The 144,179-nt window shown below is 43.7% G+C and overlaps 1 protein-coding gene across 1 annotated transcript; it reads right to left on the bottom strand.

Moving 5' to 3' along the window:
- Positions 1-30,672: 30,672 nt before the first annotated feature.
- On the bottom strand, positions 30,673-143,859 carry PRODH (proline dehydrogenase 1). The gene is made up of 14 exons (XM_066603669.1): positions 143,482-143,859; positions 140,539-140,747; positions 109,719-109,753; positions 96,057-96,206; positions 93,474-93,538; positions 84,274-84,390; positions 75,039-75,118; positions 64,890-64,971; positions 61,170-61,262; positions 45,682-45,828; positions 44,480-44,655; positions 36,082-36,180; positions 33,272-33,360; positions 30,673-31,333 (listed from the first exon to the last, which is right to left on the bottom strand). Exons 1-14 carry the CDS (start codon positions 143,806-143,808, stop codon positions 31,143-31,145), a joined length of 1,860 nt encoding a protein of 619 aa, XP_066459766.1. The 5' UTR covers positions 143,809-143,859; the 3' UTR covers positions 30,673-31,142.
- Positions 143,860-144,179: the final 320 nt, after the last annotated feature.

Raw genomic sequence — 144,179 nt, 5'->3', positions numbered from 1 at the left:
ATTTAAGGACTCTATAGCTTCTCTATTCCACTGGATTGGCACATAGCAAAAAGGGTCAAAAAGCAAACCTGGAAACTATAGGCTGGTCAGTTTTACTTATATTGTGGGTATATTGTTTGAGTGGTTTCTAAGAGATGCTTTCCTGGTGTACTCAATTAGCTGTATGATTCTATATCAGCATGGGTTTATGAGGGGTCCCTCCTGTCAAACTAATCTGATCAACTTCTATGAGAAGGTAAATTCTTGACTGGACTGGGTGAGAGTCATTGGATCAGGTAAATCTTGATTTTTCCAAAACATTTAATACTGTGCTGTATAAAAGGTTGATATATAAAATAAGGCAGAGGGTGGTTAGTAAGGTCACATACTTTGATTGGGCCACTGTTACTAGTGGGATATCACAGGGGTCAGTATTGGGCCCCATTCTTTTTAATATATAAATTAATGACCTTGTAGAAGGATTGTGCAGTAAAATAGGAATATTTGCAGATGATACAAAGACTGTAATTACCACAAGAGAGGCCAGAATGTGATTGCAAATGGATCTGGAAAAGTTGGAAATTTGGGCAGAAAAGTGGCAAATGAGGTTTAACACTGATAAATGTTAAGATATGGTCAGAGGAAATACATGTCCCTATTACACGCGAAATGGGAAACCACTGGACAAAACTGACATGGAAAAGGACTTGAGGATTTTAGTTAACTGTAAACTTTATAGGAGCAACCAGTGTCAGGCAGCTGCTGCCAAGGCAAATAGGATCACGGGGTGCATCAAAAGAGGTCTAGGAGCACAGGATGAGAGCATTGTTCTTCCTCTTTACAAATCACCACACATGGAATATTGTGTACAGTTTTGGGCACTGGTACTCAAGGACAAATCAGAGCTTGACCGGGTACAAATTCGGGCAACTAAACTAATTAATGGAATTGGTGGACTACAATACCTATAGAGGTTATCAAAATTGGGATTATTTCGTTTAGAAAAAAAGATGGCTGTGCGGTGACCTAATAACTATAATCTATCAAATCTATCTATCTATCAATCTATCAATCTATCCAGGGTCAATCCAGAGATCTCTCCCATGATCTGTTTATACCCAGAACGGTGACTGTAACAAGGAAGCATCCTCTAAGTCTAGATGAAAGAAAGTTTCTACACCAACATAGAAGGGGGTTCTTTACTGTAAGAGCAGTGAGACTATGGTATTGGCGAACTTGATTAAAGAGTTTGAGAGGAGCCTGGACGCCTTTCTTGAGCATTACAATATTACATATTATAGTCATTAGATTACTTCAGATGGTTTGTTGATCCGGGAATTATTCTGATTGCCAGATTGGAGTCGGGATGGACTTTTTTCCCTTAAAATGGGGAAAATTGGCTTCTACCTCATTGTTTTTTTTTGTCTGGATAAGCATTGAGATGGGGTGAGGGAAATAGGCTGAAGTGGATGGATATATGTCTTTTCGGCCTAACATACCATGTTAGGACACCCAGCTTCTAAGATTATTAAGAGATCTTTTATGTATAGTGTAAAATAAATATACATTTTCATTGTGCATCCTGAATTATACAAAACGGAGACCAAAGCAATCTCCCTCTCACATATTCTCTCCCATGGCTCTGTACTACTTTCCATTCCTATATAGTTTGCTGCACTGAAAAGGAATAGTAGAGATGGAAACAGCACTGGATCCAAGAGCGGACTGTGAACAAAGCCTAAGCTCTTATGCAGATAACGGAGCCCAGACACAGAGCCTTAGTAGAAAGTATACAGATTAGCTTTCCCTGGTTGTCTCTCAAGAGCCACTGTACAGGTAGCTACCCTCTTAACTAATATCTGGCTCATTAAAATGCATTGAAACATAAATAAATCAATCAATCTTGTTATTTGTATAGAGCAAACTTATTTCGCAGAGCTTTCAGGTAATTCATTTATTATCATCCACCAAGCTGGGTATTCATTTTACGCCCTCGGAAGGATGGAAGGCTGAGTCAACCTTGAGCTGGCTATCTGAACCATGCGGGGATTAAACTTGCAACCTTCAGGTGGCGAGTGAGAGCTTAGGACTGCATTTCTGCTGCTTCTGCACTCTGCGCCACTAGGAAATTTAGCCAAACGAAACTCATCTAAAAAGTAAAGACAACCATCTGTAGACAGCTGTCTCAAAGTTTCTTTTGGAGGATACTTTGGTTTGGGAAAATCCCCATTTAAAAAAAAAAAATTATAAAACTTATAAACTTCTTAAAATCTCCACAAGCTCAAAGTTGTAAAGAGTTGTAATAACACAATCATAGAAATGGAGTGATAGTGTGGTTTCATACAAAGATTTTGCCATCAGATTTTGAATAGTAGTTACCTTAAACGAAAAGTGCCATGTTCCATCAGACATTGTACAGACTGTCCCCTACAAGTATTGCTCTATAATACAGCACATGGAGAGCACATCGCTCCATAGTACAGAATCAAAGGGACTTTGTGTACGGTTGTAGAAGTTTTGTGCATGAGCCATTCAGTAGACCATTGCCACAGCTGCCGGCTGTAATAAAGTACTGTTTAATGGGGACATAACCGGTAAATCAAATTATATTCACAGGTAGCACATAGGCTAGCCACCAATTATACCTAAATCATTCATCAATAAGATACAATTATTTTGCAATTGAGCTTAGCTTTAATAAGAAGTAATCAGTAATGAAGAGTCATGCAGACAGAGAAGTATTTATCCCAAACGTCATAGTTATATATTAGCCTCTATGTGCGTTACAGATTAACAGGCAATATCCAGATTATTAATTCATGCACACACTGTGAAACATTTCCTTTGCATTTCATTACTTCTACAACGGAACGCCATAAGCAGAACACTTTTGTCCATTTATTTCCAGCTAATTTGCTGCATTGTTGACGACAGCAACGCACCCTATTATTAATCTGCCGGCTCAGAAGACCACGCAATAATTCATTACGTGCTCCCTAATGATTGTGTACATGGCTTGTAATTAGAGCAATCTGTTCCATCGCACTCAGTGGTTGAAGACGTATCACCTGGCTATCGATTGCAGTCCAAGACTTTATGAGGACGATCAATATAAATATTCAGTGTGGCCTATCGGTTGCGGCGCGTTTAAAATTTGTCCCGTGTTCTTGTCAGAGCATGACAGATGTGTCTGTAGATGCTAAATGTGGCTGTAAGGGATTTGGGAGATTGGGATAAAAGGTCAGCCTTGTGAATTGAACCAAACTGTGAAAACATTGCATGAATGACACAGCTGATGTATTTGTGTTGTCATAAGCTGAACTTTTCTATCTTTGTTCAGTTAAAAGCTGTAAAAAGAAGCTCTACATTTAATATCAAAGATATCCATATGCTCTTTCATGGGCTGTCAGTTTTGATTTAACGATCTGCCCAAGATACTTGTGTGCTGTCATGAATACCGTTAAGAAATGAAAGCAAATGGTTTATGGCACATCAGAGGACATTGGCATTCAGGGGTAAGATATATTATTCAGTTGTACTAGCTACATTTAGTTTACTTAATGCTATGAAATAACAGTGAATGAGGCCGGATCTAGACCTTAATATACTGTACTTTTAACGTCCGCAACAGGAACTGAAAATGTATCCCTTGCTCATCTTTTCTTATAAAGGGTGTTCTCAGCTCCGCACAAACACTACTTGTTAGTAAGTTCCCCTATCAAACATATCACAAAGAGGACCTCAATAGTCAGCGAGGAAACCTGACAATTGTTGCATTTCCCTGCTGTACCAGTATGAGAAGGGAAAGAACTCCGGGAATTTTATTTTTATTGGTCCCCGTTTGTAAATTGCAATAAGTAATATATAGGACCACGAATTCTCTTACCAGATTCTTTATTGTAGAAGTATCAGCTCTGGTCCCATCTGCTGGTAGATCATGTAACTATATACATCAGCAACCCAAGTCCCAGAGTCTGCTGCATGAACTGGAATTCAGACTCTAAATGCAAGTTTATCAGAGCCTTGATGTAAAGTCTATGAGACTCACATTATCCTTGAGAAAGAACGAGACAACTTGCACTTTGGTGGAGTCAAATAATGGACACTGCGTGAGCTGCTTTTATAGTATGTATGCACTTTATACACACTGCAGTTATAGTCTCACAGATTTTAGGAAAGCAAACTTGTAAGGACTCGTTCAAATCAGCATTTTTGTTTACGGTTATGTAATGCTGGAACACCCCTCTAACCGACCCCTTAAATTTGTCGAAAAGGATCTTCCAGTACTTGCTCTGGAGCTGAGCAGCTTCAAAATGGAAATAAATTGTTCCATTTTAAACCCCATTGATTTCAATAGGATTTTTTGAGCTTCTTATGCTGAGTTCCATTTGATTTTTAAAACAGAAATAGTGCAGAATGCTGCGCTACTGTTTATAAAAAAAATGGAAGTCTCCTTTCCATTTGCTTTCCTTTATTTTTTTTTTTTTATAGTTGATGAAAAACTAAAGAATACAAAACAGTAACTAACAGAAGAAAATGGAAACAAACTGATAGCTATCAAAACACAGAATTTCTATCTACTGTAACGCCGAAGTGAACAAAAACTTGGCAAATGCTGCAATTTTCTGATTTGTAGCTTTAACAGCAGTAAATTGATGGCGTTTAAGATTGTATCCTATAGGTAGAGCGTACAGCCATACCATTCATAGAGACATAGCAGTAATTGTCAATTGTACACAAATCTATAGTATCCAAGTAATCGTTGGTTGAAGTTTCTTCATAACTGTACTTTAGCATCTTTCTCAATCATTTGGAAAAAGCAATGGTCTTCAATTCATGTACACCGTACAGTGCAGGTATTAGGTCTATGTTAAAAACAAGCAAAAAACACATTGATATTTGCTAGAACTTATTGTTCAAAAATGCTTTGAATTTAGAGCTCAAGTCAAACTTCTGAAAAGGTATAAATCAGGGGTGTAACTATAGGGGATGCAGGGGATGCGGTTGCACCCGGGGCAAGGAGCCTTAGGGGGCCCATAAGGCCTCTCTTCTCAATATAGATAACCTATTACTATAAGTAAAGCATTATAGTTCGGGACCCTGTTACAAGTTTTGCATCGGGTCCCGGGAGCTTCAAGTTACGCCTCTGGTATAAATTATTATTGCTTCTGATTAACCAATGCAACAACCAGTGGATGCCAGAGCTAGGGGAAATGATCTGTATATACACCGAATACAGAAAAGGCTAATTTTGATGTAGAGTACAGAGGAATGGAGGCAAGATGCCTTATATAACCATAGCAATGTAGTTCCCTTAGGGCTGTAATAAATGGCAATGCAGTGTGAACAGAGTATATAGAGTTTGTATTCTGGAACTACATGCACTGCACATGCTGCCTCAGTGATTCTTCTAGGGCAGGTTGCCTCCATAGTAGAGCATGCAATGAAAACATCAGGATTTTGTGTCCTCATTATAAAATTGGAAATACTGGTCTGTAATGAAGCCATGTTCACAAGCTCTGGCTAGAATATAGCAGTAGTTTCATTTCGAAATGTCATATACCAAGTGGGATTCATAGCAGTAATTGGTCTTCCCCCGAAGATGGTGCGATACACTGCTTGCAATGATTTCATTTTAAAACCTCAAATGTAGAGTTGGGCCTTTTATTGTAGCATGCTGTAATACACATTCATATATGAAACTCCCTTTACAATGCACAGTTTGTTTTATGCTTATGCAAGGGTCATTCCAGGGAAAACCTACTCCAAATAAATACTTAAAACATCTGGTCGATCTGCAAAAATTGTTTACTCATCAGTTAAATTAACAGAGTATATAAAAGGCATTATATACTTTATAACACACTGCATCTTTCAATGTCACGTTCATTTCTGGCTCAGGCCAAACCCCCCCCAAAAAACTGTCTCAGTGGCCAATAGAAGAGAGCAAGAATTTCTAATATGTATATCTGATGTGTTCCTTGTCCATGATATACGGTGGCTAACATGAGTTCTCTGGTCTCAGTTTCAAAACTATCATTTAAAAAAAAAAATTTTTTTTTGGTTAAACGTTAATATTCAACTTGATCAATAATGCACTAAAAAGGTAATGAAATAACTTTTTCATGTACCACAACTTCAATGGTTATATGTAACTTTGAATAAATAAATAATGTCATTTAGCCATCGAAATTGTGATCTGCGAAAAAAGGTATTTTATCACCTTTTAGTGCATTACTGATCAAGTTGAATACATTTACATTTTTTTTTGTTAGGCCTAGTGCCCACGGCCGTGACGGGCTCCGCAAGCTGAATTCCGCAGCAGAGCCTGTGACGCCCCCCCCCCCCAGAGACCCGATACTTACCTCCGTATCCGCTGCCCTACGTTTCGTAAGACACTTCGACACGCATGCGCAATAGAGCGCATGATGTGCCGGCAGCATCATGTGACACTCCAGCCACGTCATATGATACGCCCACAGCGTCATATGACGCGGCTGGAGGTAGACGGGGAAGCATTTTCACGCCATCTTCCGCTGTGCTACAACGGAAGACAGCGTGACTGACGGCTTCCATTGACTGCAATGGAAGCCATCCGTGCGTACACCCACGGTGAATAGAACGTGCCGTGGGTGAAGACGTGCGATTTCACGTTGCGGAATTCCAACGCGGAATTCCGCACCTTGAGCATTGCGCTATTAGGTTCAATAGAACCTGATAGCTGCAGGGCAATGCGGCAGATTTCCGCCGCGTAATACACGGTCGAAATCCGCCCGTGGGAATTAGCTCTCATATTTTATTCCTTCGGTGTGCTGAAGAAATCATTTAAATAGAATTCTTTTCGCCAAAGGGGGAGAAAAATCAGTTGCAAGTTTTCACCTGAAAAGTTAAAATAGTTTAACCCCTAACTGCACAGGACATAGTTACAACCTGGGTGCGCAGTGTTTATATGGCGTTGGATCATGAGCCGAACCTGCTCCATACAAGGCAGATGCTGATGTCTATGATAGAAGACACCCTCACGCAACAGCCGTAAGCAGCTCTGACGCTGATCGCAGCCGTTAACCATCTGAATGCCCCAATCATTGTTCAAGGGTCTTCGCAAAGAGATCACAGTGCTGCTGGTTCCATGGCAGCCTATAGAGCGGCCATGAATAAATACCTGTCAAGGCATGCCACAGACACCAACGTAGATTGTGTTGAAATGTGATCATTTAGCAGTGGTGGTCTTCTCAAAGACGACGTTCAGTATGTGTAATCTAAGGTGGAACTGAAAATCTGTTATAGGATATTTGATCTGGATAAGGCGGTGGTCTTCTCAGAGAGGTGGCCTTTTTGAGAGGTTTCACCATATAACAACAGAGATGGTGAAAAAACAATGCACAGCATTATAGGTTGTTTGAAATTAGAGGAAGTATACAGACTGCAGTCGATAGTCAATGCAAATCTCGGTAGTTCAGAGGTAACATGCATCGCTGTAACAGTATCACTTTGCTCCGCTCCCCAATAAACACAACGAAAAAACAATTTAGCTGCAGGAGTCATTTCTAGTTTATTTCCTACAATAATAAATATGTTTCTATAAAAGGCCGAGGAAGCATGACCTTGGTGAAATATTGTCCGCAGTTAATGCTACTGCAACCCCTGGTAGGAGTAATCCTGAGCCTCGCTACTATTAAGGCAATAAAGACTGAGTCTTACTGAAGATAAAGGAGAATTGTTTCTTCACCGTTACTGGTTTAATATCTGTTTACATGACACTAGAAATCTATTTGTACTTGACCTCTACCTTCATCTTATATCATGGCATTGTTTGTATTTATTTCTCCATGTTGTACAGTTGTTTCGGTCTTTGCTATAAGTTTTAATCATCCGCTGGCTATACACCACACATCTACTCTAGAACCTTAGGCTGTTCATTGTGACGCTAAATAACTATAGTAATATCTGAAGGACTGTATAAAAGTAAAAAAGTCAATTATAACAAAAAACCCTTATAGAGATAAAAGTGAAAGGTCCTTACTCTAGTCCATTCTCCATTAGCTAATATGGAGAGCGATGTCAAACATAGTTGTAGACACTGAGAACAGATGGAGTAGAGACTTCAGTGAACTCTTCCAGCTATAACTTAGCAATGAGAATCCATAAACACACAGATTAAAAAAAAACAAAAAAAAAAACTGAAGGTCACCGGGTTTATGCTGCCCAAACTATGGGCAGTATGAGCCCAGTATAGGCATGCCATTTGCCCCATGCATTATTCTAAAACACTGAAGCATTTCAGAATAAAACACACTTTGAAGTTTGACATGGAACGGAGCTCCCAGTCATGGGGATGGGCCGCGCCGCCTCAACATCTCCCCGCCTGCATCATGCAGCGTGACAGCTCTCTCCTCCTTGTATATAGAGAGCTGTCAGTCACACTCTGTGTGGAGAGAAGCTGATGTGGCCTAACTCTGACTCCGAGCGCTGTTCCTTGTCAAAACTTCAAAAGCATGTTTTTTTCTGAAATGCCACATGGGGAAATGGGCATACTTGTCCTGGGTTCATGTTGCCCATTGTTTCGGCAGCATTAACTCAGTGACAGGTTCCCTTTAAGGAATTTAAAGCTTCACTGCATTTTGCCATCATTGACTAGGGATACTCAAAACACATAATATATGTGCATGATCAGCCATGACGTTTGGCAACTTGATTTATTGCATAGGTGCACCTCCATGAAAACCTCTATGACCCGAGGCATTGACTCCACAAGTCACCTGAAGGTGTCCTGTGGTATCTAGAATCTATACATTAGCAGCAGATCTTTTAAGTCCTTTAACCCCTTAAGGTCATGGCCTATTTTGGCGTTGAGGACCAAACGATTTTTGGTATTTTCTCATCTCCATTTTTCAACAGCCATAACTTTATTTTTTCGTTGACACGGCCGTATAAGGGCTTGTTTTTTGCGTGGCGAACTGTAGTTTTTATTGGTACCATTTTTGGGTACATAGACTACATTGTAAAACTTATTTTTCTTATGATCGTAGGGAGAGAAAACGTATCAATTCTGCCATAGATTTTTTTTTTTAAAGCGTTCATTATGCAGCATAAATACACTACATTTTTTAATGCGGGTCGGTATGGTTACAACAATACTAAAATTCTTATATTTTTAGGTTTTTCCACTTTTCCACAATAAAAGCCCTTTTTTGGAAATTATTTTTTTCTAAACTCACTGCATTCTAAGTCGTATAACTTTTATTTTTCCATGGACAGAGCTCTATGAGGGCTATTTTTGGCTGTAGTTTTTATTTGTATTATCTTGGGGTATATACACAGGTATTTTTTTAACTTTTCTTGCATTATTTGGGAGGCAAAATGCTAAAAATTAGCATTTTGCCTGTTTTTTAGCGCTTTTTTAAAACACTTTTTGCCGTGCAGGATAAGATGCGCGTTCAATTTATTGTATGCGTCATTACGGACGTATCGATACCAAATATGTGGATTTTCTTTTACATTTTTTTATGCTATGAGAAAAAGCATTAAAAAAAGGGTTTCACCTTTTTTTTTTTTTTTTTTTTTTTTTTTTTTTTTACACATTTTTATTTTTTGTACTTTATTTTGCTCTTATTTTTACACCATCTGTGTCCCTCTGAGGGACTTACACAGCAGCACTAATGATCGCTATGATAAGGCATGGCAGGACTTCTCTCCTGCCATGCCTTATCGCTTACTATAGCGATCTTATGCAATGGCTATACAGGACGCCAGTATCTGGCGTCCTGTTGCCATAGCAACCAGCCGAGCACTTATCGCGAGAGCCGGCTGAAGTCACAGAAGGAGCTCGCTCCCTCTGTGAACCCTTTTCCTGCCGTGATCTACTTAGATCGTGGCAGGGAAGGGGTTAACGGCGGGTGGGCACATCTCCAATGCCCCCCGCTGTCGCAGCGCAAGGTCGGCTACTGGTGACATCCGGCTCCCGCTATGACGTAAGGGTATGTCATTTTGCGGGAAGTACCCCGCTCCCATGACGTACCCTTAACATCATGGGGAGAGAAGGGGTTAATATAGCTATGAAAGGGTCTACTTATAACAGACCACATTCTTCTATTGCTCCATCATCCAGTTTGTTGCTCGGGTGCTCATTGTAGGCACTTTCAATGGTGCACACAGTCAGAATGGCCACTTGAACCAGTATGCAGCTGTACAGCTAGCTGGAATACAGAGAGATTGATAAAGGTCTTATCCAGCATTAGCCTTTTCAGCTTGCGCTACAGTAACTGTGTGATCAGGCCAGATGGACTAACCTTCACTCCTCAACCGCATTGATAAGCTTTGGGTGTCCATGACCCAACCACCAGTTGGCTTTCCTTGCACCACACTAAAGCCTGGTGGGATATGCCTGGTATGTAGTGTAGTACTTACTGACATTTTGAAGATGTTCTGACCCAATCATTTAGGCATCAGAATTTGTCTCTTGTCAAAGTCGCTCAGATCCTTACACTTGCCCATTTTTTCTGTTTCCAATGCTAACCCCTTAGTGACAGCTCCATTGCTTTTTTACATCCTAGCTAAGTGTGCGTTAATCCTAAGGGATGCAAAAACATGCTTCCTCCAAGGATTAAAGCCACATGAGCTGAGGACGTGACAGCTCCATGCTGTTGGCTCCTGGAGGTAGCAGACAACCTGGAGCTGTCATGAGGGAAGCAGGAAGCCCCCTCCAGTCATGTGATCAGCGCTATCCAATGTATAACGCCGATCGCATGAAAGTAAATAAGTGAAAAAAAGTTAGTTTCAGCTCTCCTCACGTATCGCATCTATGAGGGGCACTGAAACTACTCAACCCCGTCATCCACGATGTCTCGCGACGATCTGGTCCAAGGAGGACCTTTGGCTGTCTTCTCCGCATGCACGCTAAAGGAAATTTGGCAATGCATGCGCACAAGACCGGATATTCGCAGGACATTTGAAATCCCCTGGCTTCTGGCTACTGAAGGTAGCCGGAAAGCAGATGTCATCAGGGACAGCAATCATGTGACGTTAAAAAAAAAGTGTAAAACAAAAAAAAAAATGATTAAAAAGGTTTAAGTTTCATCTCGCCTCATGGATCATATCCGTGAGGGAGGATGAAATTACATACCCAAGGCCCCTAAATTTATTTGCGGACCTTACCTCAGCATCTGTGCACGTGCTAGAGACCAAAATTGCCTGGGTAATTTAAAATGTCCCTGCTCCTAGCTACCAAACATAGAGAGCCTGGAGTTTTCACGGGGGCCCACAGTACATAGTCCATAGTCACATGATCGCCGCTATCCAATGCATCACATAAAAGTAAAACAAAGTTAAAATTTCACATCCTGTCAAGGATCTGATTCATGAGGGGAGGTGAAATTACTTACCTATGTCCACTGACAGGACCTTTCTCCAGCTTCGGCGCATGCTCCCATCGGCAAAATGGTGGACGCAAGCACAGAAGCTGGGGAGGGGCAGGGAAATCTAAAATCATCTTACTCCTGGCTACTAAAAGGTAGCTGAGAGCCTGGAACAGTGACCGAGGGCCACAGTGAGTGGTTCCCGGTCATGTGATTGCCGTTATCCAATGGATAATGGCGATCACGTAAAAGTAAAAAATAGTTGAAGTGCAATGCTCCTTTCAGTTTTAGCCCTGTTGTGCATATGGACAGAAGATTAGGACCACAATGAGTATGTTTCTAAACACGGGACAATCAGGGGTATCCATTTTGGGGTGAAATTCTTCATTTATATGTGTGCTGTACAGAAAACCCTGTTTTTAAAATGACATAATTGCCAAAAAAAGGATCATATCTTTTTCCTTCTGCGTTGCTTAAATAAAAAATAAAAAAAATCGGTAGGGGTCAAGATACGCAGTACACCCCTAGATGAATTTGTTAAGGGGTCTAGTTTTCAAAATGGGGTCATTTGTGGGGTTTCTCCATCGTTTGACATTCAGGGGCGCTACCAGTGTGGAATAGGGCCTAGAACACCTTCAGGCAAAATATCTGTTCTGAAAGCCACTGGCTGCTCCAGTCAGTTTGGGCCATTGTGCATAGAGACATAATATAATAGCCACAATGGGTAGGTTTCTGAACACAGGACAAACGGGGGTATTCATTTTGGGGTGTAAATCCTCATTTTCATGTGCACCATAGAAAAACGTTATGTCTTTAAAAGGACACTTGCAAAAATCTGAAATTTTATTTTTTCTCCTCTAAATTGCATTAACGCCTGAAAAACTCTGGGGGTCAAAATACTGATGACACGCCTCAGAGAATATATTAAGGGGTGTAGTTTTTTAAATGGGGTTATTTGTGGCTGTATCATTCTGACACCTATGAAAATAAAGTGTTCCTCCAAATGTTGATAAGTAATGGTAAATGTTTACGTCTCCTAAATGGTTAAAAAAATATATAGTTTTCCAAATGTGCACTCAGAATAAAGTAAACAGATGGAAATATACTGTACAGATTTTTGATAGGATATATGTGTGCATATTTGATATATTACAATTGAAAATGTGAAAAAAGCAATTTTTAAAAATTTTCCCAATTTTGGCACTTAATATACACAAATTCTATTGGCCTATTTTACCACCTAAATGAAGTACAATATGTGGTGAAAAAACAATGTCAGAATCACTTGGATATGCAAAAAGTTTATGGAGTTATTCTATGTTAAAGTCACACGTCAGATTTAAAAAAATTTGGCTCCACCAGAAAGGCGCAAACAGGCTTTGTCACTAAGGAGTTAAAAACTGACCTTACTTGCAAGCTAACTAGATTAAAATAGAAACCTGTTGGAAGTACAGTACATGTCCCAAATAGGGTAAAATACTATAATTTCTAGATTTTAGGTGCAGACTTTATAACAGAAGCTTGTACCTTTCCACTTCACCTGTTACACAACTGTCTTCTCATACCTTCAAGTATCTGCATACCAAAAATTGCAGAACATTTTAAGCTCTGCCCTTAAAAAAAAGCCTTCAAAAGACAGACAGTGCTTTATTATATGTAGTAAATGAATCTTCATACATTGGAAAAAGAACTCACCTGCTGTGATGGTCCTACCCCAAGTGTAGAGCGGAACACCACACCAGCAAGCCAAGTGTGCCTCTATCACAATCACCATTGAGTGTAGAGAATCCCCATCCATCCATAACAAATGAAGTCCCATTACGTTCTTCAGAGACACTCTGATTTACTCATTTCTCTGCCACTGGGGCAGAGTTTCCCAAACTGCAGTCCTCATGGACCCCTATAGGTCATGTTTTCAGGATATTCTATAGTAAGAACCCCTGTGGCAATGTCTGAGGCGTTCACCAGAATTGCATCACCTGTACAATACTGAAGAGATCCAGAAAATGACCCGTGGGGGTCCATGAGTACTGGAGTTTGGGAAACACAAAAAACACAGATAGTTGCGGAATGCACCATTGATCTATTGGAGGTATCTATCTCTGAGCTCTAAGAAACCAATGAAGTTACTTCTACGGAGCGGGGTAGAACATGGGTCCCGGCACACACCCTTCATCCTGGTCAAGCTTCAATGAAATTAAGCCAGGAAAGACCTATCTTTTCACGAGAGGTTTTATTCTGAACAGCCACAGAATACAAAAAAAAAAAAAGTACTGCAGCGTGTTGGAGCCCAAAGTAATAGAGAAAGGAGAAATTTCTGTCTACCGATTTGATCTCCGAAACACATTGCAGTATCCTTACTGTTCAGAATAAGACATCCACTGAAGGGAAGTACATTTGCTGGTTAATCTTATTGATTGCTCACCTGGACAAAGGGAGTGAGTGGGGAACCATGTTCTACCTCGCTTCCTAGAAATAGTGTCCCGGTCTTTTAGTTGCTGTATGCATCAGTGGGAGGTATCCATCCCTGAACGCTGGTTTTGTTTCCTCGTCCTCATTCCTAATTACCAAAAGCATATTTAAATGGAGTACAAGTTCTGACCCTTTATATAGTTCAATTTGCTAGACAGTCCTGCACAAAACAAGGACTTTGTTGGAATACATCCAATCCCTGCCCATAAATTGTTATTACACTGGTATACAAATGGCTACATGTGAAATAAGAGGCTGTAGATTCAAATTCAGATCAGTGATGGATACTGTATGATTACATATAAAATCAATAAAAAAATATCCAAATTACCTTTAAAAAAAAAGGAACACACTGACACAATAGGCATTAAATAAATATCACCTGATGGGGAGGTGCACGATACAGGGATTTCAAGAACCCCATGGGCAATCCTCCTGTTGTGCACTGCCCTGTTAGACCATGATCCACATAACAGTATCCATTTTTTCCCCAGAGTTTCCATAGTGAAAACATTCTCCTTTAATGCTCTTGTGTATGCCCGTTCCTAGCATATTAAATGGGATACATCGTATAAAGTAATGAGCATTGAATAAAGAAAAGACAGGAATTAGGTTTACCTGTTAATTCCTTTTCTTGAAGTCATCCTGACAGCATATACATGGAGGTTGTCCGCTGGCCCCCTGTTGGGACAGGAAGCGGAAAAACATGCAAAAAGCGACTCCCACCACCGGCTCACTAGTGTGTACAAAATAACTACAGTGACCCGGCTTTGCTTAACCACTCATTTTTAATACCGAAATCATAGTACAATACGTTACTTCACGTAAAGAAGAATAACTGAAGGGGAGGGAAAGCCCCTATGCTGTCAGGATGACTTCAAGAAAAGGAATTAACAGGTAAACCTAATTCCTGTCTTCCCCTCGTCATCCTGACAGCATACACATGGAGGAATACCAACAACCAAGGACTTTAGGGAGGGACCACTGCCTGCAGAACCTTCCGCCCAAAGGCCGTGTCCCGGCTGGCCCCCACGTCCAGACGATAGTGTTTTACAAATGTATGGGTGCTTGACCATGTGGCGGCTCTGCAGATCTGGTCGGTTGTCGCCTGGGCTCTCTCCGCCCAGGAACAGGCGACCGCTCTAGTAGAATGGGCTCTAACTTCGCTCGGGAGTGGGATCCCTTGGGATCTGTATGCCTCTTCTATGGCCCTCCTGACTCACCGCGCTAGGGAGTCCTTAGTAGCGGCCCCTCCTCTGCGTGGACCCTGAAATTGAATAAAGAGGTTATTAGATTTTCTGAAGGTATGTGAGACCTCTAAGTATTTCAGGACTGCTCGTCTCACATCTAGGTTATGGAACCTCTGTTCCGTAGTGTTATGGGGTTCCTGGCAGGAGGGAAGTACTATTCTTTGCTCTCTATGAAAGTCTGTGAGGACTTTCGGTTGAAAGAAGTGGTCGGGTCTAAACTCTATTTTGTCCGGGAAGATGGTCATATATGGGGCTTTTATAGAGAGGGCTTGGATTTCCCCGATCCGCCTGGCGGATGTAATGGCCACTAGGAAGGCAACCTTATATGAGAGGGTCTTAACTGAGAGTTCTTCCAGGGGCTAGAAGGGGTGTGCGCAAAGGGCCTGCAAAACAAGGTTCAGGTCCCATGGGGGCATGGTTTTTCTTATAAAGGGGTGTAGTCTGACTGCCCCTTTAAGGTATTTTTTGACTAGCCTATGGTCGCCTAAGGGGAAGTCGAAAAAGGCTCCCAGGGCGGCCACCTGGACCTTAAGGGTACCAGGTTTTAGCCCAATGTCTAGTCCATCCTGGAGGAACTCCAGAATCTTATTAATGTCTGGTTGTTGGAGGTCGTGAATACTGTGCCCCAACCACCTAGAGAAGGCGTCCCACACCCTGGTGTATATGTTCCTGGTGGACTCTTTGAGGCTCTCACATAAGGTGGTGGTCACCCTCCCTGATAGGCCCTGGTTTAGGTATTTTACCCGCACAGCCTCCAGGCCGCTAGTCTGAACTGTCGGGCTTTTGGGCAAATCAGGGGACCCTGTTGCAGGAGGTCGTCTCTCCGCGGCAGAAGTAGAGGCTCCTGTGTCGATAGAGCGGCCAGGAGCGGGAACCAAGGTCTCTTGGGCCAGAACGGGGCCACCAGGATAACGGAGCCCGGGGACCCCTGGATCTTCTTTAGAACCCGAGGGATCAGGGGGATAGGTGGGAAGGCGTATGCCAGGTCCCATTCCCAGGGAGCTCCCGTCTGCCCCCCTGGAAAAAAACCCGGGACACTTGTTGTTCTCCCGAGAGGCAAACAAGTCCACCTTTGGTGTCCCCCATCTTTCCGTAATTAACTGGAATGCCTCTGGATGTAGCGCCCACTCCCCAGGGTCTATCCTCCTGCGGCTGAGGTAGTCTGCCGTGGAATTCTCTGGGCCCCTTACGTGGAACGCTGAAATGGAAGGCATCCGCTGCTCTATCCACTCGAGCACTTTCGCCGCCAGGTCTTGTAGTCGGGGGTTCCGCGTGGATCCCTGGTGGCGAATGAGGGACACAGTTGTTATGTTATCCGAAAAAATCTTAATGGGTCTACCCCCGATCTCTGTCTCGAGGCCCCGGCTGGCCCTCCAGACAGCACAAGGCTCCTTGTAATTGGAGGATTGAGTGGCTTCTTTCTGGTTCCAGCCCCCCTGGACATAATGACGGCCTAAGTGGGCCCCCAGCCAGTTGCGCTCGCGTCAGTGAAGATGGATACTGGGGATGCCGGGTCCCAAATCGTGGACCTGGCGAGGTTGGAGATAGACGTCCACCACCCCAAGGAGGACCTTACTTTGTGGGTGAGGATGACTTTCTGATCCAAGGAAGCTGGTGATTTGTCCCAGTTGCTCAGGATAAAGTCCTGGAGAGTTCTACCATGTAACTGGGCCCACGGGACTACTCCAATACAAGCTGTCATGAGGCCGAGAACCCTCATGCCTCTCCTAAGGGAGACTTGGGAGGCTAACGAAAGTGCCCGGGTCTCGTCTTGGATCGTTTTTTGCTTTTCTAGCGGAAGGGAAGAGCACTGGTGGTGTGAGTCCAGGATCACCCCCAGGAACATTTTCCTTTGTTCGGGCTGAAGACTGGATTTGTCGAAGTTAATGATCCAACCTAACGACTCAAACAGGTGGAGTGTGAGGTTGACCCGGTGCTGGAGTTCCGAAGATGATCCTGCTATAAGCAGGAAATCGTCGAGGTATGGGACAATTAGCACTTTGTCCGTCCTTAGTGCCGCCACCATCTCTAATACTAGTTTGGAGAATACCCAAGGTGCAGAGGAAATCCCGAACGGCAGGCATGCAAATTGGTAATGCGCGACTGACCCCTCTATCACCAGGGCGAATCGAAGGAACTGTTGGGAGTCTGAGTGTATGGGAATATGATAGTAGGCATCTTTTAAGTCCACCGTGGCCATGACGCTATCTGGTGCGATTAGGGGGATCGCTGATCTCACCGATTCCATTTTAAATCTTTGGTATGCTATAGATTTGTTCAGGTATTTCAGGTTAATTATAATTCTATAGGACCCGTTAGGCTTTTTGATGAGAAACAAGGGGGAGTAGCACCCCTTGAACAGTTCTTCTGCGGGAACTGGGATAATGGCCCCTAGGGACAGCAGGTCCCGTACCCCCGACTGGAGGGCCCGGGCCGACGCGGGTGCCTGGCAAGGGGTAACCACGAACCTCCGGGGAGGAGGGGTGGAAAATTCAATTTTATATCCTTCTGAGACCAGGCGTAAGGCCCAGGGATTGGAGGTTATTTCGCCCCATTTATTGGCGAACCCCCTAAGTCTACCCCCCACTTGCCGGATCCCGAAGGGCGGATTCTCACCCTTTCCGCCTTTGGGGTAAGACCAGCGTCCGGTTTTCCCCTTCCCCCTGTATGTTCTAGGGGGAACAAAGGGAGGGGGGTAGGAGGAGGAAGGCCGCTTGACGGGTTTCTCTGATGGTAGTCCCTGACTCTTGTCTGATGCCTTCTCTAGGAGTGTATCCAGGGACCGCCCGAAGATGCGGCGTCCTTGGAAGGGCAAGGAGCAAAGCCTGTTCTTTGAGGCGTTGTCCCCTGTCCAGGCTTTTACCCAGACCCAGGCCCTCCTGGCTGTGTTCGAGATTGCTGCCGAACGGGCCCCGAACCTTACTGACTCCATAGAGGCGTCCGCCAGGAAGCCGGTTGCCTGTTGGAGGAGAGGAAGGCAGTTGGAGATATCTTCCCTCGAACCCCTTTGCGAGACCAGTGTCTGGAGTTGGTCTAACCAGACCGTCATAGATCTCGCTACTGACGTGGCCGTGATGTTGGTTTTCATGGTGAGGGCAGCCGACTCCCAGGCCTTCTTCATTGCCGAATCCACTCGTGTATCCAGTGGATCCCGCAATTGGGAGATGTCCTCAAAGGGTAGGGCAGCCTTCTTTGAGACCCTGGCGACCGCCAAATCCACTTTCGGGACGGTGTCCAGGAACTCGATGTCTTCCGGGGTGAAGACCATGCGCTCTTTAAATTCCTTAGACAGGAAAAACTTATGTTCTGCCTGTTTCCACTCGGTCAAGATAAGCTGTTTCAAGATATCATTGACCGGGAATGATGGTTTGGGCTGCGGTAGGAGTCCCCGGAACAGGCTATCCTGGAAGGATGGCTGCTGCGGCGTCTGTTCCTCCACCTGCATGGTGTGTCGGACCGCTGTTAATAGTTGCCCCAGATCCGCCGATGAGAAAAAGTACTTCCTCATGTCTTCCATAGGCGGCATGGATTCTGAGGGGGAATCCTCTAAGAGCCCTTCCTCAGAGTCCGACTCTTCTATCCGTGACTGCCTTACCCTTTTCGTGGGGGGCGGAACGAAAAGAGACGAGAGAGAGGCCTCGATCTCCTCGCGGATCATAGCTCGGATGTCCGATATGCCCGAGGAGCCTTCCTCACGGACCACTTTCTCCGTGCAGTCTGCGCATAAGGGTTTGGTGTGTCCCTCGTCCAGTCGCCGCAGGCAGACTGGGCACTTGCGCATGCGCTTCTTGGCCTCTCTGCCCTTTTGTGCTTCTCTGTCCTAAGAGACGGAGACAGCAAAAAGGGGGGTTTTCCAGCACCTGATATTCCTTCCTTACCCTTGGTGTGAGACCCCCGGAGGTCTGCTCACCAGCAGGCTGCTCTCCATGTTTTCTCTGGCCGACATCTTTTCCTAAGGTGCAGACCGAAGACATGTGGGGAAAATCCTGTTTTTCTCCTCTTCTTTTTCTCTTTTTTTTTTTCTCTTTTTTCAAATTTTGGCGCCTTTTTTCCAAGGCCTCGCCCCCCCGGTGACGCGGCCGCGCTGACGTCATGCCGCCGCTCCGGACCCGGGGGATACACTCTACGTCGGGACGCTCAGGGGAGGACGCCTGCTGTCAGGAGATGCCGGATCGAGCGCTGGTCGACCCGCGCCGCGCGCTCTCATCCCCCCCTGGCTGGCATACCTGTTCAGCCGCTCTGCCCGACGGAGGATCCCTGGAAGTGCTGGTGTCCGGAGGGCGGCTTCCAAGCCCCGCAGGTACGGGGCTGCATCTTCCCAGTGCGACAACCCCACTGGGCAGCGCACTGGGGAAGGATTTCCCTTGCAGGGAACGAGGTGCTGGGTTTGGATCCTGTGGGTGAGGGTCCCCACGTAGGGTCTCACCCACGCAAGCTCTGCCAGCCCGACCAGAGAGTCGTCCCCCCATGGGCGGGCAGGCTGCATGGAGTTTTCCTTTTTTCTTGCCTCCAGCATACACCTGGAGGCTTCCGCTTGGACTGTCCTGTAGGGACAGGAAGACACTGGTGAGCCGGTGGTGGGAGTCGCTTTTTGTATGTTTTTCCGCTTCCTGTCCCAACAGGGGTCCAGCGGACAACCTCCATGTGTATGCTGTCAGGATGACGAGGGGAAAGAAGGATCCTTATCTGCAGTCAAAGTTCTACTTTTACCAGGTTTGTTTTGGGAACTAAACACCAACCAATTTTAAAAGCTGCAATATTTTCATGACAGTGTCCTCGCTTTAAAACTAATGAATTCCACAAACCCCACAATTAGGATGATTTATGAGAATGGTTTTTACCAATTAATAATAGACTGTCACATGTTTATTGAATATATTCCCTTGAGTGCATTGTATTAACTATTGTAAAGCAGCTGTTAAAAAGCAGTGAAAGAATGAATATCAGCCTTGAATTTAAAAAAAGGTCAAGAAAAAACAAAAACACAATATGCCAAGTAATATACAAGGTATTTCCAGGATCCATAATTGTAATACTTTAATATGACTATCTCATAGCAGAGTACTGCGCTACAACATGTAGGCTTGAGTCTATAGGACGCCCAGGGGGAAGGGCAGTTGATCAAATATATCTCTATTAGAGATGAGCGAGTATACTCGCTAAGGCACTACCCGCTCGAGTAATGTACCTTAGCCGAGTATCTCCCCGCTCGTCCCTAAAGATTCGGGGGCCGCCCCGGCTGACCGGTGAGTTGTGGCAGGGAGCAGGGGAGAGCGGGGGGGAGAGAGAGATCTCCCCTCCGTTCCTCCCCGCCCCCTGCCGGCCCCCGAATCTTTCGGGACGAGCGGGGAGATACTCGGCTAAGGCACATTACTCGAGCGAGTAGTTCCTTAGCAAGTATACTCGCTCATTAGAGATGAGCGAACGTACTCTGTAAGGCCGATTTTGCAATCGAGCACTGCGATTTTCGAGTACTTCACTACTCGGGTGAAAAGTACTCGGGGGTGCTGTGGGGCGGGGGGAGGCGTGGTGGAGCGGGGGGTAGCAGCGTGGAACAGGTGGGAGCCCTCTCTCTCTCCCCCCCCACTCCCCTCTGCAACCCCCCGCTCACCCACAGCGCCCCCGAGTACTTTTCACCCAAGTAGTGAAGTACTCGAAAATCGCGGTGCTTGGTTGCGAAATCGGCCTTACCGAGTACGTTCGCTCATCTCTAATCTCTATATATTAACATATTGAGCAATTGGTCTCATTTTGAAAGATCTGGGCGAGTAGCACTCACAGCATTGTGGGGTGAGAGTGGAGGGTTCTTGATATTGGTGGGTGCACAATGTTTAGTCTTTATTTTGTAAGAGCAGAGCGACATTTTAGGCTACATTCACATCTGCATTCAACGGTTCAATCGCAGACTCGGCATCAAAAGGACTTTTGACCAGTTAAATGCTGGATGGCCCGATGAAAAACTAACTCCATTATAGTCAATAGGGTCCTTTTCAGTACCATTTAGTCCCGTTTGACCTGGGGATTCTCCTTTCCTGTTAATACAATCCCAAAACAGAGCAGGAAAACAACATCTCCAAACATAGATGTGAACATAACTTTAAAATCATATTGGACTTAAGTTACAGCCTACTTAAATATGTGGTGTGTAAAGCTCTACTCTGTAGCTACAAGGTCCAGAGATGTAAATTTCATACTTTATGACAACAAAGCTTTTAAATTATTTTTTATTAAAGATAAAGCATTACATTTCCATATAAAATAAAATCTTTACCATCACATCATGACAGTAGTTATTTCATCTATGGCATAAGACAGCAGAATTCATAGTTCTAGTCAATGAGCGCTGACTACATAATACCATAGCATACTTTAGACCGGGGTGTACCCTTTCTGGCCTGGGTGTCACAGTCATATTGAGCCACTCCCTAAGGGAAGTCCTAAATATGGGACCTGCACCTATCAGACACACCAGAGATAAGGAGTCCATACAAGCAGGTCACGCTCTTCATTATAGTAACATGTTGTAGTACATAGCACACTTTCCATAGACTACAATTGAGAGCGTAATATGCATAGATGAAAACCTCTAATTCATATATTCCTTTCTGGAGTGTCAAACAGGAGTCGAGGGACCCCAATTTCCTGACTCATGTTGGACCCAGAGATAGTATACATTATACGATTAGTACTTGCTCACCCCCGGTCTTCAGCTGTGCACGCCTCATCTCGGACATGTAAGTTACACACATAATGTCTTATACACATTTGGGGGCTGCACAGAAATGTGGGTCACAGATACATAAAGACACTGTACATCTTCCACGAGCAACTTGATGTTAAAGCATTAATATTGACTTTACAAACCCTATTACCCATTAAGAGGACTGGGATCAACCTCCACATTAGGTAAAGCATATAGTATTCTATAACAAATCACTTTTTTTTTCTGCTCAGTTTCAAAGGATTCTCCACTATTGTGGCTTTGGAATGCAATGGTAGAGAGAAAAAAAAAAGTATATATATTGTCTGTGTCTATTTACTGAATGCAGCAGGACTTCCAAGTCACTGCTCTATTACCTGTGCTTGCTTGAATTTACCTGCCCAGGCCTTTCTTAGGGAAACACAATTTTCTTAAACTGAAGTGGTTGCAGTTTTGATTTACAGTATTTTACAATGCTAAAACTTTGGTTTCAGCATAAAACAGTGAATCTTCCAGACTGTAGAGATCTGCCGGGCAGCTCACTATCCTCCCTAAACCTCACCTAGATGCTTTCAAGCAGAACCAGAGGTGTAACTTGAAGCTCCTGGGCCCCAATGCAAAACCTGTAAGAGGGCCCTCAACTATAATGCTTTATTCATAGTACTGAGCTCCCTATATGGAGAAAAGGCTCCCGGGCCCGAGTGCAACCGCATTCCCTGCATCCTCTATAGTTACACCCCTGAGCAGAACCTTCATCAGGTTATGCTCACACGCTGCGTTTAGTGTACATCCGTACCAAAAAACTCTGCAGCATATTCTGTGCTGTGGTTTTTGTTGCACATCCTCACCAAAATTCACAGCTTTTGCCTTGGATCTGCAACAGATTTTACCCTTTCAGTTAAAGGGATAAATTCTGCGCAGGATCTGTGGCAAAAACGCATCAAAATCTGCACCAAGACATGTGGGTTTTGACACAGTTTTTGTTGCAGAATTGATGTGGAATTTCTACAGGGTAACGTACATTTATCTGGTCTTCGCTTTCAGTCTATGCTTGTTGGGCAACTGGATGGGAAAACTTGCTCATTGGTAAAGTATTTAAAAATAGCAGCACCCATTGCATAGTTTTATTTAAAGGGGTTATCCAGCCTTTAAAAATTGATAGCTTATCCTAGGATATCTGATTGGTGGTGGTCCGCAGCTAGGTATCCCTGTTGATCAGTAAATTAAAGGGACCACGTTGTTTGTGTGAGCACGGTGCCTTCTTCCATGTCTACATTAGAGTACAATCCTATCAGTGCTCAGAACTCCGTATTACTTAGTGGCTATTCTGATTACTGCAGGCTTGTCCCATTTAGTTCAAATAGAACGCCATAATTTATAGCAGCTATTTTGAGTACTACAGGTTGTTCCGAGTATGAATGGGTTCATGTGCTGACTGAGCAGATATTCATGGCCTATCCCGAGGGCAGGGCATCAATTTTAATAGGCTGGATAACCACTAATATTTTTGGGCATATTTAATATTACATCACTACAATCAACTGATTAAGATTAAAAACAGTATAAACAACTGGTTCTTCTAGTTTCTGAAAGCCACAGTAGTGAAGAACCTCCAAATTAGAGTTGTGAAATCACAGTTGCTTGATTTCTGTAATCCTGCCAAATCTATTCCACTTAAAGAAAACCTGTCACCAGGTTCACGCTATCCGATCTACTGGCAGTAAGAATTAGCGACCGGCATCTACATTTCGTGACTCTGAGCAGCATTTCAGAATGAAACTAGCGCCTTCAATGTGGATGCCGGTCCCGTGTTTATGCTACCCAAAGTTTGGACCGGTTTCCTTTAGTGATCTAGACCTCCAATATCTCAAAAGAAGTTATGTATCATGCTTTGTTCTCTGAAGCATTTGAAAAGTTGAATAGGGCATTTGCAAGTTCTACACAACTATATGCTTCTCAGATCATCGGGAAAACCCCCTACAACCGAGTATCCATGCTAAACTAGTGTTTCCAATATACAGGACTTAAACGTTTAGGCAGGTGTGGAAAGAAAAAAATAAGGTGGTGTCCATTTCTTCAGCAGGACAATCACCCCAAATACAAAGCCAATAGCATTAAGTGTCATCTTCAGCATAAAGAACAAGGAGTCCTGGAAGTGAGAATGTGGTCCCCACAAAGCCCTGATCAACATGAAGTCTGTCTGGGATTACATGGAGACAGAAGGATTAGATTAAGATTGCATCCACAGAAGATCGGTTGTTAGATCTCCAAGATGATTGAAAAAAAAAAAAACAACTTACCGAATGCCTTCAAAAACTGTGTGCAAGTGAACCTAGAAGAATTGATGATGTTGTGAGGCCATACCAAATATTGATTTGATTTAGATTCATCGTTTGTTCATTACTTTTTGCATTTTGATAGACAAAAGATATTTCTGAAGACATTCTCACTTTGCGGCATACTTTCCATGCCCGCCTAAATCTTTTGCACAGTACTAGATTTCCAACATACTCTGCTATACTGTACAGACAGTCATCACCGACATAAGCGCCTGACACCTAAAGAGCTAACAATCTAATTTCTCTATCACCAAGATTCTTAAAGGGGTATTCTCCCCCCCCCCTTTAAGTCTATGGACAGAGGAGCACGTCAGACTGGTAGCATATAGCTAGGTATGTGTGAAAGTGGCAAGTCTAAATGTCTGACCCAGACTGGAGGCTATGCCCTATCTGTGCTTGAAGAATGAAGCCCAATTCTTGTGCTATCATCATATAGGGCATTTCTTTCTGTAATATACGGGGAGTGCATGCACTGTACACAACAAATGATATAGATTTCAACAGTATTAAGGTCAACACACTAATGCTTACTTGTAACAGTATATGCTTAAAAACCAGTAGTAACACACATTGTCTAAGATACTGTATATTCTAAAAATATATTGCAAATTCATACGTTACATATAGTATTCAAAACCAGCACTACATTAAAGGGGCACTCCAGTGATTCTTTTTCCATTAATTATGCAATTAGTCCACCAGTATATATAAGTTGGCTATTACTACCTTGGTTAGTTATTCTTTTCTATTTGAAATTTGCTGGAGCCTTCTCTTAAGGCCTCATGTCCACGGGGAAAATCAGATCCGCTGCAGATTCTACATGTAGAATCCGTAGCGGGTCCCTCCTGCCCCGCGGACAGGAGCGCTGAAAATAGCAATTTAAAAGCATTTACCTTTCCGTAGCGGACGGCGAAGATCAGCTGTTCCTCACGGCCGGATCTTCATTTTCGGCCGGCGGATGAATTCCTGACGCCGGCGGCACATCGCCGGCACGTGGTCGACGTGCCGCGCGCATGCGCCGGGCACATCCGCCGAGCCGAAGCAAGGGAGATGCAGCCGTGAGGAAGAGCAGAGCTTCGCGGCCCGCTGCGGGTGAGTAAATGCTTTAAATTCCTATTTTAGGTCTCCCGCGGATCCGGACGGCTTCCATAGGCTTCAATAGAAGCCCGCGGGAGCCGTCCCCGCGGGAGACCCGCATGAAAATGGAGCATGGTCCAGATTTTTTCATGCTCCATTTTTTTTAAAATCACTTTTATTGACGATCCGCGGGTATTTATGTACCCGCGGGTGGTCAATGCATCCCTATGGGGTGCGGATCCGCGCGCGGGAGATCCGCTGCGGATTTTAAATGTCATTTTGCCCGTGGACATGAGCCCTTAGTTGGGTCAGGTGATCTTCTTGTGACCGAGTTATTTGCCTGTTCTCTCAAGAAGTCACTTATTCTGATATGAGAAATGCTGCTTTATATTACATAGACTGTACCATACAGGCTCTTCACAGGAAGGAGGGGCAGAAACTTGCATCACAGTTATTGATTATAATAAGAGGCCCCTGTCATACAGGTACATCCTCCCCAACTGTATACTAATGGTCTTTAGCTTTCTTTGGTGAATATAAAAAAAAGGTAACGATAATCACTGTTCTCCCGGCAGGCAGAGATGGTACTGGCTCTAGTTGGTCATGTGCTACTGTACTAATGCATCATGGAATTGCTAGTACAGCACAGAGAAAGAAAACAGGGAGAAATCTAAAAATCAAGATGATGTATGATTATCAGACGTGTATAGAAGTGGTTATACTGAGGAGACCTCGAGAGCGTGGCAATCAGGTGATGGAAAAATGTGTTTTCACTGGAGTGGCTCTTTAAGCGAAACTTCCTTACACAGTAGTTTATGGTTATTACTTATGCTGACACACAGATAAAAGTGGTTTCCTGGGAGTGAAGAAAATTCAACGGACAGGGAATGTTGGAAATAGAAAAATAAAGCATACAAACTTATGTGGACCCCAGGCCAGTGATGGAGCCCCGGTCCCTGCCCCTCTGATCCCCGAAGAAGCTTCAGAAAACACATGCCTGCTCAGACAAATCACAGGCTTCAGCCATGGTACTGCCAAGAATGGCACATGACCGCTGTGGACCAATCAGCCGAAATGTCATGTGCACAAAATAGGCACGTGACTGCTGAAAGGTCTTCCAGGATTGAAGAGGTGCGAACCAGGGCTCCTGTGTTGGACTGGGGGGGCTGTATAAGAGGTATGTCTTTCTAACCATTACCTGCCCAAATAATTTTTTGCACTCTAAAAACTCCTTTTAAAAAAGGGAATACACAGATGTAGTTCGATAATCAAACACAAAGATCAATTAGGAGTGTTGCATCTAATAGTAGCATTACAGCGCAGAAGACATTTTTATAACATCTAATATCATCCAATGAGATTATTGCGTGCAGCAAGGCTATCAACAAGGACAAAAGGTAACTGTCCTAAACTAGAAACCACTGCAATCTTTATGATCAAGTATGTGTTACATATAAATAAGACAAGGATATTGAATCCCATAACCTACTGTTTGACACAAAATAAATACAGTAAATCACACCATTTTAGATTTACATTTGACCTAGAACAGAATACACTTGCCATGTTGGCTACCAGTTTTTATATCATGAACAGTTGTATACATGTAAATTAGTGGGATAACCAGTTTAACATCAAAGTTTCCTAAACCCTTTCATGGCATGGGGTACTCTTTACGCAGGACGATTGTTGGGCGCTAAAGTGCCTGACATTTGTCTCAGCGATAAATCCAGTCTTCTCCTTTCAGACCGATGCAATGATCGCTCCAAGAACGGAGGCGCAGTGGGCTCGATATTACTTCTGCCGCCATTCACAGTAAACAGGCAGTTGCTCATAGATGAATGACTGCCTGTTTACACAGGCCAATCGGCGTTTGATTTTTATGCATGCTGAAACAGAACGATAGGCAAATAAATTGTTCGCCATTCAGTTGTGGGCAGCATTTACACTGAACGATTATCATTCAAATTCCCATAATCTGATTAATAAGTTCCATGTAAAAGGGCCTGTAGTGACCAAATTAGTCAGACGAGTAATTCAGAGAACAGGTGTCTGGGCTTAACGGACAGGTGGCTTCACAGAATTCACTGGAAGTGAATCACTTGGTCATAAAAGTATTTAGTGATTAAACCCCTTGAAAAAAGACCAGTCAACTATCTTGATGTGTTCGTTTTACTAAATACAGTACTTGTATTCCTAATGAATTGACAATTCTGTCAGCATCTTTTAACTCTGTAGTGCTGCTCTTCTGTTATTCCTCATGAATGTTTATTAAAAAAACGTATATACTCGAGTATTAGCCGACCCGAGTATAAGCCGAGTCAGTAAGTTTTACCACAAAAACTGGGAAAACTTATTGACTCGAGTATAAGCCGAGCTATACTCTATTATATACTGGGTTAAAGAGAACAAAAAAACCCTCCATAATCACAACCCCAGCTGGCGTCTGTGTGGCAAGCTGCTTGAATGCTCCCTGCCGTCTTCTCTGCTCAGCTCTGTCATCTCTGTCAGCGCTGTGTTAGTAAGCGCTGTGTTTGGATTGAGCACCAGCCAATCACAGCTGGTACTCAATCCAATCAAAGCACTGACTGGGGGATTTGAAAGCCGAACAGGGAGATGACAGTCGGGAGAATTCTAAAGCAGCTTGCGTGCGGCAAACTGCTTTAGAATTCTCCTGCCGTTATCTCCCTGGCTCGGCTTTCAAATCCCCCAACGTCAGCACTACGTAAGTGCTGTGATTGGATCGAGCACCAGCAAATCACAGCCGACGCTCGATCATTTACAGCCAATCAGTGAATGTCATTCACTGATTGGCTGTGAATGATCAAGCGCTGGCTGTGATTGTTCGGCTTTGTCATCCCCCACCGTCAACGCTGTGATTGGATCAACCATCAGCCAGAGAGACAGCGGGGAGAATTCAAGCAGTTTGCTGCATCAGCGCCAGAAACACAGGAATTCAAGGAGCTTGCCACACCACCGCCGGGGACACAGGCGCCGGCTGGGAGGTGAGTATGGAGGTTTTTTTTTTAAAACCCTTTCTGACTCGAGTATAAGCCGAGGGGGGCTTTTTCAGCACAAAAAAAAAATGTGCTGAAAAACCAGGCTTATACTCGAGTATATATGGTAAATTGACTACTGGGTGTTTGCATTCTACTTGTCAAAGGGGTAGGTCCCTGCACACAAAGTGTCAGCACTTGTTGGACTGTGTAGGGACACACCCCAATGGTAACATCCAGTTGTCAATTTATTAATGAATATTCATAAAGAACAAAGGAATGGCCACATGTATAGTTATGAGAAAAGATACTCCAGAATTCTTATTACATGGGTGATATAAGTATTACCCAAACTGGTGATAGGAATGTTCATCTTCAAGAGGGCCCGTCACCTATCCTGACATGTGTATTTGAGTTAAATTGCTTAAAACTTGACTAAAAGTTATACATATACAGAGCTGACTTCTTGGATCCTGGCCCTAGCATCAATGGAGATCTCCAAATTATATATACGGAGGATTGTTTTTATTACTAGAAAGGTCTTAGCCAACTGATTATAGAAATTTGATGTCTTTTTCAGTTTGTGCCATTTGTTAACAGAATTTCATGACCTTAACAGCCGAATACTTAATTGCATTAAATCGCCTTCTAGACTTTGAACAGCACTCACCATAACCATAATATAATTTTCCTGTAATTATCTAATTCCTGCTAAATTTAAATAATCTTTAGAATTTACTTCCAAGGGGATTTCAAGGCCCCCTGTCAATGACTATTTTGACCTACAATGTTTCTGCTGCAAACTAACTAGAACAAGCTGAATTTCATGCATAAAGCGGTTTCTAACTGTATGTTGGTATTATGTGACCCATAAGGTTTCAGAGTAAAAAAATTAAGTTTTATATGGCTGTCCAAAATCCTCTCCATACTAGAAAACAGTCATATACTCACCTTTCCTAGCTCCCTGCTGTATTCAGCATTGCCGCTCTGGGTCTTCCCCATTTATATCATGTTTACATACTGCAGCAGCCCATTTGCAGGATGTCACGAGCTACTGCAGCCAAATGACAGAGCTCAGTGCTCAATTGCTGAACTCTAATTGGTTGCAGTAGGCTGTGATGTCCCATACAAAGGCCAATTGCAGCCTGTAAACACACACTAGGCATGAAGGACCGAGCAGTGACACAGGAAGCCAGGAGAGAGGGGTATATGACCATTTATTTTCCAGCATTGAGAGCATGGTTTTAACAAAAAAATAACAAAGCATTTCTTCCTTAGAGAGGTGGTCAGATTTTAAGACCTAATCGAAAAGTGGGGTGAAAAAAAAAAAAGTTAAAAACCCGTGAAATCCCATCAAGAATCTTCGAAATATTGTATAAATATTCTTAAAAAGTTTCATATTTCACATACCTATATTTGCTATGGCACCCCTGCTGCTGGTTGCGAGATAAGACAGTCTTCCTACGTACGATAGACTATAAATCCCGTTGTCCTCCTTTTTCCCATGCAACTTTTAAACACCCTTCTAACCCCTCTGTAACTAAACTACTGAGACGTACTATGCTAAGCCCCGACTGAGCAAGAGGAGCTGGTCAGCCCCTAGCTAAATCCAGCGAGGGGAAGGCATCCCTTGGCCACTTAGCGCTGTCTCAAAGAGCAGAACAGGGGGATCTGCTCATCTTTGGTAGTAGTAATTTGGTAAATGGAGACCTTTTCAAGTTATTAAAACCATTGACAGCTGAATATCCCATTTAAAACACCCCTTCCATAATGTCCCACAGAGAAGATGAATTAAAAACATGGTTATATATACCCAATATGTTGTAACCCTAAACAACTGATTAGTTTTCATCTGTTTACCGAAAGGCCAGTCATTCTTTATATTGCAGCTAGAACGTGGTTACGCGACACTATCTATTGTTTCCCATAAACATAAAAGCTTGCTTTCCATCATTAAGACTGTAAGCATGACATCCCACGATTGTCAGCTCTTAAAGGAGATGTCCCGAGGCAGCAAGTGGGTCTATACACTTCTGTATGGCCATAATAATGCACTTTGTAATGTACATTGTGCATTAATTATGAGCCATACAGAAGTTATCAAAAGTTTTATACTTACCTGCTCCGTTGCTGGCGTCCTCGTCTCCATGGTGCCGACTAATTTTCGCCCTCCGATGGCCAAATTAGCCGCGCTTGCGCAGTCCGGGTCTTCTCCTCTTCTCTATGGGGCTCCGTGTAGCTCCGCCCCGTCACGTGCCGATTCCAGCCAATCAGGAGGCTGGAATCGGCAATGGACCGCACAGAAGCCCTGCGGTCCATGAAGACAGAGGATCCCGGCGGCCATCTTCAGCAGGTGAGTATGAAGACGCCGGACCGCCGGGATTCAGGTAAGCGCTGTGCGGGTGGTTTTTTTAACCCCTGCATCGGGGTTGTCTCGCGCCGAACGGGGGGGGGGGGGGTTTAAAAAAAAAAAACCCGTTTCGGCGCGGGACATCTCCTTTAAGACACAGTGATTATACTATAGATCCAACTATATAAAATAAAGCTGAAGATCAAAAGCTGATAGTTTGGTTACCCTACACCACTTACGTATAATACACTATTGTGCAGCATATAATATGGTCCCCATTTTTAAAATATATCTTCAAAATAAATCTCGTTTTATTATATGTTCAGTAGAGGTTCCCTTTTGGTAAATCGTGGCTTGTACATTAGAGAATAAATAGAAAAGCCCATATAAAATCCCTGTATGTGCCATAATCACTGCATTCATGTTCTGAGCAGAACTGGATAGATCATATTTCCTGCTTTAAGTGCAATTGTCTAATACACAAAGCAAAAGGTTCCCAACCCATTATGTCCTTCTATTAAAAGTAAATGGATAACAGGTTTTCTTGGACATTGCTATGGTTATAGATAATGCATGACACATATATAGCAGTTTTTCCAGTTCCACTTCAGGATAAACGGCCCCTCTAGAACCTGGGGGTGTAGAAAAGGTTGCCAGTTAGCAGACGTCTTTTGAACTCCGTCCAGAGAAGTTCTCGCTCTCTAGCAGCTCCTTTCATTACGCTTCGGTTTTCCTGTGCTCTTCTAGATAAGTAGGGTAGAACTTCGTTGACAGGGCCGTATGGAACATATTTATATACAGGATATCCTGCTTGTCCTGTCATAGGAATAACAGAAGTAGTTACCAATATATACAACAAATACAAAAAGGACACATTGATATCGGCTTATAGAATCAGGCAATAAAAAAAATTAGGCAATGTTTTAACAGGGTTTTCCAGAAGTAAATTATTGAGAACCTATCCTAAAGGATAGGTCATCAATAGTTCAGTGCGGGTCCGTCGCTCAGGATTCCCAATCAGCTGATTAAAGTGGCATCAACACTCTGGTGAGAACTGTGGTCAATTCAGTCCATTGCAGGCACAGTACCGTACATTGTATAGTGGATGTGCTTGGTACTGCAGCTCAGTCCCTTCACTTGAATGGGGCAGAGCTGATCTCAGGCCACGTGATGAATGAACGTGATGTCCCTGGCCTTTTCAATCAGCTGATCGGTGGAAATACGAGTGGTGGAGCTCCACTGATCAACTATTGATGACCTATCCTCAGGATAGGTCATCAACAGTTCACTCCTGGAAAGCCCTTTAAATTAGGACCATAGGTTCTTTAACCCTTTCCAATCCACTGTCTGACGTCTGAAGACATTCTGATTGAAGGCTGTACAGCCCCGATGTTGGAAGATGTCCAGCAGGGTATTCTTATTGTATATTACTGGCTGCTCTGTTGTCGGGGGCCTCTCCAGCATGTCACATACCGCAGTACTGGCTCTAGCCAGCAGATTGCACCATTGTATAAAGGCAGAAAGAGAAAGCCCCCTAGGAAACCCTGAATTCAAAATTGGATTGCAAAGGGTTAATAAAGATGAGCGAGCATACTCGGTAAGGCGATATACTCGAGAGAGCATTGCCTTTTTCGAGTACCTGCTGGCTCGTCGAGGGAGAGATCTCTCCTCCCCACTCCCCCGCGCAGCCCCCCCGAATCTTCAGAGACGAGCCAGCAGGTACTCGAAAAAGGGGATGCTCTCTCTTGAGTATATCGTCTTACCGAGTATGCTCGCTCATCTCTACTCTTTATCTACACTCTATTTAATGGTTTTATAAGCCGAACTGGAAATATGGAGAAGGTCTGAGCGAAGCTGTAGGTTTTTTGGTAGCATCAGTCAATTGAGCTGTGTTAGAGGTCTATAGCTCGAAATACCATACAAACTTGAGGAAGTGGATTGCACGGTACATAGTAGAAAACACAAATGTATGATCGTTTATAAGTGGCAATTCCCTGTAAGTTGAGATTCTTTGAACATGACAAACTTTTTTTTTCTTTTAGGCCTTAGTCAGACGGGCGTTTTTTCGCGCGATTTGCGCATATATAGAACCAATGGTTCGCTATGGTATCAGTCACATGTCCGCTTTTTATGCGGATATGCGATAAATTATAGGATACGACGATTTGCAGATCGCGCCTATCTGCGTTCGGCGTTTTATGTGCGCACCAAAATCATTTACTGCAGCTAGCTGCGTTTTTTTCGCCGGCCAGTCTAAGTTTCATGCGCATTTTGATGCGCACGGCGATTTTTCTCCGGTCAGACGGGCGTTTTGCTGCGACGATTAACGCGGCTAGGTGTAGATTTTTCCCACGATTTTTCGCCCCCGGTCACGCGATTTGCGCATGCGCATCCGTTATGCGATCCGCAAATCGTGCGAAAAAACGCCCGTCTGACTAAGGCCTTAAAAGGAAAACAAACCAATATACTTCTACACGCAAGGATACGGAAGGCAGTTTATGAGTGAGCGCAAGCAGCTATTTCACAGTAAAGAAATTACATTGCAGAACTATACTGTCAATGTAATTTTTGTCCAGAAAACGGGCTGTTTCTTCTTTTCTAGGACTGCTAATTTTTTTACAATTCTGAACACCTCCAGAATATTTTACTCTACATGTGTAGATGATGAAAAAATGCATTTTTACAGGTTTTTCTTAAATTTCTATTTTTCTGTTTGATTTTCTTCATTAAAAAGGAACCAATGTCATTACTCACCAAGAGGAAAACTTATCTGATCGCACATGCCCAGCAACTGACCAAAATATACTTTTTTATCTTCAGGATAAATCTCTAATTCATTCATTCTGAAGAACGGAAACACAAGAACTGGTTTAATCATTGGGAAATGCATGCATAGTACAGCGCTTCACATTTTACATGCTGCTGTGGAAATCCATACCAAAAAACAGATATATAGTGGAATTTGACCATTTGTAAATTTGTTCTAAAATCCGCATGTCAGACATACAAATTTCAGTTAGGATTCTTTCACATGGCAGAATATTCCCTTATACACCCTGCAGTCCCGTATTTAAAAAAAAAATAAAATAAAATGCCTTAAGCAATTTTCCAACTACAAAAGCCTTGGTGTATTTGAATGTCCAAAACTCACCTGCCGACAGGTGGGAAGGAAAAGCTTATACTTCTTGTAGCGGCGATAATTCAGTGAACATCACACATATATTATCCTCACAGTGTAATAACTACCACCATTCTCCTTTCCCTTTAACCAGTAAGTACAGTTGTGATCAACCATAATCAAAGTAATACCAGGACTTTCCAGCTGAAGTGGCACTATTGTGCCTTTTATCTCTAACAGCTCTGCACAAGGACTTCTTGAGAAATTATTCGAGATCAGTTTCGGATTTTCAATGCCTACAAGAACACTCTGCCTTTAATAAAAGACAGGACTAAGATCTGCAAGAAGAAATCCATATAAACAAAGACCTGCATAAATAGTCTTTATTACTACACTCTGTGTGCTTGCCTTATTTAAATCAAAACACATCAGCCATTCACTAAAGAATAATTAAATACACCGTGCAGAAGATTTGGTGCTGGAGTAAGCCAAGAGTAATAATTCTAGAGCCCCTGTGTTGTACCTGATGGATCAGAAGTGACACATTAAGAAGAATTGTGGTTCCTGCATTTGTCCTACATGATATAAGTAATGGGATTGTAAGTAGTTTCTATCAGAGCATGAAGATAATATTAGCATAAACCAGATGCATCGTCTTTTACATACATTTCCCAGTTTATGGGAATTTAAGGGTATAAAGGTCATGTTAGCTGGAGAAAAAAAAAAGATGGGAAAACAAAAAAACTCAAAAAACAACCACCCTCCCCCAAACAAATTCTTTTTGCATCTTTTTTACAATGCACTACTGGATCCGTCCCTGGGTTCATCACTCCATGCGGAAAACTGCATATGGATGGAAACCAGGATGCGATCTTGACGGGGCAGTCATGTTCAGTATGTGAGACAGAGATCTTTTGTGTCCATCTCACATGGACGGCAATGGAAACTACCAGAGACAGAGACCAAAGATCTTAGTTTCAGATATTAAACCCCATCGTACAGTCTAGGTTCCATCTCTATGCAATTTTCAACATAGAGGAAAGAACCTAGGATAGATTTAAAGTTGCATCGCAAAAATGTTGTGTCAAATGTGATATCTTCTCATATTAAAATATCCATTTTTCTGTTCAACGTAGACTGTATTTATTTTTCTTTGTGTTGGCAACCTGTTACATAGCTACCATTATTTCACTTGGTCCATCTTTACAAACTGATCATGGTATCAGTGGATCTTGGAATGCAAAAATGTAAAAAAAAAACAAAAACATTTTAAAAAATGTTTAAGGCACATAAATAATAGGCTATATCCTTCAGGCTGTTCACAAAATTAAAAGGTATGAATGCAACTTAAAATACACTAACCGTAAAGCCTCTTCCTGTGCTACCCTAATGGAAGTCCATAGCAAAGTCATCACCAGATGGTATAGATCCCCGGTGAGAATATCAGACTTCTTTCCAGATTCCTCTGATAGATGCTGGAGAGGTTGCGTGGGACGGGGCTCATTGCTCCATATCTTTTGGGCTTGCCCACTGATTCAAAAGGTTTGGTGGGAGTTCTTTTCTCTACTCAAGAGAATTAGCGAAATAGGGGTTCCCTTCTTACCTGAATTGGCCATTCTTCTTATCGGAATTGATGGAATTCCCCCTAAGTTTAGGAAATTGGTTACACATGGCCTTCTAACTATTAAACTTCTTATAACAAGGAATTGGAAATCAAATGTCCCCTCACTAACAGATATAACTCAGACGCTCTCAGACCACTGTATGAAAAATTATTTGCATATAGAAATGACAAAGTCAAACAATTCATGGAAACTTGGGAACCATGGCAGAGGCACTTCCGGTTGGATCTCTCCTGACGTCTCTGGTGACCATCTTCCCTTACAGGATATTTAGTCATTTGGTGCGCAAACATAGATCCTTATAGTTTATACTGTTTTTTTTTTCTCTAAGCTCCCTCCCCTTTCCCCCTTCCCCTCCCTTTTCCACCCCTTCCCTAATTCTCCCCCCCTTCCCTTATTATTTGTCACACTATTTGTTACAAGTATTTGATTTTAAAAATGTCTGAGAAAAAAAAAATGTTCACAAATGTATGAATGTCCGTATATCGATAACACCATGATATGAAAAAATATATCTAATGTCAAATCCAATTGGACATTCAAGGCATGCATTGTTATTACTCTATGATGTTAATGCAAACAAACTCAAAAATTATTGAACAATAAAATACACTAACAAGGCATTCTAAATACAGTATATAACAATTTTGGAATCCTGTACCTCCGATTTGGGGAGGGGAGGCATATTCATGAAATTCTGTTGGTTTTTTTTGAGATTACGACCTACTGTGGAATCAAGTCCTTTGTGACCTAAACCCAACGGCGATACACGGTACCCAAAGGGTATTCAATAAAAGCAATCTGTTAAATAAAGCACTACCTACCTTTTCAGGGTGAATTTTATTGTGTCTTCATTGTGAGAGGCTACCATCACATTTGCTTTGCGATTGTGCCGGATCTCCTCCAAGACATAATCAAGGCATCTATTGCACAAAAGAGTATAATCAAAACTCACAGCAGCTTCCATGATTTCCTAGGGAAACCTATACCTACCAAAATGACAATTTCAAATCACATACTAACTGATTCCCCCCCCTGCAGTTTGATATATTAACATAAGAAAAACGGAATTATTAGAGACACAATGTCCTTAGAACATTATTGTAATTATGGATTGGAGCCGGTTACATTTAGGCCATTAATATCATTTGTGCTTTTTTCTGGTTTCAGTAACCGATTTTTGTAAATAGACGGAATTATAAAGGAAATCCAGCATATTCTATTTGCATGTGTCAATGTACATTGACATTACAAGGAACAATTTAAAAAGTAACACATAAAAGTTGAATGAAGCATAATTAAATACACCTCTGGCATTAATGTGAATGTGCATGCCTTTTGTCCATGCTCAAAAAGATTTATGGTCTTGTGATGGATTGTAATAAACTAAGTAAAATGCCTATTGCAAATATGTGCTTCTTTTCTACACTACTAACACAGCTGCCTGCTAAAGTGCTGATTAACCCTCTCCTCACCCCCTCCCACTGTGCCACTCAAGATGGCGCATTCCTCGCCCAGGAATTCCAAGAGGATGACGTCAGCTCCTGGAGGAAGAGACCCATATAAGGCAATAACCAATCAGCTACAGATTCATACTTCATGACGTATTAAGTATGCATACAGTCTATAAAACCTCATGCAGCTTCATTAGAATAAAGGAAGTATCATTTAGCTGAACCGCAGGTGTCACTGATTCTTCTGTGCATGCACGAGCCTTGGAGCTTTTAATCAGGATGGAGGCAGATATTCATCAAGGTACATTCAGTACCAAGCCATAACAGTCTATTGAAATATACCATATTCAAAAATATTCAAATTAAAAAATGAGGCAACCCGATTAAGGCATAATGACATCATAGAGATGAGTATCCCACTTGGGATCTCCCTCTATGATCCATAAAAGGAAAGCAGTGGCTCCCATTACAGAAGACTGAAGCAGTCTTCTATATGCCCTGATGAAATGCCTGGCTGGTTGTGGCTTTACCCAGCAACATCAATTTTTCTGCTGGCAGCTGCATTTTTTAAAAAGGGCAGTTTATGGCGAGACAACCTCTTTTAAAAGGGAACCCGTTAGCCCCCATGAGCCCCAAAAAGTTAGTTATGAGCTCAGAGAAGAGTCAATTAAAGGGATTTTTATTCTTGCTTTCCTCCCAAGTTCTCTTACTGTGCATTAGCCAAGCCATTGCTGCATGCAGTGGATTCCTTAAAGAGCCCCCATATCATGTGGGTGCACTCAGAGTTCGCTGCATGCAAAGAGTGCAGAATGCCAAGCTCTATACTGCTGTTTGAAGGGTCCTTGAATTGCTTTCAAAGGGTTGTCCAGGATTCTCTCTTCTCAGAGGCAGTGCCACACCTGTCTATGGGCGGCATCTAGAGTTGCAGTTCAGCCCCATTCACTTGAATAAGGATGCATAAATGGGGATAAGCTGTAATACCAGAGAAAGTGCATGGACAGATGTGGCATGGTTTCTGGATCCAGTTTTGTATTCCTGTATTCACTGTGCTTGCATGCTCAAAGACTTGTGACCCGCCATGAATACTATGGTCTCTGGAGAGTGCTTATTTTGTAAACCAAAGATGGAAATTCAGCAGAGTTCAGCATAAAGAAATGGACCCAGTATTTCATTAGTCACAGAAATAAAAGTCACCTCTATGGTCAGACAAGAACAGCAGAAATACACAGCACACACCAACCTTGAGAACCCAGCAGATGAGGGTTAGAGCTAGTAAGGTGTTCTTAATGGCATTCCAACCTGAATTTTCAGGCTGGGGATGAAACTAGCTGCAAAATCTGAAAGTCGAATATAAAGAGAGCTCTTTGGGAAGCTAATGTTAACTTTAAAAGTAGAGTACAACATAGTATTTTAGGCTGTAAAAAAAAAAAAAATAAAAATAAAAAAAAAAGAAGAAAAAAAAAGTTCATTCAGCTAAGCCCGCTTTCCTGCAATGTTGATCTAGAAGGCAAAAAAAAAAAGAAGAGGTAAAAGCCAATTTTCCTAAACTTAGGGATAAAATCCTTCCCGATTCCACTTCGTTCTAGCAGTTGGTCATGCCTCATAAGCTGTTCACACACAGATCTAGCAGGACCTTAATGTGATACTGTACACCATCAGCAACCCATCTGATTTATTGGGGTACCCTACTGTTCTGAAAATTAGCCATTTCTTTGCTTGATGCATTTTTTAAAGAAAATGACAAAAGCTTGCTGAGCTTTTTACATTTTGGTAATAATGGTAATACTGTATTCAAAAGTACTCCGTCTCTTGGTATTGGGTATCCACATTCGTATTTTAGGCAGCATGCAGCTCCAGCACTCTGCAGCGGTTCTTTCTGGCTCTACACATAGCTAGCAGTTCTAAAAACTAATCCAGAAGATATTACCGTACTTAACCGTAATATGCCATTGTCTGCAGGCTGTATGCGCTGTAAAGCATATGTCCTAAGCCTTCAACCAGAATGTAAAGCACGCCTTTGTCCCTGATAAGTGGGCTACATATACTTGCAGAGTGTATAATAATTAGTGCAAATGGCAAATAGAGCAAATTAGAGTGTTTTATAGTTACATGTTACACTGTAATTCTATGCAATATTAAACATCACCCAACATTACAACAATTCATAGGGAGATTACATTCAGATCTGGTTAAAACAAAGCTTCCAAATTCACTAGATAAACATGTTTAGTTAATAGAGTCAGCCTTGGATTGCTCCGTCAGCTCCATTGACACCACTATTTTCTACAATGACAAACCACATTATTATAGACCTCCGGGGTCTATACACACCCAAATTTTCTCTTTCCAAATCTTTCAAGTTAAAAGTTTTACACCACAGCAGAGTGGAAGCCACTAATTCTAGCTTTGTCAGCAAACCTATTTCCTTATGGAAAGCCCACAAAAAAAAAAAAAAAGAATAATTAGGGGATGCAGTACATTATGCAAGCTGTAGCCTGTATGAAGAGTGTGATCCAACATGCAACAAGATGTATTGGTCAAAGTAGCCTCTCTGAAGGCTTTAGCGGAAGACACCCTGTAAAAAAACAGTGACCATGAAATGCACTACTAGATCTAGATTTTAAAAGCCACAAGAAACTAAAAAACTGGGGCAATAAACTATTAGGACAAACATGTAAACTGGCCCGTCTGCCTAAACTTGGCTGTCCTATTTGTTTTCCATTATTTATTCAGCTCCAACATTGTGTGGCGGAGATTGTGGTTCACAATATGGCTCAGTGTCGATTTTCACTGTCTAAGAGTGGCTTTACATGAGACAATCATCTGAATAGTCACATGAAATGGTTACTAAAGCGTATAAGCGACTGTCTTTACCCAAAGAGATAGCTGGGGGGGGGGGGGGGGGGGGAATTGTTGGGAGCATTTACACAGGCCGAAATATCATTTGTCGACTAGTTAGGGGGTGTGAGATTCTTTGGTGGGCGTGTATTTGAAATTTGACCCCCTCCCCAAGGCACACTCATTGGTTGCCAAGTCCACTGAATGCACATAAATACTTGTGAGCAGTGTTTGAGTCAACACTTGCTGCTGAGAGAGGCCACAACACAGACTGTTCCAACAAAGGCCAAATCAGCGAAGAACTGCAGCAAGTGTATCTTCAAAAACCAAAACTATAGACTATAGCAGCAAGTGTTCTTTGGAGACTAGCAAGGGCTGTTCAGTCGAGGACCACTTGCATGTGTTTTCGGAAAACACTCAGCATTAAAGTAAAGGGCAAAATGTTCAACAAAAGACAGGAGCCAAATCAGAGTTTGGTGGGAGATGTGTAGAGGGGTCCATAGTGTTATGAGCATTTTGTGGTTATTTGCGCTTTAATAACTCCAATCGCCATGCAGCAATACTATCAAACTCAGCAATATAATGAAAGCATGTGTTATATGGCTGATCTTTTAGTGCTACCTAGTGGTTAGTAGTGGATATTACAGGAAAAATGCTGTTTTGCATAATTAATTAACCAATTGGCAGGGCATGTCACGTGTCCTTGTGAGAGGAAACAGGAAGAGAAGATATGCTTTTACACCGAACAATTATTGTTTGGATTCTCGCAATCCAGCGAGAATCTGAACTAATCAGTGTAAATGCATGCAGCGACTGAACGACAGGTAGTGATGTCAGCGCTTGTGCAGTCGTCCTGTCTAAATGGGACTTTAAATGCAGACTGCGTATGGCATACCGCCACCTCAGAGTTAGTTCTCCTTGCAGAATTGTGAAAGAGTTCATTGTACAGAGAATGTTATTGTAACTGGGTTCATTCACTGTAAATTGTGCAGTGCATATACTAACTTATGATAGATAGTACTGTAGCGGAGTGAATGTTGAATAACTTTACCAACTGTTTATTATCCTTGCATAAGCCAATTTTACCTGCCATTATCAGTTGCAAGAAAAATCTTTGTTTGTACGTCCACTGTGATGCCAACACCCATAACAGGTATATGCCAAACTACCACATGCCTCTCGAAAGTTGTTGACTAGTCGTTGAAAAGTAATGAGTACATGTTTACACCAGGCAATTCAATCGACCAGCGACGTTTTCGGTGAGCATTTGGTGGCCTTGATTACATGGAACAACTACTGCTTATATTTGCTCCATCAAGTGACTATTTACTTGGAACGACCATCATCTGAAAACCCCTTAACTGCCTCGAGCAGACAATTTAAAAAGTAAAATTACCCTATCGGAAGAAGATCAGTCTCCATGCAAATCTCTTCACTGCTCAGATCGACTATACACAGGATCTCCGTTCTGCAAGGCAGTATTGCTAGCCACTGAGCTGCATGTACCCAAGTTCACCATACGGTAAGTATAACAGTTTTGTACTTCTAGTTCATCCATCACAACCTTAGACCTGCTGTACATGCTCTGTCTGGCTATAATAAGCATGTTACATTTTTTAGAGTTTTTCCTATTTAGTTTGGAATATTTAATGCACTTCAAGGGATCAAGAAGGCCAGTGAGAAGGAATAATATATGCAACATAAAAAGAGAATCAGAAACTGGATGTTGTATTATGCTAATAAGTAATTTACTCATCACACTCCCATTCAAATTAGTTTTCATACAGCTGGCTGATTAACTGAGCAGTGCGCAACTGGACGGATTCTTGGCAGTTTAATATAGATCTTTTTTTTTATTTATCTGGCAAAGATTTTTGGCTGCATCTGTATAAAACCAAAGTATATGCTTGACATTTAGAGTCTGCTGTTGCCTTAAGCTATTCTTGCAAAGAAAAATAATGGGGTGAAAATAAAAAGTGTTTAAAAATAATTTCAGGAGTGACTTATTCAGCAAAGACATAAGGACATGCATTCAAAGTCGATGCAATGTAATGAATGCCTGACTTACAAAAATAGTAAAATGTCTTCATTTTCCCCCCAAAAGCTACCAGTTTATTCCATCGGGGCTGAAATAGGAACAGAAATTAAACATTTAAAGAACCAGTCTCAAACCTGTCAAATGTGATGTATGACACTTCAGTCGATGAACCAGAAGAGATGGAAGGGCTGTGGATTTCACCAGTGGATTTGTGCATGTAAAATCCAATTACAGAACCAGGCATGTAGATGAGATTTTAACAAGGCTCAACCACATGCTGTGGAGTTTTTTCACACAGAATTTTTATCTGCGGTGTAGATTTGTAAATCCACAGCATATCAGTTATCTTATGGATTTCAATGAAGAGGGGTGAACTTTGCACAAAATCTGCAAGTTACATGTCAATTTTACTGTGGATATACAGCAAACTGTTCCATCACACATTGACCAGAGCTAAAACAGACGTGCTCATACCAGACATTTAAATTATGTTAAATCACGTAGACTAAATCGCTGTATATTGTGGCAGCTGAAAAAACCCCCAAAACAAAAAAAACAACTAAGAACTGTACAATGGACCTTTTATTGTCTTGGAGTAGCTAAATGCAACTTTCTGCATAAGCTAATAGAAATATTCCTAATTGTAAAACCCCCCACTTTAGTTCACCAATTTTGGAGAAAAAATTAAAATAAGTTGTCCAAGGGCTAATGCCCACGGCCGTGATGGACTCCGCCAGTGGAATATCGCAGCGGAGTCCGTCACAGCATCCCCCATAGACCCCATACTCCCCTCCCAATCAGCTGTGTGAGTCCCGTGTGACGTGCCGACAGTGTCATGTGATGCGGCCGGTGGTGGGCGGGGAAGCATATTCACGCTATACTTCTGCTGTGCTACAGTGGAAGTATAGTGTGATGGTCAGCTGCCAATGTCTACAATGAAAGCCGGCCGCGCGTATTCACGCGGCAAACAGAACATGCCGTGGGTTATTTCACCCTGCGGAATTCCGCTGTGGAATTCCACAGCATGAGCATTCAGCTATTAGGTTCAATAGAACCTAATAGCTGCAGTGCAATGCCGTGGAAATCTGTCCGTGGGCATTAGCCCTATAGTTAAGGGGTTGTACCAGAATTAAGTTATCCCCCATCTAAACTTGCTAATTGGCAGGGTCTCCCCACTGATCTGGAGAATGGGATTCACATGTCCTACGAATTATGGGAGGAAATCAAAATCAGTCACGCGGAATACAGCTGAACAGGTCAACCCCTTCAAAAAGTCTGCAAAAATGACTGCAATGACTATCAGATGAATCAATTAGAATTGCTAACAAGCACAGGGCAGCTAAAGCAGTGGGCACATCGTTGAATTCAGACAGCTAAATGTGGAATTTCAGAGAAAAAAGTCAGGCGAGACAAGGAGCGCTATTGGAATGACCAGTGTGCAAAACTGGGAGAAGCGAACCAGCAAGGCTATACCAGAGCTCCTTGACCATGTGAAGCAGACCTGGGCACCGCTCGCACTACACAAGGCAGCAACCATCAAAGACTGGGATGGCGAATTATTGCAAGAAGATCAAATCTAGTGTAGGTAGCAAGAATCTATGACAGCTGTATGCAGGCAATCAAACAGACAACCCATTGAATCAGGTACATTAAGTAGACAAAGAACCGGGCATTCTGGAGGAAGAAGTCACATGGGCCCTAAAGAAACTACCAAACAGGAAAGCTCCGGGCATTGATCACATACCATTCAAACTGCTCAAAGCAGTGTCAGTCACACTCCTCTAACTGACCAATGTCAAAAGATCTGGACAAGATCTGTATTCGTCACACTTCCAAAAATAGGCGATGCTCAAGTATGTTCCCATTACCGCACCATAGCCCTCCTCCCTCACACAAGCAACATTCCTCCTAAAGATCATATAAAACTGTATCCCAACAACCGTTAAACAGAAACTGCCAGATGTTCAAGCTGGCTTCCACAAAGGATGCGGCATAAGAGACCAAATCGTGAACCTGCACTGGGATCATGGAGAAGACCCAGCAGTATCAGAAGGACGTGTACATGTGTTTTATCGACTACAGCAGAGCATTAGATTGTGTTGAACATGACCAGCTTTGGAAGTGTCTGAAGCAAATGGGCGTCCCAGAACATACTGAACAGCTTATAAGGTCGCTTTACAAAAACCAAGCAGCAACAGTCAGGACAGCTTATGGAAAAACGGATGGGTTCAGAATCAAGTAAGGCGAATGGCAAGGCTGCATTCTATCATCAGTCCTTTCAATCTGTACGCAGAAACGATCATGAGGCCATGCAACTTTGACGAATTATATTAAAAAAATTTAAAAAAAGGGCAGAATGGTTAACCTTTGATACGCAGAGGAAACAACCCTGCTTGCAGAAAGTGAAAGGGACCTGGAATACCTTATAAGAGGAGTGCAAAAGAAAAGCGAACACATGGGACTGTACTTCAACAGAAAAAAAACCCCCAAAGTTGTGACTACGGTAAGCAACAGTACAATGAACGTAAAAATTAACAACGAAGAAGTTAAATTAAAATGTGTGGATGCAATGATTAAATTGGTTATCCGGGCAGCGCCCCCCCTTCGCGCCAGGATACACCGGGGTTGGCGCAGAAACTCTGGTCTGACCCCTGTGTAGTGGCCGTAATTAGAAGCACAGCTCTCATTGATTGTAATGAGAGCTGCGCTTGCAATTATGAGTGCTGGCAACTACACAGGGTTTGGAGCAGCTCAGACCCCGCTGTATCCTGGCGGCCGCTGCCTGGATAGTCCTACCTGCAAGACCTAGTTTCCAATACAAGTCCGACATTTTGTGAAAGATGAAATTTTACAGTTGTCCAATATATGGTAATCTGTCCTGTATACACTCACCTATGGTACATCTCATTAGTCTTCTCATATGTGGGATTGATTGGGTCCTCGTAGCCCACTTCTGCTGCACGACTTCTCTCTTGCTGCATGTAAGCCCCTCTTACAAGTTTAGCACCAAAATGCCAGCCCTCTCGCCGAGACAGCTCTACATCAGCCGTCACATTGTCATAAGCTTCCTGCAAAAGAGGAGACTCTACGTTTATGGAATTCACTAGCTTACAAATGGGTGAGAAGCCGATGGACTATCAGAGGCCAACCTGCCAGCAGTCATGATGTACATATTACACTTATGGCGTTGCTGTTCTAACATGTACTTTATGTATTTTTCCAGTGACCGCCTATAAACATTGTACCCAGTGATTATAGCTGTAGCTATTGAGATGGCTGCTGTAAGCCTGATGTGTCCATGCATTGTTTGTGCATCCTCAAATGGGGTCCCGCTCTCACACACACTGCCTAAAACCAGAAAGGACTGGCCCTCTTTCAAGCTTTTACCATATTCATTTATTTTTTCAATGAATTTCATGTCTAAAGCAGATACAATACAAAATATTTACTCCTGTATCCAGTCTGAACGATCCAAACTGTTGAACATTAAAAAAAAATTTAGAGGGAAAAAAAAAAAAATAATAAAAAAAAAAAAAAAAGTGTACAGAAAATGGCCAAGCTGGAAATAATAGTTTCCATGTCCAGAACTTGTCACTGCGGCTGTGAGAAAAGGAATGGTCACCCATTACATTTCACTTGATATTACAGTGCCAGGTTTATAAAGGCACACATCTAGCCCCACGGTGTACTGCTATTGCTGATATTACTTTGGATTGTTCAGTAATTCCGGTATGTTGGGAAAAAAAATAGAATTAGGTCTTTCTTACAGAGATGATCAATTCTTCCAGTCACTGCATCTTGCTTCATCTATTAGATATTGCAGCCGGACCTCTCAGGCTCCAGTATGGAGCTCTTGCTGTACAGCTTTTATGTGAAAGGGCTCTGGCTGCAGTATCTAATAAACAAGGCTAGATCCAGTGAATTAATTGATCGTTTGTTAGTACTGCCTAATTGCATTGTTCTCTACAAACAGCAGACACTTTAAGTTCACCCAGGAATACACAGCAATGTAATCCTTGTATGGAGAGTCTTGTATCTTCCAGGGAAGCCTTGTTGGACAGAGCTGTAATGCACATTGATAGGCACCCACTTACCTTTAAGTAGCACTGGTATGTGTTGAAGATAATGGGACGGTCTTTATTAAATTTACGTTGCATTTCCAATGTCAACCGGCTGATTGCGGGTTGGAAATAGGTCTGCTCTGCATCCACCATCAGCCGAACACCCATTTCTAAAGCTTTCTGAAGGAAGAAAAGAGAAAATCTGTTTGACCAAGGCACCCATTAGACCTGAAACAACAGGGAAGATAAACCCACCAAAACAAAAAATGAGCAAGTTAAGTGCAGCCCAGAACTAGACAACACTAATAATAAAAGTGGACAGTTGTACCGTTGGCGATTTAGAGATATTATTTCAAAAATACTTTTGACACCACATTATCAAAAGACCTCAGATTGTGGTTACAAGATTATATATTTTTTTTATTAATGGGACACTTTTTTTTAACCCCTTAAGGACAAGGCCTATTTTGGCATTGAGGACCAAACGATTTTTTGGTATTTTTTCATCTCCATTTTTCAAAAGCCATAACTTTTAACATAACCTATACGTGGCCTTATAAGGGCTTGTTTTTTGTGTGGCGAACTGTAGTTTTTAATCGGTACCATTTTTGGGTACATAGACTATATTGTTAAACTTTAAATTTTTTTTTTAGGATCGTAGGGAGAGAAAATGCATCAATTCTGCGAATTGATTTTTTTTTTTTTCTAAGCGTTACTTATGCAGCATAAATGACACGCTACATTTTTTCCTGTGGGTCGGTAAGGTTACAACAATACCGAAATTTTTATATATTTTTTAGGTTTTTCCACAATAAAAACCTTTTTGGAAATTATTTTTTTCTAAAATTACTGCAAAGTCCTATAACTTTTTTATTTTTCCCATGAACGGAGCTCTATGAGGGCTTATTTTTTGAGAGATGAGCTGTACTTTTTATTGGTACCATTTTGGGGTATATACACGTATTTTTAAAATAACTTTTATTGCGAGGCAAAAATGCTAAAAATTCGCATTTTGCCTCAGTTTTTTAGCGTTTTTTTTTAACGCTTTTTGCCGTGCAGGATAAAAAGCATGTTTTATTTACTGTATGGTCTTTAAAGACACGAAGATACCAAATATGTGGGATTTTTAATTTTTTTTAAATTTTTTATGCCAATATGAGAAAAAGCAAAAAAGGGTTTAATTTTTTTAAATTTTTTGTACATTAGATTTTTTTTTTTTTTTACACCATCTGTGTCCCTCTGAGGGACTTACACCATACCACCGATGATCGCTACGATAAGGCATTGCAGGGCTTCTCTCCTGCAATGCTTTATCGCTTATTACAGCGATCACAGGCAATGCCAATACAGGACACCGGTATCTGGCGTCCTGTTACCATGGCAACCACCCGGGCTCTTCGCGATAACATTGCAAGAGGCAGCTGAAGTCACAGAGAGCGCACTCCCTCTGTGAACCCTTTCCGTGCCGCCATCTACTTAGATCGAGTCAAGAAAGGGGTTAACAGAGGGGGGGGGGGGGGATCTCCGATGTACCCCCGCAGTCGTAGCGGGAGGCTTACTACTAGTGACAGTCGGCTCTCGTGAGATCTGTCATTATTCCGCACTATACTTATGACGTAAGGGTATGTCATTTTGCGGGAAGTACCCCGCTCCCATGACGTACCCTTAAGTCATGGGGAGGGAAGGGGTTTAATAGAAGAATTGTCCAATATAGTCCTACTACCAGTAGTAATCATCAGAAAAATATAGTACCACTGTTTCTGGTGGCGCAATGTGCCACACAGCTCTGCTACATTCATCTTGATTTCCAGACATTACACACACTGTTCTACTACATTAATCCTGATTCCCACAATCAGACACACAGCTGTGCTGCATCCACATCCATCCCGATTCGCAGACATCCCACACAGCGCTCTGCTGCATTCTGATCCCTTCAGCTCATCCAGCAGGGATGCCAACCAGCATAACAGACTTCCGCATACAGTGATCAGCCCCTAGTCATGTGATCCCTGAACCCACCCACACAGGGGATCACAGGACGGTGACATCACAGGTCCTGGTAGCTGCTGTCCGGCTCTGTAGGTGGCTCTTTGGATTGGTGCTTATCCAGTATACAGTACTTTCTACCAAACTCCAGAATGGCTCCTCCCACAGCAGTGCTAGTCATGTGAAAGTGATGTCACTGCAGGTCCTTCAGCCTGCCAGATCTCTGTGGTGGCGGTAGTGTCCGAGATAATGGCTTAGTTGTATTCTCATTTTGTTATTTTTGTCCTCCCCTTCCAAGAGCCCTGTGTTCGTCTGACGGTCAGGCTCTGTGGTTTATATATACACTGTAGGACCTGCGATGACATCACCATAATGTGTTTAGGGGCAGAGAAGCACCCACACACATACTCATGGACAAGTGGTCATTAGTAGTTTGATTAAAAAATTCTGCGCCAGATTAGGGCCCCATTGATAAAAACGATGGGGGATAAATACAGCGTTAGAGTCATTATATGGTCAATTGGCCTGACGTCACCATGGACGACACATGAACTGCAACAGCATCATTTACATTTGGCTACAGGCTTTTACCATCACGTTACCAATGCAGAATTTTTCAATAGAATTTTAATAAGTGACTTTTTAGGTAAATAAAAGATTGTACAGTTAATGAAAAATTAAATAAAATAAGCCCAGAAAAATCCCTAATTATTCTGTACAACCAGAATGGATCACATTCAAGTATAAGGAAAAGGGCAATTTGTACAATTGTCCAAGACAATACTTGCTCAAAGTCTTCATATTAAAAGGGCTTTTTGTTTTACTTTAATGAAACGAGTGCCCAGCTGTTTCAGATGAACCAATTCATTATTATTGACCGTAGATAGGCATGCACAGAAAAGTCTCTGATGAAGATCCGGTACTGTAGATCCCAGAGGTCCGTTTTCCCATCTACTATAACTTTATGACTTGTGTAACAGAACAAAAACATGTAGAACTAGCCTCAAAATGTACTACTGAATACAGATGTAAAGGAGGGTGCATGGTGTAGACCTGACAATCTGAACACTTACGCAATTTACACAAAAAAAATGCCACATCAAGCACCAAAAACTGGGCCAAAACTTTGGCACAATTACTCATGTAATCTAAATCAACTAATAGCTAGAATGTACAACCTAAAGATATACCATATTTATCATTCAGTAGAGCCACAGTGTGATAAACCTGGAGCATTTAAAGACTGTCTAGTCCAAGTCTGCTCTGTTAGTTCAACTGCCTATGGGAGAGCGCGTTATCAGGCTGGGAAACGTGGCCCGATATCGCACTCGTCAACGTGCGATTTTCGCCTCATATGACTTCTGTGAAATTCTGATGACCTTGCACGAGTTTCAATGGAAAACCTCGCATGGCATGTGAGCCATGTGATTTATTTAAAGGTCCCACTGACATCAATGGGCAAGGCATTCCAAAAAAAATATAGATTTTTTTCTTTGCAGCAACGCTGTCAGGGAAAACATCGCTCATGTGTATGACCTCTTTCAAAAAAATGGAGTATTAGCTCAGAGTCTTGCAACGCACAAAACTCTCACGAGATTAGCACTCCTGTAAAACTCGCCTCAGACAGTATAAGTAAATCTGTCCCATTAGGTTTAACCCCTTGAGTGGCAGGTTTCCTACCACCCTGTCGTGCCCACCAGGGCAGGTTTTTTAAAATGGTCTAATCATTGAATTTCAACTAGTTTTGCAGTTGCGTCTCAAGAGCCATAACTTTTTCATTTTTCCATTGACATGGCCATATAAGGGCTTGTTTTTTGCGGGACAAGTTGTGATTTTTTAAACAGGGGGGAAGAAAAAAAGAAATGGGGAAAAAAGAAAAAAGGGGCCATGTCATTAAGGGGTTAAATAATGTATTAACTTCCTTCTCTGGGTCATTACGACGCACATGGATACCACATGTGTGATTGTATTTTTGATTTTTTACAAAGTAAAGGGAGACAAGTGTTTTTTTTAATTTTTTTAATAATTTTTTAACTTTTTTTTTTTTTAACTTTTTAAAAATTTTTTATTTTTTTTTGTCCCTTTAGGGGACTTCCACAGGGATCCATCAGGACCCCTGATCACATTCCAGAGGTCCGATGGTGACAGCCCTTTACATGCTGCAGTGACAGCCCTTTACATGCTGCAGTCACATAGACTGCAGCATGTAAAGGGTTAACACAGCAGAGATCGGAGGTGTTCTCTGATCTCTGCTGTAAGAGCTAGTACCTAGCTGTCCTCTGACAGCTAACAACCAGCTCTCCCTGCCACAGAGACCATCGGCTTGCTTCTGACAAGCCGATGGTCTCTATGGCAACCTGTAAACAAAGCAGGACATTGCCGACATGCCGGCAATATCTTCTGCTGGTTTTTCAAAGCCCATGCTTTGTTCTCTGTGGGTCTGTGCAGGCAGAGCACACTGTCACAGCTTGTGGCATTGTGCTCTGCAGCTCCCATAGTGATGCATAGCCCGGAAATCTTCCGGGCTATGTTGCTATGAGCAGTGGAGCACGTCCCCGGAACTTTTCCGGGCGTGCCACTCAAGGGGTTAAACCTAGCTAAATTTGGAGGATCCCAATAAAGAACCCGGGGCCAGCACAGCACACTAGTACTATTGTGGGCTAGTCTGACCCGGGTGTGGACCCTTCTCTTGCTTTGCTTGTACACTGTTGAAACTTTCAGTCCAACCTTCCTTCATATGGTATGTTTAGAGATGAGCGAACACCAAAATGTTCGGGTGTTCGTTATTCGTAACGAACTTCCCGTGATGCTCGAGGGTTCGTTTCGAACAACGAACCCCATTGAAGTCAATGGGCGACCAGAACATTTTTGTATTTCGCCGATGCTCGCTAAGGTTTTCATGTGTGAAAATCTGGGCAATTCAGGAAAGTGATGGGAATGACACAGTGACGGATAGGGCAGGCGAGGGGCTACATGTTGGGCTGCATCTCAAGTTCCCAGGTCCCACTATTAAGCCACAATACCGGCAAGAGTGGGCCCCCCCCCCCTCCCAACAACTTTTACTTCTGAAAAGCCCTCATTAGCATGGCATACCTTTGCTAAGCACCACACTACCTCCAACAAAGCACAATCACTGCCTGCATGACACTCCACTGACACTTCTCCTGGGTTACATGCTGCCCAACCGCCCCCCCTCCCCCCCACAGCGCACACCAAAGTGTCCCTGCGCAGCCTTCAGCTGCCCTCATGCCACACCACGCTCATGTCTATTTAGAATTGCGTCTGCCATGACGAGGGACCGCAGGCACACACTGCAGAGGTTGGCACGGCTAGGCAGCGACTCTCTTTAAAAGTGGCGGAGCGATAGCCCACAATGCTGTACAGAAGCAATGAGAAATAGAATCCTGTGCCACCGCCATCAGGAGCTGCACACGTGGGCATAGCAATGGGGAACCTATGTGCCACACACTATTCATTCTGTCAAGGTGTCTGCATGCCCCAGTCAGACCGGGCTTTTTAATTCATAGACACAGGCAGGTACAACTCCCTATTGTGAAGTCCCTGTCGACCCACAGCATGGGTGGCTCCCTGGAACCCACTGGCGGTACACAGAAATATCCCATTGCATTGCCCAACACAGCTGAGGTAGTAATGTCGTGCTTAATGCAGGTGGGCTTCGGCCCACACTGCATGCCCCAGTCTGACTGGGGTTCTTTATAAGTGTACAGATGTAGTAAAAACTCCGTGTGCACCTACAGCATGGGTGGGTGCCAGGAAGCCACCGGCGGTACATAGAAATATCCCATTGCATTGCCCAACACAGCTGAGGTAGTAATGTTGTGCTTAACCCTTTCCAATCCAATTTGTATATGGTTTTCCTAGGGGGCTTACTCTTTTTCTGCTGTTATACAACGGCGCTATATGCTGGCTAAAGCCAGTACTGCATGAGCTGACACGTAGGATAGGCTCCGACAGCAGAGAGGCTGGCAATATACAGTAAGAGAACCCCGACGGACGTCTACCAACAACGGAGCTGTACAGCCTTAAACCCTAATGTCTTCACAGGTCACACAGTGGACTGGAAAGGGTTAATGCAGGTGGGCTTCGGCCCACACTGCATGCCCCAGTCAGACTGGGGTTCTTTACAAGTGGACACATGTAGGTTTAACTCCCTGTGGACCCACTGCCTGGGTGGGTGCCAGGAAGCCACCGGCGGTACATAGAAATATCCCATTGCATTGCCCAACACAGCTGAGGTAGTAATGTCGTGCGTAATACAGGTGGGCTTCGGCCCACACTGCATGCCCCAGTCAGACGGGTTCTTTAGAAGTGTACAGAAGTATTAAAAACTCAGTGTGCACCTACAGCATGGGTGGCTCCCTGGAACCCACCGGCGGTACACAAAAATATCCCATTGCATTGCCCAACACAGCTGAGGTAACGTCAGCTGTAATGCAGGTGGGCTAAAAATTTATTTGATTACACTGTAGGCGAGGGCCCACAAAAATTGCTGTATCAACAGTACTAATGTACATCCCAAAAATTGGCCATGGCCAGCCAAGAGGGCAGGTGAAACCCATTAATCGCTTTGGTTAATGTGGCTTAAGTGGTAACTAGGCCTGGAGGCAGCCCAGTGTAACGAAAAATTGGTTCAAGTTAAAGTTCCAATGCTTTTAAGCGCATTGAAACTTATAAAAATTGTTCAGAAAAATTATTTGAGTGAGCCTTGTGGCCCTAAGAAAAATTGCCCGTTCAGCGTGATTACGTGAGGTTTCAGGAGGAGGAGCAGGAGGAGGAGGAGGAGGAATATTAGACACAGATTGATGAAGCAGAAATGTCCCCGTTTTGGATGGTGAGAGAGAACGTAGCTTCCATCCGCGGGTGCAGCCTACGTATTGCTTACGTATCGCTGCTGTCCGCTGGTGGAGAACAGAAGTCTGGCGAAATCCAGCCTTTGTTCATCTTGATGAGTGTTAGCCTGTCGGCACTGTCGGTTGACAAGCGGCTACGCTTATCTGTGATGATTCCCCCAGCCGCACTAAACACCCTCTCCGACAACACGCTAGCCGCAGGACAAGCAAGCACCTCAAGGGCATACAGGGCTAGTTCAGGCCACGTGTCCAGCTTCGACACCCAGTAGTTGTAGGGGGCAGAGGCGTCACCGAGGATGGTCGTGCGATCCGCTACGTACTCCCTCACCATCCTTTTGCAGTGCTCCCGCCGACTCAGCCGTGACTGGGGAGCGGTGACACAGTCTTGGTGGGGAGCCATAAAGCTGGCCAGGCCCTTAAAGACTGTTGCACTGCCTGGGATGTACATGCTGCTCGATCTACGCACATCCCCTGCAACATGGCCCTCGGAACTGCGCCTTCTGCCACTAGCGCTGTCGGCTGGGAATTTTACCATCAGCTTGTCCGCAAGGGTCCTGTGGTATAGCAACACTCTCGAACCCCTTTCCTCTTCGGGAATCAGAGTGGGCAGGTTCTCCTTATACCGTGGATCGAGCAGTGTGTACACCCAGTAATCCGTAGTGGCCAGAATGCGTGCAACGCGAGGGTCACGAGAAAGGCATCCTAACATGAAGTCAGCCATGTGTGCCAGGGTACCTGTACGCAACACATGGCTGTCTTCACTAGGAAGATCACTTTCAGGATCCTCCTCCTCCTCCTCCTCCTCCTCAGGCCATACACGCTGAAAGGATGACAGGCAATCAGCCGGTGTACCGTCAGCAGCGGGCCAAGCTGTCTCTTCCCCCTCCTCCTCATCCTCCTCATGCTCCTCCTCCTCCTCCTGTACGCGCTGAGAAATAGACAGGAGGGTGCCCTGACTATCCAGCGGCATACTGTCTTCCCCCGCCCCCGTTTCCGAGCGCAAAGCAGCTGCCTTTATGGTTTGCAGGGAATTTCTCAAGATGCATAGCAGAGGAATGGTGACGCTAATGATTGTAGCATCGCCGCTCACCACCTGGGTAGACTCCTCAAAATTACCAAGGACATGGCAGATGTCTGCCAACCAGGCCCACTCTTCTGAAAGGAATTGAGGAGGCTGACTCCCACTGCGCCGCCCATGTTGGAGTTGGTATTCGACTATAGCTCTACGCTGTTCATAGAGCCTGGCCAACATGTGGAGCGTAGAGTTCCACCGTGTGGGCACGTCGCACAGCAGTCGGTGCACTGGCAGCTTAAAGTGATGTTGCAGGGTGCGCAGGGTGGCAGCGTCCGTGTGGGACTTGCGGAAATGTGCGCAGAGCCGGCGCGCCTTTACGAGCAGGTCTGACAAGCGTGGGTAGCTTTTCAGAAACCGCTGAACCACCAAATTAAAGACGTGGGCCAGGCATGGCACGTGCGTGAGGCTGCCGAGCTGCAGAGCCGCCACCAGGTTACGGCCGTTGTCACACACGACCATGCCCGGTTGGAGGCTCAGCGGCGCAAGCCAGCGGTCGGTCTGCTGTGTCAGACCCTGCAGCAGTTCGTGGGCCGTGTGCCTCTTATCGCCTAAGCTGAGTAGTTTCAGCACGGCCTGCTGACGCTTGCCCACCGCTGTGCTGCCACACCGCGCGACACCGACTGCTGGCGACATGCTGCTGCTAACACATCTTGATTGTGAGACAGAGGAGGAGGAGGAGGAGGAGGGTGCTTTAGTGGAGGAAGCATACACCTCCGCAGATACCACCACCGAGCTGGGGCCCGCAATTCTGGGGGTGGGTAGGACGTGAGCGGTCCCAGGCTCTGACTCTGTCCCAGCCTCCACTAAATTCACCCAATGTGCCGTCAGGGAGATGTAGTGGCCCTGCCCGCCTGTGCTTGTCCACGTGTCCGTAGTTAAGTGGACCGTGGCAGTAACCGCGTTGGTGAGGGCGCGCACAATGTTGCGGGAGACGTGGTCGTGCAGGGCTGGGACGGCACATCGGGAAAAGTAGTGGCGACTGGGAACTGAGTAGCGCGGGGCCGCCGCCTCCATGATACTTTTGAAGGACTCCGTTTCCACAACCCTATACGGCAGCATCTCAAGGCTGATGAATTTTGCGATGCGGACGGTTAACGTTTGAGCGTGCGGGTGCGTGGCGGCGTACTTGCGCTTGCGCTCGAACACTTGCGCAAGCGACGGCTGAACGGTGCGCTGAACTACACTGCTGGATGGGGCCGAGGACAGCGGAGATGAGGGTGTGGGTGCAGGCCATGAGGCGGTAGTGCCTGTGTCCTGAGAGGGGGGTTGCATCTCAGTGGCAGGTTGGGGCACAGGGGGAGAGGCAGGGGTGCAAACCGGAGGCGGTGAACGGCCTTTGTCCCACCTTGCGGGGTGCTTGGCCATCATATGTCTGCGCATGGTGGTGGTGGTGAGGCTGTTGGTGTTGGCTCCCCGGCTGAGCTTTGCGCGACAAAGGTTGCACACCACTGTTCGTCGGTCGTCAGGCGTCTCTGTGAAAAACTGCCAGACCTTAGAGCACCTCGGCCTCCGCAGGGTGGCATGGCGCGAGGGGGCGCTTTGGGAAACACTTGGTGGATTATTCGGTCTGGCCCTGCCTCTACCCCTGGCCACTGCACTGCCTCTTGCAACCTGCCCTGCTGATGCCCTTGACTCCCCCTCTGAAGACCTGTCCTCCTGAGTAAGCGTTGCACACCAGGTGGGGTCAGTCACCTCATCGTCCTGCTGCTCTTCCTCCGAATCCTCTGTGCGCTGCTCCCTGGGACTTACTGCCCTTACTACTACCTCACTGCAAGACAACTGTGTCTGATCGTCATCGTCCTCCTCACCCACAGAAAGTTGTTGAGACAGTTGGCGGAAGTCCCCAGCCTCTTCCCCCGGACCCCGGGAACTTTCGAATGGTTGGGCATCAGTGACGATAAACTCCTCTGGTGGGAGAGGAACCGCTGCTGCCCAATCTAAGCAGGGGCCCGAGAACAGTTCCTGGGAGTGTTCCCGCTCCTGAGCAGGTGTCATTGTAGTGGAGTGAGGAGGCTGGGAGGAAGGAGGAGCAGCAGACAGAGGATTCGGATTGGCAGCAGTGGACGGCGCAGAACTGCGGGTAGACGATAGGTTGCTCGAAGCACTTTCTGCCATCCAGGACAGGACCTGCTCACACTGCTCATTTTCTAATAACCGTCTCCCGCGTGGACCCATTAATTGGGCGATGAATGTGGGGACGCCAGAAACGTGCCTCTCTCCTAATCGCGCAGCAGACAGCTGCGACACACCTGGATCAGGAGCTTGGCCTGTGCACACACCCTCACTTGGCCCTCCGCGTCCTCGGCCACGTCCACGTCCACGTCCTCTAGGCTTACCCCTACCCCTCAGCATGCTGTATTACCAGTGATTAGATTTCCCAGGCAGGAAATAAATTGGCGCAAGACTGCAGGCCAAATATAATTTTTGCCCTTTTTGGAAAACGAAAGGCCCCACTGCCTCTAGTGAATGAATTATCTAAGTTTAATAACTGTGCTGTGTCCCTGCTTATGTGTCACAGAACGTGAGGGTAGCAGAGTTATTAACTGTGGCAGAGCAGGTATTTTTTTTTCCCAATTAAGGAAAGCAAATGGCGAAGCCAGCAGTAAAGCGTAGCTGGGTGCGTATGATTTAGCAATGTTTTTCACGCAGCTCACACGTCTCCACAGGCGTAAGGACGGACACAGGCTGGACAAATAGATTTCTTTTCAGTTTTTTCCCACCAACAGGCAGCACTGCGTATATTCAATGAACCTGAGAAGTTTAATAACTGTGCTGTGTCCCTGCTTATGTGTCACAGAACGTGAGGGTAGCAGAGTTATTATAACTCTTGGAGAGCAGGTATTTTTTTTCCCAATTAAGGAAAGCAAATGGCGAACCCAGCAGTAAAGCGTAGCTGGGTGCGTATGATTTAGCAATGTTTTTCACGCAGCTCACACGTGTCCACCGCCCGTAAGGACGGACAGAGGCTGGACAAATAGATTTGTTTTCAGTTTTTTCCCACCAACAGGCAGCACTGCGTATATTCTATGAATAATAACTGTGTTGTGGCCCTGCCTATACAATTCTTTCCCTGCAGTATCAATGGAGGGTGGAATGCTCTGCAGAGGCGATTTTGAGAAGCCCAAAAAAAATGCAGCACAGCCAACAGCAGCCTGGACAGTACTGCACACGGATAAATATGGCCCTAGAAAGGACCGTTGAGGTTCTTGAAGGCTACACTCACTCCTAACACTCTCCCTGCCTATGCAGCACTTCTGTCCCTAATGCCAGGTGCAACGGTCTGCAGAGGCGATTTTGAGAAAAAAAAAATCCCACTGCTAACAGCAGCCAACACACAGCTATCAGTGGCCCTAATAAGGACCTTTGGGGGGTCTTGAAGCCTACACTAACTACCAATTCTTTCCCTACAGCAGCTCCGGTATAAACAGCACTGTCCCTCATCTAACTCACACCGCATCTGAGGCGAGCCGCGGGAGGGGCCGACTTTTATATTAGGCGAACACCTGATCTCGCCAGCCACTCACAGCAGGGGGGTGGTATAGGGCTTAAACGTTGCAGGGGGAAGTTGTAATGCCTTCCCTGTCTTTCAATTGGCCAGAAAAGCGCGCTAACGTCTCAGGGAAGGAAGTGAAAGTAACCAGAACACCGCATGGTGTTCGTCACGAATAACGAACATCCCGAACACCCTAATATTCGCACGAATATCAAGCTCGGACGAACGCGTTCGCTCATCTCTAGGTATGTTAGTTTAATGAAATATAGGCAACTGAAATTAAAAAGGGATTTAGAGGGAAATACTATTAATGACAAGTCATCAATAGTTGATTGGCCAGGGTCGACATCTGATTGGGCCCCAGCTGTCAGCACTAACACAGGGTATTGAGTGGAAGCTGCTGCTGTGACTCCTGTCTAGTGGCCGCTGCTTGTAATTACAAATGCCGCTCTCATTATAAAAAAAAAAAAAAAAGTCAATGGGAACTGCACCTGCAGTTACAAGTACTACCCACTACACAGGGGTCAGAGCAGCAGCTTTCGCTCTGTACCCGTTTGTGTAGCAGTGCTGACTGCATGGGCCTGATTAGCTGATCAGTCGGGGTCCTAAGCAGCAGATCCTATCTGTTCAACAATAGTATTTCCCTGCAAAACGCCACCCCTCTAACCCTTTGAATCCAAAATTGGATTGGAGGGTTTCCTAAAAGGCTCTCTCTTTTTGCCATTATACAATGGTGCCATCTGCTGGCTAAAGCCAGTGTGCGTGCCCCAGAGAGGCTCTGACAGCGGAGTGGCTGGCAATAGACGGTGATAATACCCTGTCGGACGGCTTCTGACATTGGAGCTGTACAAGCCTCATCAGAATGTAGGAAGACGTCAGACAGTGGATTGTAAAGTGTTATGGTACAGTGCCTTTAGAAGGGATGAAACAAAGAATAGGTTTTAAGTAAAAAAACTTTTTACTTAAAACCTATTCTTTGTTTTTTCCTTGGGGGCTCACTCTCCTGGTGAGAGTCCCCCCTTTATTGTTATTGCAGCTCTCCTCCTACAAGGAGGATTAGAGAGAAACACATTGGGGAACCCGCTCTATATCCTTTTGGCGCTGTCTGAACCATTGTTTGTATCTATATTTAGAAGGGATGAGTACTGGCTAAAAGAATCACTAGGAAAAAAAATGAAAACAAAGGATAGTACAGTGTATACATGGTCGCTGACGGGGTAGCGAGCAATAAGCTGAAAATGAAAAGACTAGCAACTTATTGTAAAAAAATTGTTGCCAGTTGATCAAAAGCCGCAGTTGTTCGTATCTAAAGGACTTGAAAATTCATTTGCATGAGGATCCCCTCTATGAACGATATGTCGGCAAACGCCTAATGAACAATCATCACTGTGTAGAAGAAAATGAACGACTGTCGTTCGTAACGTTTCGATGACTTTTTTGAGCGACTATTGTAAAAGGTAACTTTATCCTGGACACAACTTAAGAGATAAAACCTTACTTGTTGATCACTTCTGGTGACGCAATTAGCGGTTAATAAACAGATCTGCAGTTTCCATGGGACCACACACACTTACAGTAACCTATATTAGGTTACAGTTATTGCAAAGCAGCTCCGAATGATTAAACAAAGTAGCATTCACGCCACAATGCTCCTAGCATTCTATGGAAGCCAGCAGAACATGCCCAATAGCAAGCAGCACAGTCCTACGCTCCATCTCCGTTACTTCTACATCTACTCCAATGTCAGCCCAGTGGTACTGCAGACGCGGGCTCTGCTCCCATTTTATTGGAAATTTAAGCAGCAATCATTCCGTAATTAGACAATTAATCGCTTTCTTCTTTTTGAAGGACAAAATAAAGTACATACACTTAATCAGTCCAATTTTAAGATGCTCTAAATGACTTTGTACGTCTGCTGATAACTTATGGCACTAACAAGTAGCGGATATTGTTTTTCATCAGAGTTCAAAAGAATGTGTTTGTTTGCATTTCATTATGAAAGATTACATTTCAGCATTAATGCATTTATTTAAATTAGTGCTTATTAAGGAATTTCAAAGACTTCCTGATATAGCTGACATTTCTGAGGGCTGTTTCTACCCTTTTAGATGTGTAAAATATAGTGGCATTGATTTACTGCACCATCTGAGCCACTTTTACTGCTCATCTTGGTAAGACTGGATGTAAATATTAATGAGGCTATAAAAGTCATTCAGTGCCAGCTCATGGCCAGCAAGGCTGCTTGAGATGATGGGGGTTTCTAAGTACAAACAACTACACAAGAGTATCTTTATATAGTAACCCTATACGTAAGCTCCGTGCAGCCAAATACAGTACTGTAGTATTGGAGGTGCCAGGCACGATGCTTTTGGGACATTTTAATGAAAAATAGTAAAATGATATTATTTCTTTCAAGCTATTTGCTTTGGCTCGGTTGTCTTTTTATTGGAATATAAAGTATTTGTAATAGTCTGACTATAAAATTATACACATCGCCTTTAGAACTCTAATTCTAGAGTAGAAACGTGACTAAGTCAATTACTAATTACTTCAATGTCGTAATGTAGTAATAACGGTTACATGGTTTTTCTTAGAAATCGCTAATTGTATCGTTTCCCATTGAAACAAATCGTAATTTCTATTTGTAATACCATGTTTTATCACCTGGTTTGCTGTGTAAGGGAAGAATGGGTTACAATGAACTTCCATTCAAATATATGCTATATTAAACAGCGCCACCTAGTGAGAGAAATATGCAGTATAGTTATTCACGTATGCAGTTAAAAGGCAATTGTCAGTCAAATGTTGAAAATGTCAGAAATAGTGAAATGACAATGAAATAAGAGTAAAAGGTTATCAGACATTGGTTGTTTTGCCATTAGTGTGTTGTCTTTGTTGCAGCACAAAGCTACGTGAGCTGAATCAATAGCCATTACCCATTCCAATATGAGAGTGGAATTGGGTCAAGTGGAGAATCTTATGTGAAAACACTATAAAGACTAAGGAATCGTAAGCAGAGCATGAAAGTTTGAACTAATATTTTTGAAAAGATCAGAAGTTGTAACCAATGGGGGTCAGAGTCTTGAGAACGAAGGGGTGATGTTCAGCTTCGGTTACTGTTTCCTTAGAGAGTTGACTAGAGACCACACACCTTAGCCAGCTCTCTAAGGAAAGGTAAAACAGGGCTCCGAGTACAGCAGACACTTTGTGCGTAGTGACCCTAACTGATCACCTCTTAAGGTGTCCCCACTGATCACAACTTCTTACATGACTCTATGTTACATAGTAAGGCCCAATGTCCATGGGCAAATTTGAAGATCTGCAGTTCAAGCCGCCCATAGGAAGACAAGCACTTGCAACTGAATTAAAGAATGCAGATTTGTTTCGCAGCCCTTTTGGTCCAGGAAACAAAATAGCAGCACGCTTTATGTGCTACGGCTCCCGCTCAGACTGCTTCCATTAAAGTCAATGGAAGACAACCAATCCGCAGCCAATTGGATTGCAGATGGGCCATGGATTCTGCAGGAAAGCAGGACATTAAAAAAAAAAAAGCTCTACTGCTCATGCGCGCTGAAGGGCGGCGCTTCCGCGCACATCCGGAGTGAAGACTCGGACAGGTAACCATGGTCCTCAGCTGCGGGTGGGGTCGGATTTCCCTGCGGGTTCTCACAAAGATGGCTTGCTGCAGATTTTAGAGCCTGCTGTGGATGTGGCAGATTTTGCAGTTTTCGATTTCTGGTTTGACATTACAAGACCTACGAAGAGGTGAAAACCCCCTCAATTTGACTTCAAGATCAAATTCAGTATATTCTAGATTTCCCTGTGAACCTATAAACCGTTCTACTTGTCAAAGTCCTGGCTCTTGGAAAACCCTTTAACACCAAGCAATTCCTCCGATTTCATTAGTGCCATACCAATACATTTCCTTCTTCGCAGAACAGGGACCTGCTTTTCGCATCTTTTCTCGATCCTTCCACACGGTTTTAATCATTGCCATTTCCTTCTTTTGTGATGCGTTATAAATTTTAACCTGACAAGTACTGAAAGAAATACACAGCGTGTCAAGCAAACGGCATAAAAATACATTCCTGACCTTTGCCAGAACATCCATTCTCTGCAACATCCTCTTCATTTGCAGGTCCTCTTCCTCTGTGAACCTGGACAAGAGGGGCTCTACCTGACCGGTCTAGTGGGTGGAGGGAAAAAAAAAAAAAAAAAAAAATTTACAAATGTGCCTCATTACAAGTGAAGCACAAAAATCGAACACGGGTGCTATGGAGCCATTTACAACCATAATCATTCTTTTTACTTTTTGAAACATTACTGTATTCTCTCCAGAGCCCTGTAAACATAAATATGTCATTGTGGAAATGGTTTGTCAGTTCAATTTATTCAGCCGCTGCAAATGTATTCAGGTGTGAATAAAAATCTGCCTAATTTATGCAAATACATCCCTAAGGACCCGCTACAAATCAACACAAAAATGAGTTTATTTTCCCTTACATCTTAACTACTTGGCCTTTATTGCATATAAAGAAAAAAGGCGCAGACAAATAAGCAAGTTTATTTATAGTTTGTTCCATGTCGATAGGGAAGTTGCACCTCCGTGAATATTCGAAATGCCTTCCGAAAATGCAATCGGTAACATTTTAGAAGAATAATAAGGTGTACAATGTGCGCATTAAAAGTGTCAACTGGAAAATTAAAATGTTATCAATTTATACTTCTATTACCAGAAGAATAATAGAGGTGGCGTGCTATTAAATTCATACAGACATGCTGTAAAAGAGGAAATCCTGCTGCAAGCAACAGATTCTAATTCCCTTGCTGGGGGAGAGATGCAGAATGCGTACAATAAGGCTGATGTCAGGTCAGCTTCACTATTCATGACGGAATCATCACCATCAAGGTCAAGCGATCATGAAGATAAATTACAAGCAGAAGGGTCAACAGGCGCAGAGCACAAACACTGTCTAGCCTTCCAGCCGGTTTTCTTGCTCCGAGGAAACCTTCATTAGGTCTGTAAAGGGCCAGATGGTGGCACAGTTTCATTACATATTGCAGAATGGAGCTGTAAACTTGCTCACTTCTTTAGCATGCTGATAATAAGCCAAAGCCTAGAATTTCACACATCTTGCAGGTGGCAGATCCCATAAGATTTTTCCCCTATGCTCTAATACATTTTGTTAGAAATATGCCCAAAGAAAGAAAAAAAACCAAAAATGATATAACTCTGCAGAACAAAACCTATGAAAGGCTTGGGTGGTAGAGAATAGCCCTACGCTGCTGGGAGCTCCAGTAATAAAGCAGAGGAGTTTATATACTGATGGTAACCTAGATCTAGTACAATATACTGGATTAAATAGGCTTCACATAGGGAGGTAAGCTGACAAGTGCTCGTCACCATTAAAAAGAACTAAGCACCGATATATGTGGGATTTATGTGCAATACAGAATATGCGTGCGGAAAGCGTTTTCCATCATCTGTATTCAGTGTTGCATTTCTCACACCACGGCTCTTCTGTGAAGAACACGTACAACATGTACAGACAGCAGAAAAAGCTTCCCATGCAGAGTGTTCATTAAGGGGTTTCATTTTCACTTTTTACACAATGCTTGCTAAAGGATAAGCAAGAAAGGACAGGATAACGCTTGTTAATCTTTTCATCATACTTGTATTTTATTATGTGGGTCAATAGGAAAGCGAAAATAAATGGAGCTGTCAGAGTAAATCAATGATGACATGCACAACATCAAGGCTGTTGCAGTATATTACACCAAGGAAAACCTTTAAAAGGTGGGACGGTCTTTTCTGACACTTCTGTACTTCTTCCCTCCCATCATCCCAGTTAATTGAAGATTCATTTTATTCTTCAAATATTTATTGTGAATGTTACGACTATTTTTTTTTCATAGTCACTCTGTGTTTATGGCAAAAATATAAAACGATGTGCACATGAAACAAAAATCACAATGAGGGCTCATTCACACGGACGAGTTCGCTCAGCCAAGTTACACGCGCTTAAAAAACCCCCCCCAAAAAAAACCTTGCGACTAATAGAAGCAATGGTTTCCTATAGAAACGTTCAGAATGAATGATTTAAAACTACGCAAACAAAAAAAAAAACAAAACAAAAAAAAAAAAAACTTTGCCTAAGAAGACAGAACATCAGTGACTGAAATTACCTGCTGCATGAAAAGCTAGGTCTTGACTAGAGATGAGCCAGCATACTCGCTAAGGCAAACTACTCGAGCGAGTAGTGCCTTATTAGAGTACCTGCCCGCTCGTCTCTAAAGATTCGGCTGCCGGCGGGGAGGAACGGAGGGGAGATCTCTCCCCCCCCCCCCCCCGCTCACCGCCGCAACTCACCTCTCACCCGCGCTGGCAGCCAAATCTTTAGAGACGAGCAGGCAGGTACTCGCATAAGGCACTACTCTCTTGAGTAGTTTGCCTTATCGAGTATGCTCGCTCACCTCTAGTCTTGACTTATCTTTTGACTGGAAAACACAGGAGTGTCCATAGACTCTTATAGGAGTTGGAAAAAAAGGGAGGGGAAAGGAGTATAGCTGCGTCCAATGCTCAGGAAAGACGACAGGTGTCTGTATTTAAGACATTAGAAGTCATCAGTAGGAGTTTTACTGACCGAGGGAATTCCTGAACAGCAATGCATTTTTTTGGCCACACGCAGCTCCCGATCATGTGAATGGGCGATTTAAATACTAAAGAGGCTCGGGGCTTGATCGCGGAAAAAACGTCCATTAACGCAATTTTCAAGAGTGTTAACCTCGATTTTTTCGTGCAGCTAACCTCTGCATGATTTTGACACCCATGTGAACGAACCCAGACAGTGTGCTTCTTACTATACAAGCGGTTTTTCTAGTTGCAAAGTTTTGTTTATTGTGGGCGGATCTGGGTCTTCTGTGGCTATAGTAATATTAACATAGTAACATCATATGCAAGGACGAAAAAAGGCATATGTCCACCCAGTTGAGCCCATTACACCCCAACATTGATCCAGCAGGAAAAAACCCAAATGAGATAGAAGCCAATTTTTTCCCCATTTAGGGGAAAAATTCCTCACTCCAATCTGGCAATTAGAATAATCCCTGGGTCAACAACCCTTCTGAAGTCATAAGGGATTCTAACGCTTAAGAAAGGCACCCAGGTCCATCTTGAGCTCTTATACAGTTCGCCCTCAGCCTATCCTCAGGCAGAGAGTTCCATAGTCTCACTGTTCTTACAGTATAGAACCCCCCTTCTATGTTGGTGTAGAAACCTCCTGATCTCTAGACGTAGGAGGACACCCCCCTTGTTACCGTCAGTCCTAGATACAAATAGATGATGGTAGTGATCTCTGTATTGTACCCCGATATATTTATACAATTAAGTAGTCTCTCAGAAGTCTTTTTTAAAACTAAATAATCTGAATTGTAATAACCTCTTTGGGTTTGTTCCCACCATTCCATTTATTACTTTAGTTGCCGCCTTTGTACTCTCTCAAGCTCTGATATGTCCTTCTTGAGTACCAGTGCCCAAAACTGTCCACAATATTCCATGTGTGGCCTGACCAGTGATTTGAGGAAGAGGAATGTTCTCATCACGTTCCCCCTACACCTCTTAATGCACCCCATGATCCTATGTGAAGCCCTATACAATATTCTTTAGAATTGACATCTCTAGCTATCAAGTATAGGATATCCAGCAAGTATACATATGGTGCCAATTCCTTGCAATTTTGTTTACAAGTCCTCCTGATGACCATAATACTAAAATTCTGCTGCATAACAAGTCAAGGAAAATAAAAATGTGTACCTGTAAGTTTGGCACCAAAAGAAGTTTGGAGAGCTTCGTTCTGTTGTCAATTAAACTGTTCCAATCCAGCAGATCCATGGTCCTAAGCAAGAAAATATAAAACCAGTAAGGTTTCAAAAAGAATGCCTCAAAAAAGTGCAAGGTAACAAGTAATAGGCTCTGGTCACACAGATGCTAAAGCTTCACTTTTTGCAGTGGCAACGATATAATGAATCTGCTAATGACCCATTTTGGATGGATCCTGATTGATGCCATTGACTTATAATGCATCCATCAAGTTTCCACTTTTTATTTTCTATTACTGGATAGAATAATGCACACTGCATTATTCCGACTGCCAAAGAGTAATGGAAACCAAATAAAAGTCTGAACAGAAAGTCTTAAAAATGGTAAAATAATTACACAGTGAAATATTCTTGACACGACCACCCAGCATTGCACAAAAGTTACAAAAGTGGCCTTTTATAGGGGAATGTCCTCTCAAAAAACTTCTGCTAAATGCTGGTTAAAGTGTTTAATGAGATCAGCAAACCTGCACAGTACATGAATAATGAAACACTCAAGTCAAATGACACAATTCACACATAGAAAACCGCATTCAATTCCCTGTATTTGGGAAATATTGCCACGGACTCTTACCTAGTCTTGTAACTTATGCAAAGCATTTAAACACAATTTCTTAATTATATGCTGTAGTGGTTTTCTACCTGCGGCCTCCTAGTTTAAGTCCCTTTTACACAGGATGACTTATGGGCAAATGACTGCACGAGCGCCGACACCACTAAGGTCATTCGTGTTTGTGCAGAGCGTTTACACTTAGGCTGGGTTCACACAGGGTGGATTTGCCACGGAAATTCCGTCCAGAATTTCGCAGCGGCAAATCGGCCTGCGGCCACTAATCCCGGGGTTGGCCAGCCATGTGGATGAGGTTTGTCAAAAATCTCCTTAACATGGGACAATCAATCCATCACGGCAAAGCCGGCGCTGCAGTGCGGATTCCCTGGCTGCAGCAAGTCATTTTTTTCCCCGTTGCGGGTGCGCTCTCCTCTATGGGAACACTGGTCGCAATGGAAAAGTAATCTCAGGTGTGCTGTCGTAGAGCGATTAAAACCTTTATGATTGTTTTATTGTCCAATCAGTCCATCCTCTCCTGGGCATGTTCAATTCAAATTGTTGAAAAAAAAAAAAAAAAAAAAAAAACTGTTACAGGCCAAATTGTTGCACAAATGGTTGCATCACAGTTGGTTGCCATGGCAGCCAGGTAAACCCTTTTGAGCAACCACTTACAAACATGCAACAAGTTCTCCATGATAGTCTATCGAATCAAGATTAATAATGGGAAAGTGATAAGGTAAAGCAGCTCTGTCAGGTCTCTTCTGCAGACTAACAATCAATAGGGAGCCTTGACAGAGCGGCTTTACGAATATCACATTTTTATTTTTTTTTAGAAAACCTTGTATAATTCAATTTTAGCCTGAAATACTGTAGTTCATTTAGCAGCCCTGCTGACTTCTACAAAGGAAACAGATGTTCTAACATATGAAAGATAAATATCATGCCAACTGGTTTACAGTTAGAAAAACTATGAGGCATAAAGCTACAGAGTAACCAAATTATAATTTCTCTTCATTGATTCTGGCACACAGCAATGGATTCTTTCCAGTTTCTATTAGTTAATGGTCCAATCAGAAAAATCTTGTCCATGCCAGTTTGGCCTGAAAGGGGCAATAGGGGCACTTGCCCAGGAGACAGAGGAAGTATTAAAAATGCAAAAAAAGAAACTTCAAGTAGGCCAATTGTTCCAAACTAATGGTACCACAAATAGATCACCATGTGGGTCTACAAACATGTTACTACATTTCATGGGCGCAAGTTCCATGGGCGCAAATCTACTAAAATCCAACAATAGTCTAAACTGTACAGCCATTTGTAGATACTTTCCATTTTGATCCCCTCCCATCCCAAACAAATTGGGGAGGTGTTCTCAATAGGGAGAGGAATAAGCCACTGTAAAACAACTCCGGCGGTAACTTATCTTTGAGAACAAAGGATCAGGTATGTTGAAATTCAAGTTTTCCCCTGAAATGTAAACCTGGGGAAAGAGTTGGGAAAGGACCCTACATATTAGATGGACAGCCAGTTCCACTAAAAATAATGAAGTCTGTGGTGTAGGACTACATTAATCTGAAGCTACGGTTTCTCCTTATGGAGACCACCAAGATGGTATAGGGAGACTTCTAGAAGATGCAATGCCCCCTGGGAAATAAGGTATACAAATAAAAGATGGAAAAATGCCTCTGTAGTACCACATTTTGCAAGGTAACTTCCCTATAACTCAATCTCTAACTTTTTAAAACAGGCCTTGCAACGTGACTAAGGATGCAAGCAAAATCAGAGTCTTCTCCGTAAGGAAACACCTATCTATTTACAGCCATTGCAGGTTCTGGCCCCTCATCTATGCAGAACAGGGTCTCAGCTAACCAGAACTATCCTCTGTCTAAGGCTCAATGTCCACGGGTGGATTTGAATTGCGGAATCCACATGTGGGCAACCACGCAGATGATCCACAGATCCAATAGACAATCATAGGCACCTGCAGCTAAATTAAAGCATGCGGATTTCATTTGTGGACCTTTTGGGCCGGAAAACAAAAATCACAGCATGCTCCATTTTGCTGCGGGTCCCGCACTGACTGCTTCCATTGAAGTCAATGGAAGCAGTCCAATTCACGGCCCACTCGCAGCTTACACTGTAGACAGGCCACGGATCCTGTGGGAAAGAAGGAGATTTAAAAAAAAAAAAATGAAACTCCACTGCGCCTGTGTGGCGGCGCAAGTAATGTCCTTTTGCCGCGGGCAGGATGGGATCCCACTGCGGGCTCCCTCCTGCAGAATCCGACCTGGCCATGAACATGAGGCCTAACAGGCTAATGCATTTACATGCAATACACAGTAGTCAATTACTCATTAAGGGTGAGAGGAGGGCTTCCCTAATGAATATAGCCCAGCGAGTCCAAAGTCTCCTTCCCATTAGCTAAAACAGGGAAAAAAATTGGGGCATTTGGAATAGGACTCTAGACCTGGGTCTGTAATATGCTACCCTTACATACAGGGTGACATATTCAACTGATAGATCTGCTTTAAAAATGATTTTAGCCAAACCTTTACAATAAAGTATCAACTAGGAAACTGAACATGTCGAGCACTGAAGACTTGCTAAAGCTTTTCCAGGCTGTTCTAGTTACATCACACTCTTCAATTGTTTCACTTTCAGCGAGGAGATATTTTGTGCTTGCAGAGGACCACTAGAAGAAAAAAGTCACCACATCATTCTAACAATTTTCTAAAAGATTGTTTTCTCAAGCACCAAATCTCTTAAGTTTTGATAATGTAATAATGCAGGCCAGGGAAAGGCTTTGTGTGCTCTACAGAGTGACGTGGGGACAAAGCCGCTGGCTTCAAGAGGAAGTACAACTCACAAGCTCCGACTAGTTCTTGCAGTTTGCAAGGTTTTGACATGATTTTGTTATCTGTTATTATTTTCATAGTTTCATCCTAAATCCAGTTTCAAATCAGTTTTCTATTCTACTTATTTAGGAACAGAACCCTGGGAAAGTGATGGAAGAGCTTACAGTCACACATACATTATTAATTTGGGAACATTTTAGGCTACTTTTTTCAAACAATTGATGTTAACCGGTTTATGCTGTTTTTCAATCTGTGTAAACAACAAATCCGGATTGCCTAATCCTATAAAAGACAGTTCTACATACACTGATTACGACATAAAAAGGTCTGTGCAAGCACAGAGTGCCTTGCAGAAGTATTTAGGCATATAGTGACATGCCTTACATTAGGGAAGCAACACATACAGCAGAAGTGCTGCAGACTTCCTATAGCAGATATTGCTGTGCAAATTTCATGAGGGGATTGTGAGGGACAAACACCCCGAAACAGCTGTCTGTGTATGGACTCTGGCTTGGCTTTCAATCCCCAGTCATTGTTACAACGCTTGTATAAAAAAAATCTAACACTGACTTGCAGGATTGCTCCCTTCTTAATAGGTGGGGCTGCAGATGTATTGTTCCATCTCCGTTATTTGCAATACCACAACATTTACATTACAAGCCATATGGACATTTTTAAATCTTTGGCACATGGAGCGTAAAGTTTCTGCAACCAAAATGCTCTGGATTCTAAATCCACAGAATGCCCATCTAGACTGCAAATTCCAACCTTCAAATACAGAGTCCGCAGCAGATCTACAACAAAAACAGAGGATAAAGCTGTAGAATTTTTGAGGGTTTAAACACTGCGTATTTGTAGCATATTTGTTGCAAGTCTTTCGCTGCGGAAAGCCTTTAAGCAGATCTCGCCAGATCGAACATACCATATGTGCAACCTGCATAGCCACAAAAGGACTCTATAGGTAAGGTGGGGCAAAAAATAGTAATGGCACTTCCTCTATATAGGAGCACATTAAATGGTCTAGTTATAAAGCCATGAATATGATGTAATATGGCTACAACAGTATGCTATCAGTAGCTTGAAATCAAGGAATCCATTTTTTGTTAATGTAAAGGTGACCAGATTTTCCTAAAGTCAAAGCAAGACAAAGAACTATGGCAGGGGCGGGGCTTATCACGACGTATGATTTTACCCACGTCATTCTAAAAAGTACAGGGCTGTTTCAAAAAAGGCGAGCAAATTCCACAGCATTTCTGCATTCAAAAAGCAGTCAAACTCCGTAACATTGCTGCGGATTTTGACTGAAAATCAGCTGTGTATCTACAGCTGATTTCATACTATGTGGCGCTCCCCCTCACCTCCTCTGAAGGCTTTCCACTGTCATCGCTCCCCGACCTCCGGTTCTCAGCGGCTTGTAGTAGCCTAGACTGACCAAGCCGTTGGGAACAGGAAGCTGCTGGTAATCGCCTTCATGGTGAGTAGACGTCCCGAAAGCAGGACAAATGGCTGTCGTGCTTGGGACCATGAGGAAAGTGGGACACAAGGTACCAAAGTGGGACTGTTCCACCTAAATTAGGATGTCTGGTCACCTTAGTTAATGCACAGGGGCCTACTGTTGGTGTTAACCCCAAAATAAGCTACTCTGTGACATTACTAATTTCCGTGAGGTATTCTGCTTTGACATCACAAGTGTATTACTGTTCATCACATGATGTCACAGCAGCTAACTTATAAGGCAGGTTAACTGCTGTGATATCACCACTGTGTTTGTCTCAAAGTACTGTGAAATCAGCAGTAGGTTCTAGGCAGGTAGGCTCTGACATCACAGCAGTTCTCGGTAGATGGGATGTTGTGACATCATAAATGGATTACAGTGAGGTAAACAGCAATGAAATCAGAAGTTGGGACCCATCTTGCCAGTTCCACATTAGGGATTGGTAAATTGCAATAAACTAGGCAGTAAAATCCACGGCATGTGCTTTCCCCCCATGAATAATATTTCAAATTATTAGTATGGTGGTACGATACCCCAGACAGACTTGTGCACATCTTTACTGACACCTCAGCCATATGCTGGAGAGGATGTGGGTGTAGGAGAACACTTCCATTTTTTTTGTAGTTGTTACTATATCTCCAAACTATGGGATTCTGTGTTCCGTCTCTTGAAATCATTTTCAAGCCCGGCCCTAGCCCTTTTAGCATCGATAACTTTCCAATGGAATTCAGAACCATCACAAGCCATAAAATATAAATACACACACACACGGAGAAGTAACCATATCTTCCATAAAAGATATACTAATAGTTTCAAATAACTGCAATATATGAAAAAATGCTAGCAGATCAAGGTGGAAAACTAGATGCCTTCATTGACAAATGGAACGTATGGCTTAAATCAGTATCCCCCATCAATTTAAATTACAGCTCTTTCCCTTACTCCCTCTATCAAATCCCAAAGCTCACTAAATCTCAAAATGGTACACATTGGTTGAGTGTTATTACTAGCTTCAAATCTTTACAGTGATTCTAACATCAATTTGATCACAGTTTACAGTCAAACTCATGAAGCAAATCTGTATCCATGGACCAATTTCTGTATAATACTGTATTGACTATGCATCTTAACTGATACGGATGTCCAAAATTAAAACTACGCTTTTAGGTTAACCTAAATATCAAGAAAAAGTATTAAAAAAGAAGTTAGTTCCAGACAAGTAATATGCTGCGATATAACAAATATGTTTCCATCAGGATAGCTGATCACAAGCAGATTCCTATGACATCACAAGTGCACAAATGTGTATAGGGTAACTGCTGACATCACAACATTTCAGTCAGTTAAACTGAGAGGTGAACATGCAATATGTACACTTTCGGCTCTGACTACCAATGACTAGATCTGGCCCTGCTGCACTGACCGTGGGCCGGAGGATCAGCTAATCGTCAGGGATCCCAAGTGGTGGATTCCTGACAATCAACTATTGATGACCCATCCGGGGGTAAAAAAAGCCAGGAATACCCCTGAAGTTGCAATGCCCCCCAAAAACTGTATTTCTGCTTTCAGTTTACAATATTAACCCTTTACAATCCAATTTTGGATTCAGGGTTTCCTAGGGGTTTTTCTTTTTCTGCCATTATACAATAGCGCCATCTACAAGAGCCAGTACTGTAGTATGTGACATGCTGGAGAGGCCCCCAACAACAGAGCGGCCAGTGATATACAGTAAGAATACCCTGCCGGACGTCCTCTGACATCGGAGCTGTACAGCCTTCAATCAGAATGTCTTTTGACGTCAGACAGTGGATTGGAAAGGATTAAAGACTATTATTTTTAATGTACAATAAGGTCATAGCATCAATGTCAGAAGTTCATTTCGTTGGAAGATGAGAAGCATTGACTCCACACATAGCTGAGTGGGTTTGCCCCTTTGTTCTAGCAAATCACTGCCTTCAAAAGGACACCTTTTCAAGCTAATGATTTTTTAAAAAACTCTGAATTAAGATAAATGGTTATTTGTCCTATAAAGCACTCAATACTTACGGTATTACTTTAACAATGGATGCCATCATTCCGATTATCGTAGCTGAGTGCAAATAGCTCCATGCTTATGTTAGAAATGTAACATTGTAGGTTTGTCGGTATATGTAAAATAAATACTTTTACTAAATAAGTCAGAATAAGAGGGGAACTCAGATTTATGCGGCATGCCAATATTTCTACCAGATGGTGCTCCGCTGTCATCTTAGCATTTTTCCCAAAAGGCTTTCTTTGAAATGCACCTGTTTGACTGTAGATGCTTTGGAAACTAAGACTTGTGTAACTGACCTTGCAGCTCAAAACGCTTACCAAAATTGCAAATATGATTCAGGACCTAGAAATGTTAACCCCACTAAACACTCTTCAACGTTAAAAAGAAATTCGTGTTTTCCCAAAGGCAAATTTGCACAAGAGACCTATTAATGCTGCTGAACTATTAAGAGTGTCAAAACTATATGCAAATCCCATCTACCAAAATACTAGAGATTTTGTAATAACCTTCCTGTAAAAGATTGAAGCAACCAACTCTAAGGGACTTTAACATAAGGAAATGCACATCGTGTAGTCCCATAGAGACAGGCTTTTGTTCTTCTGCTTCACCCCGCAAAAGAAAATTATAGGAAAAATCTCCTACTGAGGGCAAGGATGACTCACACTATGCAAAAGCCAATTTAATACATCTACAGCAGCAAGTAACTGGAGCATACAATGCGGTGAGTGCAGTGGTGCCAAATATTTAAGGGTGTAAGTTTACAGACAAGAATAAAATTAACCCCTTCCTATATGCTCCATATAAATTAAAAGGCTGGATAAGTGGTCTCTGTGTCACCAGCCCATTAATTTAATGGCATAGCACACAACAGAATTAGGAGGTCACGCTGGCTGCACCACTGGTACTCTGACAGCGAGCTGAAATAATCAGGTCTGTGTTGATAAAAATAAAAGCCTGACTGACCAGAGAGTTCTTTTTGAATGCTGTGAAGCAGATAAGCCGTTGCTTCAATACAGAAGCAACCGTTTGTATCATTGATGACATAATGGGGATTACCTAAAATACAGATGAAGTGAAGACGACATGTTGATGAAAGACCAGTGATCTGTATACAGGAACATGCAGATAAGATACAGACTGCATAGGTGAGGTTTGGGCTTGCTCTGATCACAGCCATGTAACATGCACGGGAAGGGCTCCTCTATGCAATTGTCGGGTGCTGGATGGCCCATCCAATAGAGCGTTGGATGTCCTTAAGCCTTCAGAACTCCAGCAATTCATCATGGCATCCAGCCACAGGTATCAGAGGACCCTTAGTGACCCTAGAAAACATTCCCTACACCATTTCTCCACTTCCACCAGCCTCAACATCTGACAGGAAGGGTTAAGTCAATTCATACTGCCTTCACCCAATTCTGACCTTCACATCAGCATGAAGCAATAGAAATCTGAATTCAGCTGACAAAGTGATGTTTTTCCATTGCTCAGTGTTCCAGTTTTTGCATTCTTTTGCCTGCTTCTATTAGACAACAATGGAACTTCAATGGTCAATTGCTGTTCTAGCCATCCATGCTGAGGAACAGTGAATTGCATTTTCAGACACTTTGGTTGGAGCATCTGCAATCTGCTTGACTATGCATTGCCTGTCCAATCTGCTGGACATCCTCAACTGACCCTTATGTCAAAGGGTTGTTTACATCCACAGGATCCCCTTTTATTGGACGTTTCCTGGATCACCCCATTCTTGGTATACTCTTGAAACCATTGCACAAGCAATCTCCACAAGGTTGGCAGTTTTCGAAATACTGGCTCTGGCAAGTCTAGCACTGATGGCCATGCCTTGTTCCGACAGCCTCAGATTTGATTTTCCCATTCTAATGTGGATTCAAATGATTTGATCAATGTAAAACTTGCTCACTTTATTTTATACTGCATTCTGGGGTCATGTGTGTAATTTTCATACAGGGCAGCCCCAAATATGAAAGGCCAGATATCTTTCATAAAGTGGCTATTCAGTGTATATATTTGTTCTAAAATGGAGAATTTTAATGATTATTAACTATTAAGACACCATTTTTGTAATTAGTGACTTATTTATGCCTTTAGTTGGAAATCAGAGACAAGCTATGCAACAGTGGTTAAAGGGTACCTAAAATTTCAGCAAGTTTTCTTAAATATACCAGATTCTCCTTAGCCAGTCATACACCTAGTTTTAGGTCGGTAAGTTCTGATTTTCCAGTGGTCTTCCCCATTTTTCTGTTGTCCTGCTGTTTGCACTTTCATGCAGGGGTTTTGTCACAAGCCTAGCATTCTGCCAGTAGTTCACTGTCCTGCACTTTCTTGTCCTGACGTCCCATGCTGCATTGCCCACTTTGTGGTCCAATCAGCAGGGAGGCAATATCTGAATGCCAGCCCTTCTGCTTCCCTGGATGATCAGTCATTTAAAAACATTCTAACCAAATGGATGAAAAACCTACTATGATGGGTGTGTGTATAATGTGCGTTCAAACACAAAGTATGTGGGTGTATATCTACTGGGAGAGGCAGAGTTTGTGAAGATCGTTATCAGAGTGTCTGTAGATCTGTCAGCCGTGCAGCCTTTGAGTACACAGGAGCCACCTGTGAAGATAGCTCCTGCCCCTGTTGCTGTAGAAACTCTCTGTCCTTCCTACTATACTAGCTCTTTACCAAACGACAGTGAATTGCAGAAAATCTTTGAAGGGAGACCCTTAGTGGAAAAAAAAGTTATTAATGCAAGATTACAGAAATGATGAGACCAACAAGCTAGAAGATGAGCAGAAGTTGTCTGAAAAGTTAGTTCCCCTTTAAGCCTCACAAGTTCTGTAAATGTCTTCAGTGTTTTAGAGGAGTCTACTTTTGCCTCGAATGGACAAGTTTAAAGGGTGCTATATCGTACCTTGAAGATAGTTTGCTAAAGGCATGAAATAATTAGGAGCAACATCCATGGAGATTAGGAGTAAAGAAATTTTACACTGAGCATGAACATGACATAAAACAAAAAGGTACTTAATGGTGTGAATTAATAGCATACATTTCCCATTTTACAACTGAGGGATAAAATGAAACCAGGATATATGGCACATTGTACATTTGGCGGATATAAAAAGTACAATTAAATCAGTGAAGCATACCCCGATAGTCCGAGATTTTCACCCGTGAACCAGTTATGAATTTCGTCTTTTGTAGCAATTCCAAGTTTTGCCAGACTCTCCTGTAAAAGAACACAAATCTAATTTATTTGGCGGCACAGCGTCCTACATTGGATCGAAATGAACAGAAACACAGAAAAGATAATATAGGACAATTCAAAAAGAATGGTGCAAGAGTAAAGCTGATTTATTCATCCAACAGCCAAAATGACTTAGAGACAGAAGAACTCTTAGATGTTAATGCACCTTACAGCCATGTGGGCACCGTTGCCGACACTAGACCACCTAAAAATGCCTCTCTGCTGCAGTCGAACTGATGACAGGGGGTATGCTGAGACACATCTGAGCACAACTTCACTACCGACTTGACATCTGCCTTATCAACCTCACCCACACTAAACACATGTATATAAAAGAGGCTGAAGATAGAAGTCCAGAGTATTTAGAAATTCTTAGGGCTCCTGCACACTTGCATATTCTTACACGTTTTTCCACTCGATTTTGCTACATTTTTTTAATGCAAAACTCAATAGGACTTTCTAATGTTAAAAATCAATTGCATGAAAATGACAATGCGTTTTTAACATTAGAAAGTCCAATTGATTTTTGCATTAATATAAACCCGCAAGAAAAATGCAAGTGCGCAGGAGCCCTTAACTACCCAAAGCTCTGCTCCAGCTGGAAGTTAAAGGGGTGGTCTCGCGAAACCAAGTGGGGTTATACACTTCCGTATGGCCATATTAATGCACTTTGTAATGTACATTGTGCATTAAATATGAGCCATACAGAAGTTATTCCACTTACCTGCTCCGTTGCTAGCGTCCTCGTCTCCATGGTTCCGTCTAAATTCGCTGGCAGCTTGCTTTTTTAGACGCGCTTGCGCAGTCCGGTCTTCTCCATTCAGCACGAGCCGCTTCAGTGTGCTCCCCGCTACAGCTCTTCTGCGCATGCGCAGACGAGCTGTCACTGCTCGGGAGCGCGCTGAAGCGGCCATTCTGCACCATCCTCTGTTAGAGGAAGGTGCAGAAACTGGAGCTGCCCAGTGGAGAAGCCCAGCCCAGCCCAGCAGCCCTGAGAAGCGTCCCAGGTAAGTGATGGGTCGGGGGGGGGGCTGCCGCTGCGCCGGGGGGGCTGTCGCTGCGCCGGGGGGGCTGTCGCTAGGCCGGGGGGGGCTGCCGCTGTGATGGGGGGGCTGTCGCTAGGCCGGGGGGGGGCTGCCGCTGTGATGGGTGGGCTGTCGCTAGGCCGGGGGGGCTGCCGCTGTGATGGGGGGGCTGTCGCTAGGCCGGGGGGGCTGCCGCTGTGATGGGGGGGCTGTCGCTAGGCCGGGGGGGGGGGCTGCCGCTGTGATGGGGGGGCTGCCGCTGTGATGGGGGGGCTGTCGCTAGGCCGGGGGGGGCTGTCGCTGCGCCGGGGGGGCTGTCGCTAGGCCGGGGGGGCTGCCGCTGTGATGGGGGGGCTGTCGCTAGGCCGGGGGGGGCTGCCGCTGCGCCGGGCTGCGCCGGGGGGGCTGTCGCTGCGCCGGGGGGGGCTGCCGCTAGGCCGGGGGAACTAGCGCTGGGCTCCGGAACCTAGCGCTGGGCTCCGGGGCCTTCACCTGGGCTGAGGGTCTAGCGCTGGGGAGCCGGGGGCTAGCGCCGGTTACCTGCTGTCTGGTCGGCGGCTGCGGGGCGTCTGGTCGGCGGCTGCGATGCGTCCGGTTGCCATGGAGACACAGCTGGCGGCGTCTCGGGAGCGCGCACGTCGGGCTGCAGCGAGCGACGGGGAAAGAGCCGGCGGCCATCTTGAGGAAACTTTTATAAGTTGCTGAAACGCTGGAACGGTAAGTACGAACCAGCTAGAAATGTCATTTACAGGGGGGCTTAGTAATGTATGTTTAATGGGGGGGACTGGGCAAAAAAAAAAATTAACTGCTTCCTCGAGACATCTCCTTTAAGCAACCTCAAATGGAACATACATCCACAGGACACAAATGTTTTCTTTTTTTGCCAAATCTACTGAAAATGTTAAATGCTGGAAACCGGATTTAACAAAATTTAAAATAAACAGTTATTAATGTGACATCTCTGCAAAAATGTGAAAACCTCTGCTCAAGAGTGCCCCCCTTATGTTAGTCTGCACAGTATTTCACTAGTTACAGCTGTGCTCCATAGCTGGTTTACTGTAAACTACAACAAAGTTTTCACCATAGCCTGTCAGAGGCTTCAGAAAAGTGTTTGGTGACACCAATAACTAATCCTGTACGCCACGTATACACAGAGGCTTCCCCACCCTCCTCGCTCTCCTCCCTGTCCATATCTAAGCTGTGTGTGCGTGACGGACTTTAGTCCACGTTTGCATTCGTAGCATACGAGAGACAGTTTTAAGCTTCTATACATTGATATACTGTTGGCTGAACACTCATTTGGCCAACAGCTCTCTTCCAATGCCTTCATATACATGCAGATCATCTAAGCATGGAAGGAGAAGGCCACTGCCAGACACCTCTGGAGATAGCTTATCACTAGAGATGAGCGAACGCGTTCGTCCGAGCTTGCTATTCGTGCGAATATTAGGGTGTTCGGGATGTTCGTTATTCGTAACGAACACCATGCGGTGTTCTGGTAAATTAAACTTTCTTCCCTGAGACGTTAGCGCTTTTTTTTGGCCAATATAAAGACAGGGAAGGCATTACAACTTCCCCCTGCAACGTTTAAGCCCTATACCACCCCCCTGCTGTGAGTGGCTGGGGAGATAAGGTGTCCGCCTGATATGAAAGTCTGCCCCTCCCGCTGCTCGCTATGGATGCATTCTATATGCGCTCAATGGGGCCAGCGGCAGCAGCGCTGACCCCATTGAGAACATATAGAAGACAAATCCTTCTTCTCTGGCACAGCTGTAACAGCTGTAGCAGAGAAGAACGATGTTTGCCCATTGAATTCAATGGAACCGGCAATACAGCCGACTCCACTGAATGCAATGGGCTGCCGGCGATCGCAGGATGAATGGTCGGAAAGGGGTTAAAGGAGATGTCCCGCGCCGAAACGGGTTTTTTTTTTTTTAAACCCCCCCCCCGTTCGGCGCGAGACAACCCCGATGCAGGGGTTAAAAAAACCACCCGCACAGCGCTTACCTGAATCCCGGCGGTCCGGTGACTTCAATACTTACCGCTGAAGATGGCCGCCGGGATCCTCTATCTTCGTGGACCGCAGCTCTTCTGTGCGGTCCACTGCCGATTCCAGCCTCCTGATTGGCTGGAATCGGCACGTGACGGGGCGGAGCTACACGGAGCTACACGGAGCCCCATAGAGAACAGCAGAAGACCCGGACTGCGCAAGCGCGGCTAATTTGGCCATCGGAGGCCAAAAATTAGTCGGCACCATGGAGACGAGGACGCTAGCAACGGAGCAGGTAAGTAAAAAACTTTTTATAACTTCTGTATGGCTCATAATTAATGCACAATGTATATTACAAAGTGCATTAATATGGCCATACAGAAGTGTATAACCCCACTTGCTGCCTCGGGACATCTCCTTTAAATATATAACCCCTTTCCTGCAATTCATCCAGAAATGTGTTACACTAAAAATATATACCGGCGTATAAGGCGACCGGGCGTATAAGACGACCCCCCAACTGTCACCTTATACGCCGGTAATACAGTGGAGCAAAGAATAAAAAGCATTACTTACGTTTTTAGATGATCTGCGGCGCTCCTGCAGGCTGTCACTCCCTCCTGGTCCACGGCAGACAAGCTTTCTCCACGAAAGACTTTAAATCCCTGCCTCCAGAAGCACATGTGCCTTCAGCCAATCACAGCCAATGACAATGATGTCATTGAATGGCTGTGATTGGCTGTGTTTCTGGAGGCGGGGATTTCAAGGCTTGAAATCCCCGCCTCCAGAAACACAGCCAATCACAGCCATTCAATGACATCATTGTCATTGGCTGTGATTGGCTGAAGGCACATGTGCTTCTGGAGGCAGGGATTTAAAGTCTTTCGTGGAGAAAGCTTGTCTGCCGTGGACCAGGAGGGAGTGACAGCCTGCAGGAGCGCCGCAGATCATCTAAAAACGTAAGTAATGCTTTTTATTCTTTGCTCCACTGTATTGCCGGCGTATAAGGTGACAGTTGGGGGGTCGTCTTATACGCCCGGTCGCCTTATACGCCGGTATATATTTTTAGTGTAACACATTTCTGGATGAATTGCAGGAAAGGGGTTATATATTTAACCCCTTTCCGACCATTCATCCTGCGATCGCCGGCAGCCCATTGCATTCAGTGGAGTCGGCTGTATTGCCGGTTCCATTGAATTCAATGGGCAAACATCGTTCTTCTCTGCTACAGCTGTTACAGCTGTGCCAGAGGAGGACGATCTTTATGCTGACAGTGGGGGGGGGGGGGGGGGCACTCTTGCCGCTATTGTGGCTTAATAGTGGGACCTGTGAACTTGAGATGCAGCCCACCATGTAGCCCCTCGCCTGCCCTATCCGTCACTGTGTCATTCCCATCACTTTCCTGAATTGCCCAGATTTTCACACATGAAAACCTTAGCGAGCATCGGCGAAATACAAAAATGTTCCGGTCGCCCATTGACTTCAATGGGGTTCGTTGTTCGAAACGAACCCTCGAGCATCACGGGAAGTTCGTTACGAATAACGAACACCCGAACATTTTGGTGTTCGCTCATCTCTACTTATCACCCAAGAACAGAAGGATCCCAATTGAATTTCATCTGCCTGATCCTTAACTCCCTGACGTGCCAGCACAGGAGAGTCAGAAGGCTGCCATACACATTAGATATAGATAGGCTGAACCTACTCATGATATAACGTGTATGGCCCCCGCTTAGAGGATTCCAAGTGCCTATTATGATCAGTGTAAGGATATCTTCTTAGGAATTACTATTGATTTGAGTTAAGCATAAACACATGGCTAAACCAGTCTGTCAAGAAACAATGGGAGCGATGACCAAGCCATGAATATATGTTAGTTCATTAGTTTACCACATGTGGAACAGGGTTTTAAAATAAACCACCACTTTGGACACCCCCCCTTTGAGGCCTCAGGTCCACGGGCAGATCGGATTCAGCATGTGGGAGCCCACAGCAGAATCAGATCCTGCCGTGTCCGAGGACACTGCAGGACTTCTACCGTGTTTCCCCGAATGTAGGTCCCACCCCGATAGTAAGGCCTACCGGGTTTTCGGGGGAGGCTTGAAATATAAGGCCTCCCCCAAAAATAGGACCTATCCAACATGTACCCCCCCCCCAAACCCCTCCCCCAAAAAAACCACAATACTCACCTGGTCCGCAGCATCCTGATTGTCCCACGCAGTGCTGCAGTAAACTTCAAAGTCCTCCCACTTTGAATACCCCGCCTCCAGCAAAGCGAGCGCTGTGGTTGGGTGATTGGCTGCTGGCGCTTGATTAGCCAGTCACAGCCGGCGCTCGGTGAGCGAATCACAGCCATTCAGTGATATCATTCACTGAGCGGATGCGATTGGCTCATCGAACGCCGGCTGCGATTAGTTGCTGGCGCTCCATTACCCTATCACAGCACTCGCTTTGCTTGAGGCGGGGTATTCAAAGCCCGGTCACCAGCAAAGCTGAGATGGTAGACGGGGAGGACTTTGAAGTTTGCCACAGCGCCGCCAGGGACCATCAGGACACTGCGGACCAGGTGAGTATAAGGCCATCCCCCTCCCCCCTGAAAATAAGACACTGCCTCTTTTGGGGCAAAAAATAACGTAAGACAGTGTCTTCTTTCTGGGGAAACATGGTATTCTAACCTGTCCGGGTCTTCTCTCTTCTTCACTGCGGTTGTGTGCGAAAGCGCAGAGTTTTTTTTTAAACTCCTGCTCTCCCACGGAATCCGCTGCCTGTCTGCAATTGAATTGCAGACAGGCCACGGATCGGATCAGAACGCCAATGGAAGCCACCCGTGCAGGATCTGCAGTGAAATGGAGCATGCAGCTTTTTTTTTTTTTTTTCCGGACCAAAAAGGTCTGCAAATCAGATCCGCTTACTTTATTTCACTTGCAGACACCCATGTATCCCAATGGGCGGCTTGATCTGTGAATCTTCCGCACAGGTGACCCGCAAATCAGATCTGTCCATGGACATTGAGTCTAACACTTACAGTATACTAAAGTTATCAGAGTTGTGTCTTCTAATAAGCCATGAAAATATGTGTGTCCATTACATGACAGGGAAGATTTGTATGAATTAAAGTATCTTGACACCCATGAGGAATTGATAAAGAAATTCTAAAAGAAAAAAAAAAAAAAAGCTCATTGAATATTTAAGTAGTAGAAACGCCATTCTAAAATGAATACAGTCATCAGTAAAGAATTGTTAGAATTTGGAAAACAGACTTTTAAAGAGAATTCTAAGTAAACAACGTCACCTCTCTGAACAAGCTCGGACTTGGGAAGCATGAACAACTAATCAGTGTAATCAGTATAATTGACTTTCCTGGAAAGATTCAATCACGGTGAAAAGTAACTTTCTCATTACCTTCTTATTAAATATGTATTTACGTTGCTTTGCTGAAAACTTGCAGGTGTCCATGTGAACCTCCTTCCCGATTTGATCTCTTTTCTCTATAATTGCTTCAGTAGCAAAGAGACAAAATGACCTCCTAAAAAAGCAATTTAACACTAACAGACGTGACATGTCCCGTCTCAACTCTAAAACACGGGAAGAAATGGCCATTAGAAGGGCACATGAGGGATTTTCCAGAGGAGAGGCACGACGCAGAACTGACGAGCTGATGCTGTTCCTTCACTATGTACTTAGCGGCCACGCTCTTCCGCTCTTGCCGCTGGTCTCGTAGACTGACTGGGCCTGCTGAGGTTACAACTAGTTTCGCGGTCAGATATAAATCTGGTTTCTCACTGAACGCCACTTGCTCTCTGCCTCTAGTTTTAATATCCAAGAATAGAGGCATTTATTCACTTTGTTTTTACCTGGCTATAGAGAACATATCTGGAAATATATAGTTCATACTCTTAGATATACATGTATTGTTTACATGGCTGAAATTAAAATTATGCCCAGGATATGGATGGATATTGCCTTCGTTCAGCCTAACATACTATATGGAACAATACTCCTAATAGCACTAATACCACTAGAAAAGATTAAAAAAAAAAATCAATAGGCCAACTGTCATCATTAGATAAGCTCTAAACATCTGACCAAAGGTCCTGTCGGGTGCAGTTGCATGGGATGACCCAAACGTTTCCAAGCTTCAACAAATATGCTATACCTCCTTTGGAGATATTCGAAGCTTCATCTCCATTGGAGGAATGGAGTGAGGTGTATCAGACCAAGGTCCCTCCTTGCTATGTTTCTTTGATGACAAACAATATATAAAGAACACAAAACTCGCCCCACATGCCATAATTAGGGCACTCTGGTAATAAATCACCAATATTAAAACTATCGGCTTCCGTCTAAAAGCACGCTCTGTAGGCAGTTTATTTGAGCGATCATCATTTTAAAAAAATTGTTCAAACGGGCAAAAGTAAATGCTACCTGTTCAGTCTAAACGTGCGCCAACAAGCGAACGATAAGTGGTAAGCATTCGCCTTTCGTTCATTGTTCATTGTATTCAGGCATAAAAATCCTTGGCTTGTTTACTTCTAATTTAGTTTAACCACCTATAGTTTAATCCTTTTCATTCACTCATACAGGGGATGTGAAAGATAGATACACCGTTGGCTTTTTCAGCTGTATAAACAGGCTGCACAAGCAAATGAGCGAACTCTGACATCATTCGCCCAAACATTAAATCGGCTCATCTAAAAAGCACCCTTAGGGCTCCTTCACACGTTTTTACGTTCATCCGCGCTGTTAATTTGCATAAATGGACCATTTTCCGTGATCAATCAAGAGCTTAGTGTCCGTTCACATGGCTGGGTGCGACGTATTAGTGGAAAAGATACACCGCAGCCCAGAAATCCCTTGCTCGGCATTAATCCTTGGAAGGACTTCAAAAAGGCTAAATAGAGGTACCTGTAAGCTTTTCCCTGCGTTGGACACTGCTAAACTGCCTCCACCTCCCTATTTTTTCCAGCTTCCATAGGAGTCTATGGGAGCCGCCAGCGTATATCAGTCGAAAGATAGATCCAGACTACAGATGAGCGAGTATACTCGGTAAAGGCAATTGCTCGAGCGAGCATTGCCTTTAGCGAATATCTCCCCGCTCGAGACGGAAGGTTTGGGTGCCGGTGCAGGGGAGCGGTGAGTAGCGGCAGTCAGCAAGAGGGAGAGAGGGAGAGAGAGATCTCCCCTCCGTTCTGCCCCGCTCTCCCCCGCAGATCCCTGCCCACCGCCGGCACCCGAACCTTCTGTCTCGAGCGGGCAGGTACTCACTAAAGGCAATGCTCGCTCGAGCAATTGCCTTTAGCGAGTATACTCGCTCATCTCTAATCCAGACTCATCTTTTCACACAGCGTATACTAGTCTCCAATTTCAGTCGTGCATGTTATATTTTTTCCGGTGCAACATTTTTATACGCCGCAAAATCGCCTATGTAAATGAATGCATTGGAAACCAATTCCTCAGATGGCCGCGTTTTTCAGCCAGGCGGGAAAACGAGGCTACATAGCCGCGTAAAACGCTTGTGTAAATAAAGCCTTACCCAGTATGAAAAAAATATTAAAAAACAAACAAAAAAAAATATGATCTTTTGTCAAGAAAGGAATTTAAAAAATGTTCTTGGATTAGTGTAACCCCTTGATAGAGTCCCTGTATGGGGATGAAGCCAATAATATGTCGATGAGTTATTTTATTGAGGTTTGTGGCTTTTTTGTTTCTTCATTACCTCAATTTCATACTGAAAGGGAGTAGGATGGAAGAGAAAAAAAAAAGGAACAGCTCACAGAGCCAGTAACTTCTACACCATGATAAAAAAATCTTGCAACAGTACTATCCAAGATACATGATTTTGGGTGAGGTTTGCACTTTCCATTCATTGTTTACCAGCCACAGCTCAGTACAAAATATGTGGAGCCATGCCTAGTAAACAATGAGGACGACGAAGCAGCTACAACCCTATCAATAAGTTAACTGGTGGGGGTGTTGATAGTCGGACCCCCACTGGTTTGATAAAAGTACATAAAACCCTCCTTTATTACATTGTTAGAGACGACAACCATTCAGCACATGCAAGAACTCAGTGTATATAAGCTACAATACTTGGAGAAAAAAAAAAAAGAAGATTATCTTACTTGTAACTTTTCCACTTCAAGTTCAATTTCGACAGCAGCTAGCCCACCTTTGCCCTGATCCGCTGCTAGCTGGTGGAAAAACCTCCGCCATTTTACGAGCACTTCAGAAAACTGCAGCTGAAGCAGAAGAGACAAATTGGTAAAAATAACACATTATAACGCAATCAGAGATGTACCATCTCATCGATTCTCCTTACCTCCTACTCTCTTTTCATATGGCTCCATGAAAATGCTGCACAGTGTATATTAATGGTTTTAATATGTGTTAACATGACATAGGGGGAGATATAACAATAATGAAGAACAATGGTAACATTAACTGAAGACAATAGAGAAGATACCAAATTAAAGAGCTAATTTAGGACAAATTATATCTAAATGGAAACGGTAAATTACTTTGATTGCTACAGGGTATGCCTGCTTCGTTAACTCACACAATGAGTGAACGCTGCAGCTTGTCTATGGAAGAAAACAGTTGGTGAGCTTGTACTAAAAAGCCTTTTCTGCTATTAAAACATGTCAGAAGTATAAAGGATGATCTTTCAGGAAATTAATTCTTGGACATAACAGATAACTAGTTCTGTTGCTATAATATATACCAATCTGTCTTAACATTAAAACCACTGAAGATGGACCTAATGTGTTCGAAGAAGGAAACGAGGGCAAATGGATGGCTCTAAACAACTTTGACAAGGGCCAAATTGTGATACCAAAAGATGGAATATCTCCTAAAGGCAGGTGTTGTGTGTTCTGGTAAGAAGTGGTTAGTAGAGATGAGCGAACGTACTCGTCCGAGCTTGATACTCGTTCGAGTATTAGCGTGTTCGAGATGCTCGTTACTCGTGACGAGTACCACGTGATGTTCGAGTTACTTTCACTTTCATCTCTGAGACGTTAGCGCGCTTTTCTGGCCAATAGAAAGACAGGGAAGGCATTACAACTTCCCCCTGCGACGTTCAAGCCCTATACCACCCCCCTGCAGTGAGTGGCTGGCGAGATCAGGTGTCACCCGAGTATATAAATCGGCCCCTCCCGCGGCTCGCCACAGATGCATTCTGACAGAGATCAGGGAAAGTGCTGCTGGTGCCGGAGCTGCTATAGGGAAAGCGTTAGGAGTTATTTTAGGCTTCAAGAACCCCAACAGTCCTTCTTAGGGCCACATCTGACCGTGTGCAATACTGTTGAGGCTGCTTTTAGCAGTGTTGCACAATTTTTTTTTTTTTGTATATCGGCCATGCAGAGCATTGCGTCCGCAGTCTGCAGTCATTGTATAGAGTATAGGGCCAGTACTGGTGAGGCAGGGAAAGAGATATTCAGGCTATATAGGCAGTGGGCTTTTTCCAAACAAATTGGGGAAAAATACTATATTTGGGCTGCCTGTGACCGTCTTCAGTTCACTGCGTGTCTGCTGGGGGTAGTAGTCCTAATTAATACGCAGCTAAGCGTTACAGCAGGCTTGCGCAAAATTGTTTCCTGGATCTGCTGTCTTTGTTACATCAGCGCTGTCATCCCGCCAGAGGGAACCAGTATACATAATATTATACGCTGCCTACAGTATCTGTCTGCTGTATCAGCTCAGCATTTTAAAAAAATAGAAGCAAAATACTTAAGGCCTACTACTGGCCTTTGGCTGGCCACTTGACTGCTTCTGCGCTGTGAATTCCACTAGCTCAGTCATACGCACCTACGTATCACTACAGGCGTGCGCAAAATTGTTTCCTGACTCTGCTGTGCGTTCCGTAAGGGAAGTCAGCCTCCAACCCCAGGCCAATAAGCGGCACATTTAATTACAGCGTTCTGTTTCTGCACTACTGGTAATACAGCATGCTGAGGGGTAGGGGTAGGCCTAGAGGACGTGGAGGCCCAAGTCAGGGTGTGGGCACAGGCCGAGCTCCTGATCCAGGTGTATCGCAGCCGACTGCTGCGGGATTAGGAGAGAGGCACGTTTCTGGCGTCCCCACATTCATCTCACAATTAATGGGTCCACGCGGTAGACCTTTATTAGAAAATGAGCAGTGTGAGCAGGTCCTGTCGTGGATGGCAGAAAGTGCATCCAGCAATCTATCGACCACCCAGAGTTCTACGCCGTCCACTGCTGCAACTCTGAATCCTCTGGCTGCTGCTCCTCCTTCCTCCCAGCCTCCTAACTCCATTACAATGACACATTCTGAGGAGCAGGCAGACTCCCAGGAACGGTTCTCAGGCCCCTGCCCAGAATGGGCAGCAATGGTTCCTCTCCCACCGGAGGAGTTTGTCGTGACCGATGCCCAAGCTTTGGAAAGTTCCCGGGGTCCGGGGGGATGAGGCTGGGGACTTCCGGCAACTGTCTCAAGAGCTTTCAGTGGGTGAGGAGGACGATGAGACACAGTTGTCTATCACTCAGGTAGTAGTAATTGGAGTAAGTCCGAGGGAGGAGCGCACAGAGGATTCGGAGGAAGAGCAGCAGGACGATGAGGTGACTGACCCCACCTGGTTTGCTACGCCTACTGAGGACAGGTCTTCAGAGGGGGGAGGCAAGTGCAGCAGCAGGGCAGGTTGGAAGAGGCAGTGCGGTGGCCAGGGGTAGAGGCAGGGCCAGACCGAATAATCCACCAACTGTTTCCCAAAGCGCCCCCTCGTGCCATGCCACCCTGCAGAGGCCGAGGTGCTCAAAGGTCTGGCAGTTTTTCACTGAGAGTGCAGACGACCGACGAACAGTGGTGTGCAACCTTTGTCGCGCCAAGATCAGCCGGGGAGCCACCACCACCAGCCTCACCACCACCAGCATGCGCAGACATATGATGGCCAAGCACCCCACAAGGTGGGACGAAGGCCGTTCACCGCCTCCGGTTTGCACCACTGCCTCTCCCCCTGTGCCCCAACCTGCCACTGAGATCCAACCCCGCTCTCAGGACACAGGCACTACCGTCTCCTGGCCTGCACCCACACCCTCACCTCCGCTGTGCTCGGCCCCATCCACCAATGTCTCTCAGCGCACCGTCCAGCCGTCGCTAGCGCAAGTGTTTGAGCGCAAGCACGCCGCCACGCACCGGCACGCTCAAGCGTTAAACGTGCACATAGCCAAATTTATCAGCCTGGAGATGCTGCCGTATAGGGTTGTGGAAACGGAGACTTTCAAAGGTATGATGGCGGCGGCCCCGCGCTACTCAGTTCCCAGACGCCACTACTTTTCCCGATGTGCCGTCCCAGCCCTGCACGACCACGTCTCCCGCAACATTGTACGCGCCCTCACCAACGCGGTTACTGCCAAGGTCCACTTAACAACGGACACGTGGACAAGCACAGGCGGGCAGGGCCACTATATCTCCCTGACGGCACATTGGGTGAATTTAGTGGAGGCTGGGACAGAGTCAGAGCCTGGGACCGCTCACGTCTTACCCACCCCCAGAATTGCGGGCCCCAGCTCGGTGGTGGTATCTGCGGCGGTGTATGCTTCCTCCACTAAACCACCCTCCTTCTCCTCGTACGCAACCTCTGTCTCGCAATCAAGATGTGTCAGCAGCAGCACGTCGCCAGCAGTCGGTGTCGCGCGGCACGGCAGCACAGCGGTGGGCAAGCGTCAGCAGGCCGTGCTGAAACTACTCAGCTTAGGAGATAGGAGGCACACGGCCCACGAACTGCTGCAGGGTCTGACAGAGCAGACCGACCGCTGGCTTGCGCCGCTGAGCCTCCAACCGGGCATGGTCGTGTGTGACAACGGCCGTAACCTGGTGGCGGCTCTGCAGCTCGGCAGCCTCACGCACATGCCATGCCTGGCCCACGTCTTTAATTTGGTGGTTCAGTGCTTTCTGAAAAGCTACCCCCGCTTGTCAGACCTGCTCAGAAAGGTTCGCCGGCTCTGCGCATATTTCCGCAAGTCCCACATGGACGCTGCCACCCTGCAACATCGGTTTCATCTGCCAGTGCACCGACTGCTGTGCGACGTGCCCACACGGTGGAACTCTACGCTCCACATGTTGGCCAGGCTCTATGAGCAGCGTAGAGCTATAGTGGAATACCAACTCCAACATGGGCGGCGCAGTGGGAGTCAGTCTCCTCAATTCTTTACAGAAGAGTGGGCCTGGTTGGCAGACATCTGCCAGGTCCTTGGAAACTTTGAGGAGTCTACCCAGATGGTGAGCGGGGATGCTGCAATCATTAGCGTCACCATTCCTCTGTTATGCCTCTTGAGAAGTTCCCTGCAAAGGATAAAGGCAGACGCTTTGCGCTCGGAAACAGAGGCGGGGAAGACAGTATGTCGCTGGATAGTCAGAGCACCCTCCTGTCTATATCTCAGCACGTTGAGGAGGAGGAGGAGGAGGAGGGGGAAGAGACAGCTTGGCCCACTGCTGAGGGTACACATGCTGCTTGCCTGTCATCCTTTCAGCGTGTATGGCCGGAGGAGGAGGAGGATCCTGAAAGTGATCTTCCTAGTGAGGACAGCCATGTGTTGCGTACAGGTACCCTGGCACACATGGCTGACTTCATGTTAGGATGCCTTTCTCGTGACCCTCGCGTTACACGCATTCTGGCCACTACGGATTACTGGGTGTACACACTGCTCGACCCACGGTATAACGAGAACCTTTCCACTCTCATACCCGAAGAGGAAAGGGGTTCGAGAGTGATGCTATACCACAGGACCCTGGCGGACAAACTGATGGTAAACTTCCCATCCGACAGCGCTAGTGGTCGAAGGCGCAGTTCCGAGGGCCAGGTAGCAGGGGAGGCGCAGAGATCAGGCAGCATGTATAGCACAGGCAGGGGAACACTCTCTAAGGCCTTTGACAGCTTTCTGGCTCCCCAGCAAGACTGTGTCACCGCTCCCCAGCAAGACTGTGTCACCGCTCCCCAGACAAGGCTGAGTCGGCGGGAGCACTGTAAAAGGATGGTGAGGGAGTACGTAGCCGATCGCACGACCGTCCTCCGTGACGCCTCAGCCCCCTACAACTACTGGGTGTCGAAGCTGGACACGTGGCCTGAACTCGCGCTGTATGCCCTGGAGGTGCTTGCTTGTCCTGCGGCTAGCATCTTGTCAGAGAGTGTGTTTAGTGCGGCTGGGGGAATCACAGATAAGCATACCCGCCTATCAACCGACAGTGCCGACAGGCTTACACTCATCAAGATGAACAAAGCCTGGATTTCCCCAGACTTCTCTTCTCCACCAGCGGACAGCAGCGATACCTAAGCAATACGTAGGCTGCACCCACGGATGGAAGCATCGTTCTCTATCACCATCAAAAACGTGGACCTTTTAGCTTCATCAATCTGTGTATAATATTCATCCTCCTCCTCCTGAAACCTCACGTAATCACGCTGAACGGGCAATTTTTCTTAGGCCCACAAGGCTCAGTCATATAATTTTTGTAAACAATTTTTATACGTTTCAATGCTCATTGAAGCGTTGAAACTTGCACCTCAACCAATTTTTATTTTATCTGGGCTGCCTCCAGGCCTAGTTACAAATTAAGCCACATTAACCAAAGCGATTAATGGGTTTCACCTGCCCTCTTGGTTGGGCATGGGCAATTTTTCTGAGGTACATTAGTACTGTTGGTACACCAATTTTTTGGGGCCCTCGCCTCCAGTGTAATCCAATTAATTTTTTGCCCACCTGCATTAAAGCTGACGTTACATCAGCTGTGCTGGGCACTGCAATGGGATACATTTATGTACAGCCGGTGGGTTCCAGGGAGCCACCCATGCTGTGGGTCCACAGGGAGTTGTAACTGCATGTGTCCACTTCTAAAGAACCCCAGTCTGACTGGGCCATGCAGTGTGGTCCGAAGCCCACCTGCATTAAACATGACATTATTACCTCAGCTGTGATGGGTAATGCAATGGGATATCTTTATGTACCGCCGGTGGCTTCCTGGCACCCACCCATGCTGTGGGTCCACACGGACTTCACAATAGGGAGTTGTACCTGCCTGTGTCTATGAATTAAAAACCCCGGTCAGGTTGGGGCATGCAGTGTGGGCCGAAGCCCACCTGCATTTAATCGGACGTTACCTCAGCTGTGATGGGCACTGCAATGGGATACATTAATGTACAGCTGGTGGGTTCCAGGGAGCCACCCATGCAGTGGGTGCACACGGAATTCCCATTGCGGAGTTGTACCTGCCTGTGACTATTTATAAAAAACCGCGGTCTGACTGGGGCATGCAGACACCTTGACAGAATGAATAGTGTGTGGCACATAGGTTCCCCATTGCTATGCCCACGTGTGCAGCTCCTGATGGCGGTGGCACAGGATTATATTTCTCATTGCTTCTGTACAGCATTGTGGGCTATCACCCCGCCCCTTTTAAAGAGGGTCGCTGCCTAGCCGTGCCAACCCTCTGCAGTGTGTGCCTGTGGTTCCTCCTCATGGCAGACGCACTTATAAATAGACATGAGGGTGGTGTGGCATGAGGGCAGCTGAAGGCTGCGCAGGGACGCTTTGGTGTGCGCTGTGGACACTGCGTCGTGCAGGGGGGTGGGGGGGGGGGGGTTGGGCAGCATGTAACCCAGGAGAAGTGGCAGCGGAGTGTCATGCAGGCAGTGATTGTGCTTTGTTGGAGGTAGTGTGGTGCTTAGCTAAGGTATGCATTGCTAATGAGGGCTTTTCAGAAGTAAAAGTTGTTGGGGGGGGGGGGGCCCACTCTTGCCGCTATTGTGGCTTAATAGTGGGACCTGGGAACTTGAGATGCAGCCCAACATGTAGCCCCTCGCCTGCCCTATCCGTTGCTGTGTCGTTCCCATCACTTTCTTGAATTGCCCAGATTTTCATAAATGGAAACCTTAGCGAGCATCGGCGATATACAAAAATGCTCGAGTCGCCCATTGACTTCAATGGGGTTCGTTCCTCGAAACGAACCCTCGAGCATCGCGATAATTTCGTCCCGAGTAACGAGCACCCGAGCATTTTGGTGCTCGCTCATCTCTAGTGGTTAGTACCTACCAAAAATGGACCAAGAAAAAAAACAAACAAAAAAAAACAAAAAAACTTGTGATCTGGTGACAGGCTCATAAGCAATCAGAGTTCATTGCATTGTCTTGTTTGACCCCACAGATCAGCTACTGTAGCACAAATTGCTAAATGCATTGATGTTGGTCATCATGGAAAGCTGCCAGAACACATAGGGTAACAGTTTCCTATGTATAAGGCTGCATAGTTGCAGACTGTCCATGTTGACCCTTACGCACTGCCTAAAATGGGCATGTGTGCATTTGTATTGGAGCACTTGAAGAATGGGATATGGAAGTGCATTCGCCTATGGCAATGATAGATTCTATTGGCAGTAGCCTTTTTGAGCAGCATAGTGCACCCTGCCACAGTCCGAAAAGCTGTCTACAAATAGTTTGACAAACATGAAAAAGTTAAAAATGGATGATTTGGCCTTCTAATTCCCCAGATCTTAATCCGATCAAACATCGTGGAATGTGCTGGAAAAACAAGTCTGGGCCATAAGGCCCCTAATAATTTTTACGCCACCAACAAATCCACCACTATAATGTAGCAAACGTTATCATACCACCTTAAATGTCAACTACAATAAACTACAATGCTGTAAAAAGAGATTTTTTACAATGTGCCAGTTATGTTAAAGCAAAGCTATATATCTTTACTGGTACTTACTACCAACATACCCTGTGTAGTTGATTATGCAGTCATATGCTCTTTCATTTGTCCTCCAATTTTTGCTAACCTTCAAATGTAGGTTACAAAAATGACTTTAAAGGTACATATACAGTAACCTTTTGTTGAATGCAATCCATATTTCATGGGGCAGAGATGCTTGTGCTTTATTTCCTGCCCCATATTACTACTTTTTCTTTTTTAAAAACACAATAATTTAAAAAACACATCTGATATAAAAAGCCTACATACTTTTTCTTGCACCACACTTTGACCCCTTTGTGTGACCTTTGGTGGATGATTTTGGGGTCATTAGATTTGTTACATCCTCCCCACTGCCGTAAAATCATAAAATTTGAGTTTGATACATTGACTGATGTTCATATCAAGTGCTTACCAGTTTCACTGTGGTCATGGCCCAAAAATGTGGAAGACCTAGACGTGGACGGCGAACAGGTCAAGCCGAATCCTTGGCTCAACAGTTCTTAAAACATTTACAACCTTTTATCGAAACATTTTATGTTCATATAGCGAACATTGGGTCAATCTAGTAGTTGAAAAGGATTCACGATCTTGAAAGCTATAAATGGTTTGTAGTACAGTATAATATCCCATTAATAATATCAATTTAACTTTCCCTTCTTCAAAACGACTTCTACAAGTCCAGCAATACAAGGATTTTGCAGCAAACACAATCAGTGGTTTTCACTGCTGCCCACTGGGGTGGACATGGGCAAACTGATTGATGTACAGGAACGTATAGGTTGTAAGATAAGTTATTGAATTTATCCATATATGTACTGCATAACTTATTTCTATACATACTTAATAACCATCTGCAAAAGGGATTTAGAAAAATGCATGTATAAGACATCAGTTAAAATGGTGCTTAGCAGTGATGAAGCAGTAACAGACCTTGCAATAAACTGTTGTGGTTTTCCTTTGCGTCTCTCAAATTAGCAAGGTCTAAAGTAGCATTGACTTACGTACCAAAACACATTAGCCACCATTGCTAGTCACTTAAATTACAAATTCAATAGAATGGTCAATAAAGCTGCAAGTTTTTTCCTCCTCTTCTCTTTTCTATAGTCTACAGCTCAGAGCACATAGAAATGTTGTACTAAATCTCCTTTATCTTCAGTACGATTATAATAATCCTTGTTTATGTAATTAACTGACCAGAGCAAAGCGTAATAGGATTTAATCAATTAGCCTATCTATGAAATATAGCAATGTGTGTATGAATGTAAAGATAAGATGCAGACGGAATTCGTCATTGAACTTCTCTTTCTAATAATTAACCGGTTTCGGTTGGCAATACACACAAGATGGCTGTTGGCGGAACACTATGACCATTCATATCTCTTGAGACCTGCAAATAAAGTAGGAAGCTTGGCAAGCATGTATGTCTATGTAAATGGGTCTAATAGACACCTCGAAAGGAAACAAAGCTTCGATTACTAGCTTTAGGCAATGTCCACCAAACAAAAGAAAGGAACAGAATGTTGAATGTGGTCAAATCTATACAGTTTTGCTACATTGTACATAGTAATACATTGAAGGCGAAGTAGTATGCGAGTTGACAAGAGCATTAGATTACCAGAAATTGTGGTCTTCCTAATGCAGTCAACTTTATTGCAGAAAATCCATCCTCAGAACTTCCACCTGAAGGAAAATAAAAATATAACATAAAAGTTTAAGGATATTCAGATTCCTCAATAACTCACGTGTCAATACTTAAAGATGACAACTCTTTGGACGAGTCAGATGATGTCCAAAAATTTGGATATGAACGCATCAGCGGGGACCTGCATCTCCGATCCCTGCCAATTAACCGATTCCTTATCGCTATGGTCAGGAAGTGACCATAGAAGAACTGCTAGGGTAGGTAATGCAGCTCTCACTGAATTCAACTAGACTTCCAGTAATGGAAGATGTTACTTTTTTAAGGTCATACAAGTTCATATGTCTCCACAGGACAAGCAAACTGGCTTTAGGCCTACTTTGTAATAGGGTTACCCAAGTGCCGAGTCTGTTGGTACACCAAGAAAACAAAAATGTAAGCATTAATTGCAGGGAGAATAAATAGCAACATAATGTATCCAAACTCCTTGCAGAGATGTTATTTAGCTAAGCACCGTGCACTCTCATTTCAGCTGGAAAACGCATCGGAGAACAAATAAATACCAGCTGGAATTCAAGATCAAGCAAGCCTGTCCATTCAGCCAGAGTGTACCATATTACAAAGGAACATTACATTTAAATAAATTACAGACGTTCTCATTATAAAGTGACAAGGAAGGGTTCCAGAAAGACGGCACCCCTTTGGAACATATGAGCATCTTCAGATACCATTTATTATATTCCAGGTCACGGAAAGATCTAAAAAAGTGCTACTATATATGCTTTTTCGTTGTATGAAAATAATGAGATTAAATAATTTCCAAGTGTCCTTATGCTTCCCCCTCTTCACAAAAAGTATTATTCTCTTGAAGACAAGAAAATGGAAAATACTAATAAAAAAAAGAGAAAACTGTCTGAAGTGTACCTGTCATTTTTTCTTTAATCTAAATAGGCAGAAAAGGCTGTGATGATTATTCTAAAGAAAATTTATATTTTTTTGTTTTTTTAGACAGATCAGAGTGCTGCTTTATTTTGGCGCTCTAAGGCCCCCTGTACAATATCAGGGTTGAATATTACAATATGGCTTTACCGCTAGCGCAAGTTTACTGGAGGGTTGATTTATACAGCAATCACTGGACTGTCAGCAGTAAGCTCAACCTAGACAGGACCATGGGCGGCTAAAAAATGTATCATTTAAAGTCTACCTGACTTTTCAGAATAAGATGTCGTGTGTACATGACAAGGGTCAGAAACTATCATGTCTCCTTAGGGAGAGCACCTAGACGGTGAGGAGACTTAAAAGGCCATTTATGCTTCTCTGGGTAATATGCAAATAAGGGAGTCTGAATATCTCTGTGGAGGTATTGTTTCATCTCCCACCATTTCCAGCTCTTATATGACTTGCATCCTGTACTTTTCCCCATTATCTAGGCAGTTTGTAACTGATTGTCAATCCTCTCTAGACTGGTGGGAGGATCCTGACTGCTATGCAGCATTCTATATAATAGGGCATGGGCATAAATATAGAGGATGCAGGGGATGCAGGCCCAGAAGCCTTAGGGGGCCCATAAGGCCTAACTTCTCCATATAGTAAGCCTAGTAGTATGAATAAAGCTTTATAGTTGTGGGCCCATTATAGCTTTTGTATTGGGGCCCAGAAGCTTCAAGTTACGCCTCTGTAATAGGGTCTAGATCTACAGATCCTGCTCGGTCTGTAATGCACACAGGCTCACAGTGATCGAAGATTGAATGGAGTGGTGGTTACACACGCACAACGAAGCTCCATTTATTTCAATGGAGCTGACAGAAACAGCCGAGTACAAACACTTGGCTATCTCTCGCATTCTCATTGAAAATGAATAGAGGAGCCTTGTACATGTGTGAATGCTCCTCCATTTAATTTTCTCCTCACTGCGTGGTGGGGTGCAACGAACCTACAGAAAAGGGGGAATACGGAACTCCCGTTCTCAGGATTGGTGAGGGCCTCAGTGGGACCCCTACGGATAAGACTTATCACCTATCTTATAGATAAACCAAGTCTATTTCAGTACAACACCTTAAAACAGCTCTGACCACTGTAATGATATATTCAAACAGAATTTAGGACCTAAACCAAAAGAAAACAAAAACATGGCATTGACTGAGTATCACGTAACTTGGATTTCCAATTTTTCAGGACTAAAATGTAAAGAGAGCTGGGGAGAACCCAATCTTTTGGCAAGCAAACTTTAAGTTCTTGCCAGAGTGACTGCAACTAATGAGCTATATAGGCAATAATGTAAGGTTTACACAAAACAGTGTTCATGACTTTTACTGCTAGTATCTCAATGCTGAAGACATCAATCTACTTCTATTAGAAAAAAATATGACAGTGGGGGTGATTAATGAGTGGAACAGGTTGCCACGGCAGGCGATTAGTTCTCCTTCAATGGAAATCTTCAAAACAGAGGCTTGACAGACATCTGTCTGGGATGATTTAGTGAATCCTGCATTAAGCAGAGGTTGGATCAAATGACCCTGGAGGTCCCTTCCAACTACAATTCTATGATTGTATACCCACCTGAAGCTTCAATACATCTGACGAAGGTCTCCATGTGATGGTCACACTTTGCTTCATCTGCATAAAAATATGTCCGCGCACTGATGACACCACCACGCCTGTCACCAAAACCAGGCTGTACTTGGTATTTTTTCTCTCGCTTTACTGAACCTTGAGAAAGAAAAAACAATAAAATAAAAATGTACCTTGACATGTATAAATTATTGAGAATAGAAAAACCACAGAACTCCGTGGGCAAATGTGAGCCTTTGAAAGGCTTGGAAAAACAAAAAAGACCCCAAGTTGAGTTGAAACATCGGAGCATGTTTAAGTGAATCAAGGACTCATATTAGCGCTACGTTTGGAGCGCAGTGATTCTTCCATCGTGGTATACTTGAGGTGGCTGTTGAACCCAGAATGGTGACTAAGCTTTCACCTGTGAGCCACTTTTGGAATAATATTTTTGCATAAATTGGTAGAAACTAGACTTATTTAGGGTTAAAGTTAGAAAAAAAAACACCATAGTGATGTAGAGCAATTTAGTTTTCTTTTTTTTTATTCCGATTGCATTTGTAGATTGTATTGAAGACCAGCCTCACTGTACAGTACAGGCTACTTAAGAGAAAAAATAATTAAATAAGTCCCAGGGGCATAAAGTGACATAGAATAAACCTGTAAAAAGTAATTATCAGCAAGGTTATTGGTTTTGGCTGAATTACAAAAATGTCACAAGAACCAACATAGTTTCATTTATTATTGTGTCCACAAATATGATTAAGAGCCATACATTCATTCCCGCCCTTACATAAAAAATACTTTGCAGGTTCCCTTGGCGCCTGGCTGAGACAGGTCAGAAATAGGTGATTTATTAAGGTTGGCCTTTATGGTGTCCCATGGCATTGCAGTTAGTAAAGCTAATTTTTTTGTTGCAGAAATACCTTTATCAAACCATGCATGCCGACTGGTGTCTGAATTTACTGACCATGTGTTACCATGTTCAGAAGTGGAAAGCTCAATTTTCCATTTTTATTGTATATAGCTTTAAACATGGGATATTAGAGGGGAAATAAATATTATATACAGTGGTATACTGCTTAAGAGCGTAATTACTTAAGTCCATTAAAAAATGTAAACGGCATTTTGTATTTTCTAAACTTCTAAGGGGTTAAGACAGGAGTCAGACCTTTATAATACTTACTATTCCAAAAAGTATCGTCAGATCAATAACTATCTAATTTATCTTCCGTGGCAGAAGTATAGAACATATAAAACTCATTTAGGAGGCAGAATAGTTAGTCTACTTTAGTAGAGTCAATGTTCCATTTATTAAAAGGCAATGATCAGTTTGCCCTCATGTACAACCACCTATTTTATGCAAGATAAAATACCACAAATTGTGACTTCTAGATGTTCCATTCTGATTGATGAGATTGTATACCATCTCCCTGATGGTAAATACTTTGGGATGAAAAATAACCTTGCTGAAATCCTTGCGTTTCGACATGCAAGCCCAGACAGGCTCGATAGATGAGATTATGGCTCTGTGGTGGCCCCCTCATCACTTCCAGGACTCCTTGTTCTTCTTAATTGACCAGATTTTTGTTCCTTCTGCCTTTTTTTGTATCAGGTGAGTTTCGCTAAAATTCAACCTTGTCCTTGGTCTAATCAGGACACTATTGTGGGCTTCCAGAACTTCCAGATACATTTCACTGGTGGCTAAATGACTCCCTCCTAATTAATCCACCTTTCTCAGATGAGTTAATAAAAATACGTGCAATTCTATTTTGAAACCAACTACTCTAGTTCCCTGCACTAACTGTCCAGACTGCCCATAAGGTAACCATACGTGGAAGCATTACTAAAATATCATCCTAGCTGAAACTCCGTTAATGAAAAGCTCTCTTTAAAAAAAAAAAATAATAAAAAAAAAATAAAATAAAGAACAAAAAAAACCAAAAACACAACAGCATTGTCTGCCAGCCTCTCAGAACACACAGCCCATCCTTCTAGAGATTTGATATATACAGCCCATCCTTCTAGGGATTTGATATATAAGGTATAAGAGGCCAGAACAGAGTTCAACATGACTCTCACAGTAAAAGCTTATTCACATAAGCGTATATTGGCCGGCTGATATATGCTACCGCGTCATGTACAGGGTGGAGTATACGCCTTCGGGCTGTCTTCCCCTTCCCTCCCTGGCTGCAAGGGGAGGAAGTGGTACGGGGCAGGAGCTATTGTGCTGAGCTCCCGCCCCTCTCCACTGTTGTAAATGGGAGGGGTTGGATGGGGCAGAGCTTAGCTCCACCCCTCTCATTGCAAACAGCGGCAAGGGGCGGAGAGATGTGAAGAGGGACAGAGTTTGGCAGTCATGCTGCTAAACTCCCTCCCACCTCTTCTCCCGCAGCTGTCATTGGTTTCCATAGGAGTCAATGCAGCTGCCGCCGCCAACGTTTAGGCGCTCGACTGGGCACTTTTATGCTGCGGAGATATGCCCCTGTGCACTGATGAATTGTAAGCCAATGCATCTGAGGGGCAGCCTATATCGGCCGGGGCATGAAAAACTGGCCGATATACGTCTGTGTGAATAAGCCCTTAGAGCTGAAAAAATAAATAAATTTAAGATTAGTTGGGTTTTTAATCTTTTCCCCAGGTGTACAAGCCAGGAACTCTGTTGGCTAGAAGGTTGTCCCCTAGAAAACATTTCAGCGCCATCCCAAAACTACAATTACATAATGGATAATTCTTTGAGAAACCTAGGTGAGTATTATAAGTTCAACAAAATTCAAGTGCTGAACCCGGCCAATTAGATAATTCTAATTTACTTTTTTGCATAGGCAAAATATCTCAACATTCTCCCTCTCATCAGAACCCCATTACTCCTCTCCCCACAAAATAAAAAATTGTGGGGTACTGACAGGTTAGCATGGCAGACTGGGGCCTAGTGAAATCTCCTAAGGCTGCCATGCATGGATGTCTATTATTCCCTGGAAATTTTTATTTGCTTGTTCTTCCTTAATTTGTGTTTGATTTTAGGTTTAAAGGGGTTGTCCAGTGTTAGAAAAACAGGGCTGCTTCCTTCTAAACACAGCACCTCCCTTTTCTAGGGGTTGTGAATGGTATTGCGGCTGAGCTCCCATTCACTTCAATGGAGCTGAGCTGCAAAACCAAGCACAATCCTATGGACAAGAGGACACTGCGTTTGGAAGAGAGCAGCCATGCTTTTCTAACCCTGGACAAACAAGCCCTTTAATTCTTGGCCTTTGTTCCTTCCATTTCTGAAACAAACCTTTAATAAAAAATTATAGACAGTCAAGTGAGGCTCAACATTTTGTAAGCATTTTAGCTTTCTTCAAAACGGTGGGGGAACTTCAACACAGAATAGTAGAAACTAATCCATCAAGCAGAGAAATTCTATACTATATACACACATCCAGTACATATAAAACCTTTCAGAGCAGAGACAGATAATGTTAACGTGCGGTCACCAATTTTAACACTTGCAAACAAATCTCGTTCATGACAGTTTCAGAGTTGTTCAGCAAATACGGGACCTTGAATGTCACGGGGCCGCTGTATATCCTAGAACACTCAACTAGAAGCCCTGTGACCAACCAAGAGTGGTTTGGAGAGGACACAAATGAGCCATATAGTAGACAGATGAGCAGGAACTAGCATCTGAACTTTGCTTTACTAGAAAAGGAGTCCTTCGGGGCGAGTAGCACGCTGCCGAGCATCACTTCTATGAGGATTTACTGGAATCCGTTATTATAAATGCTCCTCTGGCAGTAGCTTCTCTCACTTCTCATATACTTGTATATACATAATTACAGTGAGCACTTTTTTCAGCTAAATTGATGTGTGCAAATAGAATGACATTGAAACATTCATTACATGCTGAATACTGGTTAAGGATATAATTTGCAGGTAAGTACATTTATACATTTTGTAATAATTAATGCTATGTAGATGTAAATGTAGAAACTAACAACTGCAGTCCACAAGTTTATCAAGACCTCAACTCAGAACACCCCTTTAAGAATGCAGTTAAAATAGTGTTTTATTTCTTTTATATAGTTTTGGGCTCCCCATGCCCAAAACTACATAAAATAAATATACTCGCCACAGAGCCGGATCGCTGTTTCGGCAGTCTGGCGCTGCGGCATCTGACAGACATCACCCAGCTAGCAGGCCTGGTGATGTTCCGTAAACCTGTCACATTGGCCAATGTAGAAGCCCTAAGGCAGGTTTACAGGACATTGCCGATCACGCCCCTGCCGGCTTCCCTCTGGCTGCAGCCAATGTAAACAGAGACCAGAGGATGACAGCAGCAGTGGGGCAGTGTGGCAAGGAGGTAAGTATAGAGGGTTTTTTTCTCTAACAACTTGTGTCCAGCCACTGCCACCAATTTTTGTGGTTCTCAGCAAACCTTTAACCCCTTGAGTGGCAGGTTTCCTACCACCCTGTCGTGCCCACCTGGGCAGGTTTTAAAATGGTCTAATCATTGAATTTCAACTAATTTTGCAGTTGCATCTCAAGAGCCATAACTTTTTCATTTTTCCATTGACATGGCCATATGAGGGCTTGTTTTTTGTGGGACAAGTTGTGATTTTTTTAAACAGGGGGGGAGGAAAAAAAGAAATGGGGAAAAAAGAAAAAAGGGGCCATGTCATTAAGGGGTTAAATAATGTATTAACTTCCTTCGCTGGGTAATTAAGACGCACACAGATACCACATGTGTGATTGTATTTTTGATTTTTTACAAAGTAAAGGGAGACCAGTGTTTTTATTACTTTTTTTTTTTAATTTTTATTTATTTATTTTGTCTCTTTAGGGGACTTCCACAGGGACCCATCAGGACCCCATGATCACATTCCGGGGGTCCGATGGTGACAGCCCTTTACATGTGGCAGTCACAGACTGCCGCATGTAAAGGGTTAACACAGCAGAGATCGGAGGTTTTCTCTGATCTCTGCTGTAAGAGCAGGTACCTAGCTGTCCTCTCACAGCCAAGCACCAGCTCTCCCTGCCACAGAGACCATCGGCTTGCTTCTGACAAGCCGATGGTCTCTATGGCAACCTATAAACAAAGCAGGAGACTTAGAAGCAGGAGATTGCCGGCAGATCGGCAATATCTTCTGCTGGTTTTTCAAAGCCCTTGCTTTGTTCTCTGTGGGACTGTGCAGGCAGAGCACACTGTCACAGCAAATGTTGCAATTAGTGGCAGGGGTATACACGAGGTTGTAATAATAGCAACTACATTGCTCAAAAAAACAAACACTTAGTCCCACATCCGATCTCAAATTACATATTCATGCTGAAAATCTCCAGTTATTAATCTGTCCAGGAGGAAAAGCATTCTCCGTACAGATGAGATCCCTGAAGTTTAAGTGATTTGGGGTTATACGTGATGCTTAAATGATGTTCCAGTATTTTTTATTTTTTTTTGAGTAGTGTACTATTTGGCCCAACCTTCCACATAATTACCTCAACTACAGGGTGGGAATGATTCAACACTGCAGGCAATGCAAATGTTAAATTAACTTAAATTAAGAGTGCAGTTATGATTTACTTTGTTCGTTATTGGTGGATTTAATTTTGCTCCAGTTATTGGATTACCCATCTTTGATATTTATGGCATGGCATAGGAGTTGAAGATGCTACTGATTGGCAGAACAGGGGCTTTTATCAGAATTAAACAGTCCAACTAGCTTCATATGCTATACATGGGAAAACCACATCAAAGCATACCAAAAGTCTGAGTGAATGGGGGTCTATTACCTGCGCATGTTCTATGCAGTCCACCTGCTCCACCAATCCAGGTCCTGTCTCTGGCTGTCCAAGATGGCCAATGCAGTCTTTAGACTATATAATCCCCATAGTGTATTGGTAGTTTTAAATTATTGCTCTCTGATTGGCCAGTGCTTCTCACATGACATGATCAGCATTGGCCAATGTACAGTGTGCATAAACTAAATGGAAAATTGCAAGGGCCATCTTCAACAGCTGAAAATTGGGACTGGAACCAGCAGATCAGATGAGAGAAGAAAAAATGCAAGTAATGCACCCCATTCCCTCTGATCTAGGAACAGAATTTTGTTCTGAAAGAAGAGGGTCATCAAGACCCTATGACAAGGGAGGATCTGTCTATGCGAACATAGACATGATCAGCTTGTCCGTCAGCAGCACATCCGCCCATGCAAACAGGGAGATGCTCTGCTGAAAAATGCATTCTGTACGAGGGATCAACAGTCGTACTAAAGGATCATTCATCCCAGCACTCCAGATAAACAGCCTGTGTACACGTTATTAATGAGCACCAACATGCGCTTTGTGATTTGGTGCTAGTTTCCACAGGCATATGCCATACTTGGTGCTTTTACAGTATACAGAAACTGTAGGAAGGTGGATCACATCAGTAGTTGAAGGCTTTGATTGGACCAGAGTTCCAAACTCAGACTTAGGCCGAGCTCAATCGGGCAGATTTGAATTGCAGATTCCGCGATCAGCGTCCGCATGGACGATACGCGGTAATAAGTGGGCATTAAATCATGAAGTTTAGCTGGTTAGCTCAGACATGCAGGTAGGAGTTGTGGATTCCGCGAGTGGAATAAAAATCACAGCATGCTCTATTTTTAAACAGACGGCCTCCATTGAAGTCAATGGATGTGAATGTTCCTTCGCCCTTACGCGATTAACATTGCATACGAGCGGTGGAAACGCTTGCTACTTCATAGGAAAATAGATAGAAAAGCTGGAATGCTGGCTGGAGAGGAGCGAGAGCTCTTTCTTCCATGCGTACGATACACTTTGCATTGCGTACATCCATGCAGAAAATCAAATCGTATCCGCGATCTTCTGCAACTTTTCGCAATTACTTTCTGTGATATATCGCAGGTCTTCTGCTGCAGAAGTCTGCATGCAGAATCCAACCCTTTTGTGTGAACCCGGCCTTCTTGTAGACACTGCACAGAGTAGTCATTTATAAACCTTCCCAACATGCTGTAGCTTACAAAGTCTCTCAAATTAAAAGACACAAGAACTAATATACTCTACCATTAAGAGCAACATTAGTACCACTTAGTTTGTCAGCCACGTCAAGCAATCATGACACAAGGGAAGAAGCAGCATCCACTTTTCAAGAGTTGCCAGAAAGGCAATAAAAGCTACAGTACTTGTGCAGGTTGCCCCATGTTGGTACTGGACTAGTTGCAGAGAGTCCTTTCAGTGTTGGCACTATATAAACAGGAGGTGCTAGAGTTCAAGATATTACTGCTATGGTCAAAAGTAGGAGAAAGTAAACGCCTGGACATGTTTATAATGTTCCAATCTCTAATACTGACACAAAAAATAAAAAAAGTTTCAAAAAAGTTCTCTGCCCTTCAGGCAGTGACACATTCTGTAATCATCACCTACATCTACACCCTCAGCAAACAGATACTCTTCAGTGTCAAGTGTATATCCCTTTCAGAGATCTATGAGCTGGACTACCTATAGGGAAAAGGGACTTATTTGTATAGCGCCAACTTATTCGACAGCGCTTTCAGGCAATTTAATTTATTCCCCCCAGCAAGCTGGGTACTCATTTTACCGACCTCGGAAGGATGGAAGGCTGAGTGAACCTTGAGCTGGCTACCTGAACCAAGCAGGAATTGACCTCACAACCTTCAGATCGTGAGCGAGAGCTTAGGACTGCATTCTGCTGCCTAACAACTCTTCAACATTTAGGTAGGGCCCTGTGTGGCATAAAGTATTAGATAACGTTTGATAGCCTATTCTTGATGTATTCTATGTTGCCCAGGAGTATAATTACTATTCAGTCAATGTCATCAGATGGTAGAGATAGTCAGAAAAGTCTAGAGCGTCAGCCACCCAGTAGGCATTGACATTCCCTGGTATATTTAAACCATCACAGTTCCAGTGATTACCCTCCATATCCATTAGTTTTACATTTTTATGAGCCTTAATTTAAGTTTATTGACAGGAAATGGTTATTGTTTTTTCAACTGGGAAAATGCAGCCTTTCACCGAGCCGACTGTGAATCACTCCCATGGTGACAAACTGCAGTGATGGATGACTACTTCTCCCTTGTTACACCACAAAGCTATAGTCTGAAGATAATGGATGCAGCCGGCAACAAACAAAACCAGGTTGGTGTGCATGCGTACTAACTTGAAGTGATGTTGCTTTCCACAAGTACTGTATTAAGCACATACAGCAAAGTTGGTACCGTCTTCAATAATGCACCTGCTGATTATGGATAGTTATTAACACATTTCACAAGAATCTGAAGAATAATGCTCTTGACGGGCTTTGGTGGTCAGCTTTACTGGTGCTCAAAATGGCCAGAATACGACAAGGGTCTATTCACACTACATTCGGCACATTTGTCAATAACTTTTTAGACGCATACACCAAACTGAAAAGTCTATCTATGGCTGGCCTTAGCTAGGTGTGACCCATGGTGTTGCACAGGATGCTGGCCACCAGCTTGTAAGGGGGCACCAGGTGGAAGTTGGCTGGGGGCGTTGACCCCCTGAGATGCAGGCCAGATGATAATCAGCTATACCGCAGCATCTTGTGAAGCCACATAAATCCTCCTTCGGGCACCGTCTCCCTCTATGGTATTCCAAGGTACTGCTGTCAGCCCATCTGCACAACCGTAACACAATAGCTTAGTTCTGCTACTATATGTTAGGAGTCTGGTTATGTGACTGTATTTATATTAGGAACTTGGTTCTGGTATTGTATATATGTACTGAGGTTGGTTTGTGCTGTATTTATGCTATGACTTTGGTTATTTAGATATGTACGGAGCTTGGTTCTGATGCTATATTTATGCTGTGAGCTTGGTTCTGGTGCTGTATTTACCGTATTTTTCGCTTTATAAGACGCACTTTTCTTCCCCCCAAAGTGGGGGAGAAAAGTCAGTGCGTCTTATAGAGCGAACGTGCCGCTTGTTCGCGCAATTGCGAGTTTAACGCGCAATCACGCGAACATTCGGCCAAAGAAACTCACAATCAGTTCTCTCTCCTTTGCACTGCCGCCCGCTGATTGGTGGTGAGCGCCGGCGGGAACAACTGTTGCTCCCCTTCCTCCACCAATCAGCTTGACCCCTTCCTCCTATGAGGAAGTGCTGACAGTTCATTCAGCTACCTTAGTCTCCTGCTGCATCCATCCAATTTTAGAAAGATGTCAAAGCAGAAACGACTAGCATATAAAATCCCTTTAAACTGGAGGTAGTGAAATACGCCAAAGAACATGGGAACAGAGCAGCTGAGAGACATTTTGGGCCGCCTCCAACAGAAAAAATGATACGTGAATAGAGGAAACAGGAGGAGGAGCTACAAAAAGCAGATAAAAGTAAGCACACTTTTCGTGGGCGTACTGCAAAATGGCCACAGCTAGACATGGAAATGAAAGAGTGGATAATACGTCACAGGAACAACGGATTTTCAGTCTCTACAAAAATGATCATCTTTGAAGCCAAGTGTCTTGCTGCAGAGAAAGCCATTGAGGACTTCACTGGATCCGCACCGTGGTGCTACAGGTTCAGGAGGAGATGTGGCCTTGCTATGCGCACCAAAACTAGGATTGCGCAAAAAATGCCTAAAGAATATGAAGCCAAGATTGTGTCTCTTCATAAATTTGTAATTGATGCAAGAAAGAAAAATGGCTTTAAATTAGGCAAGATTGGGAATATGGATGAAGTCCTGTTAACTTTTGATGTTCCATCAAACAGGACTGTTGATTTGAAAGGTGCAAATCCATAACTGTGAAAACCCCAGGACATGAGAAAACGCATTACACGGTTGTGTTGTCCTGCTGTGCAGATGGCACCCAACTTCCACCAATGCTAATCTTCAAAAGAAAAAGCATGCCAAAAGAGGCGATCCCACGAGGAGTTAATGTCCATGTTCATGAGAAAGGATGGATGGATGGATGAAGGTGGAATGAAAATATGGATCTAAAAAGTGTGGTCCAGACGCCCTGGAGGGCTTCTGAAGAAACCTGCCCTGCTAGTACTTGACCAGTTTAGGGCACATATCAGTGAAAACACAAAAAACATATTTAAAGAAGCAAAGACCCATCTAGCTGTAATTCCTGGGGGGCTTACCAGCCAGTTGCATGGATGGCTGCTGGGAATCATGACCTGACACCCACTGGACGCATGAAAAGGCCCACTATCACTCAGGTTTGTGAGTGGGTGAAAACATCGTGGCTGGCTGTGAAGGAGGAAATTGTTGTAGGATCCTTCAAAAAATGTGGCATCAGTAATGCCTTGGACGGTTCTGAGGATGGAATCCTTTATGAAGATGCTGACACCAGTGATAGTGAGTCACTGAGCTTGATAAGTTCGGACAGCAGTGAGGAGTTTTGGGGGTTTCCTGATGACTAGAGGTGTATTGTTCGAAAATAAAAATCTCTGCTCATCTGTTAATTACAGTAGTAGTAGTTCTTAATGCGGCTGTTGACTGACTGCTGTTCATGTTTACATATTATTCTGTTTTATTAAATATTTAAGCCCACTTTTTTGTTCAAAATATTTTTTCCTACTTTCCTCTCTCTAAAACCTAGGTGCGTCCTATAAAGCGAAAAATACGGTATTCACTGAGCTGTTCCTACATAGCATCAAGTTAGCAGCACACCTTTCTGTACAAGCAGCATACAGGCAGACTGCAATCTAAATTAATTTATTCCTATAATGGTGTGCGTGCATGTGGAGGAGAAGGGGCAAAAAAGGAAAAAAACAAAACATTGGGTGCTAACCTAAGGCATGCTGCATACGGCAAGGCTAGATTCCGCATGCAGAATCCAGCCTTGGAAGCAGCGGCGTTCACGAGTACCTGCTGTCTTTCGTTTTCATCTGTAATGCGGATAATCCGTTCGTTGAGCCGTCAAACATGCGCAGTACAGATTTTTTTCCAAAATCCTGCTTTTTCCTGCAAAAACTGTGACTTTCCGCAATGTGATTGCAGAAGGGCCGTGGATCGGACAACTTCCATTGACTTCAATGGAAACCGTCCACCCGGAATTTGTGGAAAAATGGAGCATGCTGCGATTTTTCCGCTGATTGCAGAAAATGCAATTGGTTTTTCGCAAGTGTGGAGGAAGAATCAATTTTCCTATAGCATGCTATAAGCGCTACTTGCTGTGGATCAGCAGTGTGAACACCCGCAGCAAATAGCCGGCCGTGGCCAGGAGCCCTAAGGCATAGAGTGTATATTAAAATTACCTTGTTCATCTGACTAATGCAAAAGTGTGCTTTTGACTTGGCTTTTGTTAGTATAGCTTATTCAACTGTATGGAAGTGTAGTTGACTAGGCTATTCCATGTGGATACAAATGAGGAAGATGGAACAATACCTCTACAGCGTCACCTATTGGATAGCAGCATTCCTGCAAATCAATGTCCGATTGGATGGCGGCATTCAATTCGCAATTATTGTCGCCTAGACCTGTATAAAGGGTCAGACAGATTTGCAGGAATGCTGCCATCCAATAGGTGGCACTGCAGAGATAGTGTTCCAACTTCCTTATTTGCATACATTACCCAGAGGAGCATGGGTAGCCTTATAAGTCTCCTGACTCATCTTCCAAGTGATCTCCATAAGGAGTGATGATACCCCTCCTGACTCATTCCATATAGAGCCATCCAGTAAAGAACTCAACACAATTTATCATGGAAGTCCATTGACAACTATATCCTGTGCATATACAGTAACATCCAGTATAACAGAGGTACATAATGGGAAATCCTCTAAATACAGGTTTCAGAACATAGTGTTAATAGACCCTTAGAAGTGCAAGTAAAAATGGGATATGCAGCACTGCTTAAGTAAATCTGCAGTACATGGTATAGTAACAAGTGATCGTCTGTGACAGCGGAAATGAAAGCCGTGTGTGGTCACCAAAAACTCAGTAGGGCAGTCAAAACTACAAAAGTGAGGAAGGCACTAATATTTACAGGGACTTGGCAGCTTTTTTGAAAGGTCTGTTTTAGGCCTTTCACACAGACGACAGTGATATCGCTGTGAGAAAATCGGGGGAACGCAGGTGCCATATCGCCGTGATTTTTGTGAGCTATCGCGGCCACTTGTGATTTTCTCACGCGACTTTGCCGTGAAAAAGAGAATAGCAATTTTTAATGTTAAAGTCGCAATGCAGAAAAACGCGATTTCACGCGATGCAACAAAAATGAAAGCTCCATAGAGAAACATGGGCTACAGAACATAGCAAGTCTCAGCAATATAAAAAATGCCACAATTTTTTTTTCTTCGCAAGATAGCATCAGACACTAGATTGCTAACGTGAAGGATCCCATAGAAAAGCATGGGCTTCAGACACATGCGTTTTGTAACGCAGTTGCATTGCGAGTAAATTGCGCAATCTAGTAGCCGGTATAAAGCCAGCCTTACATGCGTTTGTCCATCGTGGTGCAGTTCTGTATGCCTATTTTTTACTCCCGCAAGAAAAAAGAGCCACCAACAACAAAAAACAGCATTTGTGAGCGCCATTCGATTTTTTTCGCATCACCATTGACATGAATGGGAGAGTCTTATCCGCAAGCCGGATCCAAATAGCAATTTTTTTTTCATGTAGACTGTGTGTCCATGTGAAAAAACAAAGTGATGTGTGAATTGACAATGACCTGGACTCTGACGGTGCTCAGGCCCATGTAGTCAGACCGCGCAAGGACCGAATGTACTCTTGGGAATTAGCCTTCAGAAAAGATCTCATTAGCACAAGATAATACTTAACAGAAAGTTGCACAATGCAGTTCTAAGAAATGAATACATTAACAGGGTGTTAACAGTCCTCTTGTCAAAGGGTGTGCCCCCATCTGAGACTGCAACTCATGCTGACAAAGGGGATGGTAACACCCAGTGGAGGAAACAAGTCACAATGGTTATTTCGTGGAAATTACAAATATCTACTAAAATAGACATTTCAGGGAACTTTTCTTTAAAAGGGAACCAATCATCACCTTTGAGCTCCATAACGAACGTTACAGAGCACAAAACGTGAGGGAACGGGGAGTCCGGGGTGTTGTGTTTCCTACCCAATGTGTGGCCCATTCCTGCAGAGTTCGGGTGCGCACACAGCACAACTCTTCAGACAGCTCTGTGCGTGCTCTCCCATAGAAATGAATAGGGATATGCGTGCAGAGCCATCTGAAAATAACCAAGCTGGCAGTGTACGTGCCAACTTTGCAGGGGCACCTGGCGAGTATGAGACAGCTCCCCACACTCACCGCTGCCTTTAAGCAGAGGATGCTTGGAGGTAAATAAGAGAATAGAGCTAGAATGTATAATAAACCTTTTATAGTCACTTACTAACACAGAATAGCTAAATAAGTTGTGGCACACAAAACATAGCCACTATAATGTTTACGGAGCTGCTGAACAGCTGCCACCAGGCTGTTTACTAGCCTCCAGTACCTGGGAGCAGCTGAAACTGGACAGCGCTGCGACTATTTTAGAAAGTTGTGCAGGGCATCTGTAATTAATCGGAGTTCAGGATTGGGTTACATGTGAGTTCCCTTCTTAGCTGCCAGAGTTAGAACATCATCTGCAGCACAAGACGTAAGTTGAAGCCAGTGTGATCTGCACATCAGTATCATGACCTTCTCTAGTGCCCAATATTCCAAGCACTGTGCACAGAGTCACCAGAATATCTTACCAAGATTTTCTTTCTCAGCTTCAGCAGTGGAAGACCTAAAAGACAAAATCAGGATAAAGAAAAAAGGTCACAAATAGGTTAAATACTGTTAAAAAAAATTGTACAAAAATAAATAAAATAAAAATCATAGATATGCATGTATGAAATAAAACACTGATACAAAAGTATATGAAGGCTACCTTCAAACAAGATGAAAATTTTGCTGCGGAATTCATGTTATTCTGCAGGTGGGCAGAATTAACAAGTTTTGCGGACTTAGGTGCGGTTAATGTTGCGGATTTTGTATATATAGTTGCGTTTTTATGTGCAGATTTTCTGCTATGGAAGGTGTTGCATTTTTGCGATATGGTAGTGGTACGTCCGGCACAGGAGTTCACACTGCAGAAATATTTTCAAACCATCAACATAAGCAACTTTAGTGAGTTTTTGCCAGAAAAAAATAAAAAAATAAAAAATCTGCAAAACCACACACATTAGGCACTCCTCACACAGGCGCTTTTTAATCGCAATTAGCGTGCCACTTTCAGCACTGCACTAATCGTGGTACAATGCTCCCATTGTTTTCAATGGGACCGCTCACACAGCCGTTGTCAGCCGCTCGCACGCAGTGCATGTTCTATTTTTGGGCGTTTCAGCATTTTTAAACACTGTGTGTCGCTCATTGAAATGAATGGGGAGCATTTTCAGTTCTGCTGAAAACATGGCACAACTTGGTACTGTGTTTTTGGCAGCGCTAAATGGAAGCCCTAGCTATACTATGTGAGGGGAAAAAAAAAGCACCACTTACCCATCAGGTGCCGCCCGGGTCCATTCCGCTGCTCTCCGGCGTTTCTGCAGGCTTCCATGCAGTTGTAAGCAGAGCATCTATTACTGGTAACAGGGATTGAAAATCCCGCCTCCAGCAAGAGATTGCTGTGATTAGTTCATCGATGTACCCGGACAGCGCCAGCTAGGAGAGTATTGCTTTTTTTTAGCTTGCTCAGCTGCGTTTTTAGCACAGCTGAAACCGCAGCCAAAACGTTGTCAGAAATGCATGACAACGCTGCTGAAACCGCAGTAAACACAGCGTTGAAACATGCAGTGTTTCTGCAAAGGCCTGTGTGAGGGAGGCCTTGGGCTGGCTCACACAACTGTATGTGTAAAACCCTGCCTGAGTCACGCAGTGTTACCACTGGAGTCAGCGGAGAGCCAGCCGATTGCTACTAATGGCAGCGATATTGCACTGTGCACGCTACCGTATCTGACGAACACTGTCATGCACAGTCTTCCTGTTTTGGTTTTTTTTTGTATATATGCCACCATATGCAATGTAATTACATACCCAGAGAGAAAAATGGGCTCTGTCACACAGAAAATTGCTTGTTTGAGCATTTTTTTGCCCTATAAGGTAGCCTTACTTGGGCCAACTAGGTGTACATAACTAAATACACATTGTCAAAAAAACCCCCACAAAGACACAAGCACCAAGAAGGAGCTGTCAGAATCGAATGAAATGTTTTATGTGCGATTGTGATGTTGATACAAGTTATCACAATATCAGAGCAAAAGGATATTTTATTACGGAAAACTGAACACTTGCAGGGAGGCTCTAGTACCCTGTTGTACCTCCTCTAGCTTGGATACAAGATGTGATAGAGGCGGGCATGGAGGCTCTAGTATCCTGCTGCACCGCCTCCCACTTGGCTACAAGATATGATGCTGGCATGGAGGCTCTAGTACCCTGTTGTACCTCCTCTAGCTTGGATGCAAGATGTGATACAGGTGGGCATGGAGGCTCTAGTATCCTGCTGCACCGCCTCCCACTTGGCTACAAGATATGATGCTGGCATGGAGGCTCTAGTACCCTGTTGGGCCGCCTCTAGCTTGGATGCAAGATGTGATACATATGGGCATGGAGGCATATAGGTTCCATATGGTATCGTGTAACTGAACCTCTAGTTCATGCAAACTCATAGGCTGTCAAAGTTGGCATCCCAGATGTTCCCATACATGTTCTATGGATGATCAATCTAGCAACCGGGCAGCCATGGAAGTGTAACAATGTTGTGGAGACATTACTGTGACCCCCTTGTGTGTGCGGCTGAGCATTATTCTGCTGGAAAATGCATCTTGGAAGTCCTGCCATGAGAGGAACACATGTGGCTGCAGGATGTCCTGAGCTGCCACTGCCCCTTGTAGCAGTAGTAGGGGTGACCGACTAGAGTATGTGATGCCCCCCCAATCTGTCACACCAGCAGGGGGGCAGTGTGCTGCTCCACAGCAAAGGCAGGATTGAGGTGCTCACTCCTAGGTCTTCAGACCAGAACACGGTGGTCGTCAGTGCCCAAATTAAACCTAGATTAGTTACTGAAGGCAACTCCTTAGCAGTCCAGTTTCATCCTTCACAAAACCACTGCAAACAGAGGAGACAGTGGGAAAATGTCAAAGGCAGTACATGTAATGAGTACTGTGAGACCAAATGTCCTGCAGCCAAGCACCTGAAAATCATTCCGTCAGGCACAGGGGCCTGTAATGATGGCGCCACCCGTCTCTGGATGACAGACAGAACAATTGAAGCCGTTCATGCTTGTTGGACTATCAGACTATACTCTCTACTGGTGGTCTGTTTAAGGGGTCATGGGCTCAGTCGCCTTGTTTGTACCCTCACACATCCACTGGTCCCACTATCTTCTAACAGTCTGATCAAAACAGCCCAGTTGGTTGGCAATTCATCGATACGACCATTCAGCTTCTTGCATTCCAATAATGTGCCTCTCAGACTACATGGATAAAATCTCCTCGATAAATATACATATCTAAATAAGATACCAACATGGACATCTTAATGACAGAGGGGGTCGTTGCTACAATTGCGGGATGGCTTTTCATTTGTTTTGATCATACTGCTAGTAATGACCAAGTCATGTCTTAATTATGACACACAACAAGTTGTCACATCCCCACCTTAACATGACATGGTAATGTCATCATCCTGCTCCCCAGTGGCTGCCATGTCTGCTACTGAAGTTAATGTATTCCTCTCTTATCTCCTACTACTTTTTCTTTCTCTATTTCCAGTGTGAGAGGGAAGCAGTGACAGATATCAGAAAATTGCCATTAAAATAAGACTCAAAGTGAACACAACAGCTCTGAAATGAAGGCATGCAGCTATTCTTCCTCTATGAGCTTCACTTAAAGACAAAGTAACAAAGTGATGTCCATATAGACTTGTGGATGTATTGATGAAGGCAATTGCATCAAGTTCCAAATCTCTAAAGGCTGTGTTTCTCCAAGACTTTAAATAATCTGTGAGATAGCAGGCGGATCTCAATGCATTCTATAGGACTTCTCTTGTCAGCATAACGCAATTATTCTGTATTCTGATCAGCCGCTATTTACAGTAACCTTTTATTTTATAACGTACTAGCTTACCCGTCGCGCGTTGCTGCGAAGACAGACATACATTCATTCGTTTTTATATATCTAGATAACAACCCATCACAGCGCAGCTTTCATGTTACCTCAGTGGTATAATATATAACAACCAATCACAGCGCAGCTTTCATGTTACCTTAGCAGTATAAAATATAACAACCAATCACAGCGCAGCTTTCATGTTACCTCAGCAGTAAGAGAAATAACAACCAATCACAGCGCAACTTTTATTCTGCCTCAGCAATATAAAAAATAGCAATTAATCACAGCGCAGCTTTCATGTTACCTCTGCGGTATTGTATATAGCAACCAATCACAGCGCAGCTTTCATGTTACCTCTGCAGTATAATATATAGCAACCAATCACAGCGCAGCTTTCATGTTACCTCTGCGGTATTATATATAGCAACCAATCACAGCGCAGCTTTCATGTTACCTCTGCGGTATTATATATAGCAACCAATCACAGCGCAGCTTTCATGTTACCTCTGCGGTATAATATATAACAACGAAGCGCAGCACAGCTTTCATGCAACCTCAGTAGTATAAGTAGCAGCCACCAATCACAGCACAGCTTTCATGTTACCTCAGCAGTATAAGAAATAGCAACCAATCACAGCACAGCTTTCATGTTACCTCAGCATTCCCAATATCCAGCAATTGTCTTGTGAAACGTTCGGCGGATGCATCATTTTGTAGTTGAACACGCATCCCGTTGCTCGTAATGCCTTTTGCTTTCGTGCTTGAGATGGAAATCAAACGATCTTTGTCTGGGGGGCATAACTGTTGACAATGCTCGTACGCGCGCCACCTATCGTAGGATAGATGTACTATGCCAGTAATCTTCCCAGGAGTGTACTCAACAACTTCCCAAAGTCTCATGGCAATTGGATGAATGGTGTAGTAATGCATAAAGGACAGACAGTCATTCATTTATATATATCATAAAGTGAGAAAATTACATTCCGTACGTAAAATTTGGACGCTAATTCTTTTGCGCATAGAATTGAATAATCGAGTTGGGACCCATTATCTTTTCCTATTTATAACATAATCAATGCTTGTGCCAAATTTCAAGTTTCTATGACATTGGGAAGCGAGAAAATTAGATTGCGTACGTAAAATTTGGACGCTAATTCTTTGGCGCTTAGAATTGAATAATCGAGTTGGGACCCATTACCTTTTCCTATTTATGACATAATCAATGCTCGTGCCAAATTTCATGTTTCTACAAGATTGGGAAGTGAGAGAATTAGTGGCAATGATGGAAATCGAACGATCTACGTGGGGGGAGGGTCGTAACTGTCGACGGCGCACGCACGCGCGCCATTTATCGTAGCATAAATGTACTATGCCTATAATCTTCCCAGGAGTGTACTCAACAACTTCCCAAAGTTTCATGGCGATCGGATGAATGGTGTAGTAGCGCATAAAGGACAAGCAGACACGCAGACACTCAATTTTATATATATAGATGACTTTAGATGTGACCAGTAGCACTTGTTGCCCCTCTTAACATTACCACAAAGCTTTAAAATGAGATTTCCGCCATCCTGAATTATTTCCCTGTACATCAGGCTAATTGTATAATGTAGCAGTTTCCTTTTTAATGCAGATCTGTCACTTTTTGATTTTCTTCATTTTAATGACCTACATACAGTCCTGTCTGCAAGCCACATGTTATAGCGCAGGAGGAGCTGAGCAGAACGATATATAGTTTTATGGGGAAAGGTTCAGTATAACTTGTATTTTATTCATCTAAATTTCTATTCTTTCTATACGTATTGGTCAATTACTGATAAGACCGCCCATTTGACTCCTATGCCTCTATGCACAGATACAGGACCGCCCACTGGACTCCTAAGCATAGAAAAAAAAAATCTGAGATTTAAGTGAATAAACTGCAAGTATATGGAATCTTTTCCCACAAAACTATATAATCAATCTGTTCAGCTCTTCCAGCTCTGTAACCTGTTTCATGTTTAATGTTACAAGCTCCTTTTAACAGTTTGCTGATACGCAAGTAGCTGGTTTTCATCGTCTTAATAAAAACGTAACTTCTGTAAAGAAAAAAAAACAAAAACTAAATTTTAGGATCTTCCAGATTCACTTTTTTTTAATTTTTCAAAATTAAAGTAATCAGTCATCACCTTTTCATCCATAGAACCACATACATCAGTAAGACAGTGAACAAATGTACCTTTCAAAATGTATTTTCTTAAACTTTTTGATCAGTTCATACCTTTAAAAAGCAAGTATAAACTTGACCCGCGCCACATGTTAATTTCCAATGAGTGGTCTGGTGGGCTGGCTGGACCATCTTTTGGCCAGAATATGTCCCGCAATACCACTCCTGATAGGGTGCTGTGGATGAGGTAGGAGGCTGCACATGTAGCAGGCGATCCCGGACCAGTGCATACGCAGTTGATCTGGCCCTTTGTGGACAGATTCACTACAGTGAACTATACATGCACCACTAATCCCCCCTTATGGATCTATAATCCACAGCACTGAATTTAAGAGATGAGTGGAGGTAGTCTGTGATCCACATTACAGTGCCAGAGAGCGGCAGTATTAGGGGGATGTAGTCCAGCTAGCCCACCAGGGAATTCAGCCTGCCCACGGGAACCCCCAGCCCCTTCCTGGGAATTACCATGCGGCTCAACTAAAGTTTGTGCCTCCTTAAAGGTAGGATTTGATCAAAATGTTTAGTAAAAGTACATTTTCCAAACGTACATTTCTTCATAATTTTACCAATTTAGGTGGTTTTACGACACTTTCTTTTAATGGATGTCTCTGTATTACGCTCTGGGCAGATGAAAAGCCTTTAACCCTTTCCAATCCAATTTGTATCCTAGTTTTCCTAGGGGGCTTACTCTTTTTCTGCTGTTATACAACAGCACTATCTGCAGGCTAAAGCCAGTACTGCATGAGGAGACACATTGAATAGGCTAAGACAGCAGAGAGGCTGGCAATATACAGTAAGAGAACCCCAACGGATGTCTTCCAACACCGGAGCTGTGCAGCCTTAAATCAAAAGGTCTTCAGACATCAGACAGTGGATTGGAAAGGGTTAACAAGACACTGAACTGCACATATGTGATGCAGATCAAAATGTCATATTTGACCCATTATGCTGCTCCTACATCCCATTTCTTGCTAAACTAAAACTCCAGTTCTCTAGACCCCCTACAGTAACAGGTCTACTAGCTGCTGCAGGAACAAACCAATTACACAAACACTAAACCAGCTGCTATTATGAAATGTCAGTGCTTAGACTATGGGCAGACTATGTACACTCGACTTCAGCGTGATGGAAAGTCACACCGTATCAGATGACATTAACTTCACTGATGCAAATGTAGTCATGAGTCTCGTAAGCCTCCCCTATCCCAGCCAATGACAAGTAGGGGTGTGAGAGGGGTGTGGAGGCCGCACATTCACTCCAATGTTATGTAAGCTCTCTGGCACACAACAGCTTAGATAACTCAATGCAGCATGGTTACCACCTGCAGAAGGGGAAGGGAGTATACACCCTGGGTAAATATTAGTAACAGGCACATGAAACAAACAGGAACCTGCAACCAGCAGACTAAAACAAAGTTGTGTTTTTTCTTCTCCTACATACGGTATGCTTAAGCTCTGCCCAAATACACAACATCATTCCGCTACCATAACTAGAGGCGATGGAAAAATCTATACTGACTATCCGCTACGCTGCCCTTTGCTGCTTGCAGTACCTTTATTACGCCTGGTCAAGATTCGGTTATGAGAAATAAATTAAAATATACATTTATACACACCACAAGATAAAAATTGAGCTTTTGAGCCAAAAACGTACAATCACAGGTTACACCAGGAGATTTGTGAATAAACCAGCTATTCCTTTGATGCCCTTCAGACAACAGGGGGTCATTTATTATTTCTAGCCTTACAAAATAAAACTGCAAGGTTTAAGCTGGCTGACGCTATTATTATAAGTGTTTCATGGAAATCAGCCTGACAGGTTAGAGTTAAAGGGGCTGCCAAGAGTTAAAAAAAAAACAAACACAAAAAACAGCTGCTCATGGTATAAAATAAAGGATACTACTCTCTACTCCTCCAGGAAAAGGAGGGTACAGGCACCCACAGCGATCCCGGTTTCTGCCGACAGCTCAAGTCAGATGAGCGCTACAGCCAATCAGAGGCTGCAGCATTACTGCCTGTGCTTTTGGCATCAGTGCTCACACCCTGGGTGCCATGATGCCAGCAGTTTGGAACGGTGATGTTGCAGTGGTCATCTAACTTCTGCCGTTTGCAGAGACCGAGATCACTGCAGGAGCAATACACTCTTCCCCCGGGTAAGAAGAGAGGCGAGTGTCATCTCCTTAGTTATTTTAGACCATGGACGGCCATTTTTAATTATATATATATATATATATATATATATATATATAACAAAGTTGCTGCAGATCATTTACATGTTGATTACCACCAGATGCAATTCATATGTGCAACAAGGACAGCATTCCTTAAAGGGGTTGTCCCGCGAAACAAAGTGGGGGTATACACTTCTGTATGGCCATATTAATGCACTTTGTAATGTACATTGTGCATTAAATATGAGCCATACAGAAGTTATTCACTTACCTGTTCCGTTGCTAGCGTCCCCGTCTCCATGGTGCCGTCTAATTTTCAGCGTCTAATCGCCCGATTAGACGCGCTTGCGCAGTCCGGTCTTCTCTGTGTTGAATGGGGCGCTCGTGCTGGAGAGCTGCTCCTCGTAGCTCCGCCCCGTCACGTGTGCCGATTCCAGCCAATCAGGAGGCTGGAATCGGCAATGGACCGCACAGAAGACCTGCGGTCCACCGAGGGTGAAGATCCCGGCGGCCATCTTCGCAAGGTAAGTAAGAAGTCACCGGAGCGCGGGGATTCGGGTAAGTACTATCCGTTTTTTTTTTCAACACATGCATCGGGTTTGTCTCGCGCCGAACGGGGGGGGGCTATTGAAAAAAAAAAAAAACGTTTCGGCGCGGGACAACCCCTTTAACAATGCCAACACTGTTGATGAACATGGCAGGGGAAAAAAATAAATAGACGCACACAAAAACAAACAAATCACTTCATCTGACCTGGCATTTTCTCCTGCTGTCTGCATGTATTAGGCCTCCTGCACACGGACAGAGCAGGGATTCCCGCAGCGTAAAAAAAAAAGTCCCCGCTGGCGATTGCGGAAAAAACATGCGTTTTTCCGCGGTCTCCATTAATACTATATTAATAGAGCCCTCCCTCCGCAGAAGATAGAACACTCCACGATTTTTTTTCCCACGGCATAAACCTGCAGAATAATCCTGCATGTGAGGACTGAGCCATGCTGCAGGGAACGTGGCATAAATCCGGCCATGGGCATTAGCCCTAGGCTGCCTGTCCACTGGAGAATTGTCATTGCGAGATCCGCAGCGATAAATCACCCGTGGACCTCGCATGACACGCTTTCCATAGGGGAAAGCGCAGCCCGTCATCCATGAGCAGAGAATCATGGAGATTCGCTACTCGTGGGATTCAAATCGTGGCATGCCACGATTCTCCACAGTGAGCCCATTAGGGTTAATTCACACAGATTTGCGGCAGAAATCCACAGCGTTATCCCATAGCTATTATGTTCTATTGAACCTAATAGTTTTATGCCTTTCAATGTTCATGCTGTGGAATTCTACCGCGGAATTCCACAGTGTGAAAGAAATTGCGATATGTTCTAATTGCCGCGACAAAACGTGCGGCCGGCTTTCATTGTAGTCAATAGAAGCCGTCCGTCACGTGGACGGGACTTGCGTGGTGCATCCGGAGAGGAGAGTATGGGGTCTTTGGGGGGCACCAAGTTGGACTCCGTTGCGATAGTCCGTCACAGCCGTGGGGAGTTCCATAAAAATGTTATTCAGCCAAAATTATATATGCCGGAGTATGCGAGCATAACGGTTTACAAGACTAGAATTTCTCATTATAAAATGTTTTTTTTATTAATCCAAGACTATTAGTGCATATTGAGGGCTATTTTACATAAGGGAATCGCATACACAGCAATTGGTTCCTATATATGCAAATTATCAGAACTGAATAGGACAAGTGACAAATGAGGGTTAACACTGATAAATGTGAGGCTATGCACATGGGCAGGGGAAATACATGTCACCATTACACACTAATGGAAACCAATGGGCAAAAGTGACATGGGAAAAAAAAGAAATTGAGGATTTTAGTTAACTGTAGGCTTATTTGGAGCAACCAGTGTCAGACAGCTGCTGCCAAGGCAAATAGGATCATGGGGTGCATCAAACAGGGGTTATTTCATTTGGAAGAAGAAAAAAGTCAGCTGAGGGGCGACCTAATAACTACGTATAAATATATCACGGGACAATACAGAGATCTTTCACAATCTATTTATACCCCAGACTGACTAACAAGGGGGCATCCTCTACATCTAGAGGAAAGAAAGTTTCTAAACCAACATAGAAGGGGGTTCTGTACAGTAAAGAGCAGTGAGACTGAACTATTTGCCCGAGGATGTGGTGATGGAGAACTGAATAGAGTTTAAGGGGGGCCTAGACATCTTTCTTGAGCGAAACATTACATGTTGTAGTCCCTGATCAATTCAGAAATGTTGATCCAGGGATTATTTTGATTGCTAGATTGCAGTCAGAAGGATTTTTTCTCCTTTAACCCTTTCCAATCCACTGTGACGTCTGAAGACATTATGATTTAAGGCTGTACAGCTCTGATGTTGGAAGACATCTGTCAGGGTTCCCTTACTGTATATTGCCAGCCTCTCTGCTGTCGGAGCCTATCCATCGTGTCACCTCATGCAGTACTGGCTTTAGCGCCGTTGTATAACGGTAGAAAAGGAGTAAGCCCCCTAGGAAAACCGGGATACAGATTGGATTGGAAAGGGTTAAATGAGGAAAATTGGGTTTGTTTTTTTCTTTTCCCTGGATGAATATTGCGGAGGGGGCTGACCTTGATGGATATAGATCATATGTTAGTAACATGGCCTTTTTTTGGCCTATTTTACCAAGTTATCACAACCCTACTCCTTGGCATCCTGCATGTCCCACTACCCCAAAGCCTGATATTAACTCTGCCTACAGGGGGCATGACTAATCTTAATTTCACAATTGTGAAGAAATTATAATTGGGCTCAGTCGTAAGTTTTTTTTTGTTTGTTTTTTTTAAAGCCACTTATAGGGGAAAAAAATCCAAGAGGAATGTTATACTCCCCTGAAACTATTTATTTCTCCTCGTCATGGATGGTTCATTACACTGAAATCAAGTGATTTGCCAATATCTATTAGGAGAAACCTACAGTATGGTGACTAAATTAGACACAAACTATCATTTTGTAACTTTCACTTGACAGTTGAAACCTAGACTAAGTAGACCTCTACTGCTGTCAAACAACTGTTCTTCTCTTTCCTTGATATTATTTAGTACTTTATTCAATTATGGCTTTTGCAGTGCAAACAATTAAAGATAGCAGAGAAAAAAGGTAAAATAATACCAGTTTAAACAAATTAGCATCAACAGCAGAACAAGCCCCTCCGCATTCATTAGTGCTACTTACAGGAAGCAGATAGGATATGCATGTAGTAATTCCCATTGATTTATTTGGATGCTCCAGATACCCGCTTTATCAAGTGTGACAAGAACTTGTTAGAATGAATTCTTAACATTGTTAAGAGATAAACAAGAGAAAACATCTATGGGAATGCTGGCCTTATGAGACTGCATCTGTCATTGCATTTTTGGGATTGTCAGTTCATTGTTTAAATATCCTCACGAAGCAGATGCCACAACATTTAGCTGTTTCTCGGGGAGCGACTTGGACAGCTCAAAGCCTTTATAATTAAAGGGAAGTGTATATAAGAGTATGCCACATCTGCTTCAATGGCATTACCCATGAGTGCGCTAGAAGAGATCTAGCAAGTCTTAACAATGCGGGAGGAGAAGTACCATACAATGACAATGACTTGTTGGTTTACTGAAGGGTTATTAAGCAGAGACCCCAAAAGAAATTTAGATTTCATACATCTTAATGCTGTAAAAGTCATTGCAGGCTAATACATAATGCACAGAGCAAATGTTCTGTACCTCTAGTTGACAACTAATTTGCAAGAGAACTAATTTATACTTGTTTGTCACAGGTACACCGGTAAAAGCCCAAGAGCCTACAGTTCTTTCTGAGTCCATCCATCCTCCCCAGGAGGAACACAAGGCTATTCCCAGTCCAACAGTGCTGTCTAACACCTGTCTCTTACAGCTTGTTACAATGTCTGCCTTGCTCTAGGATGCCGAGTAGAGACATAGAAACAGTAGCAAAGATGTAGATAAGGATTTGGGTCTTATCAAATGGAAAAAGAACACAGCCTGGAATAACACAACCAGACGGGATTTAGGAAGCAGTCAATTCAGCAGGTGTGAAGATTAAATGACAGAGATATGAGGATCTCCTGTTCTAGCTATTAATGGGTGGGCATGAAAGATGTTCAAACTAGTGTGATAGTGTCTTATAAGCCTGTCTAGTATTGAAGCTCATCATAGTAGAAAAAAATAGCTTCAAACACCATGCAAAATACAATGTTAAATAAATCAAATTAATGCGCAAGTGCTACTCTGCCCAAACGGAAACAAATTGATCTGAGAATCTGCATAGAAAACCATCCTGCAAGTTACAATGGTGATGTAAATGAATACATTATATCTCTATCCATCCACACTGTATATTAAAAACAAAAGAAAAAAATGGTAGCTATAGAGGAAAAGCTGCATAGAGCTGTCCCCGTGCCGGAGAATTTAAATATCCATCTATTCATGACTGTAGAATGAAAATTGAAGCTTAAAAGAAATTAGAATTTTTAATCTTTAAGGCAAATGGATTTTGCTGGACAACTTCAGTGGTAATCGAACTAGGTGTTCATGTCCTTGACAATGACACTGTTATTAGTCCCTCTGCAATAACCTCTCCTATTCCAGGTGCTAAAATTATTTCTCAATGTTTGCCAAAAATGTTAATTTTGCAATGGAATAAAAGAACGCTCCTGAAAAGGACCTTTTTAATATTTGTAACTTTTTTTTTTAGAAAGCTGTATCTTTTTAAATGTTGTCTGTTTAATTTAGTCAACGATAACATTGAAATCTGGGTGTGAACTATATGAACAGTTTCCAGCGCCATAAACTTATCTGGCTGCTTCAGGAACTCTAAATTGTAGTGAAGCTGCCATGACATTATTTGGTTGCACTAAAATCTTAACTTGTTTAGTAGTATGTGTCTGGAGAAAGGATGATAAAAAAGGAAGACACAAAGGGTTAGGTACGAATGGTAAAAGTTATGTAGCATAAGCCTCACCGTCAACGGAATATGCAGTTAAGGGGAACTGGTCACATTGTATAAACACCACCAGGTTTAGCATTCTGTTCATGAATTGGACTCTTCTCTACAGTCAGTGTGTGAGCACACGGTTCTCTATGTGTATGCATGCACACACTGGGGGAAAAAAAAAAATAGTCCAACGTAAGGACAAGCCCTGGTTTTTAAGGATGACAGTGAGGGAGCAGGGGAGACAAAGAAAAAAAAAGGCACCCGGACTCCATGTCCCCTGTGCCTGTAAACTTTATTTATGGCGCTCATACCACATATGACAGGTTTACTTTAACGTCCCATAGACGCTCACTAATGAGTCATTTGTGCAGTTATGGCTGCCTGATGCAACCCTAATAAGGGTTGGAAAAAAGCTCCAAGAGGGCTTTCAAGTCTAAGCAGAAACAGGACAAGCTCCATAAGAAAGAAGTCAAGATGGAACAGGAGAAACCCCTTTGTCAGAGGTCCCCAACTCCAGTCCTCAGGGACCACCAACAGGTCATGTTTTCAGGATATCCTATGGTAAGAACACCTGTGGCAACGTCCAAGGCACCGAGAATAATTACATCACCACTGCAACACTGAGGAAATCCTGAAAACCTGTTGGCTGTCCCAGAGGACTGGAGTTGGGGGAACACTGCTCTATGTGAACCTGCTCTCATTTATGAGTAGAATGTGGTGCCAGTGTGTTCTTTGGCAAGTGCCAATCGAGATTTATGGTGCAGGACTGTGAGCACAGATCCCAATACAGTATGTCAGGACTCATGGAGCTTGTTTGGTTAGAAACATGCAGACCAGCAGCCAGCAAGTCATTTGTAGGGTTCTTGCAGTGCTCCTCCTCTTCTTCCTCGCAGCAAGGAGCAGATACCAGTCCAGATGTCAGGCAGATATCCTTATATAGCCCTACCCAGCTCTGCTTGTGTAATGGCCCATGACCTGGTATCTGTTCCATGCTCTTAAGACTATGCTGGATAACACCGCAAACCTTGTTGTATTGGCATGTATAGAGGTGCCAACCTGGAAAAGCAGGACTACATGTGCTACCCGATTGGGCTGCAGGTACCGCCTCATGCTACCAGTAGTGGCAAGGGCAGTAACTAGAGAATCAGGCAGGATAAGGACACTACCTGCAAAAACTATTCCTTTTTGGAGGTTGTCTTGCTATTGGCTCTCCAATGCACCCATTGTCACTTTCATTTCCACCAAAGGAGATGAAATTGATTTACAATTGCTTATGCTTCCTAACTGAACATATTGATATTCCTGAATCTTAAGTGACTTGCATTTATACTGTGAGGCTTCTCAATTTTTTTGAGCAATGTATTTTCTCAGCCCTGAGAAGGTCAGGAAACTAAAATCAGGCATACCTCATAAACCTATTCACCCCCCCATAGTAGCAGTCATATTAAGAACCAGCTCACATCCGAGTTGTCCTTTCCACTTTTCTGTTCCGTCATAAAATGACCGTGTGCCAAACTTTCACATGCTTGACGCCAATCTCATCTGATGGACCCCACTGACTTATGAGGTCCGGAGTTCCATGAGGACTAGAAAAAATTAGTGCTGCACAATGTTTTTAAGTTAATATCCAATCTGTAGCAGATAATCCAAACAGCTTCTAAATGCAGTTGTGGATGCCACCTAAACAGTTGCAGGATGAGGAGAATTGCCACATTTTCATTTGAGGGTAGGGGAGGTAAAGGGGTTGTCCAAAAGTAGTGAGATTTAAAAAAAAAAAAACCCTGTTAACACCGAGTGCCATATCATTTGAAAGTGGGTGACTGGTACGTTTCTGCTAGGGCCTTACACCCCACTATGCTTGACAGTTTCCTTAAGTTTGATAGGAATTACTGTAATAGGAAGCGCTAGTGAGTCGAAAAGCAGTGGGTATGTAACATATAAATGTAAAAGCACCACACCTGTCCATGGGTTGTGTGATGTTGCATCTCAGCCCTACTGAAGTGAATAAGGCTGAGCTGCAGTACTTCACAAACCATGGACAGGTGGGGCACTTTTTGTACAAAGCAGCTTTTTTTCTAATAGTCTACAACCTCTTCAAAAGCTTCATGCTGTCTGAACCATGAGCAACATGAAATCCAGACTGGCAACAGTTACAGAGAGGTATGTTTTACACTGAAACACTTTAATTATGGCTTTTCTGATATGCTACAGTGTTTCAAAGTAAGCCAAACATCTCCAATTTGGGCTTCTGTCTGGGTTTCATGCTGCCCATAGTTCAGCCAGCAGGAAGCTTGTGACTGCTTCTCGTTAATGAGAACTTTATTACACTACTGCAAGCCTAGAAAAAGTAGGATAACACTAAACATGTGAATAAGGCTCTATGTGCATCTTCACTGGTCCCTGGAGGAGGGGGGCACAGTCCATCACTTCCTGGAGACTGTAATACACAAAGGATGTGTGACTCCAATATGGCCACTGCAGCGAATATTTTGTAAACAGCGGCTAAAGAGAAAAAACAAACAAAAACAACCACATCACCTATGGTATATAGTTAGGCCTCATGCCCACGGCCGTGTCAGACTCCGCCAGCTAAATCAGACATGGTGCTCCCAAAGACCCCATACTCACCTCTCCGGATCCGCCACGCGAGTCTCGTCTAACGAGCCGGCACGCATGCACAGTACAGCGCATCACGCGCCAGCAGTGAGCAATGACGCAGCCAGTGGTGATGCGTAATCACACAATACTTCCGCTGTGCTCACAGTGGAAGTATCTTGTGAAAGACTGCTTCCATTGACTACAATGGAAGCTGGCCGTGTGTTTTCCCGTGGCAATTAGAGCATGCTGCGCTCTTCCATGCTACGAAATTCCGCAGCATGCACCCAATAGCTGCAGGTTAATGCAGCAGATTTCCGCTGCATGAAATCAGTCTGTGGGCATTAGCACTTAAATTTCAAAGCATCTTCAAAAGCAGGCCAGGTCTTCATTTGCCACTACCTTGTTGCTGTGTGCACCACGTTTGTGCTCCATCAATTTAGCTTTCCATGTACTTTATTTTTCTGCTGGTGGCTGCATGTCCTAAGAAGCCATTCTGCCAGTAGTGTACTGGCCAACACTTCCTCTCCAACACTTCCCATGCCGACTTGCAGAGCCCTGTGCCAATCAGCTGCGAGGTAGCATTTGAATGCCTGCCCCTTTTGCACATAGTAACTACTGTGTTTCCCTGAAAATAGGACACTGTCTTCTATTAACTTTTCCCCAAAAGAGGCACAGTGTCTTCTTTTCAGGGGTGTCTAATACTCACTTAGCCGACGGATAGTCCCTCGCGCTGGTTCAGGCCTCCGTGTCCTCTGCACTGACATACCGTATCACTCTCTTTGTGATGAAGGAGGCTTTAAATACCCCGCCTCCAGCAAGCGAGTGCTGTGATTGCATCACAAGCACCGCTGGCTCAGCCAATCAGAATCAGCACTTGATGAACTAATCACAGCCAGTGATGTCATTCACTAAATGATTGAGTTCCAGCTCCAATTGGCTGGCTCTCGATCCAATCACAGTACTCGCTTGCTGGAGGCGGGGTATTCAAAGCCCTGTCACCAGAAAGTGATATGTCAGCGCAGGGGACACAAAAGGCTGCCGCAGCTCAGTGCAGTGGACTTAGACGCCGTGGGCTAGGTGAGTATTGATGGGTACCCCCCACCACCACCCATGTGGTTTAGCTAAGGCTTATTTTCAGGGGAGGGCTTCTATTTCAAGCCTCCCCCGAAAATTGGGGTAGGGCTTATTTTCGAGGAAACACTACAGCAGTGTCCCCATGCCCCTGTTACTAGAGAAACCGAATGCCTAACAACAGGCAGTGGATTGCAAAGCTGCTGGAAGGGAGACCTCTACTGGCAGGCACTTCAAACTTGATTTTCAGTAGTAAAAAGAAAATAAAAACTAATGCAAATATATTAAAAGATGGATGATACACATTGGTTGCTAGATGAACCCAAGTTTGTGAAAAGTTAGGGTCTGTTTAATACAACTAAAAGTAACTACATGACAAGATATACAGCAATATCTAAACTTCTGGAGACAAACTGGGAATTAAGGCGTTTTGGTCAATTGTTTATGCAAATTCAGAGCCTGGACGACCCAGGAAACCGATACGCTCTTACAGACTGTGTTGCAATATATGCCTTAAGGAAGTTTAATGAAATAGCAAAAAGCATTACCTAGCAGTTTGCCAGCCAGAAGATATTTGCATGTCCCTTAGTAGTTTCTTTATTACCTTTTGTTTGAAAGACAGACAAGCAGCATTTATCACTCTTTACAGCTGGTTTTGGTTTCTTCAGTGAAGCTCAGCAGGTAACTATCAGCTTTGAGCCACTTTGGCTCATTCTGTAAACTTCTATTTTTTCCCCTCTTCTATTCGTATATTTTAGAGCAGGATATAAGGACTTGAGAGCCCATCCGTGCCATGCGGCTGTATCATCTGTACATTAATCATTCAGTGCAAAGTGAAATAAATGCCAGGAGGAAAACTCTAGCTGGGCACATTCGGTTGGCAGCTGTATCTAAGCCCTGCTGTATGCTCAAAAGCACAGTGCACCTTTATATTTATCAGATCAGCAGCACTCATGATACAAGAAGAGATAGGATACGTGGGGAGACTGGAACGAAAGTGGATTTACATACTAGCCTGATTTTCCCCTTGCCATCCAAAGCACGTTCTTCACAGCTTCCTAGCTCTGCAAAAAAATATGTATGGACGCGCATTTTAATTTCCTCACTGCTCTCCTGATCACTGTCCTATGGTGTGTACTTATAACTCAGCACGGTTCAGTTTGACAAATGGTCCTGTTCCCCAGCTGTCGGAAAGGAGTTCAAACATATAAAATTCAATAGCTTACAGACAGAGGTGAGAGAAAAAAAAATAAGGCAGCGGGTAGTATATAGATGCAGACATCAAACGCACACGTGTAAAGTACTATATGCTGGATAACATACATTTAGGAACATGCTTCAACATAAATACTTTAAGTCATGGTGTCTAATAGGACAACTGCTAGGATTGGGTTTGTTAACCCAAACAGGCCTATGCCACGATTTGTAAGGGGATGATTCTGGCCCTTTTAATCTTCAATAGTGCCATTCGTGTCTATTCTTCTCTTGATGTGTCTTTCTTTTGTACAGTATATGCATGATCATGCACTGTTTAGTATTGCATTCTAATTCTAGATGCTTGCAATGCTACTTGTGATAACTAGATGCCACTGTAGAGCTTATGCAAAGCATCACTGTAATCGTAGGGTTCCTGGGGAGAAGGAGCTACAGTCTGCACAGGAAGTGGTTGGAAGAGACAGTTGCCGGAAGAAACTGGCGTGTGCAGAATAGGAAGTGCAACCTAGGGTCTGCAGAATGTGTTGGGGGTCATGTGACCGAGTGCCACCTGCAGCATTCTGACAAAAGCACCAGAGTTGTGTCACTAGCAAAGGGGCTGCAGTACCCAGAGTAGTTACAGAGTAGCACCAGACACTGAATGCTACCAAACTTCAATTAATCGAAACACTAGTAAAAGCACTGAAATTAACAGTATTCGATGGCAGAAGAATCCTTTTCCTGGTAAAGAAAAGCACCTCCGGAAAAGTTGACCAGTTCAACACTATGGCAGTGGTTGCAATTAACCACTTCTTTAGTGTAGACTGTTCATTAAAAACTTCATGGGTGAAACTGGTGCTTCTGTCTGAAATTCATGCTGCATGGATTTATGTGAGGTGTGGATGATGTTAGGTAATATCCCATCCACTTAGTTGCTACTATTGTGGTGACCCAGAGTGGGCACTTCAGCAATTGCAGATTACTTTATGGAATCAAGAGTGTATGTGCCTTTTAAATGGTAAATGTGTTAATTGAAGGTGTTTTTACAACCAAGCATCGCATGACTCAGGTAAACCTAACCTGTTCTCACCTGTCAATCACCCCTAGCTAGTATAGGGATTGGATGTCAGCTTTCCCCAAGCCTAGGGTTGGTCGAGTAGGAAGGTATACAATAAAAGGTAGAGAGTCAGTCAGTCTAGTCCAGGCCTGGAGAGAGCCTAGTCCAGGGGAGCCTGAGATAGAGATGAGGGAGGAACAAGGAGACCACCTTTGCTCAAACACCAGTGTGGTGGGAAGGAGAACATCTGAAGTGTGAGCACTAAAATCAAAGTTATTCTGGAGTGTTAGCAGAGAAGAGTAACAGAGAGAGAAGGAGGAAAGTTCTGTAGAAAGAAAAAGAAGCAAACCGTATAAAGAAAGAAGCAAGCTACAAGTAAACTCACTCCAGCCCAAACCAGCTAGCTAAAGCTATAGTGAATAATGCATGTGGACCGGGACAAAGGGATTTCAACCCTAAATTCTTAAATCTAAATAAAGTGTTTTGCTATATCTCAATTGTCATCATCTGCTTCAGTCAATGTAATTCAAGTCATAACTAATGTAAAGAAAGGAACACACTCTTGCTTTAAATAAAATGTTTTACCATCTAATCCTGCTTCCTGGAGTTCCCTCCCACCATCTACAGCATCAGCACTAAGGTACCACACTACACCACAGGACAGCAAGGACTACTACATCCATTTTTGTTTGGTTCTCCCCATTTTATTATTTTGCTCATAACGGGTACCTACCCATACATGAGCTGGCGTCACAACAAACATCTTCCCCCTACCCCATGGGTAGCGCCCCCCTGGGGTATCAACATATTACCCTGCGGGTAGCACACAATGGACAATATTTTTGCAACTGCAGTAATACCAGAGAGACCCAGATCACATTTACCACCTTTCCAGGAGGAGCAGCAGAGCCACCATGACTACCATCTCAATTCCCCTCGTTGCTTAACCACTTGCACTGATTAAAATGGCCAATTAGTTCCAGATGTGTTGTTTTTCCAGTGCAATTATGTAGAGTTTCAAGCATCTCCTTGCATATTTGCACCCTTCATTGACTTTTCTGCTCCAAAAAAACAACAGAGAAACGGAGTTGTGTCACAGTTAACGCACAGACATGCTAAGAAAGCAATAGAGAGCGCATAAAGGCACTAATACTGTACATGGCTATGGTGTTGCAGGGGCCGATATACTTCCTCAAACAGATCAATAGCTAGAGTCTAATACTAAATTGGCATGGAAACTCATTTAAGGGACGCATCTCTGTTAAGCACTGGGGTCAAGCCGAATATCATTTACATTTCCACTCCATTGCACGCCGCACAGATTTAAACATTAACACTTACCATATCAAAATTCACATGGCTTTCTAAAACCCGCTGCTAACAGACGTGAAATAGATTTAAATCCAATTTGTATCTTACTGATGAAAATTGGCCAAAGGTTAGGGAACCTTGCTACATGGGTAATAAATGGTTTCAATCTCAGGAATACTCAGACTCAAGGCGGAAAAAAAAAAAATTCAATCTTAACTGTGGCTACTGTAACAATGTGGAAGAGGCTAAATAAGATTCAAGAAAAAAAAAAAATAAATTAGAAACAAGGGAGGATTGAAAACTATTAGGGCTTAACGTCTGACTATAGATCCAAATACACCCATGAAATACAGTATGCTTCTACTGCTACAGTATTTTGGGTATAAAACAATTCATGTGCGTTTCTAGACATAGGCTCTGCGGAACAAGTTGGCGCTATACAAATAAAGATGACTACATGATGTTGTGGAGGTCATCCATGAGCTACTGTAAGTCGACTCCCGTACCCTCACATTGGATGGGGCCGCAGCATTCTACCACACTTTGTGTCCATTGGATTTATTCAGAAATTTGCATGAGCAAGTTTGATAAGTCATCACAGCGCAACTGATGTCAGAGCACCACTAGGTTCACTCAGTGGTGTAGCATCCCCTGTATTCTAGTAATTTGTGGAGGTTTCAACGCAGAGACAACCCCCCCTCCCTCCGTCCCCCAATCATTTTTATAATATACTTTCATTTAAAAAAAGTTGTACCACTCTCAATAAAGCTTGAAGTGGCTGCCACTAGGGGTCTCCCTTACAGCCCCCTCTGCAATCCATTGCCTGTTAGATATTGAATTTCCATAGTTACTGGGACACTAGGACAAGGGGAAGGGACTATCTTCACAGGCTGCTCCTTAGCACTTAAAGGCTGACAGATTTGCAGACTTATTGTCTGCAATCTGCACAATCTCTGCCTCTCCTGCTGCTACAGCATGTGTGCGCATACACTGCTTTGGGTTTACTAACCATTTGGCCAGAATGTGTCTGAATATCTAAATCGTCCTGGGAAAACAGGCAGGCATTCAAATATTGCTTCCCTGCCGATTGGGCCCAAGAGAGCAATGCAGCATGGGCAGGGAGGGAAAGGAAGTCAAGACAGTGAACTACTGGCAGAATGCTAGGCTTGCTTGCATGCCCTCTCTGAAAGTGGATTGCAAATAGCAAGGCAGCAGAAAAATGGGGAAGACCACCTGAAAATATGAACTTAAAAAGACATGAAACGGGGTGAAAACAGTAGCAAATGAGTGGGTAAAGAGAACCAGTTATAGTTTAGAAGAAAAAAAAAAAAACGAAAAAAAACAACTTTGTTGAAAACTCAAAGTATGCTTTAAATACAATTCTTTACAAGGTTATGGCAGGTGACACGCCTGAACGCATGCATTGCACAGCTGCTTGTAATAGAAATGCTGCCCTTCAGGCTAGTGGACACAGACACCTTCTACAATGTGATGCTTCATGATAACCCACAGTAACAGATGTCCGGCCACCATTTAATTTGCCCAAAAAGTAGTCTCTACCCTGTACTGCCATGTGAGTGATAACATGTCCCTGGCATTGAAAAATGCTGTTAGTGGCAGGGTACACCTGACCATGGACATGGGGTCCAGCAAGCATGGCCAGGAGTGTTAGATATCCTTAATAGCACAATAGGTCAATGTCCTGCAGGAGGGGCATGAAATTGAAAGTGGTGGTCCATGTTTCATGGTACCGCCAAGAGTTGTGGAACGTTCATCCTTGTCTGTCCCCCTCATCACTTCCTTCCCTCCTCCCAAAACAAAAAATTATCTAAAGCACAAGAATCTGCTGTGGCTCTACAGTTGTTCCTTGGAGAAGGACCGTTGTTGGCTTTTCTGTTCACCTGGTGGAATTTGTCCTTTGCAAACATTATGACATTGCTTATAAGGCCTCGTTCACATGGGCGACACAGCATCGCTGCGATAAAAATTGCGGCATGATCTAAACAGCTGTGATTTGCTATGTTTTGTAGCCCATGTTTCTCTATGGAGCCTCCTTGTTTATCGAATCGCATAGCACGAACTTGTCACTTGCGCGAGTGTTTTGCTAGGACACATTCTGCCAGATGAACAAAACGTAAGACATGGTTTTTAAACAAGCAGCTCACCTGTCTTCCTTGGTGCACCCCTACACCACTGTACACTATTTTGACCAATATTTGGGAAGAATGCAGCGTTCCCCAGATGTGACTATTCCCGTGCAATTCAGGGGGCTTTGGCTGCATTTGGAGCTTTCTGGAGGGCTAATTAGTGAACCTGATTTTTACTCCCGTTGATTTTAATGGGAGTCAGAATCAGCTATCCCAATTCATATCCTCATTATAGGACCTACAGTACTTCTCAGAAACACATTGCTTTAAAGTCTAGCAGATTTACTGAAGACTTTCAGCGCAGATTCTGTACAAAAATCCACAACACAGTATAGTACAATGCATGGGCATAGGTTAACGGAGTTCTTCAAACCCCATTCACATGTAGTGGATTCTCAAGGCCTCGCTTTAGATTTTCAATAGCATGCCCATTACTGTATGCTGTGAATTTGCCACAGACGTTTCCCCTTTACAACGCAAAAGTTGATATTTGTCAAATCCACTCTTTTTCCACCAAATCTGACAGAGGGAAATTATACATACACAATTTTTTGCCCCCTAAAACATCCCTTCCACTATGGCTTTGCCTAGTGGTTCACCTAAAGACTTTTTTTTCACCTCCAAAGTGGTCCAAAGCACAACAGCCCAAACTGACCAAAACCCATGCAGGGGAATGCTATGCACTTGGAGCCATCTGCTGACCGACTCTTTTGGTTAGAGGTGATGTCTGTCCCTTTTCCACCTGATCCGACGTCAACATTGGGTTGACTGCTGGGGACCCCGGATGATCAGCTGTTCAGGTGCCTGCAGTCAGCGCCAAAAGACAGGCTACAGAGCAGAAACTGACAGCGCCGACCCCTGTGTACTGGCCGGCCCTGGTAATTGCAGGCCAAATTGAAGTCAATGATGCTTGCACCTGCAGTTACTAGGGTCGGTCACAGCACAGCGGTCAGAGCATCAGCTTCCACTCCGTAACCTGCGTTTTGGCACTGACAGCAGGCACTTGAATAATTGACTGGCCAGGGTCCAGAGCAGCAAATAGCAGTCAATCAACTATTGATAGTCTATCCTGAAAATAGGTCATCAATAAAAAAAAAAAATAGCCTGGGAAACCCCTTTAAAACTGTATTTGAGAAGACCAGCAAGGTTGCCACTGTAACTGTCCCACCCACGTACAGCATCGTTTCTGCATTCCTGGATGTGAAATCAGGCAGAAAAGACTCCAGACCTCATACAAAAAACAAGTTATATAAATCTCCAAACTGTGGTATGAACAGAGCTCCGGTTTAGAGTGGTTTTGCACTTGAGTCAAAGCCAGAAGTGGATCCAGCAGGAATAAGCAGTATAAGTCCTTTCTTCATGTTTTCCATTCCTTCTGAATCCACTACTGGCTTTGGGTCAAAAAGTCAGTTTAAAATAAATTTTAAAAAATGTTTTTTGTGAAACTAGCACAAACCAGAGTTTTGTTCACACCACAGTTTGGATTTTTTAATTTTTAGATCTCCAAAATAAACGCTGTGGGAAGGGCTTATTTCACATGGGCGTAGGCAATTCTGGTACGTGTAAACAGACTTATTTCACTGCGTATGTGCATGTTGCATACGTGCATTTAGGTCATCAGATTTTCACAAGCACAAGAAAAACTAAACAGACGCAAGAAGGTTCACTTTATATCACTTTTTGCTTCGCTGTCTAAGCAACAAGTTAAAAAAACAAAACAAAAACAAACAAGGTTTTGTGCATCGGGGATAGTCCGGATATTTTGGGGAAGTGCATTCTAGAGGACCGTTGCTGCTCTAGAGAAGTCCTGGAGACGAGCGTGTGAGGTTCGGATTAGAGGGGCGTTTAGTTTAAATGTATTGGCTGATCGGAATGTGCGGGCTGGGTGGTGTACGGACAGGAGGGAGGCGATGTATGGTGGTGCGGTGCCATGAAGAGCTCTGTGGGTGATGAATTTGAATAGAGTTCTGTAGTGGATAGGTAGCCAGTGCAGGGACTGGCATAGTGCCTCCCGTATTCAGTATGGATTGGAGAGGGGAGAGTGCAGAGAAGGTTGAGTAGCAGCAAGTTGCAGTACTCGAGCCGAGAGTGGATGAGGGCGACAATGTATGGCAGGAGTTCCCTTTTAGTTATCAGCAGTGAAACATATAATTGGACAAGTTGCAGACAACTTCTTTAACAGCCAGCGGATAGTTGTGAGCGGCGAGAATCAAACAAGATCAGGACGCGCACGACTAATGGCTGCATGAGGCCATGGCTTCCCAGCCTACAATATATCATCGGTATAGAAGTTGGAGAAGCCAGTACTTGGGCTGACTGCAGGCTGAAGATACGCGATCAGAACGACAAAGACAAATATTTTCAGGGCTCTGAGGGAAGCGTCACACAAATATCACTGCAGGCAGGAACTACATGATTGTCAGTGTGATTTATAGAAGTCCTATTCACATTTAACCGTACAGCCAGCAAAAGATCCAGCCACCATTTTCCAGGAGCAGTTTAGAGAGGAGAGTACAGAATGGCAGGAAACCGCTTCATATTCATCATTTACAAGTATGCTTGCTGTAAGTGAATGGGGAGTCACTGTATCCGGTCTGACCTGGGCTGAAACATTATGACAAACTATCAGGACAGGAGCGGAATATGTAGCATTTAACGAACCCATAGGTTATAGTGGATTAAACAGTCAAACGAGTGCACAAGTTTGACTACATTTAGCAAGGCAGGTTTGTTTTTGGTGGAATTGAAAAGTGTGGCCGGTACATCTTGTCTCCACTGGAAGCTAGGGGCTGAATGGCCTTATTTGGAGTTTACGCCCCCTGTCAGGCCCCTAGCTTCCAATTGGCTGCTGGTGTGTCTGCAGTCCCGTCCCCCAGTCACTTGCCGAACTCCATGGATTGTTGCCTCTGCAATACAGCGGCAGCTGACACCAGGCACACAGCAGCAGTCGGCCCAGCAGAAGTCACTTGCCGGACTATATGGATTATTGCCTGTGCAGCACAACAGCGGCACGTGAAACCTGGCACAGAAACAGCTATCGGGGCAGCAGACGACAGCAGGAGAGATACAGCTGAGATAGGAGCTGCAGAGGTGTCGCCAGGCCAGGGAGGTGAGCAGCTGGGTTTTCAGGCTACATGCGAGCAGACATGGCACACTGACAGCGGTTTCCTACAGTGTGCAGCCAATCAGCACCTGTGGGTATCACCTGCCCTGCCCCAGTATCTCAAGCCACCTTACCCATGTCTCCACCCATACATCTGGTGGAGACAAGATGCACCAGTACTAGCATGGCCTTCAACACAAAAAAATAAAATACACAAACAAACCACATATGGAAGCACACTTTTCCTTATTATTGCGGTCACTGGAAAACATGGCTGTACGTTTCCATAAGCTCAATGCAAATGTTTTGGGCCGTGGAAGAGGTTGAACTACAAAACTTTACGTTTTTCACTCCAAAGATTTTTTTCCCCTTAAAATGCCAATATTGAAAATACATCAAAACGTATATCGCGCACGTTAAAAATGCATGTTTTTCCATATACGTTTTTTTGCACATGAAGTGTAAGTGGAGATGCCAGTGTGGACAGGTCCTTGTGCTGCTGCCAATTTACTTATGTTTCAGATTACCTTAGCTGTATATTTAGACAACAGCGTCTTCGCATCTGCACTAAGGGTTACCGGATTCCTGCACAATAGTGGCACTCAGTGACCAAATTGATCCATCTTATAATGGAACTGAACAAACCCCAATGACCAAGGCTGATATGAACAGAAACCGGTAGCCATAGCGGTAGCCTTATATACCTAAAAGGTTGCAAATCGCTCCGAGGTCCCATATCAGACAATTGTAAAGCCAGTCTTACACAACCGGTTTTAAATTGCATCCACACGGATGAGCCGCTGTAAAACACAAGTATTGAAAGGCACGTATTCCTCAATTTTTTTTTCTTCTCACTTGAATACAAATATATTCTGTGAGCGGAAGAAAAATCACAGCATGCTCTATTTTATTGTGGATTCCTCGCAGACGGCCTCTATTTGTGTTAATTAACATGGTCTATGGGCTGCAGGTACCCACGTCATTGCTAAGCAACAGCGCAGGGAAGTTAAATTTAAACTGTAGCACCCATGTCTGCACGTGAGCCTCCACAATACAGGTAAGTGCCGTACACAGGGTCACCGGCCGGGCTCACAGCCAGAATTCAACTAGTGAGCTGCCACAACAAAATAAAAGACTCCAATTTGCAATTATAACCCCTCTCCAAACAACCTTTAATCACCTCTGTGCTAATTTTGGCGCAAACTCATAGATGCACAAAGACAAAGGAACCTAAACGCAGCATAGACACATCAGTCTGTGCCAAGAGTCAGCTTTATTTCGTAATGCCCCTTTAAGGCACATCTACAGTCAGATGTATCCTGCCAATTAAGGCAAAATAAATTGATGGTTTCATTTGTACATTGAGTCATAAATAGTCATTTCTACAGCTTGGCAATAGAACATTATTTCTAAGTGGTTTACAAACAGCTAGCAGCAACATCCAATATGCTGACATAGTTTCACATTACATCTGTGCAGCTTTTTTAACTCATTCCTTAATTGTCTCCCTTTCCAGATGTCTGTTTACTTCGTTACATTCATTATGTGAGAATGTTCTACTATGTATCAACTATTGATCGTACAGTCTAAGCATTAGTTAAGAAAGTTAGGGTGCCTTCACACCTGCATTGGGGATTCTGCTTTCCTGCTTCGTTGGGAGTGGATCGAGGGCTCTAGTGTTGCTCACTGGCCAGACCAAGATGGTTTATACTTGTAGCTCTGCATCCGTTCCCATGCAGCCATCCAGTTAGTCATATTTCCTGTACAGACTAGTGCAAAACACATCAAAACTCCTAGGAGGGCGCAAAGCAGCCCAATATATGGCGGTGGACCCCTTCCCTCAAAATATCCCATGCTTGCCCAACACCTGCAGAGGAAAGCAGCTACAGCACACAATGGAACACAGTGCATAACATTACTTCATACAACCAGTCCGAGGTGCTGCACTGGAACAACTGGTTACTTCACAACAACACCCAGTACCGGCATATACTTAGGAAGGGGTGTGGTTTGTCCCAATCACCTCCTTACAAACAGTTATGATTTTCTACAGTATAAAGTAGTAATTACCACCCTTTCCCATTATATTTACCACACCGATGCGACCCAGGGTACCGGTTTCTGCATTGTGGATGACCACGGACGCTCGCAGTCGGTCATGCGCAGTACAGTCTCTCAATACTTTTATTTCCTGCAGCATCACTTTGTAATGACGCGAGTACCAGCGGCCCATCCGCTATGGTAATGGCAGATGGGCTACAGATCAGATGGCTCCCATTGACTTCAATGGTGGCCATGCATGCAGAATCCACGGCAAAGTAAGACATGCTGCGATATTTCCTTCCCTCGTTGAATACACAATTTACGAGTGTGAGCGAAAAAGCAAATTTACATGCTTTTCAAGTGCCTGTGTTTTGCTGCGGTTCCTCCACGCGAACGCCGATTGCGGATCTACCCGTGTGAGCCTGGCCTGAGGGGTATAGTTCAAACATTTGAATGGCATGTAATTCCACTGACAGTTGCTGTTGTGTGCCAATTTTTACACAATGAATGGGCAACCAAATCCACATGTGAGACATTTGTATTTTGCAACGGATTTCATCCCGCTACAAGGAGGTGAAAACTGTGGTGAAAGTCCTCAATAGATATTTCACATGGAAACTAATTTTGCAGCTTGTGGAGGAGATGTGAAAAGCACTATAGTGCTCCAATGCCAGGGGATGTGATATAGGCATTAGGCACCAGCGAAATAACTAGAAGCCATAAGGCTAGAACAAGATTGTTGAATATAGCGGTTAGATCAGTTGCATTGATCATCATGTACCTACATTCTATGGCAGCATCTTCACGGCTATCTTGTATGCATTTCTAGGTCCTTCAGATCTCTCACACTGCGATATTTCTGACGCATTTGGGTTATTTTAAGCTACTTTTAGTACAATAGATGTTACTGCGACTGCAATAAAATGGTGGCTAAGCAAAACGTGATGACATTTAAATCTCAGAGCTTTATCTGTTGCATTGTTGGAAATATTCAGCTTCTAATCCAGAAGGAAAACTTGGCCAGTTCTGCCACCTACATTTGTTTTGGCACTTGGTAAGAACATCTTGTTCAGTACATTGTTTTCCAGTGAACCCTGCCCAATGCGAGGCAGATAGATTCTTTGAGAGAATAGAAACGACTGAAAGGATATATTTAGACAAAGTGGTAATATCACACTTTTTTTCTACTTTGCCTACTGCAAAACTTTTGTAAATGCTGTGGTTTGGCTACATTTTTGCAAAAACAGAAGCATGACCTCTGTCTGAAAATAGCCAAAACTTCCCATTTCAAAAAGTTATGTTTATTAGAGAGACAGGAATGCAATAGACTTTAGGAGTACGGCACAGGGCCTGTATGGCAGCAAACAGGACCCCCTTAGATTTCTGTACCATGTACCTGCTGGCACTCCATGTGCTCCTGTATGGTGCCTCCATGTATCACCCTCATCTATGCAGGGAAATACCTCCTTAATACGACATGCGATGGAATGACAGTGGTTTTCCTACAAGAACCATCCATTATTAAAAGTCTTTTCAAATATTTCCATCAGTACAATCCATATCCTCAGATTTCGGGAGTGCATGCTCAATGGCAGCTGTAAACTAGTAACATATTGCTTACACTGAACTATTCTCAATCTACACAGTTATTTGCGGTAATATCAGTATTAGAGAAAGTTTCTTTATAACAATAGTTATATAATTGATAAAGCCCGTTATCTCCCACTTGGCCATCTCTTATCAGGATATCCTATGTTCTTGTCACTTGACTAGAATATTTTCCTGACCTCAAAGTCCCAGTTTGAGTCCTGGTCATGCAGTCGTGAAACTTCTGAACAGCATTTTAGAGTTTTATAATGAAGGATTTTCTCCACTGATCATCATTTTTAACATTCTATGAATTCCAACATACAGAAATCAGCCAGAAGATAAAACCGCTGACAGGTGAAGTGAATAGTAATGATCATCTCATTACAATGTCATCTTCAAATCATGGGATATATTAGGTAAACAGTCAGTTCTTGAAGTGGATACGCTCGAAGCTGGAAAAGTTGGCAATCATAAGGGTAAACCTGTGATGGCTGGATAACTGGGTCAGAGCTTGTCCAACACAGCAAGTCTTGTGGGGTATTCCCGATATGAAACGGTTAGTAACTACAAAAAGTAGTTGAAGGACGGACAACTGGTAAGCCAGTGACAAGTTCTTGGGCGCCAAAGGCTCAGTGAGGTGTGATGGGGAGTCAAGACTAGCCTGTCTGACCCAATTCCACAAAAGAGCAGCCGTAGCACAAACTGTTTAAAACGTTACTGCTGCCCATGATAGAAAGGTGCCAGAACACACATTGCATCACAGATTGTTGCATATGGGGCTACATAGTGTCTACCATGGGAACTGGAGCACCATAAGTAGTCCATGTAGCAAGGAAAGGAGGTGGCCCGTTCAAAGAATCACATTTACTTTAGCATCATGTAGAAGCCTGGGGAAGAGATGACACCAGGATGCAATATGGGAACAAGACAATCCGGCAGAGGCAGTGTGTGATCAAGTTAGTGCTTGTAAGTGAAGTTTACACCACATAATTTGGGATGCCACCAATCAAGACAAAAGTGATTAATCAGAAAAAGGTACACAGTTAAGTCAATGTGATGCCAGTTTTAATTTTTTTTTTTTTATTCTTCGGTTATGGATCCAAATGTAAGCTGCACAACAAAAGTATGCCCATATCACTGGATTCATCTGCCATCGACCAATTATTTAAATAACCACAGCTCCATGGTTTAGGGAAAAATACTTACTGTATATACTAGAGTATAAGCCGAGGCACCGAGTTTTACCCAAAAAAACTGGGAAAACCTGTTGACACGAGTATAAGCCTTCATTAATGAATGATCCAGTGCTGCCTGTGATTGGCTGAGCACTGACCCACCACAGCCAGCGCTCAGCTGTCATTCAATTAATGGCTGAGCTCTCAGCCAATCAGATACAGCTCTTTCAGCAGGTGGGGATTTTAAGTCTCCGCCTACTGAAAGAACTTCACTGCACTGCCAGTGGACCAAGCGGCTGGATGCGCCTGAGCTCCGACAGCGGCGGAGAGTTGAGTATTTATTTTTTTAACACGTTAGGGATGGTTTTCAGGGAAGGGCTTATATTTAAAGCCCTTCCCCGAAAATCATTGCACGCAGCCCATTCCTTTCAATGGGGCCGCCAGCAGCAGCCGTGGCCCCATTGAAAGAAATAGTGCATAGACCTGCACTCGAGTATAAGCCGAGGGAGGCTTTTTTAGCATAAGAAAAAAAAAAATGTGCTGAAAAAGTCTGCTTATACTCAAGTAACCACAAATTACTGCCAGATGCATGACAAATGTGTTTTTTTTCCATATACATCTACCTTGTAGAAACCTATGGATACTATGCTGAATATTTTTTTTTTATCAGATATGAATTTTATGGCCAAAAATGGGTGAATAATGGGGATTAGTAGAAATGCTATTCAGAGTCAGGTACAGGATTTATAATGCTTTTGTGACACTCACTCAATTTCTTTCTTTTCCGCCTCCTCTGGGGTAAGATCTTCTTCCACGCTGTAGTCCAACACAGACCCCACGCCAAATGCTCTGTTGCGTTTTATCAGAGGCTTAATAGTTTCTTGGTTTTCTCCAGCAACAAACTGGCCATAGAAAGTCATCTTCATCATCGATTCAAAGAGGTTCTGTCCGAGAAGTTTCCTTGATAACCGCAATAGCTTTAGGAAGATAGAGAACAAGGCTGATGGAGTAAATGATGCAACATTCTACTTACTCTGAGGAACAGATTTGTATATGTTCTTGTGAAACAGTCACTTCAGATACCATGATTTAGGGTGGACATATACATTAGATAAGTCAGATGAAGATCCAATTTCAGACAACTATCGAATGTACATGAAGGTGTCCTGACCCTCCCAAATGGCAGATGACTAGGGGAAAAAGAATTGGGCATATTGGATTTCGACATGGCCGAAACTTTGTTCCCGTGGCAGATAAGCTGCTTCTAGAACCCATCAGATACAGCCTTGCTGTGTGGCATTCATTTGGGGGAGTAGCTACTATAGGAGGATGAGGAGCTCTGATTATTTTAGGGAACAAGTATACTTGCACTTGATTACTTGAGCTCATACAGAAATCACTTCTACCAGTACAAAGCTACATTTTTTTCTACATGAATCACTTTGGAAATAGTAATTATTGACATCGTTCAGTGATTATTTAAATACATTGACTGAGCTGAAGAAGTGCCTCACTACAAAGTACTCCGTCTGTCAGCAACAGTTTACTTTAGTCACATGGTATTTAATCTTCAGTTGGCGTATGCATTGGGCATGCTCCAGGCGAGTATGCGAAACACATCCATATGGCCGCTTTTACTCAAAGTATCCCAGAAGTGTCCTTTTGGTATGTTTGGTAGGATATGCATTCCTATACTTTTTTTTTTATTTTTACTGCAAACGTGCCGTCCAATGAGACATAAGATTATATGGAAGTCTACAACAATGGCGTATGTTGGCATGTACAGTGGGTTCATATGCTGGGAGACTCCCTTAGAAAGCCCAAATGCAATGTGAACCTAGCCGAAGAGGAGTACTAACTATATATACAGTCATGTGGTCTCTGTTTGGCCATTCAGCTGAGGGGTAGGGGGGTTTCCAGATATTTACTAATCGATTACCCATCTTCAGGATCGGTCATCAATAGTTGATCGGCAAGGGCCACTGCTCGGGATCTTCGCCGATCTGGCCCATTATCAGTGCAGTCCACACTGGGGTAGGAGAAGTATAATAGAAAGCTTCCACGATACCGATGTCCAACTCAGCTGCACTGACAGCAGGCTGAAGGACAAGATGGTTGGCGGGGATCCCAAAAGGTGGACCTCTGCCGATCAACTATTGATGACTTACCCTGAGGATACATCATCCCCTTTAATAACTATTTTTTATTTTTTTATTTTTTTTAAACATAGTAACTTTGCTAAAATTGATGTGAAATAGTCAGCTGACCCCTGTTCTCCTGACAGTTGAAAAGGACACCTATACCACAGGATATGCCCTAAATATCTAAGCCAGTAATACCCCAGTAAAATCGTGGGAGTTTCGCAGCCACAATGGTCGTCTTTAACACAGGAAACCAGTGAGATTGTGGTATTCCTGCCATTTGACCATAACCCACCGTGCAATCTGGACCTGAACAAAGCTATCTATACACAGTATGTCACATGAACTACTGGTAGAAGCAATATATTTCTAATTAAAGAGGTGATCAACAGAATACACTGCTGTATGTAAGGTTGGCATATTTCAATGGGAAACCTCGTATTGCACTCGTGCGCACCTAGCACATGGTTTCATGCTGCCGCCGGCCCCGATAAGAACAATGGGCAGTGCGAGGGCAGAGAAAAAAAAAAAGCAGTGGAATGTCCTATCTTTGGGCGTGCCCTCGCATTTCACATTGTTTTCAATGGGGTTGGCAGCAGCATGAAACCATGTGCTAGGTTTGCCATTGAAAACAACGTCTATACACCAGCATATTGGCAAGTTCAGTCAGCGCCTTGGATAGACTGTGGGCTCCCTTCGGGATGGGTTCCTGGACAATTGACCATTTTGCCCCCCTAATGTCAACCTTGAGGGTGGGTGAGGCATCATTTCAACACATTTACCATAATTTATGCCAGAAAGTGGTGCAAGTCATTAGACATGCTTGTAGCAGATAAAGATAGGCATTTGGCAAGTCTTACTTTAAGGCAATTCCATTTAAAGCTGGCATAAGAAACACCAGCCTTGGTAAACTGTGGTGCTCAGCTAGTGGTACAGACCTGTCTCTGGAACATGCCGCCTTTACAGATGGCAGCACATTTAGGTGGTGACAGATCTGCTTTGTACTTCTAATGAAAGTTCTGAAACTTTTTAATATACTTTACATTTCATCTAATCATTTTCAAGATCTTCACCTGCTGTCAGTGAACAAAAACACTCACAGAGGTTGCAAACATTTCCTGTTCATGTCCTGCTGGCAGCGGTGCGGGGCTTCTTACAGGTTCTCATACCGGAATGCCTTTTGCACCTGTGTCAGTCAGACACGACCAGGATGGGATTTCAGGTCTACAATAAGGTTTCCATTCACAGCCTGCCAGCAGAGATTTTGGGAGTGTGGGAAATTGATACAAACTTTTGAAGAAGCTGAATTTTGCATTATGCAATAAAACATGCTGCTTACAACACCGGAAAACCCATTTAATGCTGACGTCACATTCTAAGATGCAAACCTGTATTTTGACTTCAAGGACTCTTTGGAGAGAAGGAAGTCTCTTTTCTCAGCAGGATTACAGTAGGGGTGGAATTTGGTGTGACTGGGGGGCAGGATGGTCTCTTATTATTAACCCCTACTGCAGCATAGATCAGACCTGGGGGGCTGCATGGATGCTTTGGGTACCTCCTGGCATGTTACCTGCTGATTCCGGTCCACAAGGGGGTCTACAGAGCAGAGCCAGAACACCATGAGGCTCCTGAGCAGCTCCCACGTGGGTTTACTCTTATAGGCTTCCTGCGTGTTGTCAAAGCTCATGGTGACAGCGGGACAGGGCTTGTGGGACTTGTCACTCCGCTCCATGTGGTCCACCTGTCCCGGCGGACAAGGCTTGCCCCGGGCTCTGTCCTCCGCCGCCCGCTCCTTGGCGGCGGCTGCTGCTGCTGCTGTGGATCTCGCCCTCACTGGCAGGGTGAGCGGGCGCCGGGCTGCCAGCCGCATAGACGGGTACATCTTGCTGCACGCCATGGGGGACGCTGTGTGTAGGGACAGACAGAGTGGCGTACACGTGAGAGCTGCGCACAGATGATACACGAGGGGTGTGCTGGGAAACTCCCAGCTCATTGGTGCGGGGATGGGCCGCTCCTCCGCACACACCCACAGCATCTGATTGGGTGCCGCCACCTTATATAAAGCCATGTAAACACTTGGGACGTCACTGTGAGGTAACGCGGGAGATGCAGAGAAGGGTCTGCCCATGCTGTATAGGATAGCAGCCCTGGCTAAGTAGTGTGATAAGGGGCGCACTGACCAGGGTCTACACTCATATGTTCCAGAAACTTCTTATAGATTTAGGGTGAGTTAGGGCTTAAACTAACAAATGCATGCCCCAATACGCT

Source organism: Eleutherodactylus coqui, chromosome 5 (assembly GCF_035609145.1).
Source record: "Eleutherodactylus coqui strain aEleCoq1 chromosome 5, aEleCoq1.hap1, whole genome shotgun sequence".
NCBI classification, from domain to species: domain Eukaryota; kingdom Metazoa; phylum Chordata; class Amphibia; order Anura; family Eleutherodactylidae; genus Eleutherodactylus; species Eleutherodactylus coqui.
This window is presented reverse-complemented; position numbering and strand designations above follow the sequence as displayed.

Bases quoted from the DNA above. Each gene is read 5' to 3' on its own strand.
- PRODH (XM_066603669.1), bottom strand. From the start codon at position 143,808: ATGGCGTGCAGCAAGATGTACCCGTCTATGCGGCTGGCAGCCCGGCGC. The intron at 93,539-96,056 runs GTGGGTATACAA...ATTTTCCTTCAG, and splicing joins CAGATGTATTGAAGCTTCAG to GTGGAAGTTCTGAGGATGGA. The intron at 31,334-33,271 runs GTGAGTAATGAC...TTCCTATGACAG, and splicing joins TCAGATAAGTTTTCCTCTTG to GACAAGCAGGATATCCTGTA.